The sequence below is a fragment of the Callorhinchus milii genome, unplaced genomic scaffold (assembly GCF_018977255.1).
Source record: "Callorhinchus milii isolate IMCB2004 unplaced genomic scaffold, IMCB_Cmil_1.0 Scaffold3, whole genome shotgun sequence".
Classification (NCBI taxonomy): domain Eukaryota; kingdom Metazoa; phylum Chordata; class Chondrichthyes; order Chimaeriformes; family Callorhinchidae; genus Callorhinchus; species Callorhinchus milii.
The window spans coordinates 95,961,429-96,105,607 of NW_024704744.1; the positions used below are offsets into that span (position 1 = coordinate 95,961,429).

The window sequence follows — 144,179 nt, forward strand, 5'->3', positions numbered from 1 at the left end:
GCCACGTTTCGCCCGCAAAATTCAGAGTCAATCGACTTTACAATCTCTCCTGTCTGAGACGTCGCGACGATGTGGTACCAAAAACCAGGATTATTATTATTATTATTATATTGTCACAAAACTTATGTTTTAACTATCATAACTTTCTGCTTCCGGGTGAATTATGACCGTCATTCCACCCATTAATGACCCTTAACGCACACTGTCCACTCCATGAAACCATCAGGCCTTCCTTACACCTTGGAGTAGAATCCAGATTTCACAAATGTATGCTGATTGCTATCAAGTCCGTTCCCACTGTTTGCAATAATAATAATCCTTGCATTTGATGTAGCGCCTTATCACGACTTCGAGACGTCTCAAAGCGCTTCACAGAATGTAAAGTGAATTGACTGTTCATTTTCTGGGCGAAACGCGGCAGCCAATAGCGCGCGGCAGCGTCCCACAAACAGTCGTGGATTGAGTGACCAAATTATTTTTTTTAAGGGATTATTACCTACGGAAAAGTGATCAGCCAATCGACGAACAACCGGGTTCCTACTTACTGCTGGGTGAACAGCGGCGTGAGGAAACTCGCCCAATGTTTCGCCCCGGCCGGGAATCGAACCCAGGTCCTCTCGCTTGCGCGGCGAGTGCTCTAACCACTGAGCTACAGGACTGTAATCTTATCATCAGAGATGAACCGATTGGAGGTGAATCTCGAAAACCATTTCTTCATAGAAAGAGTTAAGTGTGAATGCGACAGAAGGCGATCAGTTCCGGATCAAATGATTTAATGGGAGAAATAGATAAGTTGTATTGGAACCCCCGCACTCATAAATAATTCCTGTGTAATTTACTCTCGACTTAATCCGCGGAACTCTCTGTGTACTTCATGTGAGCTTGGAGTCTAGTCTGAAGTACCAGTGCAGTACTGGGGGAGCGGGAGGAGTAGTGCCTGTCGAAGGGGCGGTGGTGCCTTCAGATGAGATATAAAACCAAGGTTCTCGTCTACTTAGAACCGCAGAAACTTGCAGCGCAGAAGACACCCATCTGGCGCATCGTGTCCAATATCGGCTCTTTTAAGAGCACTTTAAAAAGTCTTACTCCAAAAGAGCGGCTTCTCTTGGCGGTCCCTCGGCCAAACAATCTTCCGGACACATCGCTCATCCTCTCCACCTTGCTGCCCCGTTTGCCTACAAACACAGTGGTCGGCAACTTTGCCCACGTTTTGAGCGGTTTCGATGTCGTAACCCGCTATTTTAAAAAAATTGGGCGTTAAAAGAGTTTTTATTTATTTTCTTATTGATACCCTTCCTTGGGATATTCTTATCGAATTCCCTTTTTTTTAAAAAAACAGATGCCGTGGGGGGAATGGGCTCCGAAAGGCCAACGAAACCCCCAAAAACACTGCAGACGCTGGAAATCCGAAACAAAAAGCAGAAGGTGCCGGGGACACTCAGCAGGTCAGGCAGCGGCTGCGGAGAAAGGAAAGTCAGCCAACGTTTTGGGTCCGCGACCCTTGGTCTGGACGGAACAGGCCATGGACCCGAAAGGTTGGCTCGCTTTCCTTTCTCCGTAGACGCTGCCTGATCTGCTGAGTGTTCGTTTCCAACCACTCCGGGTTTTTTTTGGGTCCAAATCACACCACAGATGTTTTTTTTGTTGGGAGAGGGGGTTGGGGGAGAGAGAGAGGGGGGGGATTGGAGAGAGAGAGGGAGAGGTTTGGAGACGGGGGGGGGGGGGGGGGGGGGTGTTGGAGAGAGAGAGAGGGAGGGAGGGAGGGGGGTTGGAGAGAGAAATGGGGGGGGGGGTTTGGAGGGAGAGAGAAGGGATAGAGTGGGGGAGAGGTTGGAGAGAGGGAGGGGTTGGAGGGAGAGAGGGAGGGAGGGGGTTTGGAGAGAGAGAGGAGGAAGGGAGGGGGGTGGAGAGAGAGAAATGGAGGGAGGGGTGTTGGAGGGAGAAAGAAGGGATAGAGTGGGGGAGAGGGGTTGGAGAGGGGGGGGTTGGAGGGAGAAGGAGGGAGGTTGGAGGGAGAGCGAGGGGGGTTGGAGGGAGGGATGGTTGGAGGGAGTGAGGGAGGGAGAGAGGGGGTTTGGAGGGAGAGAGGGAGGGGGGGTGGGAGGGAGAGAGAAGGGATAGAGTGGGGGAGAGAGGGAGGGGTTGGAGGGAGAGAGGGAGGGAGAGAGGGGTGTTGGAGGGAGAGAGAAGAGATAGAGTGGGGGAGAGAGGGAGGGGTTGGAGAGGGGGGGGGTTGGAGGGAGAAGGAGGGAGGTTGGAGGGAGAGCGAGGGGGGTTGGAGGGAGGGGTGGTTGGAGGGAGTGAGGGAGGGAGAGAGGGGGGTTTGGAGGGAGAGAGGGAGGGAGAGAGGGGGGTTTGGAGGGAGAGAGGGGTGGGAGGAAGAGAGAAGGGATAGAGTGGGGGAGAGAGGGAGTGATTGGAGAGAGGGAGGGAGAGAGGGAGGGAGAGAGGGGGGTTGGAGGGAGATAGGGGGGGAAAGAGGGGGGATGGAGGGAGAGAGGGAGGGAGAGAGGGGGGTTGGAGGGAGGGAGGGAGGGAGAGAGAGAGAGAGAGGTGGGTGGGCACTTGAATGGCTTTTGCATCTGAGGAGGGCTCTCCATCACTTGGTTGTCAACATCACATGAGCTCAGGGCTGGGGGTTGGATTGGGGGCTGTGACTCATTGGTGAAGCCATTGCCAATGGTTGGAGCCCACAGACTGTCAGTCAGACACAGCCCCAGACAGTCAGACAGACAGACAGACAGACAGGGGTGGGGGGTTGGGGGGTGAGAATAGGTCCTACAACCTCCTTAGGGGCAGCACTGAGTCTCAGCTGCCCCTTTGGTAGGATGTAACTGGAGTGCAGTCCCAGCCAAGGAGAGAGAGAGAGAGAGGGGGGTTTGGGGAGGAGGAGGAGGAGGGGGGGAAAGAGAGAGAGAGAGAGAGAGAGGAGAAGAAGAAGAGGAGGAGGAGGAAGAAAGGGCAAACACAAAAAAAAGGAGAGGAGATCGTGAAAGAAGAAATAAAGAGGGGAAAACTAGACAAATGTTGCACAATTACATGGTAACTGTCTTGCAGAGATTTTTACATCCATCCATCCCTCTCTCTCTCTCTCTCTCCTCCCTCCTTCCCTCTCTCTCTCTCCTCCTTCTCTCTCCTCTCTCTCTCCAGCTCCACTGTATTGTTCAGATTGTTTTTTTTGGGGGGGGTGTGGGTGGGGAAAAAGGGGGAGGAAAGGGAAGAGAGGGGGAGGAAGGTTGTGAATGGGCAGATGCAGAGGAGCTTCTTCTGGTCAGTGCTGTGATACACTGTAGCCCATCAGCTGGAGGTGAAGATAGAGGGACACACACACCACACACACACACACACACAGAGTGACACACACACACACACAGGGAGTGAGACACACACAGAGAGTGACACACACACACACAGGGAGTGAGACACACACACACACAGGGAGTGACACACACACACAGGGAGTGAGACACACACACACACACACAGGGAGTGACACACACACCACACACACACAGGGAGTGACACACCCACACACACACACAGGGAGTGAGACACACACACAGGGAGTGACACACCCACCCACACACACACACACACACAGGGAGTGAGACACCCACACACACACACACAGGGAGTGAGACACCCACACACACACACACACAGGGAGTGAGACACACACACACAGGGAGTGACACACACATACACATAGGGAGACAGGAGTGAAAGACACAGAGAGAGGGAGAGAGGGACTCACACACAGAGCTCAGGAGAGACAGACAGAGGAGAGATCTTCAAGGCTTCCCTCCCACTGTGGGGGTGCGGGTGGGGGGGGAGTGTGGGTGTGTGAGGTGTGTGTGAGGTGTGTGTGTGGGGGGAGTGTGGGTGGAGGTGTGTGTGTGTGTGAGGTGTGTGTGTAGGTGTGTGTGTGGGGGGGGTGTGTGTGAGGTGTGGGGGTGGGTGTGAGGTGTGTGTGTGTGGGGGGGGAGTGTGTGAGGTGTGTGAGTGTGTGTGTGGTGTGGGTGTGAGTGTGTGTGTGTGGGGGGAGTGTGTGAGGTGTGTGGGTGTGTGAGGTGTGTGGGTGTGTGAGGTGTGTGTGTGTGTGAGTGTGAGGTGTGAGTGTGAGGTGTGTGTGTGAGTGAGTGTGTGTGAGGTGTGTGTGAGTGTGAGGTGTGAGTGTGTGTGAGGTGTGAGTGGGTGTGTGAGGTGTGTGGGTGAGTGTGTGAGGTGTGTGTGTGTGAGGTGTGTGTGTGGGTGTGAGTGTGTGTGTGTGTGTGTGGGTGAGTGTGAGGTGTGAGTGGGAGTGTGTGTGAGGTGTGTGAGTGTGTGTGAGGTGTGTGTGTGTGTGAGAGGTGTGTGTGTGTGTGTGTGTGAGGTGTGAGTGTGTGAGGTGTGAGTGTGTGTGTGTGTGAGGTGTGAGTGTGAGGTGTGAGTGTGTGTGTGTGTGAGGTGTGAGTGTGTGAGTGTGTGTGAGTGTGTGGGTGAGTGTGAGGTGTGAGGTGTGTGAGTGTGGTGAGTGTGTGTGTGTGTGTGAGTGTGTGGGTGAGTGTGAGGTGTGTGTGTGTGTGTGAGGTGTGTGAGTGTGTGTGTGGTGTGTGTGAGGTGTGTGTGAGGTGTGGGTGTGTGTGGGTGTGTGTGAGTGTGTGTGAGTGTGTGAGGTGTGTGTGTGAGTGTGTGTGTGGTGTGTGTGAGGTGTGTGTGAGTGTGTGTGAGTGTGTGAGGTGTGTGTGTGAGGTGAGTGTGTGTGTGTGAGTGTGTGAGTGTGGTGAGTGTGTGTGAGTGTGTGAGTGAGTGTGTGTGAGTGTGAGTGTGTAAGTGTGTGGGTGAGTGAGAGTGTGAGTGTGTGTGAGTGTGTGAGGTGTGAGGTGTGTGTGTGTGAGGTGTGTGTGTGTGTGAGGTGTGTGAGTGTGAGGTGTGTGTGAGGTGTGTGAGTGTGTGTGTGTGTGGGTGTGTGTGTGAGTGTGTGTGAGTGTGTGAGGTGTGTGTGTGAGTGTGTGGGTGTGTGTGTGTGTGTGTGTGTGTGTGAGTCTGTGTGAGGTGTGAGTGTGTGTGAGTGTGAGGGGTAATGCCGGTGTTGCAGGGCCGGGGTGGGGAGGGGGGGACCCGCTGAACATGTCCCCATCGGTGCGTCCTGGCGCCCGGGGGGTGTGGGGGCGATGAGGGGGTGAGGGGGGGGTGTGAGGGGGGTGGGGGTCGGGGTGGGGGTCGGGGTCGGGGTGGGGGGGCCATGGCCCACGGTACTGCGCCCAGGAATATGCTGAAGTGTGTGGTGATCGGGGACGGGGCTGTGGGGAAGACGTGTCTGTTGATGAGTTACGCCAACGATGCCTTCCCGGAGGAGTATGTGCCGACGGTGTTCGACCATTACGCAGGTAATTACCCCCAATACACACACACACACACACACACACACCGCCCACAGTGCACCGTCTGTGTGTGTGTGGGGGGGGGTTGTAAGTGGGTGGTGTGTGTGTTGTGTGTGTGTGGGTGTTGTGTTGTGTGTGTGTGTGTGGGTGTTGTGTGTGTGGGTGTTGTGTGTGTGGGTGGTGTGTGTGTGGGTGTTGTGTGGGTGTTGTGTGTGTTGTGTGTGTGGGTGTGGGTGTTGTGTGGGTGTTGTGTGTGTGGGTGTTGTGTGGGTGGGTGTTGTGTGTGGGTGTGTGTGGTGGGGTTGTGGTGTGGGTGTTGTGTTGTGTGTGGGTGTTGTGTGTGTGGTGTGTGTGTGTGTGGGGTGGTGTGTGTGGGTGTTGTGTTGTGTGGGTGGTGTGTGTGTGGGTGGTGTGTGTGTGTGTGTGGGTGTTGTGTGTGTGTGTGTGTGTGTTGTGTGTGTGGGCCTGTTGTGTTGTGGGTGTGTGTGTGTGTGAGTGGTGTGTGTGTGTGTTTTGTGTGTGTGTGTGGGTGTTGTGTGTGTGGGTTGTGTGTGTGGGTGTTGTGTGTGTGTGTGTGTGTGTTGTGTGTGTGTGTGGGTGTTGTGTTGTGTGTGTGTGTGTGTGTGGGTGTTGTGTTTGGGTGTGTGTATGTGTGTGTTCACCTAAAGATGTACAGTCTCTGCGTCTGTCTGTGTGTGTGTGTATGTGTGGGGTGTGTTGTGTGTGTGTGTATATTGTGTGTGTGTTCACCTAAAGATATACAGTCTCTGTGTGTATTGTGTGTATATTGTGTGTGTGTTCACCTAAAGATATACAGTCTCTGTGTGTGTATTGTGTGTGTGTGTGTTCACCTAAAGATATACAGTGTGTGTGTGTGTATATATATATTGTGTGTGTGTTCACCTAAAGATACACAGTCTCTGTGTGTGTTGTGTGTGTGTGTGTGTATATATATATAATATTTATCTATATATCTAAAATACGTTAGCAAACTATTTACCCATTCTGTGCGTTTTTTCTTGGGGGGAGTGGGAGTGGGGGAGAAACCCAGAAAATCTCTCCCCCCCCCCCCCCTTACCCCCCCCACCCCCCTCCCCCCACCACCTCTTCCCTCCTCTCAACTTACTTTATAACCCTCTTCACCCCCCAAAAAAAAATCATCCTCTCAAACTGACCCAAACTCAACAGCTCCCAACTTTTATTTTATTTCTATTTTTTGCAGAAGTTTTTCTTTCCAGTGAAGTTTCACTGTCTGGTTTCCAGTTTTTTTTTCCCGCCTTCTTCTTCTTCTTCTTCTTTTCATTCTGTTTTTTTTCTTCTTCTTCTTCTTCTTCCTTTCAGTGCCAGATGATGATGATGATGATGATGATGATGTCTGGCTTTCTGATGCCATCTTCCAATCCTCTTATTAATCAAAGCCATTTGCTGTTTTATTCTGTCTGAAACGCACCTCTGTCTGTCTGTCTTTTTATTATTATTATTATTATTATTATTATTGATGCCTTTAATAAAGTAAAGTTTCTATATATTGTTCCGACTCTTTCTCTCTCTGTGTCTGACAGTCACAGTCACGGTGGGAGGTAAACAGTATCTCCTTGGACTTTATGATACCGCAGGGCAGGTGAGTGCATAATACATCCTGTATTCTGTTTCGTTTTGTTTTTTTTGGGGTTCGCAGCATATTTTAAAGGAACGCTTATTTTTTTTGTCGTTGCCTGTTTTGGGAATGGACCTAATATTTTGGGGGTACAGTTTCCTCCCTAACCCCGCCAGCTTCCCTTGCTTCGGTTGCCCGGTGTCTTAAGACTGAAATCCGCACAGATTTTGTTGTGTGATGGCGTGCTCGGAAAATAAATATGCCAATAATAATGGTTATTCTAATAATAATAACCCTCGCGGTTGATACGGCGCCTTATTAGGTGGTCGAGACGCGTCTCAAAGCGCTTCGCAGGACACACTGTAAAGCGGAGTGACTGTGCATTCTGCGCGCAGCCTTATTGCAACAACATTGTGGTAGCGAGAGCACAGTAGCAGTGCCGTAATATCAACAACAATAACAGTGTTCGTCCTTTCGTTCAATAATGGTACCTTATCACCAGTCCTCAACAGGTCTCAAAGCACTTCACGGGATTTTGCTTTTAAGTGTAGTGCCTGCGTGTGTTTTTGTGTGTTTGTAGGTAAACGCCTACAAGTAGGTAATGATCCGGTTAATATGACGTTGCTATATTTAAAAAGCTGTTTCTAATGCAGCTCAACCTCTCCAGACTGACGACAGCTGTTTGTTTTGAAATGGTGTGCGTTCGCCCACAGATATACAGCCAATTCCCTTTACAGTGTGTTCTGTGAAGCGCTTTGGGAGGTCCTCCCGACGTGAACAGCGCTATATCAAATGCAAGGATTATTTTTATTATTGTTTTGTGTGTGTGTGTGTGTGTGTGTTTGTATGCAAGAGAAGACCAGAAAATTGACCGAGTCATGGTTTTGTAAATTGTGCTAATAGCAGGACTTTCTGAGTCATGAAGAAGCTGACACTTTCATTGGGTTTGTTCGTAAACTCGATTGCATGTTAGTCGATTGCTCGGTGGGTACCGGTTCATTACGTTTCTTTGAACCTTTTCTGCCAGTTGCTTTCGGAGGCTGTCTTTAACGGTCTTAACTGCTGTTGCTCAAGAGCACGTCCGCCCTCTCCGACCCGAAAAGGAGGGCCGACGATTGCCCCGCTCGAACTAATTCAAAACGGCTTTATTTCTGATCGAACCATCGCAGGCAGTGACGGCACAGAAGAGGCCATTTGGCCCATCGGGTCTTTGCCGGCGTTTTTCTCCACATCGGCCATCAAATCCAGCTCCATTCCCCCGTGGCGTTCCCCGTATAAAAAAATATTAATTGGACTGCATCTCTTTTTTTCAAGTGTCGTCTAATTCCCGTTTCAAAATATGACCATTTACTCTTGTTTTTTTTTAAAAAAAAACCCCACACACACGCAATAACCGGCACAGACACGATGGGCCGAATGGCCTCCTTCTGCGCTGTATAATTCTATGATTTGCTATTGACTTGCAGTACAATACCAATACCTCCTGACCCCCCATCACCAGCTCAGGTATCCAGACAGTGTTTTGAAACGTCCTTTGAAAGGCAATTAAGAGGCCGCCATTATAAACGCAGACTGTACGTCAAATGTAAACGTGCGCGAGAATTTTCACAGCGGGAACTTGAAGTAAGGATTATTTCTCCATTGAAATCCTTTCGGATTCTCAGGACGTTGACTGACAATATTCTCTTCTCCCCGGTGGCTCAGAGTTCCCGGATTTCCCCGAATCTTCTTCCTCCTTTCGCTCAAATTCTTCCTCTTTCTCTCACATAGGGACTTTGAGTCTGAAACTCCCACGCCGTCCACGAGACAGTCATTGGGGGGGTGGGGGGGAGGGGTGAACGCACCCTGAAACTGCTGACTTTTAACCCTTTAAGATTCGAATCCATCATTTGCCGGAGTTCTTCGCTGTAAAGGTTTTCCTGAGGCACCAGAAGTACTTCACGTGGGTCACCCGATTATAACCCACGTGCAGTCATTTCCCGACTTTTCTGCCTTTTTTTCAGTGGTCGGCAGGATACGTATTTTCGGGAAAAAAAAACCCAATTGCGATCCCTACATCTGTCCCTCTGCGATACACAAGCGAAATGGATTTGTCACACGGCATCAAACGTTTTTTTGATGTTTGCGCTGAACTTAAAAAAAAAAAAACTTCACGGGAAATTACTGTTAAGTATTTCCATAGTCATCAACAATATCCTTCTCTGTGACTCGGTGAACTCAGGTCTCCCCAAACCGTCTTCCTTCTCGTGCTCGTACTCTTCCTCTCTCACCCTCGTGTAAGGATTGGGAACCATTCAAAACCGTGACCTTATTGGCACGTACGGAGCGTCAGGAATTTCCTGCCTTTGTCTTGCAAATGGACGGTTGGTGGGGGGGGGGTGGGGGGTGGAAAAAAACAAGAATCGTCTTAACTGTGATATCCCTCCGTACGAAATTCTGACCGTCGTGGTTTAATATTGCCAGGGTTTCTCTGAAGGGGTTATTTATCTGATTCTAAAAGAAAGTTTTAACACAGAGAAATTTCACACTGTTAAGTTGCAGAATTCTGCGCTTGGGTTAAGACCGAAACGGTGCTGTTTTGACGAATACTTTTGGACCGTTTTCACCGTGATCAGGTGGTAATTTCTCCAAACTGTTTCTTTTTTTTTGTTGAGGTGGGGGTGGGGGGTGTATAATTTCTCAATGTTAATTTTGTTTTAATCCCAGACTGACGCGAACAACCAGTGGCCATTTTATCAATGTGTTTTAACTTTAACATAGATTTGACCCAAAATGTTTTTTTTTTTTGGGGGGGGGGCGGGGGGCAGTAACTAAAGGCACTTCTTCTGATGCGATCGCACATCAAACTTGTGTACGCAACGTACTTACTCCACCTCCCGGAGACTAGCCCCCATCACGCCGGCCCTCGCCCAGGCTCCGCTGGCTCCCAATGACCGAACGGATCGTCTTCACTATCCTCTCACTCGTTTTCAAACCCCGTCCTCCCTACCTCTCCGATTTGTGTACCCCCCCCCCCCACCCACACGCTTCAGCACCCACGGCCTCCACTCGACTGGCTCTGGCCTCCCCCTTGTCCCCAGCCCCCTCCGCTCCACCATCGGCGGTACACTTGGCGTGGGGAACTGCGATATTCAGACCCCCACAGAGGATTGACTCAATTCCAACGCTCACTTGCCAGGCATGTCATCGTATTGGAACCAGCTCAGCTCAAGGACACCCTTTTACCCCCCACCCCCCCCAACCCCACCCCCACCCCCTCCGCACAGGAGGATAGTTCCAACAAGCAAATGCACAACTTTTTTGCAAAACTTTGTTGAATTGTATGGGCGAGATCTGAACATATAACAAGAGATCGAAGTATAACGTTTGCAAAAAAAAAAATGTTCATCTGCTCTGGGATAATATGTGTCACAATACGTAATTTGCCCAATCTGTATGGGTCTTAAATCACATCAAAAGTCAGGTGTGGGAATTTGACAAAGGCAGGAAACTCCCAACACTCTGTGTGCCGATGGAGTCACTCTTTTTGTATAGCTCGTAGACGTGGAAATCCTTAAATACTTAGTGAATTTCCGGTGAGATTTCAATTCGGTGCGAGTATCAAATCCATTTCATGTATTGTTTGTGTATCCTGGTTGGGCAGATGTGCGATTGGCAATTTTTTTTGTTTTCGTCCAAAAATAAGCAACGTGACAACCATCGGAAAGCTTGCCAGAGACGTTGGTAGCTGGGAAATGAATGTCTCTCTTATGCTAATGGTTATAAACATGTGTCTTTCTCCCCACCACCATCCCCCCCACCCCACCCCACATTTCCCGGAGCCCCAGATGCAAAATTGCTGGCGATGCTCTGTCTTGTCCTTTTGTGTCTCATCTTAAATGGAATTGGAGCAATTAATTTTAAGTCGTTTAAGAGGAGGAGGGAGGGGTGGCGGGGAGTGGGGGAGCGTTTTGATCATCTACCCAAATTGTGAGGGTGAAAGAAACCATCTAGGATCATTTTGGTAATTACCTGACGGTGGTGTTATGATTGACAGTCGATTGCTGTGGCTGTTTGTGTTGCAACGTGACCTCGCAGGATAATACCTTGCTGCCCGTTTTGAGTTTTGGTGGGCGCTGGGTTTCGGCCGAGGGCTTACGGCGGCAGGAAGCAAAACTTCGACGAGTTCTGCTCTTCGGAAGCTAAGCTTTAAGAGCCAAGAGATTGGAAATGCTGTCCTGCAATCCGAGAAGCCACGCGTGATGTGTGCGCGAGTCAGTAGAGAAGCATGTGCCGTATACGTTCAGATGGAAGTTGCCTCCGACATGAGTTTATTTTTAGAATGTTCCTCCCAAATTTCTATTGAAGTGGTGGCCTCTGATCCTTAATATTGCTCCAAGGCTCAGTGAAGAAAACTGGAAAGGATACAGACACTCATTACAAGTGATTTTTTTAATATATATATGCCATCGAAGCTGGATTGCAAGCCATGCACTTTTGTACAAAGCATGACTTCTGTCCAGTAGAAGTTCCAGTTCACAAGATAGTGATTGAGGTCACACATATCTTTCCACTTTTTCAAAAGGATGGTATCAGTGGGGAGGGCGGGGGCCCTCAGGGGGATAACACTCAGCAAATGAACCCACCTGTATCGAACAAATGTGTTGCCTATATTCAATCTCAGGATTTTGTGGAGTCCTGTAGCTCAGTGGTTAGAGCACTCGCTTTGCAAGTGAGAGACCTGAGTTCAATTCCAGGCAGAGGGCGAAACCTTGGGCAAGTTTCCTTACTCCACACAGAGCCTAATAATAATCCCTCCAAAACCAAAAACAATAATAAATTGGTCATTTTCAATCTACGACTGTTTGTGGGACATTGCTGTGCGCAATTGGCTGCCGCGTTCGCCCACAAATATACAGTCAATTCACTTTACAGTGTGTTCTGTGAAGCGCTTTGGGACGTCCTCCCGACGTGAAAAGCGCTACATCAAATGCAAGGATTATTATTATTATTATTATTATAACCTCAAAGGGAAGAAAACCAAAAATTTGCCTCGGAAGCGTTTTGGATTTGCTTTCAAAAAAAACATATAACTTTTCATTCCTGTTCCATTTTTTTTTTTTTGAGAAATGAAAATAAACTTAATTAAAAGAAAAAATCTCTTCCATTTAGGTTCCCCCACCACCCTCCCCCCTTCCCCCTTCCCTCCCCTCCCTCCCTCCCCTGGTAGCTATCTAGAAATTGACATTTTGATACTTGCAGCAATGGATCTGTCTATTTTTGTGTTGGGCAGATGGTTTAGATTGACTCGGACTGCCATGATTAAGAGTACAAGCATGAGTGCAACAGATGCTCAATTGCTTTGCCATTGGAAACCCGACTTCTTTAAATTTATAATCTGGTACAGTGTTTATTTTCGGTGGGGGGGGAAAAAAAAAAGGCTGGTAAGGCCATTACACCGTTAATTACAATACTATCCTCTACATATGGTCACATTCGACTTTCAAAACAAACCTTGGAAGGTTTAAAGTTTCACCACTTTTCTCCAGCTAAGCTTCTGAGAAGGGTTTTAAATGTCTAGCTTTAAATTGTCTAGCATGTGTTTAGCAAGCTTTTAAGATTAAGCTAAGCCTATAAACTAATTAAATGTATGGTTTACCTTTCCCCTTCCACTTTCATACGGAGCTTTCAGAGCGTTTCTTTCTGTTTTTTTTTGCTGCTCGGACAGAACACCAAATACTGATGAGATTTTTCGACTCGTGTATCTCTACGTATATGGGATAGTGTATATACTGTGTATTCCACATGACTTCAGCACGTTTCCGATGGCAGTAGTTTTAGTTCTTGCAAAATGTGGTTAAAGCTATGAGTTCAGAGTCTCCGGCTCTGGCTTAACCATTGGCGTGAAATGAAAGATTATGCAGAATTTGGGATTTTTTAAAAAAATATTTGCCTGCAAAATACAGTCACTACTCTTGTAGTAGTATATTTGGTGAAGCTCTTTGAGATGTCTCGATGATGCGATAAGGCGCTTTATCAAATGCAAGGGGTATTATCATTATTGTTATGTCTTCATATCATTGCTTCATGTCTGTAAGGGTACTTCTTCCAGATACGTTACTGAGTGACTTGCACGGTAAAATCAGGTCTGTTTATGTTTACACCACGTGTGCGCTCGCCGCTGGTGGTTTGACTTGTGGCCGGTGATTTCAGAACCTGGCACTTCTAACGTTCACACAACACCAGGTGCAGTACGTAGGCAGTCAGCCCACATTTGGTTTCTGACCTGCGGAGGCTGTTTGTAGTATACTGTACTGACAGCGTCCCGTGGCCGTCACAAAACGCACGCAGATCCCACCGTAAATCTGAAAGTACTTTCTTTTCTGAACCCTAAGAAAAGACCGGCGGAAAAACAAACGGCTCACAAAACGAGACTAAATACTTTGAACCTCCAAAGTTCCGCACCGTCTCAAATTTCGATGCGGCGGACTTCTAAGACGTGCGGTTTTAATATTTGAAGTCGAACGGGGTGACTGTGCGCAAATATTTGACCAACTGTGAAAATGAAGTACGTTTCGGGTATCTTTCTTCACGTTAAAATGGAGAAAAATTAAAAAAAAAACATGTGTTATATTGTTTTATTGAAGAAAAATCCCAAATCTTTCCTTTCCTGAAGGCGCAGGGCACAGTTCCACAGACTCCTTAACCAAGTGAGTGTTCACAGGCTGTTTGACCGCAAAGGCTATTTGATCGCAACTGTTCTGACCCAGTCCTCGCCCAACATATGCACATGGGCGTTTTTCAGCAGGGTGCATCAGATAATGATCACGACTAGGAACCCTGGCTGACCTTTCCCCTCCCACGCTCCGGGGCGTGGAGGCCAGATTAGTTTAGCTGACCTCCACGCAGATCAGAGATCAAACCTTCTGGTCGGTATGTTTTAGGACGACCCTGGCTGAGGCATCAACTCAAAGAAATTTTTGAGTTGATTCCCGTCTTATCTGTAGAAGGAAAAGAAAAGAAATGCAGGTTTAAGGGGCAGGGTTGGAGACGAATATCTTCCCTCGTTGTTGGGTTTGTTCGGCTTAACATATTGCAAGTCAATTGCACAACGTTTGTATTATTGTCAGCAATTTACACACTGCTCCACAGGAGCTGTTGGTTTTCTCCTACCCGCCAAATCAAGGCCAGAGTATCGTACAGCTGCCTTCAATGGCAGTTGTGCGTCTTTCAATTCTTTTGGTTTCTATCTGCTCCCGAAGCATTTAATCATCATTAAAATCCCTGGTGAAAATCCCTGAACGTTAGCGAACAAGAGGTCGCGGTGGCATTTTGGGCAGACTTCAAAACCGCGACAGCGATGGTACGAAACGCTTCACTTGCACATGAACATTATCTTTGTTTTGCTTTTGTTTCGCGTATTTTAATAAGAGCTAATGAAGCCACTAACTAAATTGCTTACCTGTGGCGAGCCAGCCAATGTAATACACAAAGCCCGAACTCTTACCTCTTCAGATCACGAGGGACTCTCACTGCCAGCAAGCTCGGTATTTTACCTTCTGTGATTGATTAGTGCACAGTGACTAATCTGTCTTACAACGAGTTTTGTGCTTTGCGTTCCTCATTGCGCCGAAGATGCTTGGCCATTTTCACGAGAAATGTTTCAGATTGATTAGAATTATTATGAGGATCGGGTTGAAAAACCAAGCGCGTTGTGTATGTATGTGTGCGTGTGTGTCTGCGTGTGCGCGTGCGCGGCCTTTTCCGTATACAATGTTCCTTTAATTCAGCGAGAAAGAGAGAGTTGGGGTGGGGGGGGGGATTGAAAAATAAGTATTTTGACGGTGCTTTGCTTTCGCAGGAAGACTATGACCGCCTGAGACCTCTGTCTTATCCCATGACCGACGTCTTCCTGATCTGCTTCTCGGTAGTGAATCCAGCCTCCTTTCAGAATGTAAGAGAGGAGTGGGTGCCTGAGCTAAAGGAACATGCGCCAAATGTTCCGTTTCTGCTAATCGGAACCCAGGTAGGCTGATTCACCCCCTCACTAACCGCCTCTGGTATCGACGGTCGAAATTCCCGCGTTTGTATTGTCTTAATATATATATTTTTTTAAAAAAAAGTTGAGACCAGTTGAGATGAGCGGTTTTTGAGGCGGGACGCAGGTTTCCTGACTCTGTAATGGAGCTCCTGTTTTTTCTCTTCCCCCCCTCTCTCTTCTCCCCACACACTCCACCCCCACAACCTCCCCACCGCTCCACCCCCCCCCACCCCCCCAGTAGTGTGTGCCACTGAAAGTTTTGTTGAATGTCGTAATGCTTTTTTTTTGTGAGAGCTCTTTTAACTTCCAAACCAGATGGTTTTTTTTTTGTAAACCTCCGCTCTGACCGAGGAGACTTTAATTCACTTCCAGCAGTGGGGAGTAAGAATTTTATCAGACGGAGCAGGGTAGGGAGGGAACTTTGTAATCACTTCAGTTTGTTTGCCACCTTAAGCGGCTGCAACCGTGTGTTAATCAATCAAGAGGCAGTTCTAGGTGACAGTCGTATTGAAGCCAACAGCCCAGACTGCACCATCCTGTTGGCTGGAAAAAAAAAGGATTGGAAGATCACCAAAAATGGGTGAAACCGTTGTAAAATATTAAGAGCAGCGGAGCCCGGAGAGTTGCTGGGAGAGAAAAGATTTTAGCTTAAAAGAGAGGACTTTGCAAACCGTGACGATGTCCGTTTTGGTGCAGAAAGCCACTGCAACTAAACCTTATTTGTTCACCAAGTAAAATTCTCTTTTTCAATTTGTGCTTCATCGATGATTAATGCACAATAACAATAATAATAATAATAATCCTTGCATTTGATATAGCGCTTTTCACGTCAGGAGGACGTCCCAAAGCGCTTCGCAGAACACACTGTAAAGTGAATTGACTGTATATTTGTGGGCGAACGCGGCAGCCAATTGCGCACAGCAATGTCCCACAAACAGTCGTGGATTGAAAATGACCAACTTATTGGTGTTTTTGGTTTTGGAGGGATTATTATTAGGCTCTGTGTGGAGTAAGGAAACTTGCCCAAGGTTTCGCCCTGACCTGCCGGGAATTGAACTCAGGTGTCTCGCTTGCAAAGCGAGTGCTCTAACCGCTGAGCTACAGGACCCCCAAAATAATCCTTTGAACTATATTATGATACTAGTAATTTTTCGGCAACCGTAGAAATTTACAGCACAGAAGGTCTTTCGTCCCATTGTGTCTGTGTGGCTCTTTTAAGAGCAATCTTTTCAGTCCTATTTACCTGCCCTTTCCCGTTCCCCCGCGGCTTACTCCTTTTTAGGTACCTGTATTTATCCAGCCCCCTGTTGAAAACTAACATGGATTCCGCTTCAACCACTGCTCCCGGCAGTGTATTCCATACACGAACTGCTCTGCGTTGAAAATAAATCCTCCCGAACCTTCCCATATGCTCGTTTGCTAACTGTCTAAAATTGATACCCTCCAGTCACTGATTCATCGACCGTAGGAAATAATTTCCCTTTACTGACCATCAAAACCCCTCATCATTTTAAAGACTTCTCTTCAGGTCACCCCTCAACCTTCTCTGTTCCAATGCAAAAAAATGTCTCTGCTATTCGAGCGAACCACTCATCCACAATATCCTAATCAAATTCCTCTGCACTCCCTCTATCGCCTTGACTTCAACATTCAACGTTGGATTTTGGGGAAGGTTCGAATAGAAGTTTAAATAATCTTAAAATTTATACTGCAGAATCTGGGAGCTGATTTATTCATATTTCGTGCTTTTTAGTAAAACGTGACCATTGTGCATTTTTGGACATGTTCCAAGTTCAAATTCAACAGAAAATGAGCAGCAAGATATACAAATAGCAAATGCCAAAAAAACTTGCGTTGACTTGTTTAGCTCGCTGCGGATGAATCATTACCCACATTTTTGGCACTTTCATTGGACATCAAAATGCTGTTGAGATTTATTATATATAAGATTACGGTGAGGAATTGAACTTGGTAGCTTCAATTAAATTGAGATTGAGGTCTTGTTAAAATTCTGGTTTTAAAGCTGGCTATGATTCCTCCCCAAATTGGTTTAATGTGATTACGAAGGTGATGTGATCATGTGAATAATTAAGGTTGGTAATAGAGCTTACACATGCCAACGTGTCTATAACCCACACGCAAGGAGTTACTTCGACGTGTGTAGTAATAATAATAAATCTTGCATTTGGTACAGTGCCTATAAACGTTAAACATCACAAGACACTTTACGATGAACTTATAAAACGTAGTGACTGTGTATTGTAGCCGTAGGCAGACATGACAACTGATCTGCATCAGCACACAGCACTGAGACCTGTACATAACACACACGCACACACATGAACATACAACAGCCTGCTCTTCGGTGAACTTATACATTTGCCCATCACAACATACACAAGTCAGTCCACTTTACAGTATATCACGAGAACCACTTGATGTGAAAGGGACTATGTCAAAATGTGCGGATGATCAGAGGAAGGTTTTTCTAACAGGAAGGATTTTTTTTTTTTACCCTCCCTCCAAAAATCACTGTTAACGTAGACGTTTGATAACACTTCAAAAATCAAAACATCACCTGTTAAGGGGGGGAAAGTGCCCATTTAATGCACAACCTTCTGACTCGGAGCTGAAAGTGCTATCACTGATCTAGGCATTTTTTTTTGTTATTTAAATCGATTCTTTAAAGTCCAGGGACTCGATGGGATTCGGTGACTCCTGCACTTGGATCATCTCTACTTCAATCCATCCTCCTCGTGCAGTTTTTTGTTTTGAGAGGGTGGGGAGGGGGGTGGGGGAAACATTTTAGACATTAACAGAGATTTTTGATGTGTCGGATGTTTGACAGTCAAAGGTTAAACCTTTTTGTCTGTAGACACAGGAATAATAATATATATAATAATAATATCTAGTTTTTAAAAAAAACACGGGATCTCGCTTTGCTCCCGAGCACACAATGATGGAAAGGTATCTTGCCTTTCTATTCATTTGATTCCCAACGCTAGTAAGGATTTAAACACAGCCGTGGGAATATCGATTATGGGGTGAGACCTCCGCACTTCTCTGTGTCTGCATTAAAAAAAATGTACAGTTCAACGTGACAGAAATAGAGCGTTTCTTAAAAGAGATTTTTTAAGAAAATAAAATTCGGGTAATTTATAACTGATCCGTCCGATCAATCAGGGAGAGGTTGTTGGGGGGTGTGGGGGTGGGGGGGAAAGAGACTGCCTTTGAAGTGAGTGGTTCTAGTTCCTGACATCACCTGCACAGATGACTCAAATCTCCTCTGGAGCTTAAAGAGCGCATTGTAACCTTGAAATCGCTTCCTGTTGGTAGTTTCTTATTAAAAACAAAATTGCCAGCCTTTTTATTTATATCCTGCCTTTGTGCTGCAAGTGACTTTGCCCACACGCTGCAAATAGCCTTCGCGTCCGCACGCGAAAGTCGATGATGCTGAGATTGACGAATATTTATAGAGAGATGGAAACTTCGACGGTTTAGGTTTCAGAGATATTGTATTCGATGATTTTTAAAGGTGCCTTCCAAATGTTCCTCTTTCGACCAGATGCTGCATTAAACGATTCCATGTGGCATTCTTTCTCCCGTCCGCAGTCAAAATCGTCTAAACAGAGATTTCCGTTTGAGAGTAAATAAGACGCTTTCCATGAAACATGCAGTCGGTTTTGATTAAATGGGGAGTAGGTAGGAGAGGGTGGAGGGGCAGGGGTTTGAGAGGGTTGTCGTAGGAGATGTGGGGGAGTGTTTGCATCTTTTAAGATCAGATGATGGGGACGTTGAGGTGTGATGGTTTTTGCAGAAATCTTCTATTTTGTCTATTTTGTCGCACGCAAGACAATGGATGTGTTGTTTACGCATCGAAGAGTAGACAACAACTTGCATTTTTCTCTTTGACCGAGCCTTCAGCTCCCCTCTCGACTCTCTTCCCCCTCCTCGCTCCCTCCCCTCCCCTCGCTCCCTCCCTTCCCTCCCCTCACCCTGACCATTTCCCCCCAATGCTCGGGTCATGACCCAACTGTGCAGCGCCTTGGGACGTCCTCCTGACGTGAAAGGCGCTTTATAAATGGAATCTTGTTGTTGTTGTTGTTGTTGTTTACATGGGAGTCCTGAATCGCTGGAGCCACACACGCAAAGACACCACAGCTTTAACCATTCAGAATAATTTCACAATCCTGCAAACCATAAGTGTAAGGCTGCAAACCGACCATGGGCATTGCTTCAATAAGGTTATATTTAGCTTTTTTTTTTTTGAGATTGAGCCCCTGCCGTGATACTGCAAAACGGAGGGCAGCATCAGCTGAGATGAAATAACCCTGAGAAATTTTAATAGCAGATTCACCTAATCGTGACCCGAATCTGCTTAGGTGAATCTGATTAATGCAAGTGTTGCTGAAACTGCACCCAAGGTAATGAGATTGCCCAACCACTCGGTATTTGGGACACCTCTTTACTTAGAATCCAAAAACGTTAAGAGGAGCAAAACGGGTCATTTGGCTCAGCGCACCTGTGCTTAGTTTTCTCGAGCTGAGCCATTTAACCCATCCTCAATAGCCTTTGGTATTCCATCTCGTCGAGCATGATTTGTTTTCTTTAGAAAAAAGAAATTGCGAACTCTTTTAACTACGGCGTGTGACAAGAGAATTTTACATTACACCCAACCCTCTTGGTTGACGGAGAGGATTTTTATTTAACCTCAGTAGTCTGCGCTGAGTTCTACACACGTAGAAACAGGAGTAGGCCATTGAGCCCCTCACGTTTGTTCCGCCATCTGTAAGATCACGGCTGATCTGTACCTCAAGTTCAATTACCTGCCTTTGCCTACGTATCCCCTAATACTCTGACCTAACAAATATCTATCCACCTCAGTCTTGGAGATGTGAATTGATCCAGCGTCCACAGCCTTTTGGGGGGAGAGAGAGCTCCAGATTTCCACTACCCTTTTGAGTGAAAAACTACCTCCTAATTTCACTCGTAAATGGCCAAGCTCTACTATTAAGGTTATGCCCACTTGTTCTGGATTCACCTATCAGAGGAAATCCACCACATGATCCAGGATTGTTCAGAAAGTTGAAGGGCTTCAAAGACGAGCAAAGCACTGAGAACTTTAGGGTTTCATTCATGCTCGTCTCGTACTGTTTTTCAGGTTGATCTTCGCGATGACCCAAGAACTTTAACTAAACTGAATACCTTGAAGGAAAAGCCTGTGACGACAGAGCAAGGGGAGAAGTTGGCAAAGGGGGTACAGTATTCCATTTAAGATCAATAGATTATTGAACTGCTTTTGATTTTATGGACAGAAAGCAACCTGTGGTTTTCATTATGCCCAAAATGATATTAAAGTGGTCTTAACTCATCTTAACTTTGATTTCCTTTAAAACAAAGTGGTTACAGAAAGCAGCAGGTTACATCTGCCTACGGTTTTTTTTTAGAGCAAATCTCTCTCTCACCCCTTGGGTATACAGTTATTGTATAATCTGTATAATTTGCGTTTATATCGTGCTCTTTAATAGGTTAACCGTAGTCAATCGTTTGGGAAACTGGTGCCTGGGGTGATGGACATGCAGAGTTTGGGGCAGATGTGAATGCAGGTGATGGGACGTTAGTATTAGCTTGAATTTGCAGATAGTGGACCTCAGGAGTGCATTTGAGACGTCATGACAGGAGGTAACAAAGGCGTGAACGAGGATTTCATCAACATTTGGTGTGAGATACGGGAGGAGGTTGGCAATGTGGAGAAGTCTCTGCAGGGTTAGTAACAGAATAGTCTTTGCCGAGAGGAATTTAATTATATGAGAACTATTATCTGTAAATATTGCACATTTAGACCAGGGCCGGTTAGCGTGTGGACCACTGACAGACTGGCTGTAGGTTATGAAGGAGGGCAGATTGTGTACCAGTGTTTCGGAAGGTCAAAAGTGCTGTTTTGGGGTTAAGGAAAGCATAGTAGTACAGATTCTTTTTTTTAATATGAAACGTATTTAAATTACCCAACAAATAGAAAAAAACTGGTGCTGGATTATACACACACACACAAACGCACAATACATGCTTTGATAGGCCTTTGCAAATGATCACTTTTTAAAACAGATTCAAATCAAATGTTTAAATGGCTCTAAACGCTTTACCCCCCCCCCCCTACCCCCAACCCCCTTGACAGATTGGAGCATACTGCTACGTGGAGTGTTCAGCCTTAACGCAAAAAGGACTGAAGACGGTCTTTGATGAAGCCATAATTGCTATCCTAACTCCAAAGAAAAATGTTTTGAAAAAAAGACTTGGATCAAGATGCATAAATTGCTGTATGATCACATGAGAGGGAAGATGCAGCAAGGACTGACCATGTCCACTGTGAAAAAAAAAAACCCTGCAGCAACTATAAAGCAGTTATGTGTATTACACAAGAGTGTGCGTGTAGCAGCCGAAGATGAAAGTACACTAAATTCACTGGGAACTGTACAAAGTTCTGCTGTGCTGGCTGGAGGAAAAAAGCAAATTTGCGAATTGATGTCATCTGGAGGAATTCATTTCCCTGGAGGGTACAGATGCAAGATTCTCAGGGGTTGTTTCACCGACAAATACAATCTTTTCCTCCCTCCTCCTCCCCCCCCCCCCACGTTTTAAATGGGGGAAGTGAATCATCTAGACTCGAGCATGCTATAAAACTTAACGTATCATTTCTGGGACTAACCACATGTTCACGAGAACAGACAACTTTTTATTCTCCCGCGAACGCAGCCTTGGGAGGAAGCTGGCCAAAACGAACCGCGGGCACGGCTTGGAATCCGGAGTCGGTTGGGTTGGGTTGGGTTGAGCAGCGACGGCCCGCTGTCAGCTATCTGCTTTTGTACGTGAGCTGCTTCTTGTGCCAGTGTATCCACAGGGGTGCCCCGACCAGACCGACGGCGAACCCAAAGGTCGCCCCGAGCGTGCAGGAAACCGGCCACACCTGCAAAAAAAAAAAAAAAGACAACATGCACATTAAAATGTCTTCTGCAGCCCCTCTCCGACGCACAGGACGAAGCACAGATTTTAAAGTAGCCGAAATTTGATCGTTTTTCTTTTCTTCCTTCCTCCCCCCCCCCCCCCCACTGCCTAATCGGGTTCCGACTGAAAAGACGTCAAATTGTAATCGGTATTGTGCAACTTTTCCCCCATGTATTCTGTACTTTTTGGAGAGTTTAAAAAGCATTTTTTTTTTCCCCCCATGGTTTGATTTTCAGCATTTAGTAGAATGCAGCATTTACATAAATATATATATACACACACATATATATATATGTGTGCAAAATATTTCTTAGAGCAGGTCAATCTTCTGTAGGTTTCATCTATTTCAGTAATAATTTCAAACACTAACTTGCAGACGTTACCTATTATTTGAGATAGCTCTTGTATTTTTAAAATCTATGAAAGTCTGGCCAAATAAAAATGTGAAACAGCTGAAACAGTTAATTTTTTTTAAAAATGAGATTTACAAGCTACATCTAAAGTGTGTATATATATAATAAAAATAGGTTTGACTCTTGTTTTTCCTGTTAAATGAAGTGTCTGTTGGGCCGAATGCTGAAAACTCACCTTTTTAATATTGTTTGATACCAAAATAAATTTTTATTATCTCAAATCGCCTAGTGGTGTACAGTGATTCACAATCTGAAGACCTGAAGGCCACTAATAAATAGTAAAAAAATAATCTGTGCATTTGAGATAGCGCCTTGTCACGCCATTCAAACGTCTCAAAGCGCTTTACAGGGGATATTGTAAAGTGGAGTGACTGTGTATTTTGTGGGTGAAATACAATCTGTCAATCTATTTTGATAGATTGCTTTGTAGAAAGTAGTGGTACCATTACCAACATGTCTCAGCAGCGTCTTAAAAATGCTGGCTCATCGCCATAAAAACAGCAAAATAAAGTTTTCAGTTCTTTTCCAATTAATGCGAGAAATACTTAAAATTCTTAAGTGACAAAAATCACTTACATTTTCACCAGCAGAGGAAGGAGAGCTTTATTAATCTGAGAATTATCCTCCCGCCAACTCAACTTAGGTTTCCGGGTCCAGTGCCAATGAATTTGAGGAGGGGGGAAAGAAAGGTAGAAGGGTTTCTTTGTTCCTGCTTTGAGTTTTTAAAAATCTTTTGTTGGCCAGGCAGTATCCAATTTGGGGAATGAAAGAACTTACATTTTTATAGTGCCTTATCAACATCTAAACGAATGAATGTCATTACTGTCAAGTGTAGTGGTGGTTGNTTTTTTTTTGAGGCTAATGTAAGAGGAATATTTTGCTCGCAGGAAGGTCTCACAACCTTCCCTAAAGTAAATAGCCAAGCAATCTGAATTATTGACCCTGGGAGAAACTTCCTCTTTTCGGGTAGTGTCATGGGATCTTTTACAGTTTACTTGACAGAGGCTGATGAGACCTTGTGATTACATTTCATCCAAAAAAAAAGGCACCTCCAACAATTTAGCGCTCCTCCAGTTCTGGATTGGCATATCACCTTGGACGATCACCACAAGTAACCCCCTCCCCTCCTGCCAAATGACTAACAGTCAGATCCCTACTTATTGCGAGGTAAACGGAGGGGGGTGGAGCAAGGAAACTCGACCAGCAATTCGAGGTCCTCTCGCTTGCGAGGCGAGTGGTCTAACCTCTGAGCTACATGGCACCACGCGACCCTGACGAATATTTTTTTTTACAGCAGTATTAAAAACTCTTCTTGAAACATTCACTGGGCAATCCTTTTTAAAAAACTGAAAGCGGCCCAACATTGAAAATGGGACTTTCACACCCTTCCAACAGCGGGAGGAAAAGTCAGAACCCTACAATGAACTGAAATGTAATAACACGGCTTTACATGTGGGCTGCGTTCGCCCACAAATATACAGTCAATTCACTTTACAGTGTGTTCTGTGAAGCACTTTGGGACGTCCTCCCGACGTGAAAAGCGCTATATCAAATGCAAGGATTATTATTATTATTATTATTAAGGCAAATGCATTCCTCGGTCAGTAAGGGCTTGATCTTGCCATGATCTGCAGTGACCTTTTTAATCACTTTTTTTGTTTAGATCACTCGCCTCGCAAGCGAGAGGACCTGGGTTTGATTCCAGGGCAGGGGGAATTGTTGGGAGAGTTTCCTTACTCCTCGCGCCTCTGTTTACCTCGCAGTAAGTAGGAACCTAGTTGTTAGTCGCTCGGCAGATCGCTTTTCCAGAGATGATAATCCCTTCAAAAAGAAAAACATGTATTTGGTCTCCCGGTCCACGACAGTTTGCGGGACACTGCTGTGCACAATCAGTCAATTCACTTTACAGTATATTCTGTGAAGCGCTTTGAGACTTCTCAAAGACGTGATCAAATGCAAGGATTGCGATATGTTATTAGTCGCAGATATTGGGAGAAGAGGCTGGAACAGTAAAATATGCCAACATGGAAACTGGAAACCCATCGCCAAAAAACAAGACGAAACACGTGGGCAAAAGTTGCAATGACAGGCACATTTTTTCACTCTCTGTCCCAATGCTGATTCAATTGTTGTTTTAAGATTTTTTGTCACTTTTTTAAAAATAAAATTGGTGGTGGATGGGGGAGGGGATTCCTGGAATTTATGCTTCTGATTTGAGAACCTGCTGACAAGTACTTCCTCAATCTTCAAAGTGTTTTTACTTGCACTGCATTTTAGCCATTTACCTCAATAAAAATATAGCCTGAATGCTGAAACTGTAAGCAGACAGTTAAAAAAAAAAACATGGTGGGTTTCTTCTTCACCTGAGGCGACAGAGATTCCGGGCTCCCTGCACTGTTGGCTTCTATTTAAGCACACGCTGAAAAAATCCCCTACTTCTGTACTGTAATACTTATAAAATATTAATTAAAAATAGTTCAGGAAAGTCCCCTTCTGCTTCCCCAATTCTCTGTTGCAGTTTAACTTGCAATTCATTTTTTTTGACCAATATTGCGCAAGATTGGTTTGGATGGTGAAGACTCTTCGGCCCATCTGATCTCTCTTCCCCCCCACCCACCCACCCTCTATACCCCCCCCCCAGTATACCTTCCTGGCCTCGTATCACGCTGTTTGCAAGGAGTCCAATGCCTTGGCCTCAACCGGTTCTAGTTATTAATAATCATTGTACTGAAGTTGCCCTTTTGGAGCAGCTCTAAACCTGCGTTGTCTTGTTCTACTGCCTCGATGTTTTGGGTTTACTTGCAATCTCGTCGAAAATATTATCGACCTCTATGAGATCCCTCCGCACTGGTTGTCTTATGGCGAATAGGGGAAATAGCATGTCTAAACGGTTGATCGCAGCTCATTCCTCGAGCACTAATATTCTATGCTAAAGCCCTGGCTGGCTGGACGAACAAGGTGGAAGGGAGGGGAGGAGAGATCCGGGACAAAATGCCAGAATTTCCAGCAATGTGTAATTACAATGTCGGTTTCGTCGTGCTGTGAAATGGCATTGTAACTGACTGAATTGTTTGTCGTCCTTACATGAAATGGTAAGGACGTTTACACTTCAGTCACTGGACAAAAATGTATCTCCTGGGTATAAAGGCTGCAAAGGCACAACTATTGAATACTACGGTGAAATGTTCATCTCTCAGTTGCTGTGATTGTTTGCTGAGATTGGTTCCTATATCTCTGGCCTGTCCTTGTTCAGACAGTTTGAGGGGGGAGAAAGTACCTTTCTTGTAGCTACGCAGTGGAGAATGCAACCGAGATCCTCGGCCACTTTCTCAAGGCTACATGGTAAAGTGACAGCCGGCTTATCAAAATTATGAAGCTGTGGTTTTAAAACCCATTTAGAAGCCTTGAGCTTTTAAGTGCTCGGTATAACATTGATTGCCTGATATACAGAGTGTTATTTGCCAGAATAGTTTTGCATTTTCCCAATTCGCCAAACATGCTTCCAAATGCGAACAACAGTTGCGAGTCCCTCAATAGAAACGAGTTACTTGCCTCTCCTCAAAACTAAACCACCGTACATAATTTGTTTGCGAAAATTCACACTTTTGAGTATGAATGGAGTGGGAACCTTATGCTTTATATGAGCCACTGTGATGTTTGGTGGTTGCGCAATGGTCCATATGAGAACAATCTGTTTTAAAGAAACTATCTGTAGCGAAGAACCCATGCTGTGTTGTGAACCCTTAATCTCCAGAAGGAAGTGAATAACCACAGGCAAAAAACTTGAAAGATAACAGAAATTCCTCTCTGGACTCCCAAAGGCAATTTCAGTGAGAATTCCAGGATATTGATTGCAAAGCACAACCTGCATTATTCAACTTGACTGGGTTGTGTTCCACTGATATCTTCATAATAGCAGCAGCACACAAACCTTAAGTCTAATCGGTGGTGTAGGACTACATCCATAAGATGGTCAAACCTTCAGCCCAGTCTCTTAACAAGATGTTCAATTCTCTCCTAAAAATCAGGTAAACATAAATTGACTTTGATGGGAGACTTACGTTCTATATATATATATAATATAATATATAAAATGTATACTGCTGGAAAATAGAAAGAGAACTATAATGTCATATACTTGAAACCTCCCAATTTTGTACTCGCATTCATAGGTAGAACTGTTTAACTACCTGCTTGACTCAGGTTGATAATCATAAAAATCCCTCGAAAGAAAGTTGACTCTGCTCCACTCTGCAACAATGCAGTCAACGACACCGAGATCCACTTATTTTTCCTTTCTCTCAAACCCCACCATCACGACTACCAAAGATAAGCGCTCCGGGACTCTACCTGGCGTGCGTGAATGACGCTATACAAATGCAAGTTGTTGTTAGTCACAAGTTGGCCACAAGCCTAACGAGCACTGTTTGAGCTGCAGACAGATAGCTGCTACCAGGAAATTTTGCTGAACGAAATGACGAAAAACCCTACGAGTAGGTTTCCACCGTCCTCCAACCCACAGCCAGTGTGCACAAACTTACCCTGGGAACGGTGACTTCATTAGTTTTACCATGTAACCAGTTTAATCTGCAAACTGATGCCAAGAAACCACAAGTGACACAGCGCTGTCCCATTTGAGTGGTTTCATCCTATTCGTCATACGTTAACTGTAGGTATAACCCCACGTCTAGACTCCTCAACTGGTAACTATACCAGATACTCGCGAATGGATATCCTGGCCCTCTTTTATGAATGCAAGCCCACACTGTGTATGTTTAACTTGCGTTTTACCATTTGTACCGTGGCTACATGGATGCAAGAAAGCCCAGCTTGGCCCAAAAAGTGGCTAACAATTTCACAGGTCTCCCGCAAACCGCAACGAATTTCAGTCCAAGTCAGATTTACCTCCACGTTGGGAGAGGAACCTTACTTGCTTCTTCTTTTTTTGGGGGGCCGGTAAAGAAGATGATCGTGAATGATACGTTCTTTTTTTTAAAAAGAAACAAAGCAAAAAGACCAATCAATCCCATGCACTGCTGATGTAAGTCGAAGCAAATACACGGAGCTAGTGAGCAAAGTGGTTTGAACATTGATCAATCAGCTCGCGGAAACTTTTAACTTAATCCAGCGTCTGTCTCGTGGGTAACCTGAGAGATCTGTTGCAGGACGTTTACTGATTGCTGCATAATTGACTAAAATCCACTTGAAGCTGGATAACTGCTTCACTTCCTCTCTGGTGTAATGTGGGCGCATATTTAAGCAGGACTCAAGACTCAAATTCATCAGTTTCAAACTTCCTGTTGCTTGGTTAGCAGTTTCTAGTCCCAGAACTAGAGTTTTTTTTTAAATATAAATGTTTTTGCTAGAGACTTTCCATGAAAACCTACCGTTAGCAAATTTTATTTCTCTCTCTCTCCTCTCTCTCCCTCTCTTTCGTGCTTCTTTCAAACCGGCGAGTAGGTTTCTCTCTCTCCTCCCCCATTTCAAACTGTAGACCATCTGCTGTACCGCTTAGCCAACCCCACTTCTCATTTTTCAGAGCAACTTTAAAAACATGTCACCGTTCGTTTCAGAAGTAAAAACGCACCTAAAGCATTTGTTAAACAAAGCCAAAGTAAAATTGCAGATGGCTGAAGAAAAAGAATTCGGTTTTTCTTTTTTTTTAAAAAAAAAGTACAAACAAATCCCTCCACTGCCAAAGAAATCCCTGCTACGGCTTACTCGTTAACGTAGAAAAGCCAACGTGAAATGATTTGAGTCGATCAGAACGCCACACAGCGAGACCACAAGGAAAAGGAACAGGTCTATACGGGAAAGAGTGTATATTAAGAGTCAGGAAGCCGAAAATCTCAAGCACACAAAGGCACAGTTGGGACTTAAACTGCCTTGAGCTGAGACAGACCGTGCGCTGAAAGAGTCCAGCTAAGTCTAGAAAGCAGATAATAGCTGATCATATAGCGATAAAGAATACGCAGATGTGAAAAAGAAAGCTTAGTTAACTGTTCAGTAGTTTCATCATTATTATTATTAAACTATTAGTTTCGCTCACAAAATATACAGTCAATTCACTTTACAGTATATTCTCTGAAGCGCTTTGAGACGTCTCGAAGACGTGATAAGGCGCTGTATAAAATGCGAGGGTTATTATTATTATTCATTTTTGAAACGTGTCGATTTTGATTTCACAGCTCTCTGCAAAGGCAGCGTGCTTATGTTCGCAGCAAAAAAAAATCACTGCTCAGGGTCAGTTATAGATTTACATAATAATAATAATAATTCTTGCATTTGATATAGCGCTTTTCACGTCGGGAGGACGTCCCAAAGCGCTTCACAGAACACACTGTAAAGTGAATTGACTGTACATTTGTGGGCGAACGCGGCAGCCAATTGCGCACAGCAATGTCCCACAAACAGTCGTGGATTGAAAATGACCAATTTATTATTGTTTTGTTGTTTTGGAGGGATTATTATTAGGCTCTGTGTGGAGTAAGGAAACTTGCCCAAGGTTTCGCCCTCTGCCTGGAATTGAACTCAGGTCTCTCACTTGCAAAGCGAGTGCTCTAACGACTGAGCTACAGGACTCCACGAATGTACAGCATGCAAACAGGCCATTCGGACCACCAGTCCGTGCCAGTGTTTACACTCCACCCACTCCTTTCTCCCTCCCATACCCTTCTATCCACTTCTCCGTCAAGTGCATATCTAGCGTTGTCTCGAATGCGACTGTTACCACTGCATCTGATTCAGGCAGCGAGTTGTAGTCAGTCTTAAACCCATTCTGCTACCGCTCCCGTAACTCCACATACCTAGTCACAAGTCTCTCAAATGGCACTTTATCAAAGGCCTTCTGGAAACCCAAATACACTACACCCACTATGTTTCCATGGTCTACTTTATAGAGTGGTTCAACCCTTTGGTTGCTGAGGGCTGGCTGGCTGTGGTCCACGTGCCACATAGGCAATATTTTTGTGTTTCCTTTCCAGAAATATAACCAGTAAGACCCATACAGAAATCCTAGGTTTTAAACTGTGTAACTGTATTACTTGATTTCGGTCTCTCTCTCTCTCTCTCTGTCTCTCTCTCTCTCTCTCCGGTTACCAGTTTGAAAGTGATTGATGGGTTCTGCTGCTCTCGCGTCGCTGTGTTTCCTGGAAGGTCAGACCGGGCCCGAGCTCTGGACACGCTGTGTTCGTGTACCGGATGAAATCATCCACCGCCAGGGCAGTCGGTTGGACCACCCTGAAACTTACTCCATCTTCAAAGAGTTCGCTAGGGTCGGTCAAGCATGACGTAAATCCATTTTGTAAATCCATGCTGGCTGCTCTTAATTATATTCTCCTTTACTAGATGATCAGTTACTTCATTTTTTTTTAATATGGATTCCAATATCCAGTGCCCACAAACGATGTGAAAGCTAACTGGCCTGTAGTTTCCTCAATCAGCTTGAATACCCTTTATAAAAATAGATATTACACTGGCCACCCTCCAGTCCTTTGGCACGATTCCTTCGCCTACAGAAATCTTAAATGTGGTCACAGAGTAGACCATAAACATTTTTGGCCGCTAGTTGACGAACTAATAAACCGGGCTAATTGCAGAAAGTACCAGTCAGAGCAAATGACTTGTAATTTCAGACCCTTGGAAAGTCTTTTTTTTTTTTTAAAAACGTGAGTTCCAAAGCAATTAAAATTAGGAGTTGATTCATTGTTTTGCACGGAGCTGTGACACAAAAAGATGTACGCAGTTAACAATCTTATTACAGTCTATGAAACCCGAGTTAAAATATGGCTGGAAACACTCAGGGAGAAGAAATCTACGTTTAATAAACAACGTCTGCTGCTGCCATTCTGCTGCAGTCTCTGGAGGGAGGCCACACCAGCCAGCAGACTGTACGTTACAGTGGATCAGACCCTAAATTAAACTTTCAGCTCACTGTGGGACAGCTCGTATAGTTCTGCTATCCAGTGCCAAATATTATTAAAGAGCTGAGACACTTGCCTTAAAGGCAAGTCCAATGGAACTTTTTTTTTTAAAAAAAAACTGTTGAATTTTAATGCTTCACTTTGCACAGTCCGCGTTCGGACTGCGGTTATATGACAGTCGACGTGAAGCGAACAAATAATGAGACGATGTATTTTGATGCAATCGAACTACTTTCTTGAACTGGATCTCTAGCTCCTGAAACTGAGGCTTCATTACATAATTTGGTCACTTTGATGCAATCTGTGTATTGTCTTGGCGATTGCTGCGCTCTGCGCTAATCAACAACTGCGACGCTAAATGTCCGAACATCACGGAATCAAAATGGGGAACACACTAATGAATAATGGAAACCTTTACTGATCCGAAACTCCACGCCATTCCTCTCAAATTCGCTTCTGCAAGAATATATATCTGCCAATCATTTGCTTTAATGAAAGGTATTCGTAAATCTCAGAAATACTTTTAGAATATTGGAAATCAAAACGAGGTAACGGGATTCTGTATTTCTGGTTAATTTAAGCTTCACTGCATTCCTATTACTAGAGTCATTCAATACATTAAGCCATACACGCACACACAGACGCTGTACATATTTTCTTTCTACGAGTGGAGATAAGCGGAACTTAATCTGTGGAATCAACATAAATTAGCGAAGACTAGTTTGGCCGAATGGCCTGTTTCTGAGCTGCGTCACTCTATGCAAATCGATGTATATGTGTATGTGGGGCTTGGATGAAAAGAAATTGCTCTCAGGTTGAAAAACCAGAAAGGAGGACCCTGTTAGAACGCACCTTGTTAGTACACTGGCTCGATTAGAACAGGATTGGGTTTCGGGTCTCAACATCTCAAAAATCCAGACACTGCACCGGCCAACTCCATCCATCATCAGACTTCAAATTGGGCTTCAGATCCCTTCACAACACAACACAATCTGCACTTCAAATTACGTCAATATGCTTCTAATCCTGTCCCTTCAAATCGCACCAGTGCAACAAAACAACTTGAAGAGCGCTGAAATGTTTTGAAGTGCGATGTGGGCCGACATAGCAATGCATTACAATTTACGTTTATACAGCTTCTTTCACATCACCAAAATACTCGACACTGCCAGCTGGGAGTAGGGCACGAAAGGGGTAGGGGGCAGAAAGATCTTTGCATTTGATTTTGTGCCTTATCACGTCTTCAAGGCGTCTTAAAGCGCTTCACAGAACATACTGTATATCTTGTAGGCAAAACGCGGCAGTCAATTGCTAACAGCAGTGTCCTGAGCGACCAATGTTTTTTGAAGGGATTATTACCCCTGGAAAAGCGATCCGCCAATCGACTGACAACCAGGTTCCTGCTTACTGCTGGTAAACAGAGGCGTGTGGAGTGAGGAAACTTGCCCAACGTTTCACCCTGCCCGGGAATCGAACCCAGGCCTCTCACTTGCGAGGCGAGTGCTCTAACCACTACTCTAAAGGACTCCTAAGTGGACCAAGTGAAGGGAGTGGCTTTTTTGCTACATTCCACTGTCCTGATACGTTATATATTAAGCTTCATTCAAAAGTCATATTTAGTATGAGTCACATTTAGTATGAATTAAAAACCTAAAACATTTCTCAACTTGCGCCACGATACTAAGAAAAAAAAAGAATCATTTTGCTCCAGTTCGACCAGGTTTGAAAACAAACTCCTCAAGTACTTTTATGCAAAGTTCTGCAAAAGTTCAGTGTAAGTACAACTGCGTGGGCTGGAACTGAAACGTGAAGTCCAGAAGGGCCCGGGTTGGATCCCTGATCTGCATTGTGTCACCCTGCGTGAAAGGCACTAACTATATAAATACAAGTGGTTGTTTAGCTGACTGTGGAGAGCAGTCGAGGCACAATTGGTTCTAAACATTGTGGGGCCGGGGAAGAGGAGTGGGGGGTTGGTGGGGAAAGCCAAGGTTTCTGCTCCTGATAGCTGCTGGAAAGGACACAGACAGAAATCAAGTGAATACAGGGGGGATCAGACTTGGCATCCACACAGTCAGATAGCTTGCTGACGTTCATTGTCTGGGCTCACTCATACAGAATGACCATTTAGAGAACTGCTATTGTTTCCGACTCCACCACGAGGCATTCCCTTCTGGAAAGGGGAGAAAACAAGAGGCAGGGAATATCCTCTAAAGCAGTAAAGGTTACTTTCTCTCTCCACACACACACACACACACACACAAAAACTAGGAACATAAGGTCCCTAATCCACGCTGATACACTTAGAGTGCGTGTGCTGCAAGTCACCTTCATGTCTGATCACATTATCACTCAGTTATAGTGCAATCTCCTTGTACATGAGAAATAAAATGATATCTGGTGTTCTTGGATAACAAATGTGTTTAATAAGCACCTCCGAAGGGAATACATTTATTCTGCCAATAACTTTCTTGAACGGCCTTGAATGAACTAATTTACCAAGAAAATGTTTCGCCAGAGGTCTTTAGCACAATTGCTGCCAAAGAGATGAAATATTTTATTTCACATTTCGCAGTTAATATTTTAAGTTGACGGTCTGCAAACGCAGGTGGTGGGACGTACAGATTGATGTTTCTCATGCCAGCAATATAGGCAAAAAAAAATATACACCAACCAGTACTGATCACCAACTAAGCAAGTGGGTAGAACACGGTTCAGGTAAAGTAAATGAAGCTGTAGGAAATTATAGCTTGGAAAATAATGGGAGGGTCGCAAGATGGCAGATGTGTTTAACTTAATTATTCACAAACAGAATAAACTATTATGAAACTTTATCCCAAGAATTCAACAAAAGAGGCACAAGGCTGGAATCGGAAAATTACAGCAGTTAGCCTGACAGCCGTAGTTAGGAAAGCACGTGAAAGCCTGATGCAGGATGTCATCAATATTCCTACAAGGACACGGAGGCCATAAGGAATAGTCAGCACAGATTCACGAGCAGTAGGTCAAGCTTCACTAATGCACTGAATTCTTTGAGGCAGTGGCTAAACTAACGGTTGAGGCCGCCCCAGTGCATATAATTTACTATGATTTTCAGAAAGCATTTGATAAGAGTTCCGCATGTAAAAGGAGGTTAAGGTTCATGAAATTAATGGCAGATTAGTTGGACCGAAAACTGTCTTGATAATAGAAAGCAGGTGGTGATAATGGGGAAAGCTCGAGGGGGGAGGGAGTTATGGGAAGGGAAGGGCAGCGACGAGCAGAGTTCCGCAGATGTCTGTTCTGGGTTTCCCTCGGTTCGCACTACAAATGATGTTGAGCGGAGCATTAAAAAGCCCATAGTTTTTGTGATAGGGAAGGACCATTAGGCCAAACAAAATGACCCCTTTTTTATTTTGCTTCTCAATTTTCCAATTACTTTAGTGTAAACTTTTCTGATGATCTCTCTGGTTAAGTGACAGGGACGAGGCAGATAAACAAAGAAATCTAGGTCAGACGAATTTTAATGTGGGCGTTTATATGGCAACGCAAATTCGGAGAAGGAGAATGACAGGTGGATACACAATGAACTCGCACAACGTCTATTAGTGAAGATGTGAATATGAATGTAGACGAGTGGAAGGTAATGTGTACTTGAACAAGATAAACGATATGTCGATGCGCAATGAAGAACGTCAATTAATGAAGTCTATTTTGGGGAGGAGGGGGTCAGCGGAGTGTCTGGCACATGAATAATTTCGTGCTTCCAGAGATGAGATTGTTGAAATCGAATGCGCACTCTTTCCCTGGAGGGACACATCCTGTTTACCCAATTCCGGAAAGTATGAGGCAACGACGAGACAAAATGAAAAGCCAAGCGCAATTATGGTTTCCAGGAAACAAATTAAAAGTCTCACGCGTGATCCAGATATTCTCATCAACTGCCGACACGGTCTTGGGCTACTCCTCATCTCTTCACAGCCAGACACACCTGTGCTCCAGAGAAGGATTATTTTCATAGCCTCATCACCCATTTTACCAACTTCAAGAAGGTGCAGGGCAGTGGATTTTTTTCAGAGCCTCTTTAGTCTTGAAGCAATGAAACTAACTGCAACGCCGGGTTAACACAGTTCTTGACCAGGACACTGGGACTCGATTCAAAAGCAGCTTGATGCTGTGATGGGGGTGAATGGTAGGATGGGTGTTCCAGAAGGATCTTCATCCAAACTAATCTTGTGAAAGCTCTTACCTTGGACACTGGTGCATTGAGAGCGGCCTTGAAGTCAGACAGCGAAACAGAACACACTTTGCGATTGTCTGTTCTGGTGAGTCTGAGTTTACCATTTGCACCTGTGGGAAGTAAGTGCACCCTGTATGGGCTCAAGAGGAGTGACATTGAGTGAGCTGGAATTGGTAGCTTCCTTTGAAAGTAATCAGCCTGCAGAGAACATATGGTAAACCGAGACCAAACCAAATTGTGACTGTACCGTTGGGAAATAACTTGGGAAAATTAGTAACGAAAACAACAGTTGGGAAAAGAAAATTAGGTTAAGAATATAAAAATACAGAGACAACTTAAAGAGGTGAAAGAATAGCTCACTTATGACAGATGAGAAAGGCTCCCCTGTCATTTTTTAAGCACATAGAGAACAGCTGTGTTTAGGGGAGAGAAGTTTTAAATGCGACTGATATTGTTTGTAAAACAGTTCCCCCAAATTAATAATTCAAGTCATGTTTGGCTTCTGGACTACAAGAGAAATTAAACGCGAGTTAAAGAAGGTCGTGTCTCCATGGTTGAACTCTTACAGGAAGCTGGATGAACATCTGCAGGCTTACTTACAAGAAAACGAGATACCCGAAAACCCATGTCAAACGGAATAATAAACGAGCGACGATAATTCTTTCAGAATGAGAAGTTTTTTTCTTGCAGAAATATTCAACGCGAACTTCCAGTGGTTAAACCACACGCACGCACAGGGAAAGTACCAAAAATGTTTTGTTTTTGACGGTTCCTTTTGTAGCGCAAGCTTGTTATCGGGGAGGTAGGTGTGTGCTCATCTACGGTAATGGAGCATTCTGTCTCTGCCTAGTCACTTCCGATGAAATGTGGTAGGCTGTTGGCTTTTCCTACAATTTGGAAGAGCCACACACATCCTGTAAAGGCAATTAAATCTTGAAAGATGTATAACCCAAGCCTGGCCCCTTGACAGTTGCTAATGAACTCACTGCACGACAATGGAATTCTCAATACTGCTCCGCTTTGGATTCAAGTACGCCATGTAAAATATCAATACGTTTCTTATAGGAAATAACATTATGGGATATAGTACACAGGTAGTTCGGGACATATGCGCAGGCGACCTCCAGGAAGGTGGAAGGCAAACTAGATGGACCTTGGTCTTTTTTCATCTCGCATTTCTTATGCTCGTCTGAATAGAAATTCCAATTAAATACAATTAATTCAAATTAGATTTCTCTCAAGCTGACAATATCGCTCTCTGTAGTCTCACGAGGAATAGGCATCTATTTGCTTGTTGAAATCGGTTCTGTGCGTTCCTTATTCTCAGACAATACCATAATGGTGCAGAGAACTCCATCTAGTAGCGTGACAAAACTGCTTCAATCGGGTACTTTGCCTACAAAAGTCCTGACATTTTATCGTAATATCATCTAAAAAGACAACTGTGAGATGTCTCCTGCCATGAAAGGATGAGGTGATGTTTGCTATAGAGTAGTTTTCCATGGTCTATAAAAGGAATGGAGTTCATGGGACTTTGCACGCTTCAGAATCTAGGGTTAAATGCAGCCAAACTGAAAGTGTCCCTCTCGCTCTGCTGACTGTACAAACACATAGCGAAGTTAGCCTCGACACTTTGCAGTGGGCACGAGTCCATAGCGCAACATGATCTGGCACCAATGCGCAAACAAATTGTCATGAAGGCAGCTAGTAAGGGAATGGGAATGCCACATACCACCGCATGCCCTTCAGAGTTCACGGGCGTGAGCGGTGGTGGGGGGGGGAGCCTTAAAGGAAACTTTTCACCCACAGTCATACACAGTCACTCCACTTTACGGTATTTTCCGTGAAGCGCTTTGAGAATGCGAGGATTATTAGTATTAGAAGTTGACTCTGCATTTCACACAATCTATACATGAGAGTGTGGCAGGAAATTCAAAATGTTGCAGTATTCACAACACTGTTCTTGATCAGCACAATGCTTCATTCACCCTTTTCTTTTTTTAAAAAAAAACGCAGTAAACTGTTGTTCACCGAGACTGAATTTGACTGTTTTGGGGTCTGCGTCTACCAGCTCAGACCCCTACCCCACCCCCCACCTCCCCCGCCCACTCCCCCGCTTAAAATGTAACACAAAAAAAATTTGAGACGTCAGAGTCAATCACGTCAGCCCCGATGCCATTTCTTCCTTGGCCAAGTGTGCGGAAGTTTGTCTTTTTCGCGCTGGAGGCACTGGAGCCAAGTGTACCAAGCTTCCCGTATAACGTGCTTCCCGGAAACACGCGGGTCCACAGTAGGCACACGCTATAAGCGAACAGTGCGTTCCAACGACGTTGTGATGTGAAGCCGCCGTGAGCCATTGCACAGTCCTGCAGACATCCCCGTCAATCCCTGCCCCAGGAAACTTGTTTGAAAGAGACTTGCGCAAAAGCTGGTCGCTGTAGCCCACCCCCACCCCCACCGAGTTTTCCGGGAGGGCGTTTGAACCTGCATCAGTGCAGATCGCAGCATTTCAGTGGCTTATTAGGGAAGTTCCACTTTAAGTGCCATCATCGTCACCCCGTTAACTTATTTCTCTCTTGCGGGTGTCCCGTGTCTTTCGTGTACTTCAATTTTTAATTTTTTTTTACGATTTTTAACTCCCCCCCCCTCCCCCCCACCCCCCACCCCAAAAGAAACACACACAAAGTATGGAAACAACCCGAAAACAGCTTCAAGTTAAAGACTAGCAGCCCCGCGGCAAAGCGAGTACGAGCGAGCATGCAGTAGCACCCAGCCAGCACCGTGCTTTGTCCGAGCAAAGGCGGCCACAGATCAAAGTGCGGACCCCCCACCGAAGTAAACCGAGACGTTCCGGGAAGTAATCAGCTCCTTAGCCTTGATCATACCACATTACTCCCGACCCTCCTCGACAACTGAAGGTATTCGATTACGAGCAACAGCAGTTTATAAGGACGGACAATTTCTAACGCGGCTTTGAATAGAAACCGCTTCCCCAGACGTCTCCCTTTTCACTTTAATCTACCAAAGTGAAAACAGTCGAAAGGTCTTAACCCCTACAAGTCACAAGGTTGACTTGATTCCCCCCCCCCCCCCCCCCCACACACACACACACATTGGGTTGATCATTTAAACACCAGACATTTACAGGAGACCACCGAGTGGCATCTTTGAGTAGTGTTTGAGCTCCGTACCTGCCAAGGTCTGTCCCAGTCCAACGGAATAGGTATTGCTCCGAGCCAGGCTCCAAATATACTGCACGCGGTTGTGATCTGCAGGCTGGTATCCCAGATTGACATGGCCCTGCACAATCAAAATCATCATCGCAAGGTCAATTCCCGCTCAGTCTCCACTTCACGGCCGGCAAAAAAACGTGCTTTATCGACACGAGCAGAATGTTAACGTAGAAAGGCTTACAACGATCCCCCCCCACACCACCAGCCCAGAAATGATCTCGCCTTCAGTGGGATCGCTTTACAAATCGTTCCTTTACCAGGAAGGCAAAATGATAAAATTTAACTGCTGGACACAGAAATCGTGTTGATTTTTTTTTTTCCACGTGCTGACGTTTAAACACATTACTGTTTATAAAAATAACCCTTGCACTTGATAGATCGCGTGGGTGAGATGCCTCAAAGCGTCTACGTTTTGATATAGAAAAGAACGGTCATTTTTCTTAATCGATTTATAACATCAAAATGTCTCAAAGCACTTCGCAAGTAACGCTGTCAAGCACGGTGCGTTTTTTTAAAAAAAATTGCAAGACACTTTTCTTTTGGTTTAGCCGGGAGTCTAACACGCTCAGAATCCTTTTGCTGTGCTTATCTTTACCTCTGGCCAATGAGAACTCACAGAAGCAAAGTTTCTGTTCGCTGGCTCTGAAGTCCACATTCCTTTTCTCCTCGTTTGCCCATAATCAGAGAAATACTGGAAGAAACCCGGACAATAGGAGTTTCCCGCGTGTGAATTGGGGTATTACTGAACCAGAACCAGCGCAACATACTTATGACCACGCAGCTTATTAACACGTGCCGCTGGAAAAACTTCATTCTACTTATCCATCTGGGACCATCCTACCCAAGTAACATACACTTTCGGACGATACAACCTGAGCCCCTCAAGTTTGGCTTGTGTGTGGTTGATCAGCGCCTTTTCAATCTGGAGACATCCAAAAATGCTTTTACAAAAAAAAACTTCACAAATTTAGGGTGAACATAATCCCGTGTGCACCTGGAGTTTGTAAGGCAGTTTCATTTGCTTTGTTGCTTACTGTGATGTTTCCAAGGATGGCAGGAGCCAACCTAGCGCGCAATGAGCTGCCAGGGTCAAATCATATAATTTGAATTGCAGTAAGGTTGAGGATTTACCTACACAAATGGCAAGTCCTGTACGTATTCTGGAGGCATGAGATGTACAGTGCACTGTGGCACAACTCATTTGCGATATTGCTAATTATATTGCACACTTATCAGCAGCAAAAAACCCCATTAATACTGGGATATAACAAACATTTGTGATCTGACACCTTTGGGTCCTGCATCTCAGCTACCTTTTTATCGCTCTTTCACCTGTGCTGTTGCTTTGATCGCACGTAGTGCATCGTGCAAAATAAAATGTCATATTATAAAAGGCCAGATTTACAGAGTGCAATCTCTGGATTCTTTCCAATGTTCATTAACGTTCCAACATTGTAAGGTCATTCAAACCTCTTGATTGCATTGTAATTCACTGCCAAACATCTATTCTTTCTCTGCATGAACAGTAAAGAACTGAAACAGCGTAACCTCGTAGCACGACCTTAAACAGCACAGACACCCGGGTTACCAAAAAAAACACCACCTCTCCTATAATGAGCAGCATTTGCCAAGATATGCAAATACTGTTAGAGAAAGAACTTGAATATTTTTACTGCTTTATCACGAGGTAAAAATTCGCTTTTCTGTGTATGAGTGGCAGCTATTCAAAAAAACATTTCAATAACACTGGTGTTGAATTATTAAATTGCCTGAGGTCATTGCTTTGTTTTGTCGACAGGAATTGTAATCCAAGCATGAATTCTTGCCAAAGTGCTGTCCGTCAGTCTGGCTCAGTGGTAACACGTTTGCTTCTTAGAAAGTTGTGGTTTCATGCCCCACGTCAGGGCTCGGAACGACACTTGAGACGCCAATGCAGCGCTGAGAGTGAGTCAGTTGCGTTGTCGGAGGTGCTGACCTTCGGGTGAGATGCTAACCAGGGTCCCGCCTGTTCAGGTGGGCCCTAAAAGTTTCCCCGTCATTCGAAAAGAGGAGAGAGTTGCTCCCAGTGACCCGGCCGACAAATGCTCCAAAAGAAACGAAAGAAAATTGGGTCGCACACTCCGCGGCTGTGCGTGTGTGTGTGTGTGTGTGTGTGTGTGGGGGGGGGGGAGGGGAACGCCGCTGGGCGCAATGGGCTGCCACGTTTCACCCACGAAATACACGTCAATCCACTTTACAGTGTATCCCGTGAAGCGCCTTGCGACGCCTCGACAACCTGATAAGGTGCTGCATCGAATTGCGAGGATTGTTATGGTTTCTTGTTCACGGCATTTGTATGGTTGAGCAGCACCTGGTGGTTTTTGGATGAAATTACAACACGAAAAGACCCACAAAGCTGAATTCACGTAAACCAAATACTTTCAAGTACCACAAATGGGACTCATTTACTCTCCAGTTAAAAATAAATGCACTGGCAATCTACAGAAAGAACTGCAGATACCCACCTATAAACTGTTTTGGATAAATCGTTTCCTTGTTTAGATAAATTTATGATCTGGATTCAGTTGGTAGCGCTCTCGCCGCCGAGCAGCTTTCCCCAGTTGGAACGCTTGAATTTACAGTCTCGGCTGATACTGCAGTGCAGTTTTGGGTGTGTGTGCATATTTGGTGGTTCTTGAGGTGAGAAGATGGGACATAAAAAAAATCCCCTCACGCTATTCAAAAAGAGAATTGCCAACATTCCTCTCGTTAAATTGCGGATCCCTGACTGTCCAGCGCCTTGGAACGACCTCCTGAGCTGAAAAGGCGCTATACAAATGTAATTTGTTGTTGTTATTACATCTCGACGACGGTCATGATTAAGTAGTAAAAGTATATCTGAAATTTATAAACAGTTGCAAGTGACCAAGAGGGGCGAATTCCTAGAATACTTCCACTTGACCCCCATATCTACCCACAAAAATGTCTGAGTACAAACAAAAAAATGTTGTATGTTGTTGTTGTTGTTGTTGTCACTGTTGTTTGTGGGGATTTGGATTGAACTTGCTGCTATGGTTACCTACAAATGCAGTCTCCGTGCTTCTTGCTTCTATGCTGCAAACCCCTTGTGAGAATCATCAACATTATAGACGGCGTAAAAAAAAAAGAAAGGATTATCCAGAACACATACACACAAACTTACAAGTGAATCTACATGAGGACCCACCCACCCTGTACTGGCTTACCCATTTTTACTGAAGACCCGAATCCAAGCGTGAAGGCTGGGCCCCAGCAAACAGAGACAGCGAAGTGTGGTGAAGGTAGAGAGCAGAACTGCAAACAAAAAGGTCTCCCACAAGGACCTGTAAAATACAGAAACCAGTTTGTAATCTTTGGTGCGTCACAAAAAAAAACACAATAGTTAAATAACGTATGTTACAGCAAAACGTGGGTCAGCAACATCTTTCCGACGAGGTACAATTTGATAGAATTGTATTAATACTGTAGTTTTCATCCGGGCTACTGAAATGAAGTATCTACACAAGATTAAAAACTTGGCTTTGTGGACCAAAGCAAACTCTGGCATCTGATGTAGCACTTTATTGTGTCGTAAAGACATCTCAAAGCGCTTCATAGCCGTGAAGTGAATGACTAATTTCTATCTGGGGATTGTTAACCAGGACATTAGCTTTTATTTGATCACAGTGACACAGCCAGGTCAGTGTATCTCGTCAGAAGAGTTGAACTTCAAACAATATTCTTGAAGCGCTTTGAGACGTCTCAACGACGTGATAAAGTGCTATATCAAATACAAGTATTATTATTATTATTAATACAGCACTGTCGTAAAAGCATTGGGTGCAAATTTGAAAATGTTTTCATCCGGGGAAGTCATCATATGTCACTCTGTGCAAAAAATTTGCTTCTTAGAGGTGGAACAACGGGTTTCTCAAACTTTAAGAATATTTTGTCTTCCACAGAGCGGTTCCAAATTATCCTTTTCTTAACTAACGTTTTAATAATAATAATCCTTGCATTTGATTTAGCACTTGTCACGTCTTCGAGACGTCTCGAAGTGCTTCACAGAATAGATGTTGAAGTGAATTGGCTGTATATTTGTGGGCGAAATGTTTTCTTCCATTTGCACACTGGCCATGCAGTGCTCTCATTCTACATTTGTATACGGTAATGGGCCCACATAAGGCAAAAATGAAAAAAGCCAATAAGGTGTTCGACTCGTTCAAATTAACTAATTAACTAACCCCCCCAGAAATAACCACTTTCCACTGTTGCAGGAATAGCTCATACTATAGGTGATGTTCTATTGGAATTTTTACCAGGAACTTCTAACAAGGCCTGTCAGATTGAAAGCAATTTATGTAAATGCGCCATTATATTTTGTATTTTTAGTTTCTCAAAATTGTTCAAATCGCATATACATGATTTTATTTCAGTACCCTCCCCCCACATACCCTATAGATCCTTCCTCCCTCATCAACTTGTAATAAGTTGGAGAGGAGAAGGTAAGAGAGAGAAGTGATGGCCGCATAATAATAATCCTTGCATTTGATACAGCACTTTTCACGTCTTCTCGACGTCTCAAAGCGCTTAATAATAATAATAATCCTTGCATTTGATATAGCGCTTTTCACGTCGGGAGGACGTCCCAAAGCGCTTCACAGAACACACTGTAAAGTGAACTGACTGTATATTTGTGGGCGAAACGCGGCAGCCAATTGCGCACAGCAGCGACTGTCCCACAAACAGTCGTGGATTGAAAATGACCAATTTATTATTGTTTTGGGTTTTGGAGGGATTATTATTAGGAGTGTGGAGTAAGGAAACTTGCCCAAGGTTTCTCCCTGCCTGGAATTGAACCCAGGTCTCTCGCTTGCGAAGCGAGTGCTCTAACCACTGAGCCACAGGACTCCGATCGCTGACCTCGATCGTTTTGAGAATGCTCCAGAGTTTGCTTACGTACTTACTCTAGCAGAGGGGCTCCGTATAAAACAATGATTCCATGAAACACCAGACAGGAAACAGAGAAGAGAACACACGACCTAAAGACTTTTGTGACCTGCAAAAAAAAAGGGGGAGGGGGGGGGGGGCAAGAGAGCGATCAATCATACAATAAGAACTCTTTTTTTAAAATAAAGGCACCGTACGGTATTCAATGTCAAAGTCTAGAGGGCTTACCTTCTGACTAAAGTTCTTTTTGCTGGATACGGAGCTCGTTCCCAGCGCTAAACACAAGATGACCGATACCGCAGTGACGCTGGCGGAGCACACGCACAGCCACACCAGGTGGGTTCCTATCAGGTGAAAGTCTTCGAGAATCAAAGGGGTCACGAAGGTGGCGGAGAGGAGGGCGAGGATCAGGGTGCAGTGGGCGGAGACCATGCCCCTCAGCTCCAAATCCCTCATAATTCAGCCTTTTATTTTTCGCTCAACACTTAAAATCTAGCGCTTGTTTGGAGGAGGGGGAGGAGGAGGGGGAGAGAGGGTGGGTTAGGGTGGTGGGGGGGGGGGGAGAGGGGGCAGTTTGGCATCCAGATAAAACGATGGTTCCAATGAAACTGGACCCAGGAAAAATAAGGGAAATTATATCAAATGCAAAGATTATTGTAATAATTGTACTATAATTATTAGTATTGTTGTTGTTATGATATTGTTGACAAGTTTCTGCCAACAATTATTCGAAATACTTTCGAACCAACGTCGGGTCCCCCCGACACCTCGAGGGCCCTGTCACTCCCTCTCTCTCTCTACTCCCTCTCTCTTTCTCACTCTCAGCTCTCACTCACTCTCTCTCTTTCTAATTCTCTCACACGCTCTCTCTCTCTCACTCCCTCTCTATTCTCACTCTCTCTATTCTCTCTCTCCCTCTCTATTCTCTCACTCCCTCTCTATTCTCTCCCCTTCTCTCTCTCCCTCTCTCTCTATTCTCTCACTCCCTATTCACTCACTCCCTCTCCCTATTCTCTCACTCTCTCTCTCTATTCTCACTCTCTCTCTCTATTCTCACTCTCTCTATTCTCTCACTCTCTATTCTCTCCCTCTCTATTCTCTCCCTCTCTCACTCCCTATTCTCTCACTCCCTCTCCCTATTCACTCACTCTCTCTCTATTCTCACTCTCTCTATTCTCTCACTCTCTATTCTCACTCCCTGTTCTCTCACTCTCTCTCTCTCTATTCTCACTCTCTTTATTCTCTCACTCTCTATTCTCTCTCTCCCTATTCTCTCACTCCCTATTCTCTCACTCCCTCTCTCTCCCTATTCTCTCTCACTCTCTCTCTCCCTATTCTCTCTCTCTCTCACACACTCTCTCACACTCTCTCTCTCTGGCCTGTGGGTGGGTTTAAACCTCCTGCGGCCATGGACTCCTTCCTCTCCCCCCCGAGACCAGCGACAGGGGGCGACCGGAAGGCAGCGCCTGACCGGCCCTCACTGGCAGCGCCGCCGACCAATCAGAAGACGTTTCCGTCCCCCCGTCGCCGAAACCTGATTGGCTAGTCGCCGAATGGGGGCGGGACTTCCGGCCATCCGGGTGCCGCCTCGCGATCCGCGCGTGCGCGGTGCAGCCCCGTGAGGCGGAGGGGGGGCGGGACAGGGAGGAGTCACGTGACGGGGGCCGCGCCACAACCACCGCAACAACACGAGATCACCTTTGTGCGCAGCGCCGGGAGGGCGTCCCGAGGCGCTGATGGATGACAGAGCAGTGGAGAGGAGGGAAGGAAAGGGGGAGGAGAGAGGGTGAGGGCGGGAGAGGGAGAAGGGGAGAGAGAGGAGGGAGGGAGGGGGTGAGGATGGAGGGATGAGGAGGGGTGAGGATGGAGGGGGTGAGGAGGGGTGAGGATGGAGGGGGAGGGGTGAGGATGGAGGGGGTGAGGATGGAGGGATGAGGATGGAGGGGGTGAGGATGGAGGGATGAGGAGGGGTGAGGATGGAGGGGGTGAGGATGAGGGGGTGAGGAGGGGTGAGGATGGAGGGGGAGGGGGTGAGGATGGAGGGGGAGGGGGTGAGGATGGAGGGGGAGGGGGTGAGGATGGAGGGGGTGAGGAGGGGTGAGGATGGAGGGGGTGAGGATGGAGGGGGTGAGGATGGAGGGGGTGAGGATGGAGGGGTGAGGATGGAGGGGTGAGGAGGGTGAGGATGGAGGGGTGAGGAGGGGTGAGGATGGAGGGGGTGAGGAGGGGTGAGGATGGAGGGGGTGAGGAGGGGTGAGGATGGAGGGGTGAGGAGGGGTGAGGATGGAGGGGGTGAGGATGAGGGGGTGAGGATGGAGGGGGTGAGGAGGGGTGAGGATGGAGGGGGTGAGGGTGGAGGGGGTGAGGGTGGAGGGGGTGAGGAGGGGTGAGGATGGAGGGGGTGAGGGTGGAGGGGGTGAGGATGGAGGGGGTGAGGATGGAGGGGTGAGGGTGGAGGGGTGAGGGGGTGAGGATGGAGGGGTGAGGAGGGGTGAGGATGGAGGGGGTGAGGGTGGAGGGGGTGAGGATGGAGGGGTGAGGAGGGGTGAGGATGGAGGGGGTGAGGGTGGAGGGGTGAGGATGGAGGGGTGAGGGTGGAGGGGGTGAGGGTGGAGGGGTGAGGATGGAGGGGTGAGGATGGAGGGGGTGAGGGTGGAGGGGGTGAGGATGGAGGGGTGAGGAGGGGTGAGGATGGAGGGGGTGAGGAGGGGTGAGGATGGAGGGGGTGAGGAGGGGGTGAGGATGGAGGGGGTGAGGATGGAGGGGGTGAGGAGGGGGTGAGGATGGAGGGGGTGAGGATGGAGGGGGAGGGGTGAGGGTGGAGGGGGTGAGGAGGTGGTGTTCTATGTTGTGATGTTTTGGGGGATTTGGGGTCTGAATCAAAACACAGAGCCATGAGCTCACACCCCATTGGGCCAGAGGCCTGGCCCCGCCCCCCGCCCCGCCCCCCGCGGCAGCTCCGGCCAATCACAGCCCGGGCTACCTTTTACCTTTGAACCGGAAGTGACCTCTGTCGCCGGAAGTGAGAGTGTTTTCCCCGGAGAGGAGACTCGGCCCTCCCCACTCACCCCAAACACCCGCCCGACCCTCCCCACCCACCCCCCGCCCTGCTCCCTCCTCCCTGAGCAGGGATGGTGTGTGAGAACTGTGAGTGTGGTCAGAGGAGGGGACGGGAGGGAGGGAAGGAGAGAGGTAGCGAAGGAGAGGAGAGAGGGAAGGAAGGAGAGGAGGGAGGGAGGGAAAGAGAGGAGGGAAGGAAGGAAGGAGGGAGAGGAGGGAGGGAGGGAAGGAAGGAAGGAGAGGAGGGAGAGAGGGAAAGAGAGGAGGGAAGGAAGGAAGGAGGGAGAGGAGGGAGGGAAGGAAGGAGAGGAGGGAAGGAAGGAGAGGAGGGAGGGAAGGAAGGAAGGAAGGAAGGAGAGGAGGGAGAGAGGGAAAGAGAGGAGGGAAGGAAAGAGGAGGGAAGGAGAAGGAAGGAAGGAAAGAGGAGGGAAGGAAGGAAGGAAGTAGCGAAGGAGAGGAGGGAAGGAGAGGCGGTAGGGACAGGGGGAAGGAGGGAACGAAAGAAAGAAAGAAAGATGGACCTGTGTCACCCAGAGAGAGAGAGAGAGAGAAGATGAGCGCAGAGTTTTACAAAAAGTAGTTGTTTTTTGGGGTTATTTTTTTTAATCGAAAGGTTTGCGTTGCGCGAGAAGCCGCCGCGTGATTTCCGCTGTGACCCCCCCTGTGCTGTGTCCCTGTGTCACTTGTGCGCATTGATGTCAAAATTTGCAGGTGAGAAGAAGCTGGGAAGGGTAATAACTCCGGACACTTGGAAAGATGGATCGAGGAACACGACTGGTACGCGGCGATTAGATTGTGGCGCGGCCAGAGTTTAGCCGAACGTTTCTCTTCTCTTTTTATTTAAAAAAAATTCAAATCCCCCCCCCCCCCCAAAAAAGATTCTGTCCTAACTAACCTTTCGACGGGTATCATTGATCTAGAAAGTGGCGGTCGGAGGATAAACGAAAACAAAGCTCTGACTTCTAAATCCTCGAGGTTGGTGCACATTTTTTTTTTTCCCCTCAAGGCAACGACGCATTCGCGCAGCGCCTTTCACGTCACCCGAGCTGGTGGTTGGGATCAGGAAGGCTGAGAGGCAAGGGAGGGTAGGGGGTAGGAGGGTGACCGAAGACGCGGTCGAAGAGGAGGGGCTTGAGACGAGTCTCGAAGGCGGCGAGGGAGCTGGCGAGGCCGAGGGTCTGCGGGACGCACTTCCAGAGGGCAGGGTTAGACATAGGCTGAAGGTCCCACCTGCCGACGGTGGGGCGGGCGAGGCGGGGGACGGGAAGCCGGCGGGAGCCGGCTGAGTGGAGGGAGCGGGCGGGTTGATAGGGGATTAGGAGACGTGCCCGTGCTTTGGATGAAATTTTAAATTGATCGAATTAGTCTGTGAGAATAGGGAATAGATTTCAGAACGTACTGATACAGTGCCTGTGATCGTTTCTTTTTAATGAATGTGAAGCTCCACGAACAACCGTAGCGGGTGTATATTTTCAGAGACATGACTTAAAGCAGTTGGTTCTCAGATGTGGGCTGAAGCAGCACACAAGGACATGTGTGCACAGACCAGGTTGACACTCTAGTGAAGGACAGGAGGAGCACTGTATTTCAGAGGTCTTCTTTTCGGATGAGTTGTTAAATTGAGTCTGCTGTTCGTCAGGGAAACACTAAGAGTTCCCAGGACACTTAGAAATGGGAAGGGAGGCTCTCCTGGTGTCGTGACCTCATCGTTCAGTTTATAGCTGTGTTACTTGCCTCCAAGTACATGGGCAGTACATCTGACAGCAGTTGGTCGTGAAGTGCTTTGAGATGTTTCAGTGTTGTAGATATTGTACCAAACACAAAGATACAACTTCCTCAAATCTACTTTCCATTAAAGTCTTGGGGATAGGGCTCGGTTAGAACCTTTTTTGGAGCTGTTCCTGTCCATGTTTGTGATGTTAGATACATGATTTTAGGGGCACTTTGATATATATTAGTTTAGTTTTATTTAAAACGTTGTGCACAACACTATACATTTTTGTCTCGCATTTATCCTGACTTGAACCACCTTCTCTCATCATCTGTTCCAGTCTTTAGTTGCCCTCTGGATAAAAATATGTACAAAGTTGTGAGTAGCAGGATGTATTCATACAGTAATGGAAATGTCACCTTAAGTTGTATTTGATTTAAGTTATTTTATTTTTGCAATCCTTAAGCATGTAATGTAAGCCCGCTATATTTTGAAATATCAATAATTATTTTTAGATAAATGTTTCTTTTCTTCTCCCCTTCTCAGGTTTGAACCCTACGGAAGGAGGAGATTTGCGATATGCAGAATCTGCAAAAGTTCAGTCCATCAGGCTGGTTCCAACTATTGTCAAGGCTGTGCATATAAAAAAGGTGAGTATTGGGCACGAGATAAAACGAGAACCTGAAATAAAAGCAGAAAATGCTGGTAATTCATATCAGCAACTCAAAGGCAGGTTAACGCTTTTTTGCTGTGATGCTCGATCAGAATCGAGGGTACTAATGTCCAAGAAAAGTATACATTTTTTTAAAAAATACACAAAGTGAACAGAGGTATTTTACTGCACTATATCTGTGGACCGTAAAACATTAAACATGGCCTATTTCTTTATCGCAGGCATCTGTGCAATGTGTGGCAAGAAAATCTTGGACACTAAGAACTACAAGCAGACATCTGTATAAAGACGCCTGAAAATGAACTGAGGGAATTCCAGAGGTAGGGGCGGGATGGGGATTAAGATGCTGCGGGTCTTCAAAGTGTCTAGCTGCGATGTGCAGTGAGTACAGTAACCGACCTCCACTTGACATAGCGCAAAGTCCATGTATATTTCTACTGTAGAAAGTAAATTGTGAATAAAGATTTATTTGCTTTGTAGTTTTTATTAGTGCCCATGTTTCATTAAAATATAAATAAAAAAACGTTGCCAGTAGTAGTACATTTATTATGTTGGTAGTATGTTGAAATTTGATGTACATTATCTGGTAGAGGTACACTCAGTTAAGCCTTATACCACCACTATAGGTTGCTGATTACTGTTAAATTCCTCTCATGACAGATGATCCTGTAATGTGAATTCTTTGGATTAGGAGGTAGCTATTTGAAGAACCTTTTTTGATCTGAATGAAATAGTGAATGAGACTTGTCCACATTTTCCCCAGGACAACGGAGGTATTTATTGTGCATCGGTTGAGTTTTAAATGGTATTTGGAAGAAGTGGTGTTGATACAATACAAATTTTACACCTTTATGTTTATGTAGTGCCGTTCATGTCGGAGGTACTTAGTCTTGGGATGGACCGAATGGCGATTTCTTGTTTCTTGCTTTATGTACTGTGCTTTATAACTAAGATAATGAATGCGGTTATCCTTTCCTACTTTTTGCATAGCAAGTTTTTTTATATAGCACGATGATCATCATTCAATGATAATAATAATCCTTAGCACGTCTTCGAGATGCCTCAAAGCGCTCCACAGGATACACTGCAAGGTGAATTGACGATATTTTGTGGGCGAAACACGGCAGCCAATTGCGCACAGCAGTGTCCCGCAAACAGTCGTGGTTTGAGTGGCCAAATTATTTCTTTTGCACAATATTTGGTGAAAGCTTAGTCCAGAACGCTACACTTCCTAATTCAGAGCGTTCACCATAATAAGAATTTTCATCTACCACACAGTAGTCCTTCAAGGTGTGAACTGCAACTTTTAAGGTTGCTGTGTTTTAGTCTATAAGCTTGTACAGCGCAATGGGTTTTACATGATAAGTTCTCTGCAAAAGCTGGAAGCTGCATCGCGTGCGTTATTATTATTATTATTATTATTATTAATGTTGCACTGTCCCATGTCAGTAAACGCGTCAAATGTTTTCTTAACAGCTTCCGAATTTGCAGAATGTAGTGTTCAGAAGTGTCACAAGGTGGCAGTCAGTGTTCACGTGAATAATTTGTTTGGTCAGCCAGGCGGAAACCCATCACCATGCTTAAGCATCCGCACCAAACAGAATTCCAGGCATCGCACCTACACGTGGAAATTCCAGAGATGGATTATTGAGAAGTTGTGGCTGAGTGCACCCTAAATTGTCTTCACAGGTTGATGCCACTGGTAAGACCTGGATTAGTAATTGAATGGTATTTTTTGGGTGGAAGGGGACGTCATTCAGTGGATTGCACGTAAACTCCTCCCGGTCTGCTGTGGAGACCTCTTGCGACTTGTCTCTAGGAAGTGACAAACTGGCTCAGCCCTGTGTGGCTTCCTCCTGCCTGCTCAGAGTATTTGCTTGCCCACCTCCCTTGGACAGGAGTCTGACCCTGTTGCATGATACTGAGCAGTATTGCTTTTAATCAGCACTATATCCCACTTGTGAGGAAGATGCAGTGTCCCAAATACTCAAAAGGATAAAGTATCCAAGTTATGATAACCATGAAATACGAAATCAAACTATTTTTCAATATTTTTATTCAATTCAAGAAGAGCTAAACAGTGAACAGCAACTAGAAGTTGGAAAGTTTGAAGACATTGGATACTTTTATCCTACATGTAGACTATTAGTTTCCCTAGGTGGAGTTTTAATCGCAGAGACCAATGAGCATTCTTGTAATTAACACACAAGAAAAAGAGTGAACAATATTGTATCACTTTATCGCCAGCTACGATGGTAATATACGAAGGCTTTGAAAGAAAAATGTGGTTAATCGGTCCATCCAGCCCGTTGCTTCCACACTCCACACAAAACCTATCCGAGCAGGGACTTAGCACCTTCATTCTACCTCTTGGTTTCAAGGACTGTGCAATGCAAAGACAATGTTGGCTTTGATATGCACAGTCTTTCCCAGCCAGAGATCCGTTTTTCTGTTTTAGCCAAATCGTTTTGTCGAGAGGAAGAGAAACTGACCAGTTCTTTCTCACACCTTGACTTCGTCTAAGCAGATCAGCCAAGTCGCAGTGTTGGAAATGTTTTCGATTTCGTAAGAAAATTCAACCTCGAGGTCAGATCGCTCGGTGGTTCAGACCAGGAAGAAATCGATATCAAATAATTCCAAAAAAAACCTTTATAAAGCAAGTCACAGAACCAACACGGTAGATTTTAATTCAGACAAATTCTTATTCAGCCCACACTGATGGAATGAGTTTGCTGTTTTCTTTTCCCCTTCCCTTTGCTAGCTATTAAAGATGGAAGTGAAATGCATTTGAGTAGATCAAATCCCAGTTTATGTAGGTACATAACCACAGCAGAAAACTCAGGTCTAAATCGGAAGTCTGTCTGTCTGTGTCTGTCTGTCTCTCTCTCAAGCAAACCTCTGATGTTGAGGTTAAAGCAAAGACGTCACAGTTGTGGTACCCGGAAGGAGGTTTCCACTGCACCTCACCCCTGATACCATATATTTAAAAATATTAAGTTATTTTGTTTTATGATTCACTTGCCCTACAGGGCAAATGGTATAATGCCACGCAATGAAATATTTGCGACTGGGTTTGGAGTGAGCAAGTGTTAAAAAATAGTTTACAAATATAACATGTTTGTCACATCAACAGGAGACTGATATAAAACTTTGAAAGTATGGTAGGAAATGTTTAAAGGGACTAGAATATGGGGGGGAGAGGAAACATTTTACATGATACACACGCATTCATTAAGGCCACAATGTAAAGTACCCTCTTATTCTAGGATTAGAGCACCAGCTTGACCGCCTTTGAATCTTTTTTTCTTCACAATAAAAATGCGCAGCCAAAGATTCCTAGTCATAGTATCGATTGTGCTGATTGTGCAGAGGTTTCTGTTAGATCGACAGTGTATGGATAAATTGATAAATACAGTACGCAGTTATACACACAGAAAATACTAGCAATCCTTTCCTTCCTTCCCCAGCTGTAAGACCAAAATCCCAGCTTGTGTAGGTACATATCCAAAGCAGAAAGCCAGTTGTAAAAAAAAAAGGCCTAAGTTGGGAGTCTCACTCAAGCCACAATTCCAGCAGCAGCTGAATGAATAATTTCATTTGGACCAAAATCAAAACCGATTTCTCCCTTTGAGATACTTAACGACTGGATGTTCTCTCCCGTTTTCTTTATACAAAGTACACTTGTTTCGATAAATATAGGATTACGTAAAAAGAAGCATCGGATATGTTTTGAAGCGTTCTTAAGCGCAAGCCTTAAACAACAAATTAAGCTGTAAATCTTTGATATAAAAACAATAATAAATTGGCCATTTTCAATCTACCACTGTTTGTGGGACATCGCTGTGCGCAATTGGCTGCCGCGTTCGCCCACAAATACACAGTCAATTCACTTTACAGTGTGTTCTGTGAAGCGCTTTGGGACGTCCTCCCGACGTGAAAAGCGCTATATCAAATGCAAGGATTATTATTATTATTATGGTGCCTGTCACGTCAAAATACCTCACAGGAAAATTGCTGTGAAGTACAAATGACTGCAGTTTGTGCACAGCAAACTGATCCTGCAAACAGCCATGAAGTAAACAACTAATGTTTCTGGAGGATTGATGGACCAGGGCACTAGGAGAATCTCCTCATTTCAGCTAGTGTCTTGGGATCCTTTTACATCCGCCAGGAATGAGTAGACGTGATTTAACGTCTCATCTAAAGGACAGCACCTTATACAGTTCAGCACATCCTCTGCACTGCAGTTTCAGCCAAATCCCAGTCTCAAATGCTAATCATGTTGGTTTTGAACCCACCGGCTTCAAACCCACAAACCTTTAACTCAAAAGGCAACCGGGCTAACAACTAAGCCAGGCTGACCCCTTATTTATTTTGGTGTAATTTGATTTAACAATTTGGGGTGAAATGGGGTGGAATCACTGCACAGACGCACAGACAGCTGGGAATATATTTTTGAAGCCCGATTCTCCACCCCCGCTCCCCTCCCCCCCCCCCCCCCCCCCCCCCCCGATCTGCACGTACATTTAAAAAAAAAGGACAACGGCATCAACTGCAGGTCTCAAAAGTTATTCTCAAGTGTGCGAGCAGCCTATACCACCGGTGAGAAGTCTCACAAGACCAGAAAACTGAGTTAAAATGTGCTTTCAAAACCTGTTCTCAATTCTGGATTTGGGACTGAACCCACTCGACGTTGGGAGAAAGGTTTCTCCGTAAGGAAATAGGTGATGTTTCAACCTCCAGAAGGTTGGGAAACCACCTGGAACTACAGACCCTCGACCCTGACCTAAATCTGTTAACAATTATACCGTACAACATAAATGAGAGAGCGGATTTGGGGCTTTGGAAGTGATTAAAAATCGATATATTGGGGAAACATTCCTCAAGCACAGCATTCACAGAATTGTTACCTCGGACAGATAAATCACACAATTATTAATAATCGTCCTTGCACTTGATATCAATGTCTTTCACATCGGGAGAATGTCTTTAAAGCCCTTCACAGGATTTACTGTAAAGCATCGTAAACGTATTTTTAAAGGCCATGCGTACTCTGTGCATTTCGGCGCGACTTGAAAGCAACAAAAAACCTCCTCTCCACTTTATTAAACAAAACAAACCTCGTCAAACTTTTCTGTTATGAGAGTTGTTTTTAAAAAAAGAATAATCTGACGAATTTGGTCGTCAGTTGTAGTTGATTTCCTACTTCGTTGTCTGGACTAGCTGTCGATAGTGGTTCCCTGACTGGTCAAATCATGCCCATCAACATCAACCTGACGTTGCACGGATTGAAAAGTTTTTTTTTCCCCCCTCTGCTTCTGCCGTTTCCCTCTTCAAATTAAAACTCTCCAAATTGGAATGAAATCGACATGTTTTGATTACCAAAAAAAAAAAATCCTTGTGCCAATACGCTTGCGTGGTTAGCCAATCGCTCTGTTTTAAAAAAAACACTGTCATGACACACAGGGATTAAAATGATGTATTTTTCTCGCTTACTAAAATGAAACATAAATGAAACGCGACGACTTTATTTCTCCGTAGTATCCCGGCGACGCGTAAGCCCTCCAGTCTAACTGAGTGCCTTGATCTCTACAGTCAGCATTTTAATCGACACGAGTCATTATTGCCTCGTAAAACCTCGGATGCAGAATGTGACCGTTAATTAATGCCAGGGCAGGTCTGCGGGTTCCAAGAGGAGACGGACAGACTCTTACGTTTGTCTAAAACTTGGTCAGCGTGAGAAATTCTTCCCGTGTTTTCAGATCCTCACGGAAAGCTCCAAGCATAGTGCTGGTCACCGTCTTGCTGTTCATTTTCTGCACACCTCTCATCACCATGCACATGTGCCTGTAAGAAACATTTCAGTCAGTGCCAAACTATTCCAAATCCCTGTTGAAACCACAGTCTCCTTTTTATAAGAATAAACCTCGTCTTTGAGCGCCTTCTCAACGTCTTCGAGACGCCTCAAAGCGCTTCGCATGATAGGCTGTAAAATGGATTGACTGTATATTTTTGTGGACGTAACGCAGCAGCTAATTACACACAACAGTGTCTGGCAGTCGGTCGTGGTTTGAGTGACCAATTTATTATTTTCTTAAGGGATTATTACCCACAGAAAAGCGATCCGCCGTTCGACTAACAACTGGGTTCCTACTTACTGCTAGGTCAACAGAGGCGTGTGGAGTGAGGAAACTTGCCCAAAGTTTCGCCCTGCCCGGGAATCAAACCCGGGTCTCTCGCTTGCGAGGCGAGTGCTGAGCTCCAGGCTCCACGTTTTATGTTATATGTCAATAAAACATTAGCAGTAGACTTCTGTTAACTGCTTTAAAAGGTTGACTTCTGTTTCATTAAGAAATCCTCTTTCACGTCTTGCATCATCCAGTGGACTGAGCGACACATTGTGTAATAATCCCACGTACGTCAATCAGGCTTTGCAAACCGAGTGTGCAAACACGGGTTACCGTTGAAAGTTTTATTTTCCTAAACGTAAGAATACAATTTAAAATGTCGAAAAATGTTTCGGAGAAAAAATGCCGAATATATGGGTCAGAATCATGAACATTTTATAAAACATCTGCATGCCTATTAGTACATGTTAATTGGTATCCATTAATGTCAAATTAATATATGATCAGTTCAGTTTAATTCCAAATGAATGCATTCACCATTGGCAACTGTTCGGATGTCACATATCATTTCGAAAAGCTATTGTCATCAGCACAAAAGAATCCTGAAATTTAAACTACCAGCTCCAAATAACCTGCGCCGATAACCTATAGTACAGAACGTTGTATGACGTCTATAATAAAATAAGAATAAACATACGTTGCTTCGATTACAACTGCTACTCCGGCTGGTTTCAAAGCCTCAGTAATGGCTGCAGCAATTTGCTTGGTTAGACGTTCTTGAACTGGAGTAGGGAAAGGTAACAAGAACATTAGGGCCATTGGCAGGCCTGGCCATCAGCCTTTCTGCCCCCATCCTCTGGAACTCCATCCCACAGTCCCTCTGCCTCGTTCCCTCCCTTGTCTCCTTCAACACCCTCCTCTTCGACCGTGCCTTTGGTCATCCTCCTACCCCTACCCTCCCCGCCCTCCACCCCTCCTGATCACGACCGCCAGCTCGGGTGCAGATCCCTGACTGTCCAGGGCCTTGGAACGTCCTGACGTGAAAAGGCGCTGTGCAGATGTACGTTGTTGTTATTACATTTCGCTGACAGTCGTGAATATGTCAATACAACTGAATTATTAAAAGTACACCGGAAATTTATAAACAGTTGCAAGTTACCAAGAGGCACGAAACCCTGGAATACTTCCACTTGACGCATGTCTAACCACACAAATCTCTGCTCTCATGACTGTTCGAAGCTCGAGGCTACGGACAAAGAAACAAATAATTTGCTCCGATCAAACTAATTTTAAAAGGCGCCTTGACAGATTATTGTTTCAAGGGAGAAAGGACTTTCATTTGTATATTGCTTATCAAGTCATAAAGCCTCGTCATGCTTTACAAGTGCTGCTCTTGCTGTAACTGTTTTATTAAAGTAAGTAAACACAGCATTGCTTTTGTGAATTGCAATGAGCCGTTGGCCAGAATACCAAGAGAAACTCCTTTCTGTAATATAGATGAGATCCTTAGTGTCCACGACTGTAAAACAAGCTACGGTTTAATGAACAGCATCTCTGACAATGTGTATGTGCTGTACTGGAGCATCAGCATAGACTGCGAGCCCAAGTCCGACCACGGGGCTTAAACCACAACCTTTGACACAGACGCAAGTGCCACCATCAAGCACTTTGGGATGTCCTCCCAAGGTGAAAGGCGCTATATAAGTGTTGTATCAGCGCCTTGGGACGTCCTCCTGACGTGAAAGGCGCTCTATAAATGGAATCTTGTTGTTGTTGTTGTATGAATTGTATTGTAATGACAACAACTTGCATTTGCATAGCGTCCTTCACGGCAGACGGCATCTCGGAGCGCTAAAGTATTGGGCCAAGCTGAGGCTAGAAATTTTTGGAAAACCAAGTTTTAGGTTTAGACCAGGAGAGCAATTAAACGACTGATGTGTTGAGACACAGCAATGTCTGGAGGCCGTCTGCAGCACTTTCTGCGGGGAGATGAAAATCAATAGTTTTCAAATGAACAGTACCTTGAAGTCTTCTGCTGTAGATTTCCACAATCCTGCACAAAAAGAATTGCAATCGTTTCAAAATAAATTGGGGGGGGGGGGGGGAAACAATACAGTACATACACACCAAGAAACTTCTGCTGTTGGATAACAGTCACTGGTTAAAATCCTCATCGCTGCTAATTTTGCTGATCTCAGCGTAAATGCTGCAATTGGCCTTCGCGCTCCAAGGGAGGGAGGAGAATATAAAACGGGGTTTATCCCTAATCTCAATCCACAGACACATTCTCCTGTGTGTTTGAATTCAATATCCAGTGCTTATGTTTGTCACACGTGGATGATGGCCAGTTTGGAGAGGTACTTGTGCTACATACAATTAGAAATAAAAAAAAAAGGGCTGAAATGCTTTCAAGAAAGGATGAGAGAAATTAGGAGACTTTTTAACAATAGCAACAACAAATTACACTTGTGTAGCACCCGTCACGTCGGAAAGACGTCCCAGGGCACCGGACAGTCGGGTTTTTTGGACTTGAGCTGGGAGTTGCGGCACGGTCGAAGAGGACGGTCTTTAGACGGGGTTCGAAGGAGGCAAGAGAGGGGGTGAGGCAGAGGGATTGCGGGATAGAGTTCCAGAGTGGGGGCAGAGATGATGAATGCCTGACTGCCAATGGTGGGGCCGGAGGGACCTGAAGCAAGCCGAGCAGAGGATGTGGACAGGCTGATATGGGAATTAAGAGGTCGGGGAGGTAGGGAATTAAATAGGTTATAGCGTAACCCTCCTCAAGAAACAACGACGACATCCTAATAGATTGTTCCTTTTATGGCTCTCGGAGCAGAAACCAAGTGTTATGCTTCACACATTCAAGTGCACGGCAAATCTCAAATGCTCGTGGAGAAAACACAGTAGTGTATTTCCTATGACATACAGCGGCACAAACAAGAATATAAGATGTTTCTTTGTCACTCTGTGGCAAACAATCGCTTTCTTTCTAGACATGGCTGAACAATATGCTTTATGTTTCCAAGAAAACATTATTATTGTTATATAATTATTATTATAATGGAAGCTGTTTTAACCGTGAACGTGGCTACTTGTTTTGACACGTGAAGGATGTGTGGTCGTGCAAGAATAAATTTGTTTTCTTAATCTGCAAGGCGTTGGCGTCAGCTGAGAAAACGCCACGACTGACATTTCAAAGTACATCAAATTAGCATCAAATGTGGTTTCTGGTTCAGTCACGAGGTTGTAAAAACTTGACTGAATTAGAGTGGGAGTCTCAGAAATGTTATATGGTTTCAACGTAGAGTATGCAAGCAATTCCAAACCAATTTAGTGACCTGTATTGTTTCTTAGAAGCTGAGAAAATCAGTCATGTGCTAATCAAAAGCATTTCCTTCATAGAATCATAGAATCATAGAATTGTACAGCACAAAAAGAGGCCATCGAGTCTGGTGCGGCTCTTCGAAAAGAGCAATGCAATGTCAATCCCACTCCCCAGCCCTTTCCCATAACCCTGCAAACCTGTCCTTCTCAAATACCTATCCACTGCGTTTTTAAAAGTAGTTATCGAATCGACCTCGACCGCCCTTTCAGGCAGTGCGTTCCAGATTCGAAAACTCGCTGCGTGAAAAAATGTCTTCTCGCCTCCCCTCGGCTTCTGTTAGAGACTATTTTGAATCTGTGACCTCGAGTCACCGACACACCCACCAGTGGAAAGAGTTTTTCGCTTTCCAACCTATCAAATCCCCTCATGATTTTGAAGACCTCTATTAAGTTCTCGTCACCTTCTCTGCTCCAATGAGACTAATCCTAACCTCTCCAGCCTTTCCTCATAATCAAGGTCCCTCATTCCTGGTACCACCCTCGTAAATCTCCTCTGCGCCCTTTCCAATGCTTTAACATCCTATAGTGCGGTGCCCAGAACTGGGCACAGTATTCTAACTGAAGCCTAACCAGTGTTTTATATCATAACCTCCTGACTCTTGTACTCTATGCCCCTATTTATAAAGCCTAGAATCCCATTTGCTTTTTTTACAGCCTTATCTACTTCATTAAAACATTTGGTCAAGTCACTCATTAAAAATATTGCCCCAAGGAAATTGCATTCCCTTACTGCAGTCTAACTTTGCTGCTGTCTTATGCCATTAAATTCAACCACAAGCACAACATTTCATTCATAATATTCCAGCGCCTTGCTTGCCAGATTCCCCAACTCCTCACTACAGAAGCTGCAGACCATCCGAAACTCTGCAACTCATGTCCTCTCCTGCATCAGACTCTACTTACCTGTTATCACACCCCACCAATGGGTGAGGTTTCAGACGCTGTGCCCACACTCTCTGAAACTCCATCCTGGAATCCCTCTGCCCTGTCCCCTCCCTCCCTCTCCACCCTCAAAAACCCACCTTAAGACCAACCTGTTCAACCATGCTATCAGCTGTCTTTCTCCTCATCTTTGCCCACCCCACTGCACCCCCCCCCACCCACCCCCCCCCCACCATCCTGCTCAGGCTCCCAGTCAGTTTTGCCAGTTGTTTCGTATTCCTCCAAATGTGCACTTCCTTCATCAACGTCAATGCAATTGCTGATGGTGTCGTTATTATACACAGTACAGTAACATGGGGTTAAAGGACTTGTGTAAACCTACTAAAAATTGTGGATCAATTTCCAGCTCAGAGTTCGAAAGTCTCGTACATGCTTCTGGGGTAGTTAAATGGTGTATGCCTGGTAATTGTACACCACTACGAACAGACAAGACACTAAATTACTTTTTAAGTAAAAATCTGATGTGGCAAGGTTAGTTTATTTTCTAAGAATCATTTGCCTCTTCATTTTCAATGAAAAAAAGTTTAAGTGAATTATTTGGCTGTTTCTTCTGGCAAGTTTCAGTCTGTTTTGCTTCATGCCCCCGAGAGGGTTATGTCAAAATCGATCATTTTCAATCCATGACTATTTGCGGGGACGCTGCTGTGCGCAATTGGCTGCCGCGTTCGCCCACAAATATACAGTCAATTCACTTTGCTGTATATTCTGTGAAGCGCTTTGGGACGTCTAGAAGACGCGAAAAGCTCTATATCAAATGCAAGGATTATTATTATTATTATGCCAAAATCCTCTCGCTCTCTTCCTCTACGTAGAAAGAAAGTTACCAGCGGTGTATTCACAGTAGATCTGATTTTCGACAATTGTAGCAAACTAAACATTTATTGCTGTTTTATATTTTATATTTACAGGGTGGTGGGGCGGGTGGTTTGAAGGCAATACATGGTTATTGAGAACAAACTGAAGAGATAAAGGTGGACACAGAGAGTGAGATTTCCCCCTTGTAAATTAGTAAGTAGACTAAGATTCACAAATTTACATTTTCTTGGCTGCCAAAAGGCCGTAAATTTGCCGGTGATTGGATATTTGCCCACACGAAACAATAGTCGTGTCCAGGGTAACTCGGGCTATTAATCTAATCTGCTAAATGTTGACCTTTCCAACACTGTGTGTATTTAAAGGTTGAGAAGATAACATGAGACAGTCTAGAAAAAAATCCATTGCTGTAAATTCACCTTATTGCACCTCAGAGATTTGTAACTCATCACGTATGCCCTTTATTTTTAATGCTATTTTTCCATGGGATTTATAAGGACTATTGTCTGGGCCAACTGACTTTTTTTTTCTTTGCTTTACAATCTTATGATTATTCTCTTATTTCTCCAAGTCTTACCAACATTACAATAACTATATCGATCTCACGGCTGTCACAGGAAAGTCACACTGAAATAGATGCAATCAGATCACTCAGTTATCCGAAACCTTTGATGAGAGAAAAGACAGGCAGAGTGAGACTGGAAATCACCTTTTTTTTCAGTTGTGTTGGGAAGAGGGGGCAAATGAAACCGAACTTTTCAGAAACTAAAATATCTCCAATTATCCCTGCACTTGGGAAAGCGATAAGTCCATTTTGTAGTCATCAATATAGATCTCTTTTGAAAACCAAGGCTGCCCGTGATGCTGGGCCTATGTAGATATACAACAACAATAATAATAATACTCAGTGAAATGCAGCTGTTTAGGGTCAAAGTCCTGGGAACATTCAGTGAATGGTCAATCATTATTTTTGACTTTAATTCCTGGTCATGGCTTGTCATGTTTAGGGTTCACATTTTCTGTTCCAGTGAAGACCATTTTAAGATTGAGGTGCATTTAGATTACGACATCCATTGTCATTAACCTACAAACTTAAATTGCTTACTTACGTACCTTGCTAGTTTGCTTAGTCCAACTACCTTTTTGTTGGGTAGGTAACCTATATGCACCTGTAATTGAGAAACAAATGTCGTAAGACTAGATAATACTTCTACATTTTAACACTGCTTTGCAGTTTTAAGATAAAACTGAGTGCAGAAATTGCAGGTAAAAAAAAAGGAATTTATCTGTATACTTCAACATCACTTTTGTATTTTCCAATTTATTGCCAACCCTATGCGAATCGAACCAACTTCTGCTTGCAAGTGCTTAAAATTTGTTATGTAAAATCTACTAACCTTGCCATAGAATGGAATTAAGTGGTGCTCGCAAAGCGAAAACATATCAATATCTTTCACAATGACGACTTCATCATGGTCTTCATTGAAGACAGCGTTATGAAGAACATCTGAAATACAAGAGGAGGATTTTTGGATCTGAAACTAATAGCGTTGCACAAGAGGGATGAAGATACTCGGCAAAGATATAGGGGAAGTTTAAGGCAGACGTCAGTATCTATTAGCAAAGAGGGTTAGCAACAGCTGGTTCCATATGGATAGTTGGGACCAGGACAATAAACCTTTTTAAGAGATAACTGGTTGTTTTATGGTAAAATGGATGGATTGGTATATTGGTCAAACGTTCTCTTTCTTCATTCAAACATCTCTTGTGATCTCACAAAAGCTAATTCGTCCCTTAGTTTCTGCAGTTCCGGAGGATTTTGATGTTCTACTAAGTCAGGAAGACAACATTTGCAGCCCATCATAATAAATTAGGTCTCGAACGCAAACCGAACCAAAAGCAATTTCGAATGTGATGGAGAAGAACTTCGGTAAGGAAGGTGTAGGCAAACAGCTCCTCTGAGATAAGAACCCTTTTCATACACAGTTAATACTGTGTGATGTGACACAGTTAGGCTATTTGAATAAATCATTCAATGAAGCAAATGTAATAACAATTAGTGAGCATTCTGTTTGCAATGTCCAACTATAATTTACACTTTTTTAATGCGTTACATATGGGAATATATCTTATATCTTTAAGAGCTTCACTAGACCCAGGGTGAAAAGCTGAGCAAGGTCGTATATGGGGAGGGGGAGGGGGCGGGGGCGGAGAGGGGAAGGAATTGGAGGAATGTTACTTAAAATCCAGTTGAAGAGGCGTCTTTCTTCAACTGTAAGCAGAGGGAAGGTGTGGCAGAAGGAGCGAGTTGGGAGAGAGTTCGAGAGGAGGGGCGCTGTGGCTGGCAGCTTAGCTACTGACGGTGGGTGGAGAGGGCGGGGGTACATGCAGTGTTAATAGGAATATAATAATCATTAATGAATTTGTTATCGCGTCATTCAGTTTAATGCGTCTCAAAGTGCTTCATAGATAATTGCTGTCAAATATAGTGGCTGAACTACACATCAATTTGTGCAAGGCAAGGTCCCACCATCAACCTTGAGGTGAATGATAAAAGCGTTACAACACTGGAGGAAAGTGCCTGCTCTTTTGGAATAGTTCCATGGCATCTTCAATATCCACCTGGCGGACGGGAACTTGGTTTGCACCGTCTCAACTGAAGGAACAAATCTCTGACAAGGCAACTCACCCCTCCAATACTGCGTGGGTTGTCAGCCTGGGCTATGAGCTCAAAGCCTGACATAATACTCCTCATGTTGCATCCCTCTTACTTAAAATGGGGGAACTCCTGTGCGGGTGTGTGTGTATATATATATATAGAGTGCATTGTAATTATGGTCCATTCCTGGCTTCTGGTACTGACTGACTGGCTTCCTGAACGTGCCGCGCAAGTACAGTGCAGATTTGCGACATCAGCAGTGCCCTTCCTGACAACTCAGAAGAACTGACCAGCAGCGATTTTAAAATGTGACCCTTGTGTTATAACCGGCGTCCGACTGTGTTAAGCACTTATAAGCACTTAAGCACTGAGACGTCTAGAAGACGTGATAAGGCGCTATATCAAATGCAAGGATTATTACCTATTATTACCATTGACAATTGGAAATAGTCTATCAACACCCGGCTTTTAAACACCACCGTTAGGTCCCTTTTCAATTGTCTCTTCTACAGAGACCTCTGTCCGCTCTTTCCTGATAGCTATTTCATGGCCTCACCTGCTCCATCCCACCATTGTTGGGTGAATATTCAGCCACTTTGCCCCTGTCCTCTGGAACTCTCCACCTCTACCTCTACCGCTATATCAAATGTAAATTTGTGCTGTGTTTAATGTAGTCTGACTCTTCTCTTTGTAAATTTGCTTTGAGGTGTGTTTTTCCTTCTCCGTGCAAGGCGTGATATAAGCGCAAAGTATTGTTGCAGCAGTAACAGTAGAGTTATCTGTTCTAATCCCGTTCCCCCGCTCTTTCTCCAAACCCTCCGATGATTCTTTTGTTACCTTCTCTGCACAAATACCTATCCAATTCCCTTCCAGATGCTATCGTGCAGTCAGATTCGACAACCACAAACCGTGTTTATTGAATCTAACTGCATATTCCTCTCACTACAATTAGCTTTCCGTGCTGTTAGGCTGCGAACTACATATCGTAAAGAATGTCTTCTCTGCTATAGATGTAACTATGTGTTATACACCACAGATCTGAAGTTCCACCTGGTCTTAGCCCACCTTCAAATTTGAGATTGCACAGAATTGCGGAAGTCCAGTTTAATTCAGAAATCTTTTTTTCTTTTTCAGAGCTGCGGGAGACTAACTTAGAAAAGAAGAACTAAATGTACGAACGTGGCATTCGTACATTAATTCTTAATTCTTTTTTCTGATGGGGACAAAATGCATTTGCAGCTCTACGTCAGGTGAAATTTCTTCTTGGACTACCGTCTCCAAACCCTGGCACTGATCCTATCAGCAGTATTTCCTCCCTTGAAAAATACACGAACTTAACTCTTTCATTCAGTTCCTGGAGCTTACGTGACAAAATGCCACTGGTTCCAGATGCTGGAAAATAATAATAATAATAATACTCTACTCTTCATGATCGTTGCGTGCATGGTTCTATTACTGAGAAACAATACTGGGTAAACCTCTCCTGGCCATCGAAGAGTGTTAAGTGTTTTACAGCATCACTGTTCCACTCAAACATTTGGACTCACAGTTATATCAACTGTCAGTGTTTAAAAGCTGCTAACCACCAGGTCAGAATTATGGCCATAATAATAATAATCATTTGATATAGTGCCTTATAATAATAATCCTTACATTTGATGTCGCACCATGTAACAGTAATCCTTATATTTGGTATCCTGTCTATCTATACTACTCCTTACACTTGGTACAGTATCTCATCATATCGAACCATCTCAAAACCCCTTCACAGTTTTCCACCAAGTGTAGGAACTGTGTGCTTGTTGGCGAACCCGACGCTGAGACACCGCAGTTAGCTGTTGTCCAGTGTAGTGACTGTGCACGTGCCAGCAAACCAAACAAAGCAGACAGGAAAAATTTACTCGGGCGCTCATTTTTTAATCCAAAGAATCTATTCCTCTCATCAACCTCGACTCCAGCTCTCCTGACAATCGCCTAAATTTCCTCTGCAGTGTTTGCGAGCTACCTGTTGTCCACGTTGACAGTTCATTGGATCAGAATGTATCTAGAGAGATAAATCTCTGCTGTGTCCGGGCGTGTCTGTCTGCTGGTTGAATGCTTCGCTATGTTAGTTGCACAGCACAGTGACCGAGACAGACAGACGCCTTGCACTTAGATCTATCTCCCCGTTCATTCCCTTCCTCCTGTTTCAAAGCTGAGTCGGAAAGGATGCGAGAAAATGCAACAACAACAAAAAAAACATCTCAGGGCAATGGGTCAGGCACAGGACAGGTATCTATCAAGGGAGGTCACAGTGTGTGGGTGTCACAATGTGTGTGTGTCAGTGTGTGTGCGCGTATATCAGTGCCTGTGTGTGTCTCACAATGTGTGCGTGTGTATATGTGTGTGCCACAATGTGTTTGAGTGTCAGTGTATGTGTGGTCACACTGTGTGTGTGAGTGTCAGTGTGTGTGTGTGGTCACAGTGTGTGTGAGTGTCAGTGTGTGTGTCTGGTCACAGTGTAGGTCGGTGTGTGGTCAGTGTGTGTGTGTGTATGGTCAAATTGTGTGTGTGTGTGTGGGTAGTCACAGTGTGCTTCAGTGTTTGTGTGTGTGTGGTCACAGTATGTGTGAGTGTCAGTGTGCGTGTGTGGGTGGTCACAGTGTGCATCAGTGTGTGTGTGCGCGTGTGTGGTCACAGTGTGTGTGAATGTCAGTGTGTGAGTGCGTGTGTGTGGTCACAGTGTGCGTCAGTGTCAGTGCAAAATAAATCAGGTAATAAACGTCACTTTTACCCTCGATGCTTTCCTGATATCCCTTGGTGAAGAACTGCATGGCTTTGGCGGCTCTTCCCGGAGTCTTCAGCAGCCCTTCCCTCTCCAGGTTCTCCCCCAAGCCTCTCAGGATGCTGGCGTAGGCTGCCTCCAAGGTGGGCAGCTGACCTGCCCCAGCTGCCCCTTTCTCCTCCCCATCCCTCCACTGCGCTGGGTCTTGGTTAGCTTGGCTGAAGCCGTTCAGGCAGAGGGTCCCCAGTTTCTTCCCGCAGCAGGCACTGTCCCCCCCCGAGGTGAGGAGCTGCGGCTGACTGAATTCCATGATGCTCAGACGAGGGTCACTCACTCGCTCGCTCGCTCACTGACTCGCTTGCTCGTTCGCTCACTCACACACTCAATCACTCGCTCGCTCGCTCGCGCACTGCCTCGCTCACTGATTCGCTCGCTCACTGATTCGCTCGCTCGCTCGCTCACGCACTCACTCACTGACTCACTCAATCACTCACTCACTGTGCCTTTGGCTTGAGGTGCAACAGCTGGAACTCAGACCGTGTGCTGATTGACACAGGCATCCAGCACATTCATGTGAGCCTCTATTTATACTGTGGAGATTAGACGATTCCCAGTCTCATTTTAATTTCTCGTTGCGTCCTTTCAGACGTCAGCAAAACTGTCCTGGTGCCCATTGAAATAACATTCTATTACCTTATTCTAATTCACCCCAAGTTTGTGGTCTCTGCAGAGCTAATTGCTGTGTCACACATCGGGAAGTTTCCCCAACCGGACTGAACGCAATTAATTTCTCTTTTTTTTTGTTTTAAGAAGCGGGTGATTCAAAGGGTGACCTGCATCAGATCTCCGTGACCAAGGTGAGCCAGCAGAAACCAAAAGAAGGGCAGTTCTTCAAAGATAACTCACAGCCCAGCCGGAGAGAGATTTGCTTCGTTGATTTATTACGCCTCGAGAAACATCAAGATGGCTGGCAACCCGACAAGCTGTCCTGTCAAGGGTCCTCCCACCACACTGAAGGCAGATGCCCACCAAGTAGCTGATGAGGAAACTCTGAGGCTTAGGGGTCTTGTGGGGGTGTGTGTTTGGGGGGGCCGGGCGTGCGGGTTTGAGGGGGGTGTTGGTTGTAGGGACAGCTCCTGGCACCTGCCATCCAACTAGAGAGAGCTCAGATGTCAAATGGCCAACTGGTGATTATTCTCCTTGGGTTCCTGAGCCAGGACGGGCCGCAGTATTCCAGGGCACTCACTGCTGACTCCAGCAAAGCCCGGCTCATCGGCAGGACCTGAAAGGGCAGATCAGTCGCTAGGACCAAAAACTCTTCCCTTCCCACTCAGCTCTTGTTAACCCCGCAAGCCCCAACGCCCTAACAGGTACGGTGGTCCAAGCTGGACAAGCAGCGGGAAAGCTTGGCCAGAGAGCGCTTTGAGTGGGAAGCCGTGCAGTTCCAGCTGGTTAGACTCCAGCAGTCATCCAACGCAGACTCTGGGATCCCTAAACCTTGGCTGTCGCCAACTTGCGCCTAATACCCTCTGGAATTAGGTAAGCAAGATGCCCCCCCCCCCAGGGACAGAGGGCACATTCCATTCCAATAGCCATGTCTGGCATTTCCACGAGCGGGTGGGAATGCACGAAACTCTCGGTTTGATTGGCAAATACCCTTGAGCACGGTGATGGGTTTCCCTGGTTGCCTGAAAAAGAAAGATATATAATTGCAATGGGAAGTTTAAAATGCGAGATTTGTAAAGGGATTTGCAGGATGATAGTACCTGAACCCCACTCTTCCGGTAGAAACAGTCCTCAACAACCACTCAAATGTGCCACCTTTCTGGCTTGCGGCCAAAGAATGTTTCCAGCGCCTGGTAGGAAAACATTGCCCGAGCGGAGTTCCGGAGTTCGGTATTTGGAGTCCTGTAGCTCAGTGGTTAGAGCACTCGCTTTGCAAGCGAGAGACCTGAGTTCAATTCCAGGCAGAGGGCGAAACCTTGGGCAAGTTTCCTCACTCCACACAGAGCCTAATAATAATCCCTCCAAAACCAAAAACAATAATAAATTGGTCATTTTCAATCTACGACTGTTTGTGGGACATTGCTGTGCGCAATTGGCTGCCGCGTTTGCCCACAAATATACAGTCAATTCACTTTACAGTGTGTTCTGTGAAGCGCTTTGGGACGTCCTCCCGACGTGAAAAGCGCTATATCAAATGCAAGGATTATTATTATTATTATTATTATTATTTGCAAAATTCAATCTAATTTGCAAATCAATATCACCAAGCATCGCCCGGTTTAGGACATATGCAGTGAGCACGCTGCGTCATCCCACCACAACTTTCCACATATCTACCCGCATCAGGGCTCCCGTGTAAAAGTGGAGCATAAAGAGAGAGAACAAAGTTAGAAAGAGGGAGTCGGGAGACACACGCGCACACAAAGTCAGAGAGAGGTAAAGGTCGTGAAAGAGAAGAGGAGACGCCCGCTTTGAAACCCGCAGCTTGCAACTCGGAAGTGAGAGGTTTCACCTCCCGGGAAAGGTTAATAATATCGACACTCGCTGAATACAGGCAGATTTTCGAATCGATCTGCCAACTTAGCACTGCTTTGATCTTTTTCGGAGGCGACATCAGTCATGCTACCCCGAGTGAGTCACTGGTGTAGCTGGCTGTGGAATGTGTGTGACCGTGAAGCGGATAACTCTGCAGCGCAGTTGCTGAGACCGCAACAAAGCGATTAATACATCAGGAAATCAATTTACATCACTGCATTCAAAAGGGAGGCAAATGCAAACCAATAACGGTTCACGCTCTGCGATCAAAGAGGCTGTTTCTGCGCGCGAAGCGAGTGGTGGAGACGTCTTCGTTTGCTGGTGAGAAACTCTTTCCCCCACGTCCCCCGCCCCAATCGCCCTACCATCGGTGGTCGGGCCTTCAGCCTCTCAGCCCCGAGGCTCTGGAACTCTATCCCCAGTGCCTTCGCCGCTTCCTCCCTTTCCTCCTTCAAGGCCGGTCTCAAAACCTTTCTCTTTGACCGAGCCTTCAGCTCCCCTCTCGACTCTCTACCCCCTCCTCGCTCCCTCCCTTCCCTCCCCTCACCCTGACCATTTCCCCCCTGCTCGGGTCATGACCCAACTGTTCAGCGCCTTGGGACGTCCTCCTGACGTGAAAGGCGCTTTATAAATGGAATCTTGTTGTTGTTGTTGTTGTTGTCTTTGCCGGTTCTAGCCAGGTTCCAGACTGACGCCCTATTGCCGAACGGATCGAGCCCACCGGTCCACCGTCAGTGGCCGGGCTTTCAGCCGCTGCGCCCCGAAACTCCGGAACACTCTTCCTTTATTTTTCCGCCTTGCCGCTTCCTTCCCCACCTCGGGAGGGAGGGAGGAAGGAAATCGGCCAGGTTTTCCTGTTGCTGATCGCTCCATGTGGCGCCCTGCGTTTCCTGGAACTGCCAGTTGAGGGTAGAATTGCCATCAACTGCAATGTTGTCTCCCTCACCTTTGGCTTCAGCTCCGAGCAGTGGAATAAACAACAACAAGAACTCGCATTTATATAGCGCCCTTCACCCGGGGGTATAGCGTTCTGGAGCGCATAGTGGAGTAAAGCAACGGCCTATTCACTCTAAGGTTGAGCGGGGCACAGGCTTTGCCTGTTCACACGAACTTCAAAGTACGCACAGACTACAGTCAGGTCTTCGGGGGGTTGGTGACACTTTGAATGATAAGAAACAGCTGACAGGGGAACGTCAGCTGCTTTCAGTCAGCGGAAATCGATTGAAAGTCTAAAGGGCTTTTAACCTTTAAAGCTTGCGTAAAATACACAGCTTTTGCATCCGCCTCAGTGATGTTGACGCTGATGCATGGCTCCGGCTCCGCTGGACTATCTTTTTCAATGGGAACTCGGTGCGTAAAAATTAGCTCTGGAATCATAAAGGGGTTCGGAGGGTGTAGATCATGTGGAGCACAAAGGGGCCATTATTGAATCTCATCGAAATGATTGAATTTGGGCCATTAGAAGATAACAGAGAGCCAGAGTACTAAAAGCAAAATGACAGATAAGCCGACTGTACATTGACATGTTGCGAACCTCTCTAGGCCAGTTTCAAATGGCAAAAGGAAGTACGGTTTTCCATCAGACCTCTGCAATAAGTCAGCACCTTCAGTATCCATTTTCAATTCCAAATTGGAGGGACTACATGCAAAAAATGTCACCCACAAAATACTGCACTCAGTCACTACACTTTACAGTACATCCTGAAGTGTTTTGAGGCAAGCGAGGCGAGCACTCTAACCAATGCATCACAGATACTCCATAATAGTAATATAATTGTACTAATCAATATAATTACGCTATTATAATATAATTTGAATAACTAATGGGATTCCATCATTATAATACAATTATAATTTCAATAATGCTTCCTTTATCTGCTGTGCTGACAGAATGTCTGTCAGGCATTAAGTCCTGGACGAGAACTAACTTTCTCCAGTTGAATGTCAACATGACCGAGACCGAGACCCTCCTGATCGGCTCCCGTCAGCGCCTCCAAACCTCAGGCCACTCCAGAATGTTGGCGTCTTAGCCTCCTTCAAGTCCCGCCTCAAGACCCTCCTCTTCGACCATGTGCCATCGGCCACCCCCTTCCGCTCCCCTCCTTCCCCCCCACCCCCCTACCCCAGCTCGGGTCTGAAATGCTGTACACTGTCCAGCGTCTTGGGACGTCCTCCCGACGCGAAAGCCTCTATACAAATGTAATCTTGTTGTGGTGGTTGTTGTTGTCTTCTTTGACTCTCAACTGACCTTCCCACCCCACATCTTTGCCATGACCTGTCCTGCCTTTCCCCCTCCTTTGCAACATCGCCCGGCTCCGCCACTGGCTCCCTTGTACCCCAGGGGATAGAGTTCAAAATCCTCGTTCTAGTCTTCAAGGCCCTCCATTGCCTCGCTCCTTCTTACCTCTGCCTGCTCCCTCCGCTCAGCAGCCTACTCTACATCCCCCATCCAGCCCGCCCCATCCTTTGGAACTCCATCCCTCAGTCCCTTCATCTTGCTGTCTCCCTTGGGGACAAATTGCAACCTAATGACCATATTACAACAACAACGTGCATTTACGTAGCGCTCTTTAAGCGAGATAGTGTCTTGGAGAACCCCACACTTGTAGGATTGGACGCCAAGAAAGGGGGAAGGGAGACGTGACCATACACATGGTGGAAGAAGAAGGTCTTAAGATAAGGTTTAAAGGTAAAGAGGGGATGGAGGCTGGGAGTACAAGAGGATAAGGGCATAGTGGCTGAAGGCATAGCTACCATCGTACACAGAGGGGCCAGGGGGTGCTCAACGGGGCTTCTGGTAGCTGATTGAAGGTGACAGGTAGAGGAGTAGGATATGAGCAGATCAGAGAGTAAATTATGGAATCGGGCTATATTAAATTGTGGGCGAATTTCCACAGGCTTTACTTTTAAGGGGGGAAAAAAAAATACAGCTCCATTTGTTCGAACTAATTGGACCTCATTCACGAATTGGACAGGGAATTTTACTCTGGGAATTCCGTTGTGTTACACAGACCTGAAATCAGCATTACTTTGCGACCTCTCAAGGCCTCGCACAAAGATAGTGCAAGTCGATGTATAATCCCCGAAGTACAGGAAACTAAAGGGAACCTTTCCTTTCATTACAACTCTTAAAATGAAGTTATTGGGCTTGTAGGCAGGCACCTTATTTTACGCAGTAAAGCCAGATTGAAGCCTGCGATTGAAGGGGGGTAAACTCGGAACAAATCTGCGAGGGACACTATTTCGGTGAGCAAGTAGCAAACGTATGGAACAGGCTCCCTAGGGAGACGGTGGAAGCAAAAAGTGTTGTTTGTTTCAAGGACAAACGAGACAGATTTCCTCTAGAAGATAATATCTGGCGATACAGTGTATGGTTTGGGACACGACATGTCAAGCGACTGCCAGGATGGTGGAAGGCGAATTAGATGGACCTCGGTCTTCTTTCGCCCCAGCAAATTCTTATGTTCTTACGCATGAGAGAAATTGATAGTGAGAAGGTAACTGATGCTTTTTTGGAAAAGAACTGCGGTCAAGGACTTGCACGCGAGCCGGGGGGGTTAGGATCAGGAGGGGTGGGGAGCGTGGAGGATGGGGTTGGAGGACAGAGAGGGTGGGGATCACATCAAACGATATGACATTTGAAATGGCACTATTCACCCCACTGCAGAAATAATCAGGTTTTATGCTACATTGCCAAACTATGGAAGAGTTGCGTAAAGTGTCATGTGGATGGAAAGGGCAATATGTCATAGGGTTTGTTCGCATTCTGGAAAGCAGTTATAATTTTTTAATTGAACATATTAAACTTTTGAAGAGTAGCGTAAAAGATCATGTAGACATGCTTTACATTTTATTTGCATTCAAGAAAACAGCTTTTGTGTCGGAAAGTTTATTTTTTTTTCTGATTAGAAATTCCGTGGATGATAATTTAGTTTCCGTAGTCGAGCCTTGGGGTGACAACCGTGTGTATGAGGCTTTCGGCGGCCTGAGGGGTTCCGGAGTCGGGTGATGTGGGGGGGGGAGGGCAGAGCGGGTCATGGCACGGATATGGGGGAGAAAGGACAGTTGAGGGTCAAACAAGAAGCCCAAGTTCCTGACTGGCTTGGCGAGGTGGAGTTGGTCAGGATGTCAGTTGTCCTGGAACCGAGGGTGGAGGCAGACAGATATAGTTGAGTGTCATCCACAAACACCCTAACCCTCACTCTCCCGCTCCCTTTTTCTCTCTGTCTCTCGCTGAGGGGGAAATAATCTGTACGCATAACAGTAATTATTATGCAGTCGTCTACTTGGGTGGGTTTTCTGCAAAGATCAGATCACATATTATTGTTATGATGGTCTACAAGATCTTCATCTGTACCTCTCTTAGCATTACTAATTTCTGCCCACATTCGGTGGCAGCCTGGCTCGGTTGGTACCATTCTAGCCTTTGAGTCAGAAGGGTTGTGAATTCAAGCCCCATGTCAGGACTTTGAATTTTTATCGTCGAGGCCATCATACAACTGCAATGCTGCATGGTCCGAGGTGCCGTTCTTTGAATGAGAGTATCAATTTATTATGAAAATGTGCAAAGGCTGTGCAAAGTTTTCGCAGGCCAAAGTTTAATTGGAGAAAGGTAACACTCATCCAGACCATCATGTCTGAGCGGCAGTCTGTCACAACAGCTGCAGTCCTGCACTCGAGGACGAAAGCCACAAAGATAGATTTGGGTGTTAGAGATGAGCAAAAGGGGAGAACTGAGGAGAGAGCCTTGAACAAAAGCAGTGATACGAGGAGAACCTGTGAAGACATTGGGACGTGTAGGACTAAACCAGGAAGGTGCAGTCCCTCCTTTAAGACTTTCCTCTGATCCCCCAAGTAAATGTGTAGAAAAAAACTCTTCCAAATCAACTTTGGACTTAAGAATTTTCCGAGACAATGGTCTCTATTCTTAAAGATCATGGAGAGTTTCAGACCTCAAGATACCATTAATGATTGGTCCTTATATGTAAAAATATACTTGTAAGCCCACAAAACACACATACAATATATCCTGTGAAGCTTTTGGGACATTGTCCTGATATGAAAGGTGCTGTATCAAATTTAAGGATGAATCACAGTATTCTTGCCAACAATACTCAAGTCAGGAGAGAGATTCGCTACGCATGACTGTCTGTGCAATCAATTCAAACCCGTAGTAGTCGCTCTTTCCTCTGCTTACGCAACTGCAGTTTTGAGTTGATATTTATCACAACTCAACACTAGGCTATTATGCATTAGCATTAACAAAATACGTGGGTCAACTAGTAAAATCAAATCATTCTTGAGTTCAGTAACAAATCAGCGGTCGCTCACTCGAATCAGCTCTCAGGTAGGTATATTCTAAGGTCCCTTTCTGGATTTGTTAACCATAACACCTGAGTCACAGTCAATGACCGAACATCAGCCAATACGTTCTTTCACACGTTTACAAACTCACTAGTATTACCCCATATTGCAAGGGGGTGGGAGTTGCCTGGGAAAAAGTAACTGAGTGACAAAGATATATACCACAGTAAATATCAAGCATTCTTGTCTGGGCTTACATTGAATATAACTATTCAATAAATTCAATATAAACTATTTTTCTAAATGTACCATTTCCAAGTAAAGATAATGTAATAAATGTGACGTTTGCGTCAAGATCCCAAACCTCCAATCGATGTGCGAGTTGATTGTGGTTGATTGTAAATGCTTTTTTTTCCTTTTCGAAATGTGCTAATTTTATATAAAATCAATGTTTGCCAAAGGCTCTCAGTGTTCTTCAATATGTTCCACCAAGTGAGACATTTATCTCAGTTACAATTTTACATATTTGCTAAATTAATAATACTATACCACCTGTCTTATAGCTTGCATTTAGATTTAGGCTTCAAACCCCGTCTGCTGATTGCCTATTTAGCAGCAGTGTCAGTGATAAATAGTTCCGCTGTGAGATGGTACAGATAGACATTTTTTTTGCACTGTGAGACATTGCATATTTCCAGTTATTCCATTGTGAGACATTACAGATATTAATTCAGGGCAGTTTTATTATTTTTATGAGTGTACGATTGATTCTATGACTTATTAACATGACGATCTTCTCCAATATGCACATATCTCCATTATCTTCGTGACTGGGGTTCTATATTGTAAAACAATGTATAAATTTTCCACAAACTGAAGTAAATTGGTAAATTCACACAGAGGTATATAGAGCATTATAATAATACTGGCTTTTTATATCGCCTTATCACGTCGCTGAGACATCTCAAAGTGCTCCACAGAATATACTGTAAAGTGGATTGATTATAGATTTTTGTGGGCGAAAAGGGGTAGCAGAGTGTATGGGATGAAAAATGGGTGGGGAGTGTGGGGTTGGAACTGTTTTTGGTTGGGTGGGGCGTGATCTGACACACTGTTGAGGTAGAGTACGAATACAATACAAAATTAAAGTCAGGGATTTGGACCCGAGCAAGTGGCCGGAGTGGGGGGGGAATGGGTGGGTTCAGATCAGGGAGGGTGGAGGACAGGGAGGGCAGGAGAGTGATCGAAGATGCGGTCAAAGAGGAGGGTCTTGAAGGTTTGCTTGAAGAAGGCAAGAGAGGGAAGGGAGCGAGGGGTAGGTTACTCAGTGAGTTACGCTCAATCTCAGAATAGTTGACGCTGATGGCCAAACGGAAATGTGTTCAATTCTCCAGCAATGACATTACCTCCTCACCACGTTCCCGTTTCCTTCCCTGCACATTCTGGTGTCGCCCGGCCCGCAGATTGGGGTCTGGACTCCAATCTCAGCCAGTCTGTTGAGGAGGAGCAGATGTCTCTTTGAATCCTTTTTCTTTTCGAAAGCAAATTGGAAGAGATCGGAGGTAAAACAGGTGAGGGTCAGGACTGTCCAGTGTCAGTTCATCGGCTGGAAATTGAGCAGCAATCGAGCAAATTGGGTTTCATGAGCTGCAGCTGTGGGACTAGAACCCTACAGTTTAATATTGACCAGTGGGACGGTTATGCCATTGTATGAATTGTTTCTTGCGGGTCTCTATGTTGGGCCATAACTTCACCCTAGTTCGTCCGACTGCTCTAAGTGGAGCAAGGTGTCATTTCCCTGCTATAAGCATGATGGCTGCATCACGTCACAACTCTATTATTATTGGCGAGTTCTACTATCTTTCAACATTATTATGTAACAAAATATATGAAGATTGCAGCCCATTCGATCTGAGGCATTGGATTTAGTATTAAAGATAATACTCTTTGAATTGGAGTCTTGACACATCGTTGAGATGCCTCAAAGTGCATCGTAGGATGTTACTGTGAAGTGTAGTGACTGCATATTTGCAGATTCCAACATGAGCTTAATTTCATTAATCATAGATGGATCGGGGAGGTCGGAGGGCAGAGAGGATAATGATGGTGGCCAAGGGCACGGTCAAAGAGGAGGGTCTTGAGGCGTGCCTTGAAGGAGGCAAGTGAGGGACTGTACAATTATACGTGGAGTCCTGTAGCTCAGTCATTAGAACACTCGCTTTGCAAGTGAGAGACCTGAGTTCAATTCCAGGCAGAGGGCGAAACCTTGGGCAAGTTTCCTTACTCCACACAGAGCCTAATAATAATCCCTCCAAAAAAAAACAATAATAAAGTTGTCATTTTCAATCCATGACTGTTTGTGGGGACATTGCTGTGTGCAATTGGCTGCCGCGTTCGCCCACAAATATACAGTCAATTCACTTTACAGTGTGTTCTGTGAAGCGCTTTGGGATGTCCTCCCGACGTGAAAAGCGCTATATCAAATGCAAGGATTATTATTATCATTATACATGAAAAGTAGGAATAAACATTTGTTCTATTATTGTTAACTTGACGTTGCACAGATTAGTATTGACACCTTGGCACTTCGATTCCTTTCAATTCTGATCATGTAAGAATAATCAATAACTGGTAGATTTGTTGCGCCCATCAAATCCATTTTAAGATTCTCTTGAATGTCTCTACGGCTGGTCTGTGATGCAATAGTGGGGGGTAACATGGCAAATTAGAGCAACAGGGGAGTTGTAAGCCCTTTAGTCACAGATTGAGTGGACCTTAACATAAGAGTGTTCGCCATCGTAAGGGGAAAAGAGAGAAAGAGAGTTCGATTGCGGGAACTACAGTTGGACAACCCGGTGAGCCAATGGCTCATAGAGCGCAAATTCGTAAATTTTAAGTTTTTGACACCAAGCAATTCAAGAAAGCGTACACGTGTTTCGTAAGAGCACAACTAACGTTGTCAGCTTTACATTGCCAACTAGCTTCGGGCATTTTTCCACACTGAGCGTGTGAGTGGTTCCGCTTTTTTTTTAAAAAAAAGGCCCATTTAAAAAGGTTACGGATCGAAAGGCGCAGTTCCGTCAAAGATGCAACAATTATCCGGCCTCAGGCCAGTAAAGGGATTCGTATTTGTCTTTCCTATCACAGCTGATTCATACTGTCTTTATCTTGTGTTGCAGCAATTATTCTCGCATCATGATGTCTCCAGGGTTCAGAACAAGAGTCATGTGGATTTCTGATACCCTTCACTTTGATTTTTCAGCTTTATACTTTCCTGAATTCAGGGTGAGCGATACCAGCTGCGAGCGCAGACAGTAATTTCTGGGGTGGTTTAGTTGCATTTTACAAAGTCAGCAGACGGAAAACTTCGGGTTCCGCCAGCGACCATTTTGCTGGATCTTTAAACTGTTTGTATTCCTCGCCCGCAAAACACATCGTGGCCGCAGTTCGCGGTATATCCTGCGCTGCGCATTGGGGCATTCTCCTGACGTGAAAGGCGCGATACCAAGTGTTAGGCTTTATTGGATAATTGTGATTATTCAGCTTATTTTGAATGTTTCTGTCTTTTAGGGGCTGCTCTCTGTTCCCAACGCGTTGTGCATCTGGCTTTCTGCTTGATTCCTTCACGAGAAGAGCATAACAAGGGGGGGGCATAAGATTAAAGCAATGACAAAAGAAGTTAAAGGGGATATCAGAAAACAATTCTTTACACATAAGATTTCACCTGACTCTAGATTTACTCCACTGACGTAAGCCTTTCAGAGAGTCCACAATTCGTCAAATACTCAGATGCAGTCTTTACTTTTAAACCGTTTTTTTCTGTACGTTTATTTCAAGAATGACAGAAAATGGGCTTGAAAGTTGAAGCTGATTTCTGCAACTCGTTAAGTTCTGCACACTCTGGAATGTTACTTTAAGTAGAAGAAGTCCTAGATGTAAGTTCCACCCAAGATTCTCTCCCACACAACTGTCGTTGAGACAAAATCCCTAAATTATGTTTAAAGGGAATTAGATAGATATTTGAGAAAGAGATTAATCGGTTTGGGAATGAACAGGAGATTGGGGATTAGACGCATTGGAGGCTCGCGTGGAGAAATAATAATCCTTGCACTTGATATTGAGGCTTATTGCGTCTTCGAGACGTCTCAAAGCACTTCACAGAACATAATGTAAAGCAATTGATTGTATATTTTGTGGGCGAATTGCAAGACAGAGCAATCCCTCTCTCTCCAATGGAGCAGTTTAATCTCCATCTGGTAGTGCTGGAAAAAGGAATAGGTGAGTCGATAGGATTTAAACCAGATTTAAAACAAAATTTGGGACTGATCTTTCAGGGCAGGAGAGCGCTATCAAGATTTATGGGGTTTCATTAGGTCGTCCTGAGAGTTTAACTATAACGGGAATGGATGAAGAAAATGGTCATGTATCGTAAACAGTGTGATTAATCCTCAGTGTGACAGCAGCATGACTAACTCCGAATAATTATGTTGTTTGAAACACGCTCACTTTCCTTTCTTAGCGTTCACATCTGCTTGCATTGTCCTCTCAAAATGTAGTTACAACCCAGATTAGTCATTTTCCTTTTCTTTCCGTCAGTCTGTTCGTTGATGCAGTCAAACAGCACCGCTGTTGTTATAACAACAGCGTCATCGTGATAGTAAAGTGGAGCAGCTGTGGAAAAATAAACTCAATAAACGGAGGCAAATGTGAACCTGGCATTTTCCAAGGTGACAAAAAAAAATAGGAACAAATGCCTTCTAGACAGTGACAGTAGTCCGTTTAAAGGGAAAGCCATCCCTTTTCAAAAAGTCAGCAGAGGTTTAAAATCAAAGAAACATTATTTTATTTCGGACGAAAGATCATTTGGCCCATCGGATCATGAAGCTCAGCGGTTAGAGCACTCGCCTCGCAACCGAGAGGACCCAGGTTCGATTCCCGGGCAGGGGAAGTTTCCTTATTCCACACGCCTCCGTTTTCACCCAGTTATTAGCCGATTGGCAGAGAGCGTTTCCGGGGCTAATAAACCCTCCAAAAAGATAAGTAATAATAATTTGGTCGCTCAATCCATGATCATTTATGGGACACTGCTGTGCGATAAGGCGCTATATCAAATGCAAAGATTATTATTATTATTATTATTATCATCCCTGTGTCGGATCTTTCTGAAAGAGCTATCTGTTTAATCTCACTCCCTGTGCTCTTCCCCCATACTTTTTGGTATTGTTTTTCCCTTTCACATATTTGTCTAATTAAGTTTTTAAAAAGCTGTCACGGTTTCTGCCCGCAAACAACTTGTTTTGGTAGGGATTTTTTTTTTTACCCTCAAATGGGGCGTTTTTTGCTTTGCCAGCCGTGTTGACACGGTGAACGGTAACTCACTGTGTAACCTTTTATAACCGAAGCTCTTGAATTAAGCCATGGACTGTTGGCGGGTGTGAGGTGATCCCAGTTTCCTTAAACTAGAGATTCACGCAAGCTTTCACCTCATGTATTCCCTCCTTATCCAGATTCATCTCAGATATTCCGATCGCTCGGCTAACAACCTCACTGTTGTAAGACGTTTCCAGTGCAAATTGGTTGCCCGTGCTCTCCTCCTTAACAGCCTTCAATTCATTTCTAATTAACTCTGATTTTGTTGTGCTGCTTCGAGATTTTCTCTGACGCGAAAAGTCCCGCGGGCCTGTACGGTGTTGCGTTTGCATTCAAATAAACTGTACGCATCGTATTTTAAATAAATGTAACTCTTTAAATTACTTTTTTTGTGTTCTGTTGATTACTTGCAGACACGTGAGGTGGCACTCCCTCTCAGTGACGTTGGTAAGTCACTCATCAGGTGGAACAATTTAAAATTATGCCTTATCGTAATAATAATAATAATCCTTGCATTTGATATAGCGCTTTTCACGTCGGGAGGACGTCCCAAAGCGCTTCACAGAACACACTGTAAAGTGAATTGACTGTATATTTGTGGGCGAACGCGGCAGCCAATTGCACACAGCAATGTCCCGCAAACAGTCGTAGATTGAAAATGACCAATTTATTATTGTTTTTGGTTTTGGAGGGATTGTTATTAGGCTCTGTGTGGAGTAAGGAAACTTGCCCAAGGTTTCGCCCTCTGCCTGGAATTGATCTCAGGTCTCTCGCTTGCAAAGCGAGTGCTCTAACCACTGAGCCACAGGGACTCCACATGTCTTTGATGCGTCTTAAATGCGCCTCACAGATATCCTGTAGAGCGTAGCGAAACCCGGCAGCCAACTGCGCACGGCTGGGACCCACAAAAAGTCTCGGATTGAGTGACCGCATTTTTTTTTAAGGGATTATACCCCCGGAAAAGCGATCCGCCAATCGACTAGCAACCGGGATCCTACTTACCGCGAGGTAAACAGAGGCGTGGGGAGTAAGGAAACTCGCCTCATATTTTGCCCTGTCCGGATGTTGAACCCAGCGCTCTAACTACTAAGCTACAGGACCGCACAAACTATGCACGTACAGTGCCAGTGCAACACTGCAGCTTAATATAGGACAAGCAACCTGAGAATTGCCTGCACCCTGACTGACCTCCTTCAGCAAAGACCTTAAACAGATTACAGCAGCATTAGTGGCTTCTTTTTCACATTCAATCAGAATAATGCTAAACCTTGGCACCGGCGCAGAATTTTCAGGTTGAAAAGTGCATTTGACGTTTAGCCTCTGTTTGTTTGTGCCCTTTTCTGAAACTCTTGCATTCATTGTACGTCTCGTGCATTCTGTGCGCACAAATAGATACTGTAAAGTCGGTTCACTTTACAATATATTCTGTGAAGCGCTTTGAGACGTCTCAACGATGTGAGAAGGGGCTATATCAAATGCAAGGATTATTAATATTATTGCGCTTGACTGGATACCAGTGGGCTGGGGTTTTTCGACACGAATGAAACCACAATCGCTGCGACGTTTGATATTTGAATTGATAGCATACGCTAATTGTACGAGTAAAACAGTGAAATCTGGGCACCTTTAATGGCTTGACCAGGGTGGTTCAACACAGGACACTGGCTTCATTCAGGAGCAGTTTGATGCCGTGATGGGGTGGGTGTTTTACAAGGATGAGATTGGACAGGCTGAAACGCTTTCTTCATCCAAATCAACTTGTGAATTTTGTATTCTTTCTCTGTTGCCTTCAGAAGCCAGACTCGTGGTCTACATTTTCCTGTACCTCATGTTCGTGGTGTCACGAGAATATATCAGCTTGTCATTTTGGGAGGGAAAGGCGCTCTCTAGATGAAGCCTTGTTGTTGTTGTTCATTGAACCAGCGCAAGATGGTTCGAAAAATGAACGCAGGACATGAGGTCGATTTATCTTTATTAAAACATCTCACAGCTGCTGTACGACACGCTCATCACCAGCTGCTGGAAATTATAGACCGTGAATGTGCAGCAGTTTCCTGAAAGTATTTAATCGTCCAACATGACAAATAAATGAAGGGCGATCTACCAATTCTTAAAAAAAAGACCCCTGGAATGCCAATCTCCGAACTATGCCTGAATTTAAGAATTGTCCAAAATGTTGCACAGTTTTTAATTTCAAGAGCATTGCCGGAAGGAAATGCGCGCCCTTACTGTTCGCTCATACTCTCGGGAATTAGACGTGTCCCTCAAGGGAGAGTTCACGTTCCATTCCAATCAATACCTCTGGAATTTCCACGTCTAGGTGGGATGCACGGGTTGGTTTGGATACTCTTAAGCACGGGGATGGGTTTCCGCGTGTGTCAGACTCCTTTCCGTTAATTTTGGTCAAGCAGAGAAAAATGTGTTGGCGCAGTGCTGCTTCGTGTATTTTTGCAGTGCGACACCGAATTTCATTCAGGCCAAGAACAAAAACAAATCTGTCCGCCTTGATTGTTAAATTTAATTATGCTGATGCCGCGTAACCACCAACTCTTATGACTTACTATTGAAAAGTCAAGGGAATCACATGATCAGAAATGCGAAGTGGATTATTATTATTTCATTGCTCTTTTAACTTCATGCAAATTCTAATATTTTTACCGTTTGCTGTTTTAACGTAAAACCACGATACATAAGAATATAAGAATTAGGAGCAGGAGGCGGCCATTCAGCCCCTCGAGCCTGTGCTCCGCCATTCAATAAGATCATGGCTGATCTTCTGACCTAACTCTGATTACTGGCCCTATCCCCATATCCCCTAATCCCTCTATTTTTGAAGAATCTATCAGTCTCAGCCTTGAAGATGTTCAAGGACTGAGCATCTACAACCTTCTGGGGTAGTGAAGTCCATAAGTTCACTACCCTCTGAGTGAAGAAATGTTTCCTCAACTCTGTTCTAAGAGGCTGACCCTTAATTTTCAGACTGTGACCCCTGGTTATAGATTCTCCTCCCGGGGAAACAGTCCCTCTGAGTCTACTTTATCCAACCCTTTAAGAATCTTATATGTTTCATTAAGATCTCCCTAACTGCTCTAGTTAACCACGGTTGGGCCACCTTTCCCGTGGCATTCTTATTCCTCAAAGGAATACGCGCTCGCTGGGAATTTTGCACTATCTCCTTTAATAAGGAGATATTGCTATTGCTGGTCTACTGTCAAATCCTTAAGTCTAATTTCCCAGTTTATTTCGGCTAAATCCTCTCTCGATTAAAAAGCAGCTTTGATGCTACGATGGGAGGTGTTCTGGAAGGGTGATATCGAAAGGGTTGAACAGCCTTTTTCACCTGAACCAAGTTATCTTTGTGACACTTCCCTTGAAAATTAATAAGTCTTCCTGTTGCATTGGCTTGTTCTGTTTAATCTCATAAACAAATAACAGCCACGAGTGACTGGTCCACTACACAATTTGTGACATTATTATAGTTTGTAAAAGGTCCTTGTCACAAATATGAGCAATCTGTGATGTGAAGGGAATAATCTAGTTTTTGTAGTCAGAGAGTCTGTGTTTCATTGATAAGCAATCAATTATTAACACACCGGGACACTAAGATTCAAGGATACACTCCTGAATTTGAACAAAGCATTCAAAGGTTAGCTATGAATACATTAGAAAACTAAAGTTCAATTAAAGATTTTACTTCAATAAGTTGGACATCCTTGTGGCACAAAAAGGTTTACAGAAATTGGTATGTGTCTTAACGGAATACGACTTGGATTTTTATCCCAAATTCCATTATTTTCAAATGGTTTTGTTGACGGAGGATTATAGGGAATTTAGAACCATGTCTTTTTAAGTACATTTTACTGAAATTGTGGGTTCTGGCTGTTTGCCTATCTTGTTCTGCCACAGCGAAACTGTTGCCAGTTGGAAAGTAATAGAAGCTGTAAAAACAAATCTATTTAAGTCTCTGCCATTTTCTACACTCACAAAATACAGATATGGGATGTGAAAACGTTGAAGATTGAAGCATAATTGGAGTGTAAGTGTCCTGAATTGATTCCTAACCAATCATTCCTAATAAGCCTAAGGGATTCAATGCCCGAAACCGGCTTTCCCTTGTAATTTGTATTTGTAGGCTACCCACAGTTGTAATTAAGATAGCATTTTAAACCCATAATTGGCCTTTAAATTTGTGTAATTTTCAGTTGATAGGTACTTTGCTTTCACTACTGCCTTCAGAATCCAAAGTACGGTAGTTTGTGAATCGTTGACAGTGGGATTCATACAAACGATGGAAAGAAAATCAACTGACGTGTAACATGGCATTTTTAAGCTAGCATCTGTCTGGACAAGTCCTCAATAAGGCAACAGTTTCACAGGGCCGACAAGATGGTTTGTCGAATCACAGAGGGTATTAGAACACAGAAACAGCCCATCAAGTCTGCCCTGGAGTTTGTTCTTCCACCAAATATAATCCCACTCTCCTGCTCGCTTCTTAAACCCCTTCTAATATTCCTTGGTTTCCAGCAATTCATTCCCCGTCAAACGAGTTTACGCGTCCGCCTTCACAGCAGTTAGTGGTGGAGAATTCCACGTTCCAATTGAGACGCGAAGAGAAAGTGAGGCAGCGTCGAAGAGCATTTGAAGACAAGATGCGCTTAGTTTGGGTTCAATGGGTTGAACCATTGAACCGCAACAAATCCAGGCCGGTATGCGGAATTACACCAGCGTGAATGTTAATGACACACTGTGGTAACACTTATATTTATGGAGTGAGTGCGTATTCAGAGATCATGGTTAAAGTTCTCCAATTAGATAAATTGTTCATCAAAGCCTACATGCTGAACCAAAGCCAACAGGGGAAAGTTACATATCAAATGCTTTTCAGTGAGCAGTGTATGTTTTGACCTCTGTTTTTCGATGCAAGTCTCCAGTATCAATCTAGTATCGGACCTATGGCCCCTGAGACACTTTGTCTTTACAACATTTCCTGCCCTCACAATCTCACCCGAAGACTTCTGAGGTGAGAAGTGCGGTAAGTTCCACCGTCGGCTACTGCGCTTTTTCAGCCACAATGCCCCTAAATTCTGGAACGTCTCAAATGACATCCTCTCTATCTGTGACCAGGGCTCCCTCTGCCTCCTTGTCCTCCTGGACCTCTCCGACGCTTTCGACACAGTTGATCACACCATCCTCCTCCACCGCCTTTCCTCCGTCATCCACCTCGGTGGGACCGCACTCGCCTGGTTCGAGTCCTACCTCACGAACCGCCAGCAATACATCTGCACAAACGGCTTCTCTTCCCTGCGGGGTACCCCAAGGATCCATCCTTGGCCCCCTTCTCTTTTCTCTTCTCTTCTCTACCACATGTATGGGATGACACCCAACTCTATTTTTCCACCTCACGTTTACGACCCCCAGTCCCCTGATGTTCTGTCAGCTGCCTGTCAGATCTCAGGGGCTGGATGAGCACGAATTTCCTTCAGCTAAATGTTGGCAAGATCGAAGCCATACTCTTTGGCTCTCGTCAAAGTCTTAAATCGTATGGTCCTCACCTCCTCCACCTATCCGACCTCCCCCTAACACTCTCCGAACCCGTACCAACCTAGGCATCAGGGTCGACCCCAATTATCCTTCCTCCCCCGCATCCGGTCCCTCACCAGCACCGTTTTCTTCCACCTCCGATGCATCGCCCGTCTCCTCCAATACCTCACTCCAAAAGTGCTGAAACCCTGTTCCATGCCTTTGTCACCTCTCGGCTGGACCATTCAAATGCCCTCCTCACCGGTCTCTCCTCCATTACCATCCATAAAATCCAGGTCATCCAGAACTCTGCCGCCCGCATTCTTACCCGCACCAAACTCCGCTCCCCGATTACCCAGTCCTGGCCAGACTGCACTGGCTGCCTGTCCCAGAGAGGATCGACTTCAAGATCCTCACCCTTGTCTTCAAATCCCTCCACTCCTGTGCACCCCCCGACCTGTCTGACCTCCTCTCTCCTCAAAACAGTGCCCATTGCCTTCACTCCACCGAGTCTGGAACTCCTTCCTCACTCCCTTCGCCTCGTCCCCTCTCTTCCTATTTTCAGGTCTCGACCTTTCTTTTCGACCACGTCTTTGGTCACCTTCTTCCCCCTCCCCCTGGCTCGGCTCTGGGATCCGTTACTGTGAAGCTCTCTGAGAAGTCGTCCGGAGTGGAGGACGTTATATAAACCCAAGTTGTTGTTTTTGCTTCCCAACCCTGAAGCATGCGGCATAAATCAGATTAAGGTGGTTTCAAATGTAAATCAATTTATCTCATTATGATATAAATGAAGTGACTGTGAATCTTGTTGATTCTAGACACAAGATTAGGGCCCATGGAATTAAGGGGAATATATTAGCATGGATTGAAGAATGGCTAACGGGAAGACAACAAAGAGTAGGGATAACCAGGGCCTTCTCAGATTGGAGGGATGTGACTAGTGGAGTGCCACAAGGATCAGTGCTTGGGCCTCAGCTATTTACAATCTACATCAACGGTCTAGATGAGGACATCGAACTTAGTGTATCCAAATTCGCGGATGACACTAAACTAGGAGGGAGAGTAAACACAGAGGATGACATTCAAATAATGCAACGAGATATAGATATGCCAGGGGAGTGGGCAAACAGGTGGCAGATAAGTATAATATAGGGAAGTGTGAGGTCATCCACCAAAAACAGTATTTTGGCCTATATTCTCTAGAATATAGAAGAATGAGAGGTGTTCTTATAGAAACCTATAAGATTATTAAGGGGCATGACCGAATAGACAGTGGGAGACTTTACCCCCTGGTCGGAGAAACTATAACCAGTGGTCACAGTCTTAAAATTAGGGGTAAGCCCTTTCGCACTGACTTGAGCAAAAACTTCTTCACTCAGAGGGTAGTGAATTTGTGGAATTCTCTATCCCAAAGGGCTGTAGATGCTCAATCCTTGAACATATTCAAGACTGAGATTGATAGATTTCTTGTGGATAAAGGGATTAAGGGATATGGAGATAAGGCGGGCGGGTGGAGTTAGAATAGATCAGCCATGATCTTATTGAATGGCTGGGCAGGCTAGAGGGGCTGAATGGCCTACTCCTGCTCCTATTTCTTATGTTCTTATGTTCTTATAATGTCCACTGCTTCCATTTCCTCACTGAAACTCCATGAAGTCCAAAGTTTGTGCAGAGATCCAAACTCCAATGGATTGTGAGCTGGAATATCCAGAATATATCTTGCGCTTTAAGATCCGCCTGATGTGAAAGAAATTATACAAATCAAAATCGTTGCTTTCCATTTGTGGTAGAGTTTTTGATTTAAGTTAATAATGATATGATATTGTGCCTTTAACATCAGGAGGATGTCTAAATGTGCTTCACATGATATACTACAAATTGCACTCTGTGTATTTAATTGGGAACCAATTTGCACATAACAGTGTTCCCCACAAACAGACATGAAATGAATGTCCAATTATGTTTGGAGGATTGTTGGCTCAGAAACTAATTTCTCTTTTCAATATAATGTCATGGGATCTTTAATATCCCTCTGAAAAGGCAGATAAGATGTTAGTTTAACATCTTATTCCAAAGGAAGGCACCTCCAACTTCCACAGTAGTTTATTGAAGTGTCAGCCGAGACGATAATAATAATACTACTGCTACTAATAATAACAATCGTTGCATTTGATAGAACGCCTTATCACGTCTTTGTAAAGTGGATTGACTGTGTATTTTGTGGGCGAAAAGGCCCGATGTGAGGCCTGAACCCACAATCTTCTGACTCAAGGGCAAGAGGGTTACCAACTGAGCCAAGTTGATACACATGACCTGATGAGCACCTGAACTGTGGGACCAGTGACGGGTCAATAAACTTTTGTGAAACTGGTTGATGAATTCACTTTATATTATTCTAATTTCAACATGTCTTTAGTGATAGGCAGCGGAAAGCATTTTTAACTAACGCTTTTCAGCTACAGTGAAAACCAAAATTGGCATGAACGAAACTGTAAAAAACATTCATGACCCTTCAGTCTTCATAGAACCCTATTGAACGTTTTTATGATGAGAGACAAAATATTGATGTTGCGGATAATGCATTGTGGTCACATTTTTATGTTTTCCCCTTTCATATCCACAAAAAAAATCATTGTGATTAAAAAATCATGGGTTTATTTAGTCTAATAAATCTACAGAGGAACTCAAAACTATCAAAAACACCACGGGGCACTTCAAACAAAGCGGCTTTCTGTGAAACACTGATAGACTATGGTGAAATTAAAGCAAAAAATATCTTTTGACACTCGCACTGTTTTAATATGAAGTGGTAACTGCGGTGTGTTCATTAACAAATATGTCTGAGTGAACAATGCCTGCATGAGTGTAGGTACCTTCCTTGGATGCAGTAATAATAATAATCCTTGCATTTGATATAGCGCCTTATCACATCTTCGAGACGTCTCAAAGCGCTTCACAGAATATACTGTACATTGAATTGTCTATATACTTGTGAGCGAAGCGAGGCAGCCAATCGACCAAACAGTGTACCACAAACAGTCGTGGATTAAGTGACAAAATCATTCTTATTATTTTTTTTTGATGGTCACTCAATCCACGACTGTTTGTGGGACACTGTTGTGTGCAATTGGCTGCCGCGTTTCGCCTACAAAAGGTGGAATTTAAAGATCTACAGGAAGAAGGGAGTTTCTCCCGGTGTCCTGGTCAACAATCCCTTGGATAAATATTGGTCATTCATTTGATGGCCGTTCATTCAATGACCGCCATTGGCAGCCAGGCATTCAGCATCTCCGCCCCCACACCCTCTTACTCTATCCCACAATCTCTCCGCCTCACCCCCTCTCTTGCCTCCTCCAAGTCTATAGGTCTTCCTCCTCGACCGTGCCTTCAGCCACCCTCCCACCCCCACCCACCCTGCCCTCCATCCCTTCTGACCCCAACTCCCAGCTCGGGTCCAAAAAACACGCTGACTGTCCAGCGCCCTGGGACGTCTTTCTGATGCGAAGGGCGCCATACAAGTGTCATTTGTTGTTGTTGTTGTTTGTTGGACGTTGCTGTGTGCAAATGGGTTGTTACATTTGTCTGCAGACACACTACAGTTTAGAGAAGTCTCTATGAGATGTTTCATGGAATGGATGAAAAATTACGGTATTATTAATTAATTAGGTATTATTGTTATAAACGTCCAAGAGGTTAGTCCTTCTCACAGAGACGCTTCCTCCTGCTCAGGTAATCCTCTGCTGCGTCCTGGTGGCCAACTGCAGATTCACTCTGGTTATTCGAGGAACTGATCGGAAAGAATTGTAACAGGAGGGGACAGCGATAGATAGGGGAATGGCTCAGTGAGTAATGGCGACTGGTCGCGATTTCCATCAACGACAACGCATTTCATTTGCACGGCGCCTTTCACGTCAGGCGGACGTCTCGAGGCGCTGGACAGTCAGGGATCTGCACCCGAGCTGGAGGTTGGAATCAGGAGGGGTGGAGGGCAAAGAAGGCTGACCTCCTACCCTTACCCTCCCCACAGTCGATACGATTTTGGCCCCCGTTTTGCTTTCGAGTCGTCCATCATGTTGCTTCTCCACGAAGCAATCAATCCTAATCCCAATTCCCTGCCCTTTCCCCTTACAGCAGGTTCTAAGAATCCTTACACTTCATGCAATACGTTATCACATCTTTGGACATCTCAAAGCGCTCACAGGATACACTGCGGAGTGTAGTGACTGTGTATTTTGCAGGTGGATTCAGCAGTCAATTGGCACACGGCAACGTCTCACCAATCTCCTCTTGCTAAGATAATCCTCTCCTGCCCTCCGGTGGGCAACTGCAGATTTATTCTATTTATTCGAGGAACTATTTGGAAAGAGAATTGTAACAACAAATTATGTTTGTATAACGCCTTTCACACGAGGGAAAAGCACTAGGGGAATGGCTCAGCGGGTACGTAATAATAATAATAATAATAATAATATTCCTTGCATTTGATATAGCGCTGTTCACGTCGGGAGGACGTCCCAAAGCGCTTCACAGAACAGACTGTAAAGTGAATTGACTGTATATTTGTGGGCGAACGCGGCAGCCAATTGCGCACAGCAATGTCCCACAAACAGTCGTGGATTGAAAATGATCAATTTATTATTGTCTTTGGTTTTGGAGGATTATTATTAGGCTCTGTGTGGAGTAAGGAAACTTGCCCAAGGTTTCGCCCTCTGCCTGGAATTGAACTCAGGTCTCTCACTTGCAAAGCGAGTGCTCTAACCACTGAGCTACAGGACTCAACTGAGCTTGCAGGACATGCAAGCACAGTGAGTTTGTTGTTGGACGTTTATAATAATAAACATGAAATGAATGGACAATTTTATTTGGGGGAATTGGTCAGGCCAGGCCACTGAAAGAAAATCATTTCTCTTATCACATAGCATTGTGGGACCATGACAATGTGGTTGCTCCCCCACCCCACCCCCGCTTAGTTTGAGCCACGACCTCTTGAGATGGGACTGCTACCAGCTAACCCATACTCTTGACACCAATTGCCTGCACCTACTGCCTTACCACAAGCAAAGCGACACGTGAAACATTCCTTCCAGTAGACTGCTTCAGTAAGATCTTCAATGTCATGCCCCACTCCCACCCACCCACCCACCCACCCACCAGCTCTTGCAAACTCCATCCAGCTCGTTGGGTGAGATCCCTTAACTCAGCAAAAGGCTCCCTTGAAACCCCAAGGACATCCTCGTGGGTCTGCTGTAGAGCTCGTTCAGAATTGGCACCAGCCCTGTAAACCGTGACCATCGACAGACTTCGGCGAGCAGACAGCAGGCGGAAGATCTCTTTTGTGTATTACGATCCCAGCAACGAGAGGAACGTCGTTCCAGTTCTCTTCCCCGGTGTGGCGCTTTGCTTCTACAAAGTTTCCCCGTCCCAGCGCACTTGGCTTAAACGTATGAGATTTCCGAGCGTGAATTATTTAGGTTGTCCGATACGTCAGCCACGAGCCACCTGTGGCCAATTGGTAATCCAAGTGGGGGCTAAAATTGCATTTTTGGTTAGTAAATTTCTATGAAAAAAAGTGAGGAATAGACTCATTTTGGGGGCATCTCCGGACATGTAATCTCAATACTCAGAGTTGCACAGCGTACGCATGTGTTCTTTGACCTTCTTGTGCGTTTGCTAGAAGGATGCAAACCAACAGCAACGATAACAACAACAAAGCACAAAATACTGCAGACGCCAGAAATCTGAAAGAAAAACAGAAGTGGCCGGGAACACTCAGCAGATCAGGCAGCAGCTATGGAGAGAGGAAAGCGAGTCCACATTTTGGGTCCACAACAAGCCCGGCCAATAACGAGCAGCTCCAACAAGGCACATCATCCCGCGTGGAGACCTGTAGCTCAGCGGTTAGAGCGCTCGCCTCGCCAGCAAGAGGAACCTGGGTTCGATTCCCGGGCAGAGGGCTAAACGTTGGGCAAGTTTCCTTACTCCACACACCTCCGTCCACCCAGTAAGTAGGAACCCGGTTGTTAGCCGATTGGCGGATTAATTTTCCAGGGGTAATAATCCCTTCAAAAAATATTAATTCTAAAAAAATTCACTCAATCACTTCACAGGATATACTGTAAAGTAGATTGACTGTATGTTTCATGGGCGACAGCCAATTGAGTCTCACAAACAGTCGTGGACTGAGTGAGTGACCAATTTTTTTTAAGGGATCATTACCCCCGGAACAGCGATCCGCCAATCCACTAACAACCGGGTTCCTACTTACTGCTGGGCAAACAGAGGCGTGCGGGGTAAGGAAACCGTATCACTTTTTCATGTTCTATTTATTACTCGCACGGCCTCTCGGTGACGTCGGTAAATCACCCGTTAGGTGGAATAATTTCAAACTATGTAAAATGCAGTGCAACACTGCAGCTTAAATACAGGGCACGTCGCTCGAGAACTGTCTGCACCCTGACCTGACCTCCTTCAGCAAAGACCTTAAACAGATTACAGCAGCATTAGTAGCGTCTTATTCACACTAAATCAGAATAATCCTAAACCTTGGCACCGGAACAGAGTTTTCAGGTTGAAAAGTGCAGTTGACGTTTAGCCTTTAAACGAAGCCTGCGCTTTTTAACTCGCGTTCGTACCGTGGTTAAGTTTCGTGCACTTTTTATTGGAACTCGCATTCGTTGCCTGGACGCCAGTCGCCTGGGTTTTCAAACACGATCGGAAACTCCGCAGTCGCTGTGACGCTCAGTATTTGAATTGATTATAACTTTACGTTCAATTATAATTTAAGTGAGCTTCCTGAATGACCCAGAGAGTGGAAACTGGTTTGCTGTACATGACCAGAAGATTGCAAGTTTGATTCCCTGTGCCGAGCTCATTAATCACAGCTGATAGTCAGGGTGTCTGCAACTGCACCCTTGTGTTAGGAAGAGGATATTCATCCGGAGCTCTTGCCTCTGACTGTTAACCACTACCATCATGCGTGTATTTTGACACAGCCTGAGGACAGGATTTTTTTTGACTGTAATAATAAGTTATTTGTTCACCAAAAGTCCAGATACAGCACACACTTCAGAAACTCCCCACAAATGATGTACAAACAACAGATAAAAATCCATAAAACCACTACAGGATCCATTAAAAAATCCTAACCCCATAACGAGGCCTGATAACCGTTTTCATGGCCCACAAATAGCCAGTTTGCTTAACCTGCGCTAAAAGAAAATTGACCGACTTCAGGTCACTTCCTATTTGCTCAGGACATGTCCATGATTTGACGATCCCATAAATCAGCCGTTTTTGTTCAGCTTAAATGGTTGACTTCCGGGTCATTGGGGCGCCTTGTCGTTGCGTTCGGCTCTGAGCGTGCGCAGCAAACGGGAAGTTGGTGTCGGCAGTGATGTGACAGCCCAGAAGTCAGCCATTTTAGTGTGAAAGCCAACTGGTGGGTGGGTGGGAAGCTAACGGCTGTACTCTTACACAGTGAACTGGGTTCCCAGGATATCTTTGGTTCTATCCAAATTCACACGGTAAATAAGTGCGTTTATAACTGGGCTAAAGTGTACTAGATATCCAGAGTACGAGGCACACATGTTCCAAGGATGGGATTGCCAAGACAACGTTGAAAGAGACCATGGGCGGCAATTTACTCATTACTCACTGCGTCCAAACAAAGCAGCACTGAACAAAACAAGCAAGATACTGGTCTACGCTGTCAAATCAGTCGCCTTCAGAAGCCCAACATTGTTCACGGTCTTAACCTTAAAAATATTGTCTTAACATTTAGGATTGGGCCAGAAATTTTTGGAAAATTCTTGAATTCAGGATTAATTTGGTAACTGAGGCTGAATCAATTTGTTTCTAAAATTGAACATGGAATCCAATCACCTGAAGCGAACCCCTGTGTTAGAGCAGCGAACTGCGAGGAACAACTTATTTGAAGCTGTGGCTCTTCAGTGATGAAAATAAAATGTCTCGGAGCAGATCTTATAGATGATAAATAGATGATAAATAGAGATAAATAGATGCTAAACGGGGTGGAGAAACTAAACCCAGAACAAGGCAGAAGGACAAGAGGTCACAGGATTGTGTCGGATAATTTGAAGACAGATACTCGGAAGTATTTCTTTACAGAGGGAGTAAAAAAAAATCAATAAATGGAATGGGATACCAGAAAAGATAGTTCAGGTCAGGACACAAGACTCACTTAACAATATATTGATGCCACAGTAGGAGGATGGTATGGTTCAATACTTGGAAGGATCAGATCAATTAAATAAATAGCCTGTTTGTGTGATCTTGAAGAGAGAAAAATAAAACACTCCAGATAAAGAAGGAAGAATTACTTTCCTGGACGTTTGGATTATGGGGAGTGATTCATAAAATTAATTCATTTTTAACTATCGCCTCTGTGTAGCCTGGAATACTGTTGGTGGAAAAAACGACATTGATTGACACTTAAACGATGGAAATAAATGGTCGAAAGCTGATGCTCATTTCCAGAGTGACAGCAGAAAGGTAGGAAAGAAAATAAGGAAAAGAAAAACTGAGTCGTTTGTTAGTGGAGGGTATATATTTAAGACCATTCCCCCCCAAAAAAAAACAAAGAGGGAATGGGACAATTTATTCTACACAAGGGGTTCTTAGGACATGAAACGCCCAACCAAAACCACTGGTTTGAGCAGAATCCATAATATTCAGTGTTTAGAGCATTCGCCTCGCAAACGAGAGACCTGGGTTCGATTCCCAACAGGGTGAAATGTTGGGCAAGTCTCCTTGTTCCACACGCCTCTGTTTCCCGAGCAGTAAGTAGGAATCCGGTTGTTAGTCGATTGGCGGAACACTTTTCTAGGGATAATAATCCCTTCAAAATAAAAACAATAATAATCTGGTCACTCAATCCATGACTGTTTGTGGGACTCTGCTGTGCGAATTGTCTGCCACGTTTAGTCCACAAACATACATTCAATTCACTTGACAGTATATTCTGTGAAGCCTTTGAGATGTCTGGAAGACGTGATAAGGCGCTGCATCAAATGCAATGATTACTATCACTATTAATATTAAGAAGCTCGTTAAATGAGTCCCAGTGTCCCTGTTCCACTGTTTTGATTTCTCCTCAAATATTGTTCTGAATTTACTTTTTCAATCCCATTTAAAATGTAAAATACACCTCTACAAGGATCTCCTCTGAGACGTCTTCTCTCAAGACTGACGAGCCTTAGCTTGTCTAACCGTTGCTCATCGCTCATCCCGCTGAGAGCGTGCCTGCATCCCAGGATCCGTGAGGTGAACACTCCACTCTGTTTTCCCCGCTGAGCTGCAAATCATCCCGTCTCACCATGAGAAGCTCAGGCGATTTCATGCAAAACACAGCCTCACTTGCAGAATGTAATTGACGATGTTCTACATATCGAATCTACTATCAATGACTAACCACACCTAAGCAGCGGCAGATAAGCGTTTTTAATTTTTAATTTATTGCCGCATTAACAATAGCATAGAGAAGAGATGATGTGCTGAGAACGATACTATTTTTGTTGCACTGCTTAACAACTGAATGCACTTGCAGATCAGGCATGAATTAGGCTCCCGCGTATCCTTCATTGAGTCCTGTAGCTCAGTGGTTAGAGCACTCACTTTGCAAGTGAGAGACCTGAGTTCAATTCCAGGCAGAGGGCGAAACCTTGGGCAAGTTTCCTTACTCCACACAGAGCCTAATAATAATCCCTCCAAAACAAAACAATAATAAATTGGTCATTTTCAATCCACAACATTTGTTTGTGGGGACATTGCTGTGCGCAATTGGCTCCCGCGTTCGTCCACAAATATACAGTCAATTCACTTTACAGTATATTCTGTGAAGCGCTTTGGGACGTCTAGAAGACGTGAAAAGCGCTATATCAAATGCAAGGATTATTATGCTATTATTATTATTACGAAGCCCCCTACCGGCATCAGTGTGAAATGTGTCCCTTCTCCCGCCTTTGTGATCCCCTACGTGGAGTCCTGTAGCTTAGTGGTTTGAGAACTCTCAAGCAAGCGAGAGGACCTGGGTTCGATTCCAAACAGACCAGCACCCAGTGGTGGATTGGGTCCCAAAAAGGGCTTGGGATTTTCATGGGGAATAAAAAAAGGGGTTGGGGGTGGTGAGTGTTGATTCATTGGGGGCTCCAGCGTCAAAACCCACAAAGGTGCTGCCCTCCTCTCCCGTATTGGTATCATCTGAACCGGTTTTAGGGCAAGGACGGCTGGCAAACGGAAAGTCTCATTGTAAAGACAAACTGCCAAAGCGCTTCAGAGGCTGAACTCTAAAGCGAGCGGCTCTGAATATTGTGGACGGACAATACATTTGGTCTGTGATAATACTCACAATGTCCGTGTTTAATAAGAGGCATGAGATTGCCTGGATAACTGACTTGCCTTTTGTCTCATGGGTGTACTTATATATGGATAATAATAATAATTATGGATGGGATAATAGCAAGGTGGAATCAGCGGCCATTGTTATGAGACTGTACGTCTCAGATATTTGATCTTGCTGGTTGCTAATAACACACAGAAAGCTGGAGAGATTGGATTGGTGTCCTGAAGGGGGCAAGTTCAACAATTCCCTTGGCCTAACGTGTGATTTACTGCATAGTAAGTGATGGTTAACTCTGCATTTGAACGTCTGTGCTTAAAGTTCAAAGCAATAGCAACGTGTGGGAGAAAGGTCCACAATTCAGAGAAGATGCAACATCGCGCTGCTGGTTATTTTGTGTGGATTTCGGATTGATGAGGTGTCTTGAGACACAGGCACTTCTGTTCCTGGTATTATTCTGGAGAGTTCGGCTTGTGTACAAGTAGCGCATGCAGGTGGAGGGCTGATATATCATAGAATCATAGAATTATACAGCACAGAAGGAGGCCATTCAGCCCAACGTGTCTGTACCGGCTTTTTGAAAAGAGCTGTCCAAATCAATCCCACTTCCCCGGCTTGTTCCCCAACAGAATCATATGTCAAACGTAAAGCTTATTATCTTTATTATAATCCGAGCACAGTTCTCCAGTGTTGCGAAGGATGAACCCCAGTGCAAAATCAATCATTCTCATTCCGGTCGTAGGTCTGCATGAATCATGCTTAGAGAAGGATATTCTTTGCAGCCCTGCCTAACAGGACCACGATGGCCTTTGCTGCTCTGAAAGTATTTGCGTGTTTGTACGCATTGTTTAACAACAGAAGGCAAACCGGGGTGAAAAACAGATGCGTAACTGGGGCTCGAGGGGGAGTGAGGGTTGGGAGGTTATAATAAAATAAATCAATGACTCAAGTTTGCTATCTATGTTAAACCTGGTTGAGTTACTCGTTCCTATGATTGTTTTGAAGTTGCCAACGAATTGAGCGACATTTTCGTGAGGATGTCCTACTCTAGACTTTCCGTTTAGTTGAACAATTTAACCCTAGGGAAATTAGGGAGATAGCTGAGGCTCTAGTCTGTAGATACGTATATAATACATATATATAATATTTCTGTAAAGGTAATAGCGCTCCCTCCCCATATTCTTTTATACTGTTCCCTTCAAATGTTTCACCCTTAAATGTTGTTGTGTTCTTAGCTTCAACAGCTTGTGAGAAGGCATTCCACGTACCAACAAACCTCTTCATGAAAAGTTTCTCCAACTTCCTCCTGAACTCTTCAGCTGACAATCCTGAGCTTAATTGACACAAGGGAAACAGGATACAATTTTTTCAGACATACGGAATTGGCAGCACAAGAGTGAGGCTTGACAACTCTGAGGCCAATATGATTCTATAAGATGTGCTAACTGCGGTCATGTTTATCACTACAGTAGTTTCAGTTGTGCTTAAAACTTCGGAGCAACAATAGTTTCTTACAACATTTGTGTACATTTTTTTGTTCACTCACTCATATAGCAAGTTAGGTGTCAGCCAGGCTGGTAGAAATCCTGCCTCCGAGTTAGAAGGTAGTGGGATCAAGCCCCATGTCAGTACTTGCAATGGACTGCTGTGTTTCGCCCACAACATATCCAGTTCATTCGCTTTGCAGTATATTCTGCGAAGTGCTTTGAGACGTCTCAACGATGTGAAAAGCTGCTGTATCAAATGCAAGGATTATTATTATGATATTATTGTTGAACTCAAAGTGCTTACTGTTTTATTTATAATATAGTGCTGGAGAAGCTCTGGCATTTCGTAGGTTCCAACCTTCAGATGACAGATTAAACTGAGGTCCCATCTAGTTGTTCAGGTAGAGATTAAATATCTCATAGCTCTATTCCGAAAGAGAAGGGAAACTTCTCCTGGTGTACTGGACAACAATCTCTCTGACAAAATTGGTCGTCCAGTTCATCGCTGTTGGTGCAGTGCACAAATTGGTTTCTATATTCACTTACATTCACCTACACTTTACAGTAAAAATCCTGCTCTTAGACACCTGGATGCCATGATAAGATGCCACATCAACTGCAAGGTTTATTTATTACTTACAGTAAGTTTATGTGAAGTTTTAAGTGCTCACCAAAGATAGGCTTTTAAATTGCTTGAAACCACGTAAGTCAGGTTTGGCGAATGTGTCGATGAACGAAGGTTTAGTAGGTGTATGTGTGCATTGTCTCATCAGGCAAGAGACCGTTTTTTTTCCTGTCACATCTTTATTCATGAAGCTTGAGGTGATGGAAGAGGGTAGCTGCAAACTTAAACAGACTGTCTCTAGCAAGTCAGATTTAGCAACATCCTGCCTGAACTGCTCTAGCAAATGCGATTGGTGAAATGCCGCAGTCATATCTCTGGTAACTCTGCATTATTAATGCCAGCAAAATAGATAGCGTTTGTGCCCACACGACTGAGAGAACTTAGGCACTGGTGCATTGCTGTTGAAATGTGAATTTATTACCCTGATGCCGTGGTTTGTTGAACAGTATTAGAGTTGAGCAAACAGCACTGGAGATCGCAATGTTTGGTCGTTTCCGAGTAATACCTGCTTACAATCTCAGTCCCAAGCTATCGTCAAATGCTGAAGGATCTATGATATTTTGGAAACAAGATATTAAGCCAATTAGCGAGTTGCGTCGTGAAGAGCGACAACGATTTTCTGTTGCTTTGAATTCCAGCTTTAAAGATTTTGTTTGAAAACAAAGATCTTACCCTTATTAGTAAACCTATTATACCGAGCTCAGTGCAATACTCCGGATCAAAAGGAACAGACTTAGTCTCGTATGTTGCACAAGGTGCAAAATGGTCACTTCATTCTTGGCTCCTGACTGTGACAAATTCGTCTATGACCCATAGTCTGAACTTTGGCCGAACCAATAAATCAAATATCAATAAGCTATGAGATGTTCATTTTCTGGTTGGCAAGATAGTCTATTGTCAACTGTGATACCTACTGTTTTATTTATAAGACTGTATTACTTCAGTCTTTGATATTTACACTTTAATCCAGGTAAACACAAGGGGACAAATTCCTTTTGCCACTAATGCAGCATAGCATGAAAAGTCCCATTATAAACTCACAACGTCGAATCACTGCACTTTGACACAAACCGTGCTCAGCGGAACACACTGCATACGCAATATGATAATACTTGCATTTGAAATATCGACTGATCACCTCGAGATAAAGCGTCTCAAAGCGCTTCACGGGATCTACTGTGGAGTGAAGTACGACGTTGTTGGAGTTGACTGTATATTTGCAGGTGAATGTGACAACCAATTTGCGCACAGCAGTGTCCCGCAAACCGACGTGATGTCAATGACTGATTTTATCAAGGGGGAATTGTTCACCAGGAAACCAGGAGAAATTCCCTTCTCTGTTTGTTTCGTGTCATGGGATCTTTAAAATCCAACTGAATGGCAGTCAGTTTAAACATCTCATCTGAAGGACGGCCCCTCCAAGAATGCAGTGCTCTACCATCGCTGCACTGGACTGTCAACTTAAGACTGTGTTTTCAAAGTCCGACATGTGCCTGAATGCTGGCACTGGTAAGGAATAGTGTAGCCATATCATACGTATATGACTGTGCATTGCCTAGCGATGTGCGCCTCTGTAAATAATGTACAGAAGATGTGCATAAGTCTTGTGTTGTTGACATATAGCTCTGGTACCCATTTGTAATTCTGGGAGAGCACCTTAATTACTGACACGGACACAGGGAACTCACTTTACAGAATACATTAATTAACACCGGGTCATTTCCCTATCCTTAAGCATCAGTAAATTGGCAGTTTTAATCCATTAACCGAATGGTCGAGAGGTACTTCAGTGGTTCAATGAGACACAGTAAGAAACTTTCGATTCCTTTTCTAACTGAGGCCTTTGTGTTCGTGTTGGTTTGTGACTCGACTATCCAGACGTAACTTCTAAAATACTCACTTGATCGGGCTTCCTGGGGCGCTAAGTTAGTTAATTCGTGGGTTACTTTTTCTCGATTTGAGGGAAGAATCTTAGTTCTGGAGCGGAGAGGGGATGGATTTCACACTTCTTTGTCGGATCAGTTATTGCCGTTGTTCAGTTGCCATTAAGGACAATTGGGTCCAATTTGTGGGGTTTATTAACTGGATTCCCTAACAATATAGTGGAATGTGTTGGCCTTCAGTTCCCAGGCGGGTCTGGTTAACGTGTGCAGAGAGAAGGGAATTTCTAACAGGTTTACATTAACTGGTTACTGAAAGGAATTCCTCCTGTTTTTTTTCCACCCCCCCAAAAAAAATATTTGCTGGGAAGGAGATGAGAGTTTCTCCCGTTTACATACTAGCTGGTTACTTCAAGGAGTTGCCATTTGTACGATTTAGATTCATTATTTAGGATTACCTTGAAGAAATACGGTGCCAGGATTCCTTATCTGGCTTCTTTTTATTAAACTCGATTTATATTTAACGTTTGCTGAGGCATCAACTGGTCTGTTACTCCACCGTCAGCAGGACTGCATACCCGCAGCCATTTAGCTGAGGAATGTGGGTGCTTTTCTCTCCTGACATGCCCACGGCCTTCAGCCGGTGTTAACTTGCTCTGAGCCGTTGCCGCAAAACCGCAAGGTGGAAACTCTTGCTCGGAACACGTTTTACTCTGACACGTTAGCTCATTAGCGCATTCAGTGATGAAAATGCACAGTTTATAACTCCACACTAATTGGGCAATCTCACTCCAAGATGCCAAAGGGATCGTTACAGCGGGGAATGAAAATGCCACATTGGTCCTGTCAGCTGTTGCCCTTCCAAGATTTATGTTAAGATTTATCATCAGAACGGTCTTCAGGGGATTGAATTCTGCACCTCACCGGTGCAGCACATAACCTGAGAGTCCCTGACCCAGAGATAAAATTTCAGAAGTCAAATAAAAATTCGACTGCACCGAGTGTTTGCTTGGAAGAGGCCAAAGGTCTAAAATTCCGTCTCGTCTGAGCTTGCACGACCATTTTTTTTTTTTTTTTTTTGCACTGCAATTGAAGGTTGCGCAGAATTGTGGAAAGTTCTTCAATTCGGACCGATCTCGAAGCCGATTCTTGTCAAGGAATGTGGAAAACTATCTTCGAAAATGAAACCGGCTTCGTAGAATTTTCCACACCATTCCGCTCGCGGCTTTACGATACTTGTAATACTGTAAGCGGGAAAATGATGAATGGGTGATGAGTACTTCTCCAAAAAGGAAGGAGGTAAAAATCAGTCAAAATATTATCCAGAGACTCTGTCCCTTGGAAACTTTCCAATCATCTTTCATAGGAAGCACCTGACCTACCCACCTTCCCAGTTGGGCAATAATATCATAATAATAATCCTTGCATTTGTTATAGCGCCTTATCATGATGTTGAGGCATCTCAAAGCGCTTCACAGACTATATTGTAAAGTGGATTGACTGTGTATTTTGTGGGTGAAATGCAGAGCAGTGTCCCACAAACCATCATGCATTGAGTGACCAATTGAGTGTGTTTTTTTTGAGGGATTATTACCCTTAGAAACTGATCCGCCAGTCAACTAACAATTGGGTTCCTACTTACTGCTAGGTAAACAGAGGTGTGTGGAGTAAGGACGCTTACCTAAGGTTTCATCCTGCCCGGGAATCGATCCTATATCCTCTCGTTTGCAACACGAACACGCAAACAACTATGCTACAGGACTCCATTATCTGTTGTGGAGGAATATTTGAATAAAGAGGGGAATATATGTAAGAATGTGAGGAACAAAGCGATAAGAAAAAAGCCAATCAGTCCATCAAGCTTATTACTTCTATGCCATCTACCCACTTCGAGCTTATTTAGCGCATGTTCAAAGTCGAAAGCAAACAGATGTGTTTTGGTGGAACGGCTCAAAGCACAACTTCTGAATTTTCTTCTGCTGCCATATTTCCTCCTCTTATTTTGTCCTTATTCTTCATCTTGATCATACTTTACACGAACAGCGTGAGCGAGTCATGACTGATGTGTTTCGGTGGCCACTGTAAAGCCAATGATTAATACTGAAGGTGCAGGTGGGGTAAAGGCAATAACATATCAGAGTAAGAGCAAACCGTCATTCTCAGAAGAAGGGGATCTGATTCTCCATTGGGGCTAAAGTAAAAATCCTCTAAGTGTCCACAGTCACACTATATCAACCAAGTCTGTGAATTGCACCATGATGAATGTAACACAGTCAAAAGATCCACTTAAATTCTCATGAGAAGAATTTCAGGATTAGGTCATTAGCAACGTCCCCAGCCAATCCATTCTGCTGTCGAGCGTCTGAATCAATTCTGCTTCTAAAGCTCTGAAATGTCTAATACAATCCCATGGGTGGTTGTAATGTTGTACACAAAACAAGATGTGGCAATGATTCGTCAGATTTCATAGCTCTGCGTTGTTTGGTTCTGTCTCAGTGGGATTTTCGAAATGACTATGTATCTACAACCCCTCTATTTCCTCACCTCCACACCCACGCCAAAGCACGTTCTGTAACTAATCACGGATAAATTGACACACCTGATTACCTTGCTGCTGACCTTGAGTGAGTGGAATTTGGTATTAGGCTTGGCAGGCCAAACTATTCCTTTTTCCTGTGCCTATGAGCCAGAAGTTAGACGGTATCTTGGTTTTCCCGTAAAAGCAGAAGCCAGAAATAAGTGTAAGAGAGCATTAAAAATGTAATCGACCAGTGTACTGGGTATCACTTTCCAGATAGCCGGTCAATCGAGTAAGCTCCACTTTCAGGTACGTCAAAGGCAGCAGGACAAAAGAGCAACAGTTTAGTGTTGAGAAGTGGAGGACAAGCTCTGGAAATATTCCTTAACACACAAGTTAATCAATGCTGGAATGGGTTAACACGAAGGGCGAAAGAGGCCAGGAAGCTGGGCCAAGCGAGAACTGTGACAAAAACATGACTGTGTTGGTTTTACTAGAGGAACGAAATCAAATAAAGTGAAGTAAAGTACATCTGAACCACTCTTGTGATCTTGGATTGGAAAGCCAATAGAAGTGCTTCAGACAGACGTTTCTCAATGATCCTATTTTTGTTCTCGGAGAAGAATAGTTCGCGGAGTTGTAATTAACCTCAATCGTTCCCAAATCTTTAGCTCTTAGCTGATGGAGCTCAAAAAAAAACACGATGCACAGTGGAAAGCTACAGTTGGCATAAGAAGGGTTGAACATTCCCCATACCCTAATATTCCATAATGTCCTACCTCCTAAAGTCTCAACATTTGCACTCGATCAAGGCCATTGCAATAAGTTAACTGAAGGTGACTCAAATCATTACATTACCTTAATGTTGTAATGTGATGGAATTTTAGCATTTTGAACTTTGATGTTGCAATAATAATAATTCATCGCTAATGATATTGCAATTGTAATGTTTGTAATTTGGCTCGGATATAATTCATGTGCCCCCAAATCGAGCTCTTGTCGGGGATGTATGATACAGTCATAAGCTGCTCATGACTAGAAGGTATCAACAACTAGGCTGGAGAAAAATGAGACAGATACATGCCAGCGAACTAATAAAGACAACCGCTCCAAGCAATAGCCACCGCTGAATTATTTAAAATGAAGCCATCTTTAATAATTTAATTTTCTGCAACAGCATTTGTCTTCTTCAGTAATCCAGTGTGCGATTGAGATTAAATGTCCACTCTGTGCTGGGCTGAATTCTAATTAACATTCGGCTGTGCAAATCAGCAATAACATCAACCTATCATATCCGTACATGATGAGATTAACAAGCAGTATATCGTTAGACTCTGCATGTAGCTTGACATCATCTGCCTGGCTGATTCTAGACCTTTAATAAATTGATATCAAATACAAAGGCATGTCCCGTCACACTGAAAGCCTAATGCACTCATTACTTGGCTCCCTGCAATCATTTCATCAAAAGGTGACCTGGAAGAATAGTAAACGGCAGTGTCGTTTAAGGATTTCACAAACATGGTCTGCGAAAGGGTAAAGCCGGTTAGATATAAGGTGGAATGACAGGATCCGTTGTCTCTTGGGAACAGCTGATTAAAACTATCCTGATCTGCTGTTGGCAATTATAAAGAAGAAACAAAGTAAGGTTGCACTGAAGGAAAGCGGTTGTGGAGCTTTAACACCAGCAAAATTAAGATGCCCAAGGTAACCTCCACCACACACCACTATTTCAATAGTCATTCACTTCCTGCCTATATGAATTGTTCTTCAATTATTTGTAAAAAGAGACTGATTTGCCCGAGAAACTGCCCTTTTCTCACAGTGATTGACAGAGACGCTCAAGTTTGCAGACGTCCTATTTTTCAGATAATCTATTTTTTTTTGAAAGTATGTAAATCTGAATGCCAATAATACATCAAAATTAGTGCACGGTTCAGTAATTGTGACTTTGCTTTATGTATCTAAGTGTTCGCACATTGTATAACATTAAGGAACGTATTCATACCACTGCAGTTTCTTAAATCTTAAGTGGCCTATAAAATAAATGCCAATTGACTTGCTGTATGGTCTCTTTTGAATTACAAGGTAATTTTGATCACAATATCTATAACAGGTCCTGTTATTTATTGCATCAAACTAATAATGGGGATAAATTTAGTGTTCATTCAATATTTAGTGCAACAAATAAACATGGATGTGTGTGTGTTGCTGACTCCCCCCACTTCCGATGTTCTAAATAGCAAAACATGTTTCATCCTTGAGAATAACACACACGGGAGGGAGGGAGAGGGGAAGGTGGGGGTGGGATGGGGTTGACAGGAGGTGTGGGGGTGGGACAGGGGGTGGTGGGGGGTCATTGAGTTTGGCTTTATTCGAAGCCATAAATGTTGAATGGACCACAAGAATGACCCCCCCTCCCTATTAGCGTAGAATCGGAGAATATTACAGCACAGAAGGAGGCCATTCGGGCCATCTTGCCCTTGGAAAAGCTACCCAATCAGTCCCTCTCCCCCGCTCTTTCCCCATAACCTCTGCAATTTTTTTTCATTTTCAAGTACCTATCCTAATTCCCTTTTGAAAGTCGTTACGGAATCTGTTTCCACCAGCTTTCCAGGCAGCGCGTTCCAGACCGTGACAACTCTTATCCTATACAATCGCCAGAGAAATACCCACTCTCACCATTCTTCTCGGTCGAGTTAATGGGAGCGTTTCCATGTCTTTTAGTGACATTTGAAATGTTAGAACGTTTACCTTGAATTCAAAGACTGGGATGAAAAATGAATGCATTTTTATTACTATTGTTATTATTAATATTAGAAAAGAACGCACTCTAATTTTCCACATGTTTCTATCCGTCTTAATCGTTCGGTGTGCTTCACCTCGAAAGGGGGGGGAGCCTCCATTCGCAAAGGTTTCTTGGCGCTGGACTGCAGTGATAATTCTTTGCGGATTTTATGAAATCGAGCACAAGACCGTTTTCGAAGCGTTGGGCCCCTGGTTGTCGATGATCCGGTGTCGAATTCTGTCGAGGGACAGTCTGGGGAGATCTTTTTGAAAGATTCCTAACTAATGGAGTTTCGCACAACACAACAATTTATGTGTCGGATGATCCTGTGTGTCTGCAGTTCAGCTGCGGCATTTTAAGTGTAAGGGAGTCTAAGCCGGAATAAAATAAGCAATAATAGATTTGGCCACGTATTGCCTTATTGGATTGAAGAGAGGCTGAGTGATTGAAGGATGAAACCCATCAGTCAACGGCCCATCTCCAACTTGCCATAATGGTAAAAAAAAAATCTGTTGTGTTATGCAATGCAGTTTGAAAGTGTTTTCTTTCTTTCTTTCAAAAACTTATCAGAATATATAACTTTTCACACATTTTAATTTCATGTTGCCTGACACTCCATTGCAGCGTTGGGAGACAAATTGGCTGCCGAGTTCACCGAGAAATACGCAGTTGCTACACTTATTATACGATGCAATATTCATACTCAAGCTTTTCCAGAGGTCATACTCAAGCTATATAGCGTTCTGGACAGGCTGCACCGTCTGCGTACAGTTCCAATCACCGCGGCTTAAGGTTGGTTGACAAGGTCTTAGAGGTGCTGCAGAGAGCGACAAGGATCGTACCCACGGTTAGGGGAACGAACTAACAATTTAGACAAGCTGGGTGTGGTCTCTTCCATCTTGAAACAAGACATCCCAGAGAAGATAACAACATTAGGGGAGCCAGCACCAGCACAGACACCATGGTCTGATTGGGATCAACAGAGTCTCTGATTCAGGTCAAATATTCGGAGCCAGACTTCATTTAAATAAGGAAAGCAGACACCAACTGTCTTTTATTCTGAATAGGGCCATTTAATAGCAAATTTAGAGCAGACCTTTGCAGCATCCAATGATGTACATTCAGTATGAGGCTATTCCATTTTTGCACAAATATTAAGTTGCTTTTAGACATACAGCCTGAGGACATCATTACCCTTTAGTATAATGAGCAACTAGATTTCTTTTAATGATTTGAAGCATTTAAGGTTTTGCGAAAGTCATCCTTTCAATTGAACCATATGATCCACCATTGTTAAACTTGCAATAGAAATTGTCGAGCATGACCATTGGCAATAACAGGTTGCAAGGAATCTAGGTCGTGGGACTCTTTCAAAGTATAGGTTGATGCTAATGCTGGGAGGAAGAGATCAGAATGCCAGGAAAGGTGGTGGAGGAGTCCTGCAGCTCAGTGGTTGGAGCACTCGCCTCAAAAGCAAGAGGACCTAGGTTCGATTCCCGGGCAGGGCGAAATGTTGGGCAAGTTTCTTTACTCCACACTTCTCTGTTTACCAGGCAGTAAGTAGGAACCCGGTTGTTAGTCGATTAGTGGATCGCTTTCCCGGGGCGGGGGTGAGGTCAGCTGGGCCATTATAGGACCTTTTTTATCCACACCGATCTTGTTATCGTGAGAGATGGGCCAATGGAGTACCTTTCACATACATATGATGAGGAAATTCCAAAGAATTAGGGGCGGGTATAGAGAGTGCCTGGGCTGCGGCAGTCTAAAGGCATTTGAGGTTGTTCTACAGAAGCAATCCTGTATATTTATCATCACATCATCAATGCTGTGCATTCGGGTCCACTGCAAACAAATATACTACTGGGAACGGGTTAAGTCATCAATCAGGTATTAGTTCAAATGATTCACTGTAATGAGTGGAAACAATGAACATGGCTTTATTACGCGAGTGGTGGTAGAGGTGAGGAATTGGGACTAAACAGAACACACACAAAACATGACACAGCGCTGTTTCTCTATTTGCATTAAGATAATCAGTTTAACACATTGAAGGGTGCTTTACCAGGAAGAAAATTACTTCAACCTAGTCAGCTTTGGAGGGCTGTCTGTGGTCCAACAAAAAAAGGCTAAAAGCCCACAGAAACGTACACAAGGATAAGTGCAGAGTACAGCCATAAAAGGGAGGATAAGTAACTGCAACTCCCTGTTCTCACGCAAAATTGCCTCACAGTCGAACATGTCCTACAAGTGAGAAGGCAAAACACAGCACAGCATCTTCCAGTTTTGTGGTGCATTCTCATAAGAGGTATGTGCAGCTTTATTTTTTTTAATTAAGTCATAACTAAATAATAAATGTTCGTAAGCCTTCTCTAATAGGTTTGCCAATATTGTTTCGCACAATCTTGCAGAGCAGCCTTAGGCACAGTATCCTTTGTCCATAATTATTTGCTGTGCTTGAAGTAAATAAATGATTAGCTCTCTGTCCTCTGAAATGGCCTAATAATGAAAACATGCTGCTCTAATAATTAATACCCTTCCACTGCATTGATATACACTTTCATTTATGTTCCCACAGATGATGTTTCCACAATCCGTTTATCTGAATCCCATCAGCATTTCGGAGTAGGTGGTTGACACGATAAAGGTGAATCAAAGCTCACCAAGGTTCAAGGCAAATTAGATCCAGATCTTATTTGGAGCTGTACAATTGCGCAAGGACTACATACCCGCTTAACAGGAGTCAGCCCGGCTCAGGCTCCGTGATCCTATCACCTCCATCCTCGCCCGACTCCAATGGCTTCCCATCGCACAGAGGATACAGTTCAAGATCCTCACCTTCAAAGCCCTCTGTGGCCTTGTACTCCCTACCTCTGTGACCTCCTACCCTCTTACCAACCTGCCCACTCCCTCCGCTCAGCGTGCTCCGACCTGCTTCACGTCCCTCGGCTCACCTGCCCAACCTGTCAATATATCGTATTGGCGGACGAGCCTTCAGCCACTCTGTCCCTGTCCTCTGGAACTCCATCCTGCAGTCCCTTAGCCTCACCCCCTCCCTTGTCTCCTTCAAAATCCGTCTCAAGACCTTCCTCTTCAACCGTGCCCTCGGTCACCCTCCTTTCCCCCTGCCCTGCCCTCCACCCTCCCCGATCCCGACCCCCAGCTCAAGTCCGAGACACAGATTGTCCAGGGTCTTGGGACATTCTCCCGACATGTAGTTTTGTCGTTGTAGTTGGTAGACTTCTGCGTTATCAGAGTTGTCCTTCAGGTCAGACGTTTAACCAGAAATCCCACCTATCTGTTCAGATGCATTTGAAAGATCTCATGCCACTATTCGGAAAGAAGAGGGAGTTTCTCCGGGTGTATTGGCCGACAACAATCGTTCATTTCATGCATGCTTGTGGAATATTGCTGTGCGCAAATCGGCTGCCACGCTTGCCCATAAAATAGGCAGTCACTCCACTTTACAGTAAATCCCGTGAATGTCCTCCTGATGTGAAAGGTGCTGTATCCAATGCAAAAGCCACAGAGAATCAAACTCGATTCCAATACTCCAATGTTCTATTCTCACCGCCCGAATCCCGATCACACGCTGTGTGCCCATTTTGTTAGGACGGTGGGACTTTGTCTGTGAAGTGGCAATTGGCCAGAACTGAACGGCGTAGATTGATATACTGGAACTCGGATCTGTTATCCGCTGGGGGTCGGAGAGAAATTTCACACCGTTTTATCTTCTTGAAATTTTTACCTATTATTATTCAGCTTCCGTGGAAGAGTCAATAAATTGGATGGAGTCCACAACAAGGCAACTTGTGCATAATCTGTTAGAAAGAGTGAGTTTGATAGCCGAACAGCCTTTTTTCATTTGACGCTGTCTTATACCAGTAAGACAGCAACAATTTCAGTCAGAAGCAGACCATAGGTCTATCAAACTTGCCCAACCAATGTTCCGCAAGATTTCTTTTAAGGTGTCCATCTCTGAATCAAATTCTATATTCCTGAGTACAAAGTTTAACCACAAAAAGAGGATAAAATCATTTAACATGAGGACTTCCGAAAATGCTTCACAGAACATAGACCTTCTTTAATAATAATATTCCTTGCATCACGTTGTTGAGACGTCTCAAAGCACTTCACGGAGTATATCGTAAAGTGGATTGACTGTATATTTTGTTGGTGAAAACGGTAACTAGCTACATTAAAGAGATTCAGATCTCTCTTAGAATTGATTGGATTCGTTTCTGTCGTGATTTAGATCTACTGCAATGATCCTGGGATTTAGGGGAAATGCTAATGCTGCATTATTTGCTGCGTTTGAAGCAAATAAATTGGTGACTGCGAGGGAACAGGAAGAAAAGATGTGGCAGGAGATATTGCGAGGACTTTAGCATAGGTAGGAGTCGAACAAAAAAGTGCAGAGCCACGGGTGTAGGTAAGAAAACGTTTGAAATTCGACAAGAAAACACCGCAGACGATATGACAGAAAACACAATGGCCATTTTTATTTGGGGGATTATAACGCTTTTCGCTAACGATATAACGCTTTTCACATCTTCTCGATGTCTCAAAGCGCTTCACGTAATATGCTGTAAAGTGAATTGACCGTATATTTGCGGGCGAAACGCGGCAGCCAATTGCGCACAGCAGCGTCCCCCACAAACAGCCGTGGATTGAAAATGACCAATTTATTATTGTTTTTTTTTGGAGGCAGTAAAACCCTGTGAAGCATTTTGAGATGTTCCAACGACGTGATAAGGCGCTATATGAAATGCAAGGATTATTATTATTATTATTATTATTATTATTATTATTATTTTCCCACTACCTTAAGTGCTCAAAAGTTGATGACATTTTGTTAAGGGACTCTAAACTCGCTGTCATTTCGATTCGCAAACGATTCCATCAATGAGTCCAGCGCTTTCCAACTGAAACACAGGGTTCAGTACAGTAGCTTTGAGGTTTGATGCTGTTTGAGAGACTCTTACCATCTGTTTGCTGGAAGTCATACTCATTAACAAAGGTCAGGTGGCTCATTTTAGGTTGTTAAAGTGGTACATTAGCATAATTTCACTTAACTTGCCATCGAATGACTTAACTCACCGTTGGTGGTAAATTACGGTGGAGAATTAAAGACAGTAAAATTACTCACGCTGTAAAGATTTACTATTTGCGCTGTCACTCGAAATAGTGGCTTCAATCCTTCTGTGGTTGAAATCCTGTTGAAACTACTCAAAAGTAAGGAAGGCTTTTTTCTCCCCTACTCCCCACCCCCTCCCACCCCTAACAACGCCAATAAAGAAATCGCAATTTAAAATAAAATATTTAAAACGTTACCTACGATTGCGATCTCATGTTACCCTTGTGGTCCATTCCCCCCCCCACCTCCCCCTGGACTGCAATGACAACATACCGTGTTTTTTTTTTTGTCCTGTGCGTATTTTCCTGTGAATTCCACGGTGTTTGGTATTTTCCTCGGTTTGGCTGAAATGTCCTTGAATTCTGACAATTATTGCCGATTCACGGTCCTGTACATAAATCAACAATGATCAAATCATGAGATGGAGCAGAATAGACGCTCGTCTCCGGACAGTTGACACAATGTCCGAAATGAAGCCTACTTTTGGGACTCCCATCAGGAATTACAACGCAAGCTGCTGACGCAGTGTGTTCATTTTTCAGACGGGGCAAAAGGGCAATAGCCTGGAATTCTAACCAGGTCCTATATTGGTGAGCAGGTAAAACAGCCAAAGTATTACGGCAGATATAGACCACCTGTTTGATATGATTTCTATTGGATTTTCTCTGGACAATTGAATTTCGCCCAATATTATTGGCGGAATTGTAAATGTGAAGGGCCGTACGCCGTAAAGGAATTAATTAGACACACAGCGTGCAGAACCCAGAGACTGTCAGCTTTCCTTCGGAGCACCATACGTGAGTTTAACGCCTGTGAAAAATTCTGTGTTACTAAACTTATTAGGTGTTCATTATCCGGAGAAGATGCTATTAGTCAAGTTAATTAAAACATTTATATCACTGGTGTGATGGATGCAGCATGTTGAACAACAACCTGTTATTCCAGGATCTTCCATCACAACGGGAGCAGTGTTTACTCTTTTTTCTTTTCCCTCTGCAGCCCTGTATCTGTTCTACTATTAATATATGCGATGTACCAGGGGATCAGTCAGGAACAGGAGCATGTCTGCTTCTAGTCAACTGGATGACTGACCCATATGGAAAACCCATCACCTTGCTTAACGTTATCTCAACGAGACAGAGCATTCCACATCTGTGTACGCCATATATATATGTTACATATGTTATATTAAGTATTATGTATTATGCCACCTACACATGGAAATTTCCCTGCGTCTGGAGTGGAATTTGCACTCTCTCTCTCTTTCTCTTTCTCCCTCTCTGCAAGGATGCCCCCTGTTTACTTAATTCCAGATAGGATTAGGTGCAGATTGGTAAGAGCCAAGGCTTGCTTGGGGACCACATACTACATCCCAGGGAGTTATGCACGGAAAAGATAAAAAGGATGCCAGCAAAAAAATAAAAAAACGATACTCTCGGTTTCTCTTTTACAATTTGAAAACAGGATAACACTATCGTAGCTTCATTGGGAAGGCATTGGAGGCCAGGTTTCATTAATTTTGTATGTACCCAGCACATTTTGTATTGATGTATTAATCATATGCCTCCCACTCTGGCCGGCTTCCCGTTGCACTCTGCACTGCCTCATATCTCCGGAGTCAGCCTGTGGTGGCGTGGAGCGCAAAATATACAGTCAATCCACTTTACAGTATATTCTGTGAAACGCTTTGAGACGTCTCGAAGGCTTAGTGGCGGAGGGTAATGATGGGCTTTCAGAGCCTAACGTGAGAGACAATGCAGGTTGTGGAGTTCTGGATTATAAACCGTATCAATGAAACTTTATGGAAGGAGGGGGCAAGGCGGAGGGATTGAGGGAGAGGTTCCAGCGTTTCGAGGCGTAATGACTCTAGGCAAGGCCATCGATGGTGGAGGCAGGGGGTGGTGGAGTGGAGGGGAGGGGGTAATCAGGTCGGTGAGATAGGCAGCTGCGAAGGCACGAAGGGATTTGAAAACAAGTGAGGGAGAAGGTCTTGAAGTTGATCCGTTCGGTATTTGGGAGCCGGCGGAGCCTGGCAAGGACTGGTGCGATGGGGTTAGATTATTAAGTGTTTATTTCCAGCAGCTGAAAACAAGCTGAAACACGACGGAGAATTAATTAAAAACACTCGGCTGAATAAAACATCTGGTTCGAGCTCAGAAGAAAATGAGGTTGCTATAGTGATTGCAAAGCAGGAGCTTCAAATACATGAGGTATTTGCTTTTTACCTCTCTCAGGTCCCAGTGTGATGGCAAGCAAATAAGCAGCAGCTGTTGAAGTGGGGCTTAAAAGCACAAACCAAAATATTTCTAGTTCGCGCACATGCGACTGGAACGCAATTGCTTTTGGAAGGGGAACTTTTTATTTCAAAGCACCTCACTGATTACCCATCACGCCTCTATAATTGGACTCCGTATTATACAACAATAATATTAATCCTGGCGTCTAATGCTGTGCCTCTCACAGCAGCAGGAAGTTTCAAAGCGCTTCGCAAGATTTACTCTTCATTGTAGTGACAGCGTATTTTTGTGAAACCTACACTTAATTTTAGCTGTAATAATAATCCACGATACAGTCCCTCTCACCCTGGGAGGACGCCTCAAAGCCCTGCGCAGGATATAATATCAAGAGGAGTGACTGTGGTTTGTAGGCAAACACAGCAGGCAATTTGGGCAGAGTAAGGTCAAAATAATTGTTGCTATTGCTTTTCAGATTTTTGTTTGTTGTCCTTGTTAAAATAATAATAATGATAATCATCCTTGCATTTGATGTAGAGCCTCATCACATCTCCGAGACGTCTCAAAGCGCTTCGAAGAATGTACTGCAAAGTGAATTGGCTGTCTATTTTGAGGGCGAAAGATCGCGCTTCAATAGTCAACAGCAACAACTTGCATTTCAATAGTGCCCTTCACACAGGATAGTGTCTCGGAGCGCTGCACAGTAGCCGAGTTCAGCATCGAGCAAGGGGGAGAGGGGATGGGGAGGTGACTATTGAGGTGGTCGACAGTTACTATCCCGAGCTGTGCTTTTATTCCACATTCTCTGGTTTTTTAAAACTGCACCGGGACCCAGAAGCAACTCACAATGTATTTGGGGTAAGTCACGAGGCAGTGACGAACGTTTGATTTATCATCTGATTAATTTCCCTGGATTAAATGACGGAACAGGATAAGACTGCGTCAAAGTCACTCTCCCAACACACCGGTGCGGGAGGATTATCAGCACCCGACCGAAGATTGTTAGGTGCTCTTTTTATTGTTTCCAAACTCGCCTGCAAACAAATTCCAACTTTTTCTACTTGTTGATCGATATTTCTGGCAGACACGGAAATGTTTCTGGTGAAAATGAAATATCCTGCCATTGATTTTTGTTTTATACCATCCAATTAGATATAATAGTGAATTGATTTCAAACATCAATGTCTCCATTGAAAGTTAGGAGGATGCAATGCCCCATTTTTTTAAAGATATATATATATGTACACGGACAGCTATATGATCCACATTAACCTTGATACAACAGTTATTGAATCCTTCTTTTGCAGCCCAAGTCAGAACAATCCGATATTATAACGTGCCATAAAAAATACACAGTCAATCCACTTCACAGAATATCCTGTGGAATGCTTCGGGACGTACTCCCAACCTGAAAGGCTCTGCGTCAAACGTAAGGACTTGACTATATTTTGTGGGCGAAACGCGGCAGCCAATTGCACAAGGCGGTGTCCCACAAACAGCGGTGGATCGACCAAATTATTCATATTATTATTATTCATATTATTATTATTATATATTTTTTGGACGTCTTTTTTCATTTTTAATATTTTAAGTTTAGCCGCGGAAGCTGGAACTGCACACGGCAGCCTTCGTCTGCGATCTAAACCTGCCTTCCCTCCCGCTCTCCCCACTCCCGTCCCCCCTCCCTCCCTCCCCACCTCCCTCTCCACCTCCCTCCCCTCCCTCCCCTGTGCTCTTTATTTTACAACAGCTTGATGTCTTATTCATTTTTATTTAAAAAGAAACGGCCAACGCAATCTTCGCAAAAGCAAAAGCAAAAAAAAAACCCCGAAGGAAACAACGTCCTTTTACAATAAAACCGCACTGGATGATGACACGTACATTTATTTCTGCAATCGCAAATGATGAGACGGCAAATGGCTTGAATCGCTTAAGGTGAACAAATTGAGGCATCTCAAGGACTTTTAGCGTCGGCGCAAGAATTATCTGACCACCTGCGTTCCGTAAGCGCTGCAAATTCTTTTCGGTGAAATCTCGATTCAGATCCTTGGGAGTCAGCCCGGCTTAGTGGATAGCACTCTCATCTCTGAGGTTGTGGGTTCAAGCCTCACCTCGGGACCTGGAGTTACAAAGTCGAAGGATCCACGCCAACGCAGCGAATTACATTGGTGGTGGTGCCGTCCTATGAATGAGGCATTAAACCTGAGGTGCTCTCTCCGCCTGTTCAAGTCGGCATTAAAGATCCCAGTGGTATTATTCAAAAAGAGAAGGGAGTTTCTCCCGGTTCTCCGGCCAACAGATTCCCCCAAATAAAATTGGTCGCTCAGTCCGTGGCTGTGTGTGAGTCATTCCTGCAAACCGGCTGCTACATTTTTGTCCACCAAATAAACAGTCCATCTACGTTACAGTATATTCTGGGAAGAGTTTTGAGACGTGCCCTAAGACGTGATAAGGCGCTAATATCAATTGCAAGGATTGTTGGTATTATAATGTTCGCAATTGATCTCGTGCCGAGACAAATGAGTGGTGAAGGTAATTGGAAAGTTCTGGTGCAAGGTTGGTTTTACCTCCCTATTGGCAACTTCAGGGTTTCATAACATCTATAATCCAACAAAAATAAGTTGCATTTATATAGCGGCCTTCATGCTGGGTAGCCTCCTGGACGCTTGAAGCTCCAGAGATGAAATATCTTAGTGCTCCTTGGCTAGTTACCATGAAACCCAAGTCCTAGACTCACTTCAAATCAAACCTACGCAACTAGCAAATTCATGAGGATGATGGTTTGAATCCCTGCTCTCGAACCGCAAAGAGATGGGGTTGGGCAGGCATTTCTCTTCAAAACCCTGGCAGTACCAGAAAAAGTCCACACTAAATCCCCTTCAGTCGGTGCTTACATCAAGAATACAAGGGATACAAGAAATGCACCATGATATTCTGTATCTGTTTAACATTTTTGCTCCTGGTATTGTATTCTTTGCGCGTTATCAACCTGCAGGAAACCCCATGACTCAGGGGGTAACACACAATTATTTGTGGTTGTTTTGGCATGTGTTACGTTTCAGCCACTGCAACCTTCTGACTCAGAGGTGAAGGTGCTGGCAACTGAGCCAAGCTGACACACGCTCAGACTGATTTTCCCCTCCCTAGCCCAGAGATACTGTGACCAATTTTTGAGCCCCAAACTTCCGAGTCAGCGGAGATCGAATCTGGGTTTGCCTTGGTCAGCGTACCTCCATTTCAGACAGCAGAATATATTACCAACTGAGTGATTGGCAGAAAAGCGTTGATACGTCTTTTAATTGATTTAAAACCCAACAAAATTTGCTTATTCAAAGAAACGTTCCTTTTATTTTATTGTACTACTGCTGTCGAAACGCATCATATTTCGGATGTGATTTCCCTACGGCTTAAGGCTTAACAAGATGCACGTATTTCTTTGTCCGAATGTTCCTGGGAGATTGACAGCCACTGGAGGTGGCATCTAGCGATGTTTGCGTTGATGCAAACCCAGACGGATGTAGAAAGAGCACTGATTGATGGCTGGAAGGATGGTACTGCAGAGTTTTGAGTAATGCTTCGGAGCCAGTTGTGTAAGAATGGACTTAGAAGTGAATCTTAAGCAATTAAGGAATCAATCAATCAACCTGGAAAATAGACTCTCAGTTTGAATGATATTGACTCAAACCCTTAAAACCAGAACTTTGTTTTTCTTTTAAAAAATCTCCCGTTATTGTTACTAGTCTTAGTTTTGTTGCATCCAAAGCTCATTCTAATGAAACATTATGTGGGCGTTTACTGCCCCTTAAGTGAAGTTAATAATATAATCATAACATTAATAATCCTTGCATTTGATATCGCATCTTCCATGTTGTGAGGATGGCTCAAAGTGCTACCTTGTAAAGTGTGGGAGCTGTATATTTTAAAGACGAAGGTAAGTAAGGTTAAGAGTTGGTAGCATGTCGCAATTTAAAATAGTTTAATGCACGTGTTTTCTTCATTATAGATTTCCGCTGATATCACTTCATGCTCTGGCACCTGCCTACCCCTCTGATCTGCCTACAGCTCCCTATTCTACCCACACAATATACGGTCGATTCACTTCACAGTGTGTTCTGTGAAGCGCTTTGAGACGTCTCGAAGATGTGATGAGGCGCTATATCGAAGGCAAGGATTATTATTACCAATCCCCTCAGTTGAAGGATGGCACCTCCGACAATGCAACATCCCCCCAACAGTGTAAGATTTGACCGTGTGAGATCAAGTCCCTATTCGGGCTTTTTTGAGGTGAAAGACCCATGAACCAGGGTGACACATAAGCCAGGCTGTCATCTTTCCCCTTCCCACTTCTCTGTCTTCTGCCCCTCTGCCAAGCGAGCAGCGTGAAGTACTTTGAGATGTCCTATGAGATGAATCAAAACTTACAGTCGCCGAAGGAAGGGAAAATGAAGGTTCTCTGTTTGGAGAAATCTAAACTTGGCCTCATTAATTAATTGAGCGTGTTAGTTGTCCACACTCTCCCCACATACTCCCAAACCCACCATTCATATCAATATCCTTCTCTTTCTCTGCTGCCCCAAGCTTAAGCTATCTGTGTATTAATTTGATACTGTGTCTATCAACATGTTGGATGCTAATCTTTCTGTCCCGACCCCTGACTGTCCAGCGCCTTGGGACGCCCTCCCTCCACCCCACTCCCCAAATGGGCCGCCCGGTTTTTGTCAAGGAAGAAATGAATAAAAATGTTTTGCAACAATCTAATACCTGTTATTTCCCTGCACTTACTTTTTAATCAATAAAGTGAAAAAATGTAGTAAAATGTACCTCAGTAGCACCAATCAACCCGCCCACCCACCACCCCCACCCTGCACTTTCCCGCAAAATTTGTCAAACACCCATGAAATTTCCCGGAGTTTTTCCTGCAATTTTAGGCAAATATTTCCGCACTTTTCTGTTGGCCCAGTTGACAGCCCCCACCGCACCCCACTGCAATTCCTGTATTGTTGACTAAGCTCTCAAAGTAGGATTCTTCCATTAAGCACTTAAACAAGTTCTGGAATACCAAAGGGCAAATTCATACGGTACTGTGTACTTTTAAATTAGTTTCAGAGATTGTTCTGGTGACATCCTTGGCTGGAGCTCAGCAGTTATCAGTTTGTAGCTCGGAAAATGAACTCGCAATTCCGCTGAAGTCAATCACATTTAATGCTTGGCTCCACAAAGCTGTCCTACACAACAGGTGGTTCCTCCATTCACTGCCAAAAATGTATTTCTGATTAAGAACGGCTTTTAAATACAGTTACCTTCAAGTTCTGGAACCAATGCAGGACATATTTGAATGAAAGCAGCCCTCACGGGAAAGTTGTATGTGAAATGCCTGAGGGACCTTGTCAGCCTTCTTGTACCTTTGCTCCGTTACCGGGTTTGTGTCATTGCTAAACTCTAAATATTAATTTATCGCGAATTTTTTTTTTTGGTCAGCCTGGTGTCTGACCCCTACGGAAAAACCATCTATCTTTGATTTCCTTACCGTTCCTTACACTGGTTTTCACTCCCTCAAGGGATCGACTTTAAGAATCTCGTCCTGACCACCAAATGCCTCCACAATGTTGCCCTTCCCTTGGTGTGCAATCTCCTCCAGCAATATTGTCCTGCGCTCCCCCGCCACGCCTCTGGTCTTCTGTTTGTTTCCCCGTCCCACTGTCCTACCGAGCCTTCAGTGACAATGCCCACACTCTCTGCCAAAACCCTTTTGCCTTGTGTCTTCCCTCCTGCCTTTAACTATTCTGTTCGAAGACCAGCACTGACCCCGTTCCTCTTCATTGTCAGCTACGATTTTACACGTCAAATCCCGGCTTACATTTGTGCGTTTAATCTGTTGCCAATGTTACTGCAATGTTTTGGTGTTTGATAGCAACAACAACAAGATAGCATTGGTGTTGCTGAAGCTGCAAATGGCACGATGTTTTCAGTCTTTTGTATTATAAATGAGTATCACACCCAGTTACTGCATGGAGTGCTGAACCAACAACAACAACAACAACAACAAGATTCCATTTATAAAGCGCCTTTCACGTCAGGAGGACGTCCCAAGGCGCTGCACAGTTGGGTCATGACCCGAGCAGGGGGGAAATGGTCAGGGTGAGGGGAGGGGAGGGAGGGAGCGAGGAGGGGGGAAATGGTCAGGGTGAGGGGAGGGGAGGGAGGGAGCGAGGAGGGGGAAATGGTCAGGGTGAGGGGAGGGAGGGAGGGAGCGAGGAGGGGGAAATGGTCAGGGTGAGGGGAGGGAAGGGAGGGAGCGAGGAGGGGGGAAATGGTCAGGGTGAGGGAGGGAAGGGAGGGAGCGAGGAGGGGGGAAATGGTCAGGGTGAGGGGAGGGAAGGGAGGGAGCGAGGAGGGGGAAGAGAGTCGAGAGGGGAGCTGAAGGCTCGGTCAAAGAGAATACCAAGTCAGATAGGCAGCCTTATCTGAGCCACATGGGAATATGATGTGCTTTCCTCCCTCAAACAAGTCCTCAACCACGATTTGTGAGTGGACGCCTTTGGAAAACATCGAATGCAGAGCAGTGACATCTGTACCTGGAGCGTTGAAAATCACTCTTGGATTATCTTCAGATGCTTGATGGGAATAAAGGCTCATTTCTTGCGTATGTGTTATTCATGACTGTGTGATGCAAGACAGATTGTCAACTGCTACCTTCAGTGCCTGTTGAGACTTATTTGAATCAAAGCAACATGGAAACAGTCACCACCTATCACAGCTCCTGAGGCAGTGGGAATATTGATTTAGCTCTGTTGCAACACTAATGGGATTATTGATATACTTTACCCCTTGATTGTCTGTTACGTCAGGTATCTTGACCTCCAAACTGCGTGGTCCAAAGTCTTGTCACTGATTAAAATGTTGACCTGCTTTGAATGGAATCTTCTCCATCATCATTGTCAAAGACATCATCGAGTCCTTTAACTTCGCTTGGATACTTGATGGAAGTAATGGAATGACGGTAGCAACGAGCTCATCAAATCTTGGCACTGTACAATTCATTGTGGAAATAATAATCCTTGCCATTTGATGTAGTGCCTTATCACGTCTTCGAGACGTCTCAAAGCGCACCACAGAATATACTGTAAAGTGAATTGACTGCATATTTTGTGGGCGAAACGCGGCAGCCAATTGCGCACAGCAGCGTCCCCGCAAACAGTCGTGGATTGAGTGACCAATATTTTTTTGAGGAATTATTTCATTAACTTGCATTTGTTTAGCACCCTTCACGTGGGTCAGCATCCCAGAAATCTTGACTGGCGGGGTCTGAAAACTAACCTAGAGGAGAGGTAAGGGGTGGGTGACCGTAAGCACGGTCAAAAAAAGGTCTTGAAGGTGGGGAGGGAGGGGGAAAAGGCGGAGGGATTGAGGGAGAGAGTTTCAAAATTTCGGGGCGCAGTGGCTGAAGTAGAGAAGTAGAGAGAAGCAGGAGCTGAGTCTTAGGTTGTGTGGACAGTAGAAAGCATTGTAAACCAGGACTCAGCGTAGGAGGGAGGCAGAGTGTGTTGGAAACCCACAGACGTGAGCTGAGAGGGAGTTTGTTCAATCTCAAAGCACTCAAATCCTGGTTTAACCCCTCTCCCCCGCTCAGCTAATTTAAAGAAATTATTATTATTAATCGGTTAAAATGCTGTTCGTTTTTCCCTCAATCTATTCCAGCCAAATAATGACAGGTACACGTGACTTGAGCTTTCATCAGAATGTGTTTGTTGTGTCCTTTTGTCAGCAAAATTAGAAGGTTAGGAACTATCTAGCTGTCAAGAGCTCTCAGATATTATCACCTTTGCATTAAAGGAGGGAAAAAAATATCACTGGTGGAACTGTGTTGCCTTCAAATCTCCTAAACAGCTATAATGTGAACGGTCAATTTAACTGCAAGACAGTTCTTCAACTCCCTTATATTTTCAGATAGTGTCATTGGATCTTTAATGTCCACGTGAGAACTAACAGGACATGATGAATATCATACACAAAAAATCCTTACATTTGATATAGCATCGTTTACATCAGGAGGATGACCTTCACAGGATATACTGCGAAGTGCAGTGACTGTGTATTTTGTCGGCGAATACAGCGGCCAATTTTTGCACAGCAATGTCCCACAAACAGCGATGAAGTTGAACGACCACATTTTATTTGGGCGATTGTTGGCTGGGATAGCCGGAGAAATTCCCTTCTCTTTTCAAGCAGTTGCACGGGACCTTTAACGTCCCACCCGTACAGTCAGGCGAGACCTCGGTTTAATGCCTCATCTCGCAGGATGAACCCTCCAACGATGCATCACATCCCCAGCACTGCATTGGAGCTTCAGTTCAGATTATATGAGTTCAAAGTGCCTGTGTGGGGCTTTAACTCACAACCTTCTAACTCAGGGATGGGAGTGCTACCAACTGAACCAGGCTGACACGAGCTACCAAACTCATATAGAAGGAGCTGGAGGTCAAGCGTGAATTGGATTAACAAAAGAAAGCAATGATAAATGGAATGGTTCAATATATCTCATTACTCGTGGACCCTACACGCACGAGTTCAGGGACCTCTGCTTTTCATAATAAGGTATTGTAATCAGAATTTCTAATCTTATTGAGAATACTGAGCTGCTTAGGCAGGTTTGATGTGCAAGGACAAGAGAAAAAATGTAGAGAAATGCAAGATATATCATGCAGATGAGCAACAAAGAGTGTTCGGTTGTAGCAAATGTAACTTAATGCAAATTGGTTCCAAAACTGTATTTATGAGCTCTTACAGGGCTACAACTACACATACAACAAAGCACAAAATATAATTAGATGTGATAGCTGATTCATCGAGAAAATAGTCAATACGTCTACAACACAAAGAACTAGATAAGTACCTCCTCGGGAACAGTATTGAAGGACACTGGAAAAGATCCAGACTCAGTCAAACAAATACTCCACTGGGATAAAAATGTTTGCTTGTTTTGTGTGTAAGTGTGGAGATGGGAGGGGGGTGGTTATCTATAATATAATATAATATAATATAATATAATATAATATAATATAATATAATATAATATAATATAATATAATATAATATAATATAATATAAAATATAATATAATATAATATAATATAATTATATAATAATAACAATTGAAATTGATATAGCACTTTATCACGTCGACGAGACATCTCAAAGTGCTTTACAGAATATAATGTAAAGCGAATTGACTGAGTACTTTGTGGGTGAAATATGGCAGCCAATCATGCACAACAGTGCCCCACAGACCGTCTTCGATTGAATGACCACATTTTTTCTTTTTCTTGGGGAGAGATTATTACTCCCGGAAAGCGCTCTAAAGGAAAGGTGTGTGGAGTTAGGAAACATAGGGGTTAAAGATGCAATGTTTCATTACAAGAGTGAATGCGAATGAACTGTTGCATTTATCACTCCGTACACACAAAAATAATAGAATTAGATTGAAAAATCCTCGCCCTGAGAAGCAACTTCATATTAAAGATCAGTTTTACAAAATGCTGTGTATAATAATACACTGTATTAAAAATAGCCCTTGATTTGATATCCACTGACATACTTGTATTTGCAACTACAATAATGACAACCCGAATTCTCAGTATCAAATCAGGCACAGGTTCCACGTAAATGATCAAGTAATAATGGAAATTGATTTTGTGCATGTTAATTTGTTCTCTTTCTGTATCCCTATCCACAGACTCTCCAACTGCATCCCCTTGGCAGAGGCATGAATTAAAGATTCGCCTAGAAAAAAATACAGTCTCTGCCAATAAAATCCTTGGAGACGTCCTCCTGACGTTAAAGGCGCAATATCAAATGCAAAGATTATTATGGGGATTATAACTTCAATGGGGACAGGTCAGACCTCCAAACCAGGCAGGATAACAGGTTTTCTGGCCAAAATATGGTAAATAAGTACCTAAATCTATTTTTTTCCCCCATTTTTACATACAGAATAAAAAAAAATATACGCAGACAATTCACTTTAGGATATATTCTGCGAAGCACTTTGAGACGTCTCAATGACGTGATAAGACGCTATATCAACTGCGAGGATTATTATTGTTATTATTATAAAATTCTGTGTTGAACTCGCAGTCGAGGCTGACACCACGGTGCTAATTGCCGTAAGTGTCGACGTTTGGATGAGACGGTGAACACCAAAGGTTCCATCTGTCTGTCCTCGGATGACTTTTCATTTTCAATACAGCACTTCTTGAGAAGAGAAGGGAGTTCCTCACGGTGTTCCTCCAGAACAATAATCCTCCCAATTAATTGATCATTCGCTTCATGGCTGTTTGCATGACTGGACTGGAACAAAACTGTCTAACGTAGGAAACAATGACTCGTCCTGATGGCAATTACAGTGACCCTCGTGTTAATTTCACGTGTTAAAGAGCTAAAAGGTTGCAAGATCTCTCTTTGAGGAAATTGACGTTTTTAAATCTTGATTCTGGACCTCGCCTGGAAATATACGTATGGTAAATATGTGTTATTTCCGGGGGTAATAATTCCTTAAAAAAAATGACTCATTAGTCACTCGATTTTGTGGAAGCCATTTTGAAACAGGAACCGTTTGCGGGGGGGGGGGGACCCTGCTGCGCGCAATTGGCTGCCGGGTTTCGCCCACAAAATGTACAGTCGATTCACTTCACAGGATATTCCGTGAGGCGCTTTGAGACGTCTCGAAGGCCTGATCAGGCGCTGGATCAAACGCAAGGATTATTATCGTTTCTCAAACGGCACTAGTGTCTGCAATTGCCATTTTCGAAGACGCCCAAAAGGGTCCTGTCAGCGCAGACTCCGCTTGGTGACGTTCGCGTTCCTCCCGGTTAGGACCGTGACAAGTTTTTCTTTACACGCAATTCCAAAACTGTTATCTTGCTGTATCTGCTCCCAACCCAACGTGACCAGTTAAGTTGGGCTGCAGTTAACTGGGTGCCTCTCAATCCCTGCAGATTTATTAAATGATCTTACAGAGGTAATTCGTTGCCTTAGCAACAAATGATCTTCAGATCAAGCACAACCCAAGTTTACCATAACACGTTTAATCTGAGTAGTTCAATTCATTCTGTGCCTCTTTCATTTGTATTTGATATATTTTTTTTCACGAAACCGAGGGTCTGATTCCATTGCCCTGACTGCTCCGTACTGCACCGCTGTTCTGAGAAATTGGAATAATAATTGAAACAAGGTCCTTTCTTTTTTTTTTTCGGAGTCGGAATCTGTTTAATGGCTCATTTTGCACTAGATTTGATTAAAATTATTTCCTGTGGAGGTCAGATTCCCCCCCGCTGGCATTGAGCGATTGTAGGAGTGCGCCTGGCTCACGTATTTACATTAATACAAACAAATAAACAGCTCGCGCAATTTTGCGGTATATTTGCCCCACACCGTCTCCCAGTAGGTTTTTTTTTAAAAGCCCACCAGCGATCTGGTGATAAAACGCCTGAAAACATTTCCCAGGTATTTTTCTTCTGCGTTATCAGTGAATTGAAACACTGCAGAATGCACTGTTTTCCCCCGATGCCCTCTAAATGTGAGTAAGGATGACAAAAACAGTCTTAACCTTAAACAGAGACTCCATATGGCTTGCAAAACAAATTCCACGATCCAGGAATTTCCCTTCTGGCTTTACTGCGATATTCTCTGCTCAAGAACATTTTAAATTCAGCGCACGCAGCAAGTTTGGAAAGTATTTTGAGAGTCTTGAAAGGGAACTGTTGCAAGTCCTCTCAAAACACGTTTACAAAAATACGGCAATGCTCCTGACATTTAATATAGCGACTTTCATGTCAGAAGAAAGATCTCAAAGCTCTTCACAGGATATACCGTACGTAGCATGTAGTGGCTATGTATTGTGTAGCCAATTTGCATAGAGCAATGTCCCACGAAGTGACTGACCAATTTACTTGGGGGATGTGAAATTGTGGACCTGGACACCAGGAAAAACATGAGATCTTACCCTCCACCTTGGTTTAACATCTCATCCAAAGAAGGCCCCTCCAACAGTGCGCTATAATGGAATGTCGGGCTGGACTATATGAGTTCAAAGTTTGGCTTCAACCACAATCTTCTGTCTTAGAAGCTACCAGCAGAGCCTGTCATATCAATTAACATATCCAACCTGACCGGCACTTGGTTAACTCCTCATCCTTGAGATGTAACCTTATGTTCAGGCCCTAGAGGCAGTGCAGAAAGAGAGCAACGAGGGAGATTCCCCGGCGTTGGAGGAATGAGCGATAAGCAAGCTCGAGCTCTTCAGTTGTTGAGAGAAGACTAGAAGACACAGAGGGTAATCAGCAATTGGAACAGGTTGCCACCAAAGATTGTATAGAGGGCAGGAGAATAGATCATTTAAGAAGCAGCTTGATGCGGTGACGGGCGAACCGTAGGTAGGATGGTGTTATAGAGGGATGAAATGGAATAGGCCGATGAGATGGTCTTTCTTCATCCAGTTGCGATGGCTACCGGGAACGAGTCTCAGCCAAGATTCTGAGCTCAAGTCCTATTGTGGGTCTTGAATCCACAATCTTCTGACCCAGACACGAGCGTGCGATCAACCGGGCCAAAAGGGTCAATCGATCAGGTCAGAGCGCGAGAACCTGACGCTGCTACACCACCATGTCCCATGGAACATAAATGCTGCAAAACATTACGTCGTGCGCTGAGATGCGACATGTGAAAAACTAACGATCAGGAACAACGAGGTGGGCTGCAGGGTTTCACCTCCCGAGGTGCCGGATAACGAAACGTGTGCAATTCAGCATTTGTCCTCATCGTAGGGACGTGCTTTCCAGCATGTTAAGTGGGCGAAGCTGGTTTCCGCGAATTCATGCGTGACTGGCAGCACCTTGAGGGAGCAATCTATAAACCAGTGACATTTCCACCGGTGCTTTTTTCTTTTGTAATTCTTAATTTAAAACTGTGTAACTGTTGGTCTTTGTTAATGGCAGCAGCAATAAATCAACAAAGCAGAAAACTCGGCCGGCTCAACCCTTTAAAATACTCGTCTTCGGGAAAGACTGTCTGTTCGCCGGCCTTTGACCTCAATTTGCAGCTGCCTTTGGAATAATGTTCGGGAATACAATTTGCGATCACACATTTGGTGTTGATAGGTGACTTGAAGCCATTTCACAATTGTGTCTTTCACATGAGAAGTAAATTGCTCTCTCTCCGTGCGCAGGAATATAATAATAATTATCCTCTCATTTGATACAGGGCCTTATCACGTCTTCGAGACGTCTCAAAGCGCTTCACAGAATATACTGTAAGGTGAATTGACTGCATATTTTGTGGACGAAACGTGGCAGCCAATTGCGCACAGCAGCGTCCCCACAAACAGTCGTGGAGTGAGTGACCAAATTATTACTAATTTTTTAAATCTATTTTCGTTTTGAAGGGATTATTACCCCGGGAAAAGTGATCCGCCGATCGACTAACAACTGGGTTCCTGCTTACTGCTGGGAAAACAGAGGCACGTGGAAAAGGGAAACTTGCCCAACGTTTTGCCCGCCTGGGAATCGAACCCCGGTCTCTTGCTTGCGAGTCAAGAGCTCTAATCACTGAGCTACAGGACTCCACAATTACACTGTAAATTCATACGTGAGAATATTGCGTTTAAATACAATACTTAATTGCTTATTAATTGACTAAAGCCTACTTAGCACTGTTGACCTTGACATTGTTGAATTCACGCAGTGAAAAATATGCTGCGAAGAGCTTTCTTTTGGTTGTGAGGAGGAAGGCAGTGCTTCTTTTTAAATAAAAATCAACAATAATGATCCTTACATTTGACATTGGGTCTTTCACGTCGGGAGGATGTCTCAAAGTGCTTGACATGATAAACGATGAAGTCTAATGAATGTGTATTTTGCAGATGAATGCAAGCAGTCAATGTGCACACAACAATGTGCCACAAACATGAAGTGAATGAACAATTTTGTTTGGGTGGGTTGTCGACCAGAACATCAGGAGAAACTCCCTTTACTTTACAAATAATGCCAAAGGATCTTGAATGCCTCAACAGACAGAAAAGATCTCAGGGTAACATTTCATCCGAAGGACAGCACCTGTGAAAATACACCTCATCCCCAGCGCTGCACTTGAGCGTCAGCCTGGACTATATGAGTTCAAAATCCTAACATGGGGCTAGAAATTACGACCTTCTGACTAGTAATAATAATAATCCTTGCATTTGATATAGACGTCTCAAAGCACTTCACCGAATATACTGCAAAGTGTAGTGACTGTGTGTTTCGTGTGCCCAATGCGGCAGACAATTGCGCCCAGCAGTGTAACGCAAACAGTCGTGGATTGAATGACCACATTATTATTATTGTGTTTTGAAGGGATTATTAAGTGAGATTGCTGCCAGCTGAGGCGGGCTGACCCGCAAATACTCATTTTTAATAACATCAAGATGAATGCAGTCAAATTGCGCTGATGGAAGTTCAACGGTAAGTGGCTTTTTAACGAATCCAGTGGGTTTGTGGTTCAGGTTATATGCGACAATGACATACGCATCCACCGGAGGATACTAACCCCGGAACTTCCCATACTATCCATTGCGTTGGTTGGTTTCTAGGCCGAGAGGCATGTGCTCAGGAAGTTGGAGAGATGTCAATGCTTCGTAGGAATCCACTTCACGGAGATGCTTTTCACAGGTGGGCAGAAATTTCCCTTTTATCTTCTTATTCAGTTTTCCAACCGACTGCTTTGGAACTCCTACACACAACGTACAAAGTTCCAGGTGATGACTTATGCTGGGGGAGCTCTTCAGGCAAGAACAGCAATTGCGTGATACTTTACCAATGGCAATCTGCGTAGACGTATCGGGTTGATCCAGAATGTAGAGGTGCAGGTCAGCCAAGAGTTTGGAGAAGCTTATTTTTGAGCACTGTGAAAGGACAAATCTTTTATGATGACTCCAAGCAGTACAGTTAAATCAAACCCCACCCCGCCCCTTTGAATATTTCTGGATTCCTCACTGACTTTCAACCACCATATATAAAAAAAACCTTTCAGGAGCCGCCTTTAGCTGGTATTGGTTCAATGGATAATACTGAGATGGTCCAAAACTGCAAATCAAGAGGGCAATGTTTTTCTTGTTGACAATTTGGATGCCTGCCTAGGTACCAAATTGCCAAATAAAAGCAACAACATCTCATTCAGGGAGTTGGATGCCTGTTCTGGTTTTTCTAACATGGGTTTCAACAGCAGTAATGTTTAACAACATGTGCCAGGCATCTAGAGTAGAGACACTCTACTGCCAGGGGCATCCAGCAGTATATAAACGCAGCAATGTTGCTAATGAGATGAAATGGATATCACTAATGAAGGGATTTGGTGGGTGAGTAATTAGTTGGTGGCTTTGCGTTGAATGATGCTGGAACTCCGCAGTGAGCTTTGGGACATCCTCCCGATGTGAAAGGCGCCACACACAAATGCAATTTTTGCATTGCGTTGCCTGAATAGTTGCGCCCCTGGCGCACATGGAATCACGCCTCAGAGTAACCCGTACGCAGGCTGCGTTAGCAACGGGAAATTCAGCCGCACGGGAAATTGCGATGACCTTCACTGGTTTGGATGGGTCTGTAGGCTCAGGCACACTAGCGGAGGACTATCAGAAGAAGGCAACTTCTGAAGGAGAGAACCTACGAATGATACCTAAACAACAACAACACATAAGGAAGGACGTCCCATAAGTGGAGCAGTGAATAAGGAATCCTGGGCTTTATGTATGGCAGAATAGAGCATAAAATTTGGGAAGTGTTGTTATTTTTATATATGTCCTTGGGTAGACCACATTTGGAGCACGGTGTGGAGTTCTGACCGCCATACTCCAGGGAGGACATTGCAGCATTGCGGAGAGGAAGTACAGCATAGATTTACCAGGGTGTTACCAGGGATGGATAAATGCAACCATCAAGAAGGATTGGGCAGGTTGGAGCTTTTCTCTCTGGAGATGAGATGATTGAGAGAGGACCTGATTGAGGTGAGTGAATGTTGATGGGCTGTTGTTGATACCAAAATGATGGGGCATCTATATACGTATAGATATATATATATATGTATAATATAACACAGCCAGTAGCGGATTTAAAAGGGAGATTAGGATGAACGGCTTCTCACACAGGGTGGTGAGAATGTGGATCTCACTGACGGAAGCTGTGGTTGAGTCCAAAGCAAAATGTTGGGCAACTTTCCTTACTCCACACACACGCCTCTGGTTACCTAGCAGTAAGTCGGAACCTGGTTGTTAGTCCATTGGTGGATCGCTTTACCGGGGGCAATAATTCCTTTTTAAAAAAAATTGATCACTCAATCCACGACTGTTTGTGGGGACGCTGCTGTGCACAATTGGCTGCTGCCACGTTTCGCCCACAAAATACACAATCGATTCACTTTACAGTAAATTCTGCGAAGGCGCTTTGAGACGTCTCAAAGACTTGATAAGGCGCTGTATCAAATGCAAGGATTATTATTATTAATGTCCCAAGCACTGGCATGGCCTTTGGCAATGCTTGTCGTTGCTTGTCAGAATGATGAACGAGATTGAACCAGTTAAATTTTACAGATGAGACAGAAATGAAAGAGGTAGATGAGGGGAACAGTATGAAGTTATTTTACGGACATTCATGGCAAACACGGCTATGTTTGACAGAGTGAAGCAGCTCCAGTGACTTATGCTGCATTGACCACGACATTATTGGCAGAGATTCGCAACCGAATGCGTCTATAAACAGGGGCTCGGACAATGTGAATTGCTACCTGAGCTCTCATCCCAACACAGCTCAAAGGAAGTGGTTTCAGGAGCTGTGCAATTTGGACTTGCGTGGTTTAACTGCAACGGGGTGGGGGGGGGGGAGGGAGGGGTCAAATCGCAATGGGAATGTGGTCCCGTTTCAGAGCAGTCCAGCAGTCATCCGGTTAATAAAGAGTTGATTGTGTGGTGCTTAACATCGGGGGAGAGGGGGGCCTGAAATTCCACCATGTCAAGCTAAGGCTTGTAAGATCGAAGCTGCGAAAGGTTCCTTCAAAAGTTCAGTCTTAATTTAAAAACTGTGCGTTTCGAAGAACCGCAGAACACCAGGTTTCGAATTGAGACCGCGTCTAACAATTTTCCGCAATGCTACGTGCATTAAAAAAAGTTCAAGAGAAAACAATCTCGCGGGCGATCGGACGAGGTAGAATTCCCAGCCTCTGGCGGCGGTGTTGTTGTTGTGTGGGTTTGACACGTGTTAAGTTGCTCCACAAAGGGCGAGAAGCACCTTTGGGCAGAGCGCTCCAAACGCAACACGAAGGACAAGACGAAAGGGAGTGGACGGCAGAGGTGAAATAAACCCCACGTTTCTTTTGCTTCAGCGTTACCCAGCCTCTTGATCTCTGTCGGCAAGTACAGCCTTGGAGCTTCGGGTTGCCAGCTTGGAAACTGCTTGTGATTGCACCGCTAGGTGGAGCTAGCACTTTCAATTTCCAGCGTTGCTGCAGTACCTGTGATTACAGAGGGCTCCAGGAGAGAGAAATTCTGGATGACACGGGGGTTGGAGAAGGGGGGGGAAAAAAAAATCCTCAAAGATAACCCTTTCGGAGAAAGTATCTGCAGCATTGCCCCCTGTTCTCTAATGCTTGACGCCAATTAATAAACTTGGTATAGATCTGCATTGTCTGCCGGTGGCTTCCGGCTTCTCTCAAGAGAGATACCTGTTTGTTTGTTTCATCCCAAATCCGAGCTCAGCGCCAGAAGAACACTGCGTTAACTGTTCATGTTGATGCCCGCCTGGATCGAACAAGCTTTGCGGCATTCTGTTTTTCTCCGGCCACCTGCAATGAAACATGTAGGCAGACAGTATAATTTGGAAAGCACAGTGGTGCAGAAAGCCAACAACCAAATACCTGACCAGCCTTCTGATCAAAACAATTCGAGGTTGCAGCAAGAGGCTGGAGGTGTGGGAGAAGTTGCAGTTAATAGCATCACTCTGGAATGCAGGGCCCTCCCTAATTTCCAGAGAGAGAGAGAGAGAGAGAGAGAGAGCGAGAGGGAAAGAAAAGCAAGCAAGGAGAATAAGACTGAAACTGGCTCAGCGTTTGGTGAAACTGCATTTTAACCGCTTCAGTAACAGGAAAAATGTTACCGAGAGAGATCATCGTGCTCGCTGGTGGAAATTTCAAAGTTTCTTAACAGATGCAAAAGTATTGGTGGAGGATTACTGAAGATGATAATAATAATAATAATAATAATAATACGTGCATTTGAAATAGAGTTTGATCATGTCTTCGAGACGTCTCAAAGCCCTTCACAGTATACCCTGTTGTGTATTCTTTTGCGGGCGAAATGCGGCAGCCAATTGCGAACAACAGTGTCCCACAAACAGTCGTGGATTGAGTGATCAAATTATTAGTATTTTTTTTGAAGGAATTATTATCCTCGGAAAAGCAATCCACCAATCGACTAATAACTGGGTCCTTACTTACTGCTCGGTAAACAGAGGTGTGTGGAGTATGGAAACTTGCCCATCATTTTGCCCGCCCTGGGAATCGAACCCAGGTCCTCTGGCTTGCGAGGCGAGTGCTCTAACCACAAAGCTAGAGGCCTCCACATGAAAATAACCTCCTGAAGGTCAATTCTCAAGACGGTTTCCTTTCTAAACAGGGTTTCGCTCAGACGATTATTTTGCTGTCCCTTCATCACAAGTTGCAGTGCGCTAAGGCATCAGACCATAAATCTGGAGTCCTGTAGCTCAGCGGTCAGATCCCTCTCGCCTCGCAAACGAGAAACCTGGGTTCGATTCCCGGCAGGGGGTGATACCTAAGGTGATACCTTACTCCACATGTCTGATAGTAATCCCTCAAGAAAAAAAATAAATAAATTGGTCACTTCAATCCACTGCTGTTTGAGGGGACGCTGCTGTGCGCAATTGGCTGCTGCGTTTCGCCCACAAAATATACAGTCAATTCACTTCACAATCTATTCTGTGAAACACTTTGAGATGATAGTTACGCAGGATGGGTCCTTCCAGGGAGAGAGAGAGAGAGAGCGCATTCCATTCCTACAATCTATCTCTGGGATTTCCCATGTGTAGGTGGAGATACAATACCCTTAAGCACGGTGATGGGTTTAAGCGTGTGTCAGACACCCGTCTGGCCAGAAAAATAACTATTATCAACCCAACTTCAACATTGTGACCGAATCCAACGATTTTCCAAATTCTGGACGTTACGAAAATGCTATGTAAATGGAGGAAGCCTGGACCCACCAATGGGCAAGACGTGCAATGGGATTATTGCAAAATTGCAGGAAAGCACAAGAAACAGGAAGGCCCGGTGTAAAAGTGTAACCATCTGCAATTTGGTTCCTAGAATCGAAAAGGAAGCACGGTAGAGGAGGAAGACTGTTGTCCTCTCAGGCCTACGCTGGGACCATTCTCTGCTTGTTCAGAACGGACGTGACAAATCCCATGGCACTATTTGAAAAGAGGAAGGAGTATCTCTCGGTTTCCTGGCCAACAATCCTCCAGATCATTCACTTGGCCCTTTAGCTTGCAATGCGCCAGGCACAGCTAACCTTTTGGCGTCAACGCCAAGGCATAGTGAGTTGATAACCGCTGCCAGAACACCATGTATTTCTGGCCAAGGATAAGGTCGGCTGTTGGCCAATCTCACAGACCGGCAATATGCTTTTGTCAGCCCCGGATTTGGAAATGTAAAGTCGTTGCACGAGCAAATGAAACCGTCGCCAACAGCTATTGGTGGCAGCTGGTGGGTTGAATCGCGTTGATGTGGCTTTCAGCAGACTTCCTGCTCGGTTCCCCTCCTCCGCGTGACCTTTAATTCGTGGGCCACCCGACCGTAGGGCATTGCCGGAATTCAGAGCCGTTTTCTTTCTTGTTCGAGACAAAGCAGTGGACGTTGATCTTTTTACGCAAGGGCTCAGTAGTGCAAGTGAAAGAGGCCCGAGGAAACTCCCTATTGGTGCATGATCTAATGGAGCTCACAGCGTCAGGAATCACAAGGGTGAACCACCGTCGCATTATCCGGTATGTTGCAGCCTTCCCTCCTGTGGCTCTCAAGCAACCCATTGTTTGGGATTGTGGCTCCAGGACAAACAAGAGTGACCAAACACTGGAGGCCGAAGGGTGTTCCACGTCGGGAGGACATCCCAAGGCGCTGGACAGTCAGGCACTTGGACCCGAGCTGGGGATCAGGCAGGATGGAGGGTAGGAGGATGGCCGAAGGCTCGGTCGAAGAGGAGGGTTTTGAGACCTGCCTTGAAGGAGGCAAGTGAGGGAGCGAGGCGAAGGGAATGTGGGACGGAGTCCCATAGGGTGGGGGCAGAGAGGCTGAAGGTCCGGCCGTGGATGGTGGGGCAGACCGGGCGGGGGAACGTAAAGCAGGGCGGAGCCTGCTGAGCTGAGGGAGCGGACAGGTTAATATGGAGTCAGCAGGTCGCAGAGGTAGGGTGGGGCAAGGCCATGGAGGGCCTTGAAGGTGAGGGCGAGGATTTTGAATTCTATCCTCTGAGGGATGGGGAGCCAGTGGAGTCGGGCGAGGGTGGGGGTGATGGGGTTACGGAGCCTGGTGCGGGAGAGGACACGGGCTGCAGAGTTCTGGATGATCTGCAGCTTGTGGAGGGAAGAGTTGGGAGGGTACTGGTATTATAGGATGACACTCCAATGCAGTGGTGGGAGGAGTGTTGCTCCAATAGCTGTTGGAAGTGCCGTCCTTCGGGTGAGATGTTAAGGTGACATCTGTCTGTTCAGACAGGTGTTAAAGATCCCAAAGGTACCATTCAGTGTCCGGGCCAACAATTCCTCAAGTACAATTGACCATTCACTTTGTGACTGACTGTTTGCAGGACATCGCAAATTGGCTGCCACATTCTCCCACAAGAATACAGTCACTACACATCACAGAAAATTCCTGTGAAGGGCTTTGAGATTGCTTTTTGGCCTGAAGGGGACTTTATCAAACGTAAGGGATATTACGGTTATTATAAGGATTATTAAAAGTGAAAAAAACTCTTAAGGGTTCAAAACAAAGCTCTCACCAAGTGAAGTGTGCCACAAACTAATCAAATTAACCAATAGGTCATCTGGTTGCCAGCTTAGGTAAATCAGATGACTGGCTGGCTGGCTACCAAAACCAATATCGCATGCGTTATTTAAAAAATAATAAATGGCTTGGCCACCACGAGTCTTAAAGACGTTCAAGATGCAAGTGTCGTCCAGTGAGTAAACAGTTATGAACCTGGCACTGAACCATTTTTTTTTAATAATTCAAAAGTGGCAAACACTTTATGGTCATAAACCTAATGATATTATGAGCAAAAATGCTTTTACGAGTCATAAAATAACGAGCTGTGATAAAGTTTCGATGCGAGTGCAATGCACGACAACTTTAAGTGAGAGGCGATCAACACAGCTTAAGTCTCGATTGATAGAACTAGAAAACGCCGCCGGCTGCCCAAGAGCCGGGTTACCACCAGATGCAGCTATGGGCTACAGCGTAATGAGCTTGCAACGAGTCTTTGCAATGGTTTAAGCCATTTATGCATGAGATGAATACTAAAGAGAAGCAATCAGAAAATGCTCTCGTGCCTGCGGTTCGAACAAGGAAAAGGAGCCTTCTGTTATTGTCATTAATAACGCCACGTGCATCCTACGGCGTTGTCTTCTCATCCGTTTGCAGCCGGACGTTACGAATGTCACTTGACTCCTGCTGCTCTGGTTCCTCACCTCAACATGTCAGGCATCATCACCTGATTTCACTGTCTTATCATCATCTGCGCTGCTGTGAGCTTTTGGGTCAGTAGCACCCGGTTGCGTCGGCTGTCCATCAGACTTCATCAAGTCATCAATAAGGTCCCATTCATTCTGTTTGGCTGAACGATCATTACCTCTAGGACTGCTGGCATTCATTTCAGTAGCATCCGGTTGCATGGGCAGAAGATCACGATTTAATGTGCCATGCATAAGATCCAATTCATCCGGTAATGAGGCCTGAATATTAACTCCACCGCTATAATTCTTCGGTTCGAAAAATATTCCGGCTCGACTGTACGTTCTTCAAATAGAAAGCCTTCAGTGTACATTTCCGACTCATGCGTAGAGACAATTTGAACGTGAATAATGTGCAAATAATCCATGGGGCTTTTGACTCTTCTGCTTTTTTTTCGTTCTAATTGAAATAATTCATCCCAAACAGTCCTGCAAACATTTGCTCCGGGCATTTAAGTTTTGCCCTGGATTACGACAACTTGTAAGGAGTTTATGCAGACGGTTGGGAGTTTCACAGGACAATGGTATTCTAACACCATTCCAATTGCACAGATATTCATAATAATAATAAGTGTTGCATTTGATAGGCACTGTACAATGCAACAGTCCCCCAATACTACACTGGCATCTCTTTAAGATTGTTCTGAATGAACTTAATCAGCTGTGTAAAACGCGTGGGACAAATTTCACCCACAAAATACACAGTCAGCATTTTGAGACGTCTCAACGACATAATGAGGCGCTATATCAAATGGAAGCATTGTTATTAATGCAGGGGGTTCAATTTAACACAATGGTGCAAATTATACTGTATTCTCTGGGCTCAATTAAAGTCAAAACCCACGTGTTAAGCTTACATTCAAGCGAGGTTAGTTGTTTGCTGATCTCGACTGCAGACCATGTTGCAGTGAGAAGGGATGGGACTTTACTTTGTAGTCATCGTTTGCCAACCCACCTGGTGAGCTGACGTGACCGAAGGATTTAACCTGTGTCTGAAGCAGATGGCTTTCTGAAGGCTTGACCTTGAGTCCTGCACTCTGTAATCTTTTCAAAAAAACATTCTGTAGAAGAATCCGATGTATCTGCAAATTCCTACCACACAGAGTAATGCCAAACATATAACCTAAATTGAGAGTTATATTATTGAGGATTTGCCGTGACTAAATTCTGTATATTCTTTGGAATATTTCTAGGGTATTAAACTGTCAGAAACATTTAATTCCCTTCAATTTAGTTAAAGGTGCTCTGGATATCTTTCTGTGTCTGTCTAGTCAGCCAGATAACTGTCTGCTTGTTGGTGTCCAGGGCGGAAAATCACTGAGCTTTGGGTATGGTGACTGTAGACACGGACAAAAAGGAAGGTCTTCAGGTGCAATCTGAGACTAATAATAATACTAATCCTTGCATTTGATAGAGCGCCTGATCACGTCTTCCAGATTTCTCAAAGCGCTTCACGGAATATACTGTAAAGTGAATTGACTGTAATTTGTGGGCGAAACCCGGCAGCCAATTGCCCGCAACAGCGTCCCCGCAAATAGCCGTGGATTGAAGTGACCAAATTATTATTGTTTTAATTAATTTTTAAAACAAAAATTCTGAAGGAACTATCAGCCCTGGAAAAGCGATCCTCTAATCGAACAACAGCCGGTTTCCTATTTACTGCTAAGTAAACAGTGGAGTAAGGAAACGTGCCCAGTGTTTCACCATTGCCGGGAATTAAAGTGCGAGATGATTCCTGGTCAAAGAGGGTGCAAGGGATTGAGGCAGAGATTTCAGGGCACAACGACTGAAAGCACAGCTGCCGATGATGGAGTGGAGGGGACGAGGGATGTGCAGAAGGCTGGAGCCATGTACGGGTTCTGTGTTCAAATCAAAACTCTGCTGACTGATCCCAGCAGTCGCAGCTGCTGTCTCTACGGGTCAGTGATTTTGATTGACAATGAATGAGTCTCTTGTTTTCCTTTTTCTGTCTCTCGGTTCATGAATTCCTTCCAGTCTACCGATTGTAGGATTTTCGGATCTCAGTTATGTCACAGTTTATTGATCCAATAGCACATTAGTTACACAGATCAGATTATCCACTGTACTGGTGATACTTGCTTTCTCGTGAAAATATATATCCCATTTGAAGCTCCATTAGACATTTGTGTTGTACAGAAATCCCTGGAGTCCCACCTAAAGACCTACGTTTTTGACCGTGCTTACGGTCACTCCCCCCCACCCCCCACCCCACCCACCACCCTCCCTCTCCCCCTGGCTCGGTGTCAGACTGTCGAGCGCTACCCCACGTGAAGGGCGCGATACAAATGCAAGTTGTTGTTATTGTTTCCATCAGAATTTATCGATCAGTATCTGCTATCATTATCATTTTGCCCTTCTGGCACTACTATTGTTTAAATAGCTACTGTTCTTAAGTGCTAATCAGTAAATTACTTTAGTTGCTCCTGTGAAATCCCTGTGGAATCCCTTACGTTCGGCCACATTCGTTTTGGCAGCATTTGTCCCTTATCCTTTAATGATAGTAATAATAATTATAATGATAATAATCCTTGCATTTGATACAGCGCCTGATCACGTCTTCGAGACGTCTCAAAGCGCTTCACAGAATATACTGTAAAGTGAATTGACTGTACATTTTGTGGGTGAAACGCGGCAGCCGATTGCGCACAGCGGAGTCCCCACAAACAGCCGTGGATTGAGCGACCGATTGTTATTTTGAAGGATTATTAGCCCTGGAAAAGCGATCCACCAATCGACTAACAGCCAATGTTCCTACTTACTGCAAGGTAAACAGAGGCGTGTGGAGAAAGGAAACTTGCTTAAGGTTTCGCCCTGCCAGGAATCAAACCCAGGTCCCCTTGCTTGTGAGGTGAATGCACTAACCAATACACTACAACAATAATAATAATAATAATAAAGGACTCTACCAATGCTCCGTGATCGTAATTGATTAAAAATAAGCAGTTCCTCACTGCACAGTGGAATAACGCAGTGCTGTTTGAGCAGCACAGTGCGGTTTCAGGACGGTAGCTTGTTAGGTTGAAGGAGATGATGGGTTTTAAGTATATATATATATTATCTAAGAGAAAGTCGCGAAAGATTGCAATTGAACACCACTGCCAACTTAAGGTTGCTCGAATGCACTTGGCATGAGTCAATCGCAAAACTTGCTCTTTCGGCTGGAAATGCGGCGGGGAAAAGACTGTAGGTTAATTAGGGTCAGTGAGATTGATATCTTCGACATGCAGCGTGTGCTCGTGTGTTTTTTAAGCTCTGCGTGTCTAAAGTTTAAATCTGAGGCTGGATCAGAGATGAGTCAAAATTGTTACGTTTGATTGGGCTCTTACCTTTCTGCCTTCAGCGACATCTGTGTTATTTCACTGTGTCTGATTTTTTTCACGTCGCTGTGTTCAAGTGCTTCCAGTTTGCCTCTCGCTGTGAAGGGGGCCATTTGTGTCTCACCAACCACTGTGTGGATATTGTACTTTTATAATGTCTCCAAGAGAGCGATGGTCAGGAAAGCAAAGTCCAGAACAAGGGGATTTGCTCAGAAGAGGGAAGGTGAACCCATTTAAATAGCAATAATAATCCTTGCATTTGATCCGACACCTTTCATGTTGGGAGGCTGCCTGAAAGCACTTCACAGTAAACTGTGCAGGTGAACCCGTCAGACAGTTCACACACAGAAGATGTTCCACAAACAGCTGTGAGAATCAATTGCTAATTTTATTTGGGAACCGTCAACAAGACACCAGGAGAAACTCCCTTCTCTTTTTCAAAAAGTGGCTTGGGTTCTGAACAGGCGCTGCCTATCGTGTCATCAGAAGGCCGTACACCTCGTTTCGCCCGCAAAACAGACAGCCGATTCACTTTACAGTATATTCTGTGAAGCGCTTTGAGGCGTCTCGAAGACGTGATAAGGCGCTACACCAAATGCAAGGATTATTATAGGGATTACCTCCAAAAAACGTAGCACACCTCTTCACTGGTTTAGATTCTATAAGGTGATTTGTCATGAGCCGATGCAGCACGAGGTGACTTGCAGCTCTGCGATGCTGGCAATGGCAACGCAGTACATAATCTCTGTTGACCGTTCGACCCATTGGCCTGGTTTGATCTCATCTTTGCCTTCTAACTTTAAGGGCTTTGCAAAGCTGAGAGTCTCTGTTACCTCAACAACAACAACAACAAGATTCCATTTATAGAGCGCCTTTCACGTCGGGAGGACGTCCCAAGGCGCTGTACAGTTGGGTCAGGACCCGAGCAGTGGGGGGAAATGGTCAGGGTAAGGGGAGGGAAAGGAGGGAGCGAGGAGGGGGTAGACAGTCGAGAGGGGAGCTGAAGGCTGAAGGTCAAAGAGAAAGGTCTTGAGACCGGCCTTGAAGGAGGAAAGGGAGGAGGCGGCGAAGGCACTGGGGGATAGAGTTCCAGAGCCTCGGGGCTGAGAGGCTGAAGGCCCGGCCACCGATGGTAGGGCGGTTGGGGCAGGGGATGTGGAGCAGACCGGAGCCAGAGGAACGGAGGGTACAGGCAGGTAGGTAGGGGGATAGTAGGTCGGAGAGGTAGGAGTGAGCGAGGCTGTGAATGGCCTTGTAGGTGAGATGAGGATCTTGAATTCGATTCCCTCGCTCCCTAATGGAACCACATTCCCGCTCACTGTGGTCTGCACACCCCACACTCACACACGCGCACCACACACTTACACATGCCGCACACACACTCGCTCACACGCATGCTTTCTGTGCTCTCCACAGGTGAACTTAGACGAGACCCGCGGGAGTTCCAAGAACGGAACAAACTTAAAAGACTTAACTGGCACTTTTCTCGCAAACCCCCCAAAAAAGTGTTTTCGTGGGTACAAGAATCAGTGCGACTCTTGAATAATTCAGCAAGTGAAACACGTCCCTATATTTAAGGTGCTTTCAGATATTCTGCATTCAAAACTCATTAGCACATTTCTTCATTGAAGTGACAATCTAATTATATTCAAGCCTCCCTTCAACAGCCATTCGGTCTTATTTTGGCACAATCTCTTATTGCAGACCATACGATGAAATTACAGTGACAAACTCAGATTCCTAATTCTGCACCAGAAGCAACACTGAGTCAGCCGCGTGCGTTTCAATATTTAAAAAGAACTAGTCAAGGACAGAAAATGGTTATCGATCCATGGGGTAACACATTCCCATCATTTTTGGAGGCAAAAACCTATTCCGGTGGGATGGAGAGCAGGTCAGCGTTGTGACTGGTTAGAAAAATCGATCTCTTTCCTCTCCCACCACTCCCTTTATGAACCCCTCCAATCGTGTTTCCGTGCTGCCCACTTGAAACTGTACCATTCACCACCAAATTCCTTCCCGAAGACTCAACAACAACAAGATTACATTTGTCCAGCGCCTTTCACGTGGGGAGGACGTCCCAAATATATATATATACTATTTAACATATAAATATATTATATAAGTTATATATCATAAATTATATTAAAAAACATATATAAGTCCCAAAGACTCGATAGGAAATCACGATCTGAAGGCTGCTGAGAAGCAGCCTGAAAGCAAGACCACAATTGTATCAGATAGTTTGAGAGTACAGATGTGAATGGCTTAAAATAGCAATAATAATCATAATAATTCTTGCCTTTGATTAGCGCTTTTCAAATGTGCACGGAATCTGCGATTACACCTTCCAAAGTTGACGATTTTACATCTATATCTGACGGGTTTTTTTTTGAGCAAAACATTCAGTGGCACCAGCTGCTTCCCCAATTTTTTTTGCAGTAAAAGACTTCTGCTTTTGGAAAAAGTTCGGCGATTGTCTCCCGTTAGACGCTACGTATTCTGTGTTAAGTACTACTCCTGGAGCGCAGTTCTAAAGCTTAACCCTGTTGCAGCTGTCAGCCTGGCTCAGTTGGTAGCACTCTCGTCTCTGTGTCTCAAGGTTGTGGGTTCAAGCTCCACATCTGGGCCTTGAACTGGCATTGTCTGAGGCTGCCACATCGATCGATGCTGGGGAAGCACTGCATTGCTGGAGGTACTGTCCTTCAGGCAAGGCGGCAAACCAAAGTCCCACCTGCCTGTCGACTTTAATAATAATAATAATAAAAATAATCCTTGCATTTGATATAGCGCTTTTCACGTCGGGAGGACGTCCCAAAGCGCTTCACAGAACACACTGTAAAGTGAATTGACTGTATATTTGTGGGCGAACGCGGCAGCCGATTGCGCACAGCAATGTCCCACAAATAGTCGTAGATTGAAAATGACCAATTTATTATTGTTTTGTTTTTTTGGAGGGATTATTATTAGGCTCTGTGTGGAGTAAGGAAACTTGCCCGAGGTTTCGCCCTCTGCCTGGAATTGAACTCAGGTCTCTCGCTTGCAAAGCGAGTGCTCTAACCACTGAGCTACAGGACTCCACTTTAAAAGCTTCTGCGGCACTATTCAAAGAGGTAAAGGGACTTTCTCCCCACAATCTCTCAGATAGAATTGGTCGTTCACTTCCAGGCTGTTTGTGGGACATTGCAGTGCGCAAACTGGCTGTCGAATTCGCCTAGAAAATACACAACCGCTACTCCTTACAGTGAATTACCGTGAAGCTCTTTGCGAGGTCCCTCCTGGCATGAAAAGGTGCTCCATCAAATGCAAGGATCATAAAATATTAGGTAAGAATACACACCTGGTGTTCATTATTGGGATTAGGTACATTGCTGCAGTTTTACTTAAAGGAGAAGGCAAGTGAGAGGCACTCCTGTTGACCTTCACCGATGTCGCTGAGTAACTGCATTAGTTAGCGTAAAACAGTAATAAAAATGCTAATAACTGCATAGAATACTGTGCCACGTAGAGCAGGGGGATTTGGGTGATATTAGCAGGGAGGTACTGCAGTCGGCCTCAAAATCCCTCGATTAAGAAAAAGCATATTTTTCAGAGATTTGGATCCTCAGTCCCAACGTTTTTCATGTTCTTGGTTTAAGAGGTTAAAAAAAAAAACTCTGTGAATATAAGCCTGCAGAAATTTTGGAGAAGTCTTAAATTCTGCCCCAATTCGGCCTCATTTTCTCCATCATTTGTGGAGTCCTGTAGCTCAGTGGTTAGAGCACTCGCTTTGCAAGTGAGAGACCTGAGTTCAATTCCAGGCAGAGGGCGAAACCTTGGGCAAGTTTCCTTACTCCACACAGAGCCTAATAATAATCCCTCCAAAACCAAAAACAATAATAAATTGGTCATTTTCAATCTACGACTGTTTGTGGGACATTGCTGTGCGCAATTGGCTGCCACGTTCGCCCACAAATATACAGTCAATTCACTTTACAGTGTGGTCTGTGAAGCGCTTTGGGACGTCCTCCCGACGTGAAAAGCGCTATATCAAATGCAAGGTTTATTATTATTATTATTATCATTTGGGCCCATCCACCCACCTAACAGTTGAAATCACCGGAACGGGTAATTGGGGCCAAGCGGAATGCTTGGAAACCTCGGCTTCCCGTAACGCAATTGTAATAAGCGAGCAATGCTGCACATCGAAACCACGTTCCCAATTCCTTTCCTAGCCTTTAAATATTTACCAGCAATTCTCGAGAAACATGTCCCGAACAGTTCATTTCACACATGGCAGTACACCCGTATAATGCCGGTCTGTTCTTACCCTGAAAACTGGTTAAAACCTATTCCTTGATGCACTTTGCAGCACAGTCGATGCGAACCAACATGAAGTGCAGAGCAATATGTAATTATCCTATGTGTAAATCTGTGGAATTGCCTTCTCGGTATCTGTGACCAGCTCAGGGGTGGATGATTTTCTGAAAATTGGCCGGTGCAATATTTTCTGGGTGTTGACTTGCGCCGAGAACACAATCCAGCTATTCTCTCACAACTCGGGAAATGTTTGATCACAGGAGATGAAAACACCTCCTCCTCTCCCCCACCCCGCCAAACTCCCTCCCTCCTGCCGATATCTCTCTCTCTCCTCGTGCGTGGAAATGGCATTTGACTGTGAGCTTCTCCTGAAATATCTGCAAGCAATATACGGTGATATTTGTATGCGAATGCTTGCTGTTGGGGCGCGCTGTACAAATGTAATTTGTTGTTTGTTTGTTGTTGAGAGAACAGTATAGTTCATGAGAATAACCGGATGTAGTGTCAGTGATTATTCTGGTCACTTGATGTGGTAATGGGAAAAGAGGAAGGGAAAGGCTTTCAGGTCATGAAGGTGGACCAAAAACAAAACATAACTGCGTATCTATCTCTCGATTTTTTTTTGTCTCTTTTACAATACAATACAAATATCTTTGGACATAGAAATCAAGCACTTGCCTAAAATAATTGCTTTTGGCTGCTTTAACCATCTCCTGGCACATATTTTAAGTGCATTATTTATTTCTTCCGCCTCTTCTTCGTGGCTTGTTATGTTTTGTACAAACTGGGTCTGAATTTGCTGGATTTAACAGAGCATTTTAAGCATCCAGAATTTTTGCAAATCGTCTTAATATCGAAGTCGATTTTCTTTAGCTATTTGACAGAATTTACTGTAATTAAGAATTTGCCAGTTTCAGGATGCTCCAAAACATTACATGATAAGTACGGTGAAGCCCAATCGAAGTGCAATGTCTCCCCATTCATCTTCCAGGATTCTGATCTCCGCAGAAGAGTAACCTCTGCAAGATTACGGGGTGGGGGATAAAAGATTGCCCACAGGGTGGGGGAGATAGGGTGGGGGGCATGGAGCAGGCAGGTGTTCGTTGAGTGAAGGGAGCTACCAGGTTGATAGGGTTGCAGATATGAGGTCTAATGGAAACAGCAGCCAGTGCTCGCTTTGAGTCACTATATCTGGAACTGCCTGAGGACTGTTTTAGGGATTCATTTACCTTTCAGGATTTGAAAGAAGTAGACAAAGAATGGATTAGCCTTCCTGATCTGCTCTTGTATTTTTGTGTTATTCCTTCCGACGCGAAATGGGCCCTATAAGTATATTTTTTGTTGTTGTATGAAGTTGACGTGATATCAATTTGCGGTTGCTGTCATAGGGAGCCACTGAGCAGATGTCCACGATACAACATAAATAACTAACCCTTGAGCACTCGCCTTGAAAGTGAGAGGACTTGGGTTCGATTCCCATTAGGGCGAAACATTGGGCAAGTATCCTTACTCCGCACTAGCAGTAAGTAGGAACCTGGTTGTTAACCGATTACCGAATCGCTTTTCCTGGGATAATAATTCCTTCAAAATAAACAATAGTAAATTGGTTACTCAATCCACGACTGTTTGTGGGGACGCTGCTGTGTGCAATTGGCTGCTGTGTTTCGCCCACGAAATACCCAGTCAACTCACTTCACAGTATATTCTATGAAGCGCTTTGAGACGTCTCAAAGTCTTGTGTTCAAACCATACTGTGAGCAAAGCAAGGTTGGTTTCTCAGAGTTAGTTAATAAACCCTGTTGGCTGGAAGGCCAATGCGCTTAGATTGGATGTACGTCTTAAGACGTGCCTCTTTAACCCAACTTTTGGTCACCTTTTTCCTCCACACACTCCTCAGCTCCCAAACCCAGCTCGGGTGCCCATCCAACAACAGCAACAACAAATGCCATTTGTATTATTACATTAGATAATTGTTTGGGGAGGACAAGTTTGCAGGGCTATGGGGTGAGAGCGGGGGAGTGGGGTTGATTTGGAAGCTCTTTTCAAAGAGCCAACACAGACACGATGGGCCGAATGGCCTCCTTCTGTGCTGTATAATTCTGTACATCAGGAGGACGTCCCAAGATGCTGGGACAACGCTGCAATCCATCCAGCGTTGTGAAATGCTTTGAAACATCCTCCCGACCTGAAAGGCGCGGTATAAATGTAAATTGTATTGTGTAGTGTATGATGGTGGTCGTATTTCACATTACTTATCACCATACAGTCAAACTGTCAACAAAACCTCACAAGTTGTGCCCAATAAAGCAAGCAAACAAACAATTTCACTGAAAAAAAACCACTACTTAGCAAAACCAGCAACGCAGAAATGAATCATCGAATCATCTTAATGTGATGATAATTGCAGCAGCAGTGTGGATTTCAGGTTTTAATTTTTATTACAGATCTCTTTTAAGTACTGGAAAATTATCATTTTCATACAGAAGAAAATTGATTGCCACTATTAAAGCTAACTTGTTAAGAACTCATAGAATGTTTTCCCCAAGTGCTAATAAAGTCCCAAACCGTAAAAACAAAAATGGCACGGCATAACAGCAACATACATCAAAGTTGTCGATTCAATCAACCAACGCAACTCCCTCATGTCTGCAAACAGTGTGGCTTTGCAGTCGTGTTCATTCAGCGTGACGATAGTGATTCAGGTTCCGCTAAATCCTGTCATTTGGGTTTTGTTTCGACTTCAGAGACCGAAGGTCAAGTCCTGTTTATCACCAAGGATCACCAGCTAAAGCCCAATTTCTGAAGTGCGGGTTCTGATGTTAAACGTTTACCACACTGTTCTAAAACTTCATGTCGTGCGCACCGCACAATTTGAAAAGAGTAGAGAGCCCTGGCCAGCTGGACCCCATAATATTNAAAAAAATGGTCATTCACTTCACGGCTGTTTCTGGGACATCTCCAAACACAGTCACTGCACTTTACAACGTGTTCCGTGAAGTGCTTGGAGACATGGTTTTGACAGGAGGCACTGTATCAAATGCAAATATTATTATGATCAATAGGTTCATAAAAGAGTGATTAACAGGGATCTCAGTTGGATCTCCATAATTGTCTAGATAATGTTAAATGGGATTGACAGTACGTTTGGAAACTCTCATGCAGCAGGGCAACAGGGACAAAGTTTTGGGTTGTGAAGGACAATTTTAACACGTGGAAGAGAGAGGAGGGGGAAGAATATATTAAGGATAATAGATTCATTTAGGAAATGGCTTCATTCGGTCGCAGGCAGTGTGAGTGCTCTGGAAGAATGAGATCAAATGGGCCAAAGGTCTTCTTTCCCTACCTCTCCCTCGCGAACTCAGTAATAGAAAGCAAATCTGGGTCTATTCCGAGAGTGCTCCAGTGGACGTTTGCTGGTTCATGCGATAATAGCTTTTCCTCTGACAATTTCGGGTTTCTACGTCACAATCTTCCTGTCCAACGCTGCTATCTGTGAACCGGATCTTGTTAGATGGTGTGAAGTGCTTAAGAGATGTTTCGACGTAATGCACTAAATCAAATGCGCATGTTACGCCAATCGACGTGTGTAGGTGTGTGAGGTGGGGAGGGCGGGAGAAAGGAGGGAGAGAGTGGGGGGAGAGGGTGCGGAAGGGCTGTGCTAGCATACGTGGGAACCAGTTGATACGCATTATTATCATTCGGTCACGAATTTCAGTGGGTGTGGTAAATTTTCCACCCCATGGTCTGTAAAAAAATAAATACTTAGAAAGCTTCCGTGAATTGTATACTGCAGTCTGTTCCGGTAAGCACAGGTTTCAGGTGAGTGAAATGAACAAATGCCCCCAATTTGTTAATAAAATTTAAATTTCCGCTCTGTACTTTTGAGCGAAGCGATGTTTGAAGTTTCCGGGTGGCGTGAAGGGCCGAAAGAAAATGTTTCAACCTTAAAATTGCTTAACTTAAACGTCGTAGTTGAAACATTTAAAAACTGGAAACAGGGAGAGGATCTCGAGAGTGTTAAAAGAATTCACATTAAAAGGAGGTTTGAAATTGATGGGTATTCCCTGTTTGTCACGCTGATGGCTCGAGACATTCAGAATGATCTGTCATATTCAAGACCAC

The 144,179-nt window shown here is 44.5% G+C and overlaps 4 protein-coding genes across 5 annotated transcripts; 2 read left to right on the forward strand and 2 right to left on the reverse strand.

Moving 5' to 3' along the window:
* Positions 1-5,197: 5,197 nt before the first annotated feature.
* Positions 5,198-22,616, forward strand: rhoq (ras homolog family member Q). The gene is made up of 5 exons (XM_042333638.1): positions 5,198-5,369; positions 6,926-6,984; positions 14,801-14,965; positions 20,142-20,237; positions 21,156-22,616. Exons 1-5 carry the CDS (start codon positions 5,225-5,227, stop codon positions 21,309-21,311), a joined length of 621 nt encoding a protein of 206 aa, XP_042189572.1. The 5' UTR covers positions 5,198-5,224; the 3' UTR covers positions 21,312-22,616.
* Positions 21,693-43,237, reverse strand: pigf (phosphatidylinositol glycan anchor biosynthesis, class F). The gene is made up of 5 exons (XM_007896868.2): positions 42,942-43,237; positions 42,731-42,822; positions 40,991-41,107; positions 37,725-37,833; positions 21,693-21,944 (listed from the first exon to the last, which is right to left on the reverse strand). The coding sequence occupies exons 1-5, from the start codon at positions 43,167-43,169 to the stop codon at positions 21,831-21,833; spliced, it is 660 nt and encodes a 219-aa protein (XP_007895059.1). The 5' UTR covers positions 43,170-43,237; the 3' UTR covers positions 21,693-21,830.
* Positions 43,238-44,358: 1,121 nt separating this feature from the next.
* On the forward strand, positions 44,359-48,636 carry cript (cysteine-rich PDZ-binding protein). 2 transcript variants are annotated; one of them, XM_007896870.2, is made up of 5 exons: positions 44,359-44,475; positions 46,485-46,550; positions 46,694-46,748; positions 48,031-48,134; positions 48,379-48,636. In XM_007896870.2, exons 1-5 carry the CDS (start codon positions 44,454-44,456, stop codon positions 48,441-48,443), a joined length of 312 nt encoding a protein of 103 aa, XP_007895061.1. In that variant the 5' UTR covers positions 44,359-44,453; the 3' UTR covers positions 48,444-48,636. The 2 variants fall into 2 exon arrangements, with proteins under 2 accessions (XP_007895061.1, XP_007895062.1); XM_007896871.2 differs by lacking the exon at positions 44,359-44,475 and adding an exon at positions 45,798-45,860.
* A 4,495-nt stretch (positions 48,637-53,131) lies between these two features.
* gch2 (GTP cyclohydrolase 2) lies at positions 53,132-65,157 on the reverse strand. Its single transcript, XM_042333175.1, has 6 exons — positions 64,857-65,157; positions 60,822-60,931; positions 60,538-60,593; positions 56,307-56,338; positions 54,983-55,067; positions 53,132-54,004 (listed from the first exon to the last, which is right to left on the reverse strand). Exons 1-6 carry the CDS (start codon positions 65,155-65,157, stop codon positions 53,878-53,880), a joined length of 711 nt encoding a protein of 236 aa, XP_042189109.1. The 3' UTR covers positions 53,132-53,877.
* Positions 65,158-144,179: the final 79,022 nt, after the last annotated feature.

Excerpts from the sequence above, each read along its gene's own strand:
- rhoq (XM_042333638.1), top strand. The coding sequence starts at position 5,225 with ATGGCCCACGGTACTGCGCCCAGGAATATGCTGAAGTGTGTGGTGATC. Across the intron at positions 5,370-6,925 it reads GGTGTTCGACCATTACGCAG|TCACAGTCACGGTGGGAGGT; the intron begins GTAATTACCCCC and ends TGTGTCTGACAG. Across the intron at positions 14,966-20,141 it reads TTCTGCTAATCGGAACCCAG|GTTGATCTTCGCGATGACCC; the intron begins GTAGGCTGATTC and ends ACTGTTTTTCAG.
- pigf (XM_007896868.2), bottom strand. The coding sequence starts at position 43,169 with ATGAGGGATTTGGAGCTGAGGGGCATGGTCTCCGCCCACTGCACCCTG. Across the intron at positions 41,108-42,730 it reads TACGGAGCCCCTCTGCTAGA|GTCCTTGTGGGAGACCTTTT; the intron begins GTAAGTACGTAA and ends TGTATTTTACAG. Across the intron at positions 37,834-40,990 it reads CGGGTCTTCAGTAAAAATGG|GGCCATGTCAATCTGGGATA; the intron begins GTAAGCCAGTAC and ends TTGATTGTGCAG.
- cript (XM_007896870.2), top strand. The coding sequence starts at position 44,454 with ATGACAGAGCAGTGGAGAGGAG. Across the intron at positions 44,476-46,484 it reads GACAGAGCAGTGGAGAGGAG|GTGAGAAGAAGCTGGGAAGG; the intron begins GGAAGGAAAGGG and ends CAAAATTTGCAG. Across the intron at positions 46,749-48,030 it reads CTGACTTCTAAATCCTCGAG|GTTTGAACCCTACGGAAGGA; the intron begins GTTGGTGCACAT and ends TCCCCTTCTCAG.
- gch2 (XM_042333175.1), bottom strand. The coding sequence starts at position 65,157 with ATGGAATTCAGTCAGCCGCAGCTCCTCACCTCGGGGGGGGACAGTGCC. Across the intron at positions 60,932-64,856 it reads ATATCAGGAAAGCATCGAGG|ATGTTCTTCATAACGCTGTC; the intron begins GTAAAAGTGACG and ends CTTGTATTTCAG. Across the intron at positions 60,594-60,821 it reads TAATTCCATTCTATGGCAAG|GTGCATATAGGTTACCTACC; the intron begins GTTAGTAGATTT and ends TCTCAATTACAG.